The sequence below is a fragment of the Camarhynchus parvulus genome, chromosome 2, assembly GCF_901933205.1.
Source record: "Camarhynchus parvulus chromosome 2, STF_HiC, whole genome shotgun sequence".
NCBI classification, from domain to species: domain Eukaryota; kingdom Metazoa; phylum Chordata; class Aves; order Passeriformes; family Thraupidae; genus Camarhynchus; species Camarhynchus parvulus.
The window spans coordinates 95,667,837-95,788,060 of NC_044572.1; the positions used below are offsets into that span (position 1 = coordinate 95,667,837).

The 120,224-nt window shown below is 35.1% G+C and overlaps 1 protein-coding gene across 3 annotated transcripts; it reads left to right on the plus strand.

Moving 5' to 3' along the window:
• The first annotated feature begins 24,627 nt into the window (after positions 1-24,627).
• On the plus strand, positions 24,628-104,267 carry RTTN (rotatin). 3 transcript variants are annotated; one of them, XM_030971331.1, is made up of 49 exons: positions 24,628-24,928; positions 25,540-25,727; positions 26,953-27,148; positions 28,794-28,883; positions 30,049-30,127; positions 31,344-31,458; positions 31,992-32,142; positions 33,053-33,218; positions 35,739-35,920; positions 38,832-38,947; positions 40,646-40,816; positions 42,101-42,313; positions 43,542-43,654; positions 44,779-44,905; positions 45,933-46,058; positions 48,100-48,216; positions 49,955-50,094; positions 50,342-50,513; positions 51,424-51,523; positions 52,527-52,615; positions 54,688-54,805; positions 55,078-55,174; positions 55,923-55,991; positions 56,326-56,514; positions 57,213-57,452; positions 58,859-59,003; positions 59,784-59,938; positions 61,152-61,371; positions 63,019-63,147; positions 64,443-64,550; positions 65,194-65,352; positions 66,709-66,780; positions 70,174-70,366; positions 73,206-73,288; positions 79,369-79,477; positions 80,208-80,406; positions 81,394-81,484; positions 82,470-82,623; positions 82,778-82,915; positions 83,760-83,971; positions 87,703-87,808; positions 91,115-91,209; positions 94,864-94,941; positions 96,382-96,508; positions 98,242-98,441; positions 100,229-100,496; positions 101,740-101,843; positions 102,195-102,264; positions 103,825-104,267. In XM_030971331.1, exons 1-49 carry the CDS (start codon positions 24,751-24,753, stop codon positions 103,905-103,907), a joined length of 6,840 nt encoding a protein of 2,279 aa, XP_030827191.1. In that variant the 5' UTR covers positions 24,628-24,750; the 3' UTR covers positions 103,908-104,267. The 3 variants fall into 3 exon arrangements, with proteins under 3 accessions (XP_030827191.1, XP_030827192.1, XP_030827193.1); XM_030971332.1 differs by having other exon boundaries at positions 59,787-59,938; XM_030971333.1 differs by lacking the exon at positions 24,628-24,928 and having other exon boundaries at positions 25,583-25,647; positions 26,971-27,148.
• Positions 104,268-120,224: the final 15,957 nt, after the last annotated feature.

Genomic DNA, 120,224 nt, shown 5'->3' on the forward strand with positions numbered 1-120,224 from the left:
TAAATAGCATGCATTCAGGGCAGATTCTCAAAGACATGAAGGGCACTTAGATATATCAGTTAGGTGCCTCATGGATCTTCATGCCTTTGAAAAAACATCCTCTCTTGCTCTGCTAGGATTTTCTTAATGCAGAATTTCTTTTATGACTCATCTCTATCATGTTTTTGCGGTAAGCAAAACATGGTCTTGATTTTATAAATATGTTGATAGGCAGCATGGAAAAAATTAATCATTGTAAAGCTGAAGGATACTTAGCAAAAGTGAAGTGCATGAATTGAGAAATATTGTTTTAAATTGTATTCAATGGCTACAAAAAGTTCTATGCAATCTCACTATTTTCACACCAGAAAGGCCATTTTACCATACAGGAAAAATAATAAAATTTCTATTTTTCTCATCTGAAAAAAAGAAAAAGACAGTGAAACAAAGATATTTAAAAACATATTATTTAGCACTAATATTAAGAAGTTACAGAACACATTGACAAATATAGAATACTACCCTTTTCATAATGATACCCATTTTTCATAAAAATAAGAAAATGCTTAAATACTGCTAACATGTAAATTTTTACATAGTGGGAGCAATTTTCATACGTAGATAAGATAGATACTTACATATCAATCAGAATTTAATTTTTTATAGGTGAAAATTTGAAACCAAATCTTTATTCTGTGTGAATCCTTAGCAAAGTTGATGTTCACTTCACGACTGCGGCTTCCTCACTCCTTGTTTAAGTGCTAACTAGAATAGCAATTTTATGTATACTACTGAATGCTAAATCATTCCTGTAGCAATGTGAAGACAAAATAATTGAGATTTAATTTTAAAACTTTCAAGCTTCAGATTCAGAAGTCACACTACTTCTTTTTTCTGTTATTGAAAACATAATTAAAAACCAAAATTAGCTAAATGAAACATCAAAAGCAATTTAATGTAAACAGAAATTACTATTTTTGTTGTATTAGAAGAAGAAATCTCTCAAACTTGCTCTTGTAAAAGTGCTCTATTTAATACTTTAAATTTTTGAGAACTGTTTTAATATTATTGATCATTGCATCAAATTATTGCTGGCTGGTGCTCATTCTTTGTTTTACTGGTATCAATAAATATGTATTGTACAATTCTGCTTTTTTATCCACAGCATTCAGGTCCAACACTGTAAGTGAAAAACTGCCCTGAAATATATAATTTCAATGGGATTTAATATACTCATTATCACCACATTTTCTTTTAAGTGTATTTAATCTTAATCAAGGACTTTTTTAGAACAGAACTATTACATTACTATTACATTAATACTATTTCACTTAGCAGGCAAACTTGAGATGCAAAATTCAGTTAGTTTTATGAGACTCATGTGTCATTAAGATATTTGGCAATTGACTACATTTCTCTCTTTTTAGTCTTCACTATCAAATGGTTAGTAATTTTCTAGGCTAGTAATTTTCTACAATTTTTTCCAGTCTTACTGAATACAGAGAGAAGCTCTGTGTCTGATAATATGTAACATGTATGGGCAGTCAGGGAGGGGAAACTTTTCAGATTTCAGTTAGTGATGAAGACAGAATTTTAGGATTATCTATTTAAGTGAAATGAAATGTATTTTTTTTTTTATATTTTACAAAAATACTACTGTAACTGTGCCTGTGTGGTGTCTGTGGAGTCTGCAGCACCTTCTTGAGCTTGCACTTGTCAGGCTGGGAGGAGGCGCCCTTCAGGAGATGTGGTTAATTTAACTTCCAGCCCAATTCATACTTTTTTTAATGCAAATCTAAGACCCATAAGCAATTCTGTAATTTTGAAACTAGTTGGAATGCTGGGTGTGATTTGTCAAATATATTTCAATTGGTCAAATCCACAACATCTCTTCATCCTCCACTCCAGGTAGTGTGTCCCTGATGCTTCCCTTGCACATAATAAGATTATGCTGCTGCAGGGGAGAATCAGTTTAATCCTTTATTCATACTCAGGGCCTGCCACGGAAGAAGGTGGGATAGTTTTCCAACAGTTCAACAAGCTGATCCAGCTCATTATGATGTATTTGCTAGGTCCAATACAAGGTTGAGAAGGAAAAGGCAAGTGCAGGATTGCTGTGCCCCAAAAAGTCCACAGTCACACCAGGTGATTTTGAGCTAAAATCACATCTTTAATGCATGAAACACCTGATTTACTGATACTACAATGTGAATTGTAAGACAGTTCTGGTAAGACAACCAGAGGATGAGTGGAAGGCTTTGTGCTTTGACCAAAATTCAGTAGGACTGAAGCAGCAGCAGACAGCTTTTCAGAGTATTTTTTCAGCTGTGTTCTGGTTCTTGAACTTATCTTCAGTTAAGAGCTCTAAAATATTTACAAGAAAAATCCTACAAAGATTCTAGAAGGAACCTCATTCATAAATATCAAAATAATTGCTCTAGATGACTCACTTTATGCCAGATGAAGACTCTCCTGGGAATGCTCAGTGATTTCAGATTTTGCAGTCTACTTGTGGAGGTATGCTAAGTGGCTGATCTTTGATTTAAAAAATTGATTAATTTCATTGAAATTACAGTAATTGATACTACCAGAAAGTCTGTTTCTAGCCAATCATTTACTAATTGCTCACTGGTGCAACAGAAAGTGAAAGTAAGGCTTGCCATGAAAACTTTCAGGTTACTGGCACATAAGATAATCACTATGGTGACTTTATTTCTCTGTAGCAATTCATACTGCTTTACATATCACTACCCTGTGAGTAACTAGATTCTTCTATACCATATTTTGACTATATATATGCAGAGAGTTCTCACCAGCTCTCTAAGGACCCTCTTCATATCAAAGTTTAATCTGTATATGAAAATTCACTGTTAGGTCTCTTAGCAAGATTGCCTTAAGCAAATAGGCAATGCATCTAAAAAGGGTCATTTTTCTCAAAGAAATTTAATAGAGCATTACTTAGACTTTAACATTCATCTGATAATCAAAACATATTTCATTCTTCTTATTTTTAGATATCATTAATTCAAAGGGGAAACTTGGATGTTTTCTCCAGTCTGTAACTCTCTTATGCAGATTCAAAAGACAAAAGCTGTATTGTCTGTTTCTAAGGAAAAACTGCTGGAGGCAGTTCTTTTGTTTTTCTAATGAACACCATATGAAAACAGGCATAGAATAACTATATACTTACATGCAGTGGTCTGCTAGGATGTCTTACATGGTCTACTTTCCTCATCATGACACTGGTCAGTCTATTTACAAGACTAGCCTCTTTTTCTTTTTTAATTTTTTTGGAATGCAGAAATAACAATTTGTTTATTATTTTGACCTGGCTTTTTAATGATGCTGCTCTGTGTAAGGGTGAATGATACTATTATGTATAGTTTACCAGACTTGAACACATCAAAGAGCAATAGTATTTAATAGTTTTAAATGTTATGGAGTCAGTTCTGCTCATTTCCTTATTTCAAAGTTCAGATTTACTGTTCAATAACACCACAACTTTTATTGTTCCTGCTGCTAGAAGTTTCTCATTTGTCTGGTTAAGGATGATTTGGAGGGCATGTTGGAAGAGAAATTGATGTTTTTATAGGCTTTTCTGTATTAAACATTGATGGCTGGATGTGGTTTTGGTGATCAGCTATAATGATTTACATATTTGCTTTGCAGCCCAGCATTTTCTGCGGCATCAGTTCCATACCAGGCAGTTTGTGTATTTTCCTGAGCCTACTGACATAACAGCACTGGCCACATTGTGAAATGTGTTGGACCTTGGCCTCCACCATTCTGCTGCCAAACACAGGGAAACAGTAGCTGTACAGCGCAATACTGTTAGATGGGAGTTTTGTCTTCTCCACTGTGTATGCAGGTACACACAATGAGTTGAATACACCACTCTAGAGAACAGCATTTCTTTGCAAACACAGTACAGGTACAGACATATATATCTCCCACATATGTTAATTTCTCTGTACAAGTTATTTTCTTCTTGCTGCATCATTAATTTTCTTAGAGAAGAAAACCTGATCTACTCATTTTAGTAAGTGTAACTGTGTTTTATAATGAAGTGTAACTTTTAGAAAACATTTAGCAAATAAAATAGTTCCCTATATCAAACCTTACTTGAGAAATAAGAATGCACAGTCCAGGAGAGACAGGCTGAACAAAAGCAAAAGTAAAGAAACTGACTTGCAATTTTCCAGTTTCTCTGAAAGTTTCAGAAAAACTAACTGCTACTAAAGATATATAGCATTCATTCCTTGAAGAATGACCTGTACAAAATATGCATCAAAAGCCAATAAAGTGAGGCAATGATTTATGTGCATCCCAGTATCAAAAGTGACTTTCAAAGGTAAGAGAGGCGTTCTGAAAAAATTATTGCCCCTGCTTGGAAAAAAAAAAGCCTTTTATTGAACCCATTATATTAAAGTGAAATGGATAACAAATATATCTGAAAGTAATTGCGCAAATATTCAGTTCAAAGAAATCATAGGTCACTGGTAGGATCTGATGTGGTCAAAGGCTTTTTTCTTGTGAAAAGCTTGGTAATTAAAAACACAGTTTGTATGGGATAAATAGCCTACAGTTTTTCTCAACTATAAATTGAGTTAAATACTTAATTTCTGTTAAATAAAAATACTGAGACATACCTAACACTATGAAATAAAAGAAATAGCACTTACATTGTTGGAAGAGCATTGGCAGAAAAAACATTACATGAAAGTTGTTTTAAGTCTTGCTTCTCCCTACTTATACCTATTCTGTCTAAAACTGTAACTAATGGTGTGACATCTGGCAACCATATTACCTCAGGCTGTGACCTTGCCAGTTCTTACAAAACTGTGGGAGAAGTTTCACAGTGTAGGCATCAGGTTTGGATTTTTTTTTAACTGTCTAGAAGCACAGAATCAAATATAGATACAAGCTACTCAGCACTTTGATTTCTAAATAGCTATACCTGCTTTCCTCACAACAGGTTATTTCAAGAGTTGCAGTTAGATCTTTTGTAGGCAAAGAAACTGAGTGACTGGCTGCTTTTGGTGCAGAACAGTTCTTAAATTTTTACAAGAAGTCTACTTTATCCCAAATTAATTTGTATCATCCAACTTGAAGAAATATATAGCAAAAGAGAGCTGATTCTGCAAAACTCTAAAATATTATCACAAAATTTTGTAACCAGGAAACTTCGCAAAATTGTGTGTTTTTCTTATCTGTTCAAAAAGGATGCTGTTTTACTAAAATGCCAATATTAAGAATTTAGGTGCATTGTTATCTGACCATGTTCAAAATCATATTTGTAGTTATAATGCTAAATATTTTCTTTTCCACCTGCTGTCAAGAAAGTAATGAAAAGAAGATAAGCCAACATCCTCAGTCTGCTTTCTGGCAGAGGTCCCTTTCTGCTAGATGATGCTGTTACAGAGTGAGTTTCTTTGTTCAGTCCCTGGGGAGCTTGCCACAGTATTTCCTCATTGCATGGCAATGATTACTGCAGAGCAGTTTTTCGCTTCAGAGACCATCATGTTGCATTAAGCCCTGTGAGGAGTGGCAACTGGAGAAAGCCCATCAGTGTAAAAAGGAAAGTTAGGAGGTACATTAGTATCAGACACGAGTATGAAATCAGTGGTACCACAGAACAGGAAAGAGGTCTTGGCTGAGTTGGTAATCTCCAGCTACCCAGAGGCCATTTGCTTTCTCTATTCATCAGATGGCCATTTCATAGGTTTGGTTTGTTTGGTTTTTTTTAACAGAACTTCTCATAGCTTCTTCAAAATTCCCAGAGAAAATTGTTCTTTTGCTGAAGAAGCTTTCTTAATTTCTTGTTTGCCCTATGGATAAAGTGCCTGAAACACAAAGTGAGGATACAGCTTTGGAAGAATTTCAAGATGGGAACCATCAGTCAGAGAGGAGAAATCCTGTACCTCTGTACTCCCTCCAGTGTTGAGAACACAGCACCATGCTTTTTTCTCCTGAAAATTTTTATAAGTGATGACTGTCTGCACAATTCTTGGCCTTTATCCAAGATATTATCTAAATGTTTAATCCTTCTGCTCACATCATCATCCATTTTATTGAAAATTACTGCCACAAACTGATACTTTCAGTGCCCTTGTGTTTTTCTTTATACAAATTGGATAGGAATAACTGAAACAAATAAAGCAATTCTCTTTGTTTCTTAGGATCACATATACAGGGAAGATAAGTCTTTAATAGAATGCAATTCTCCATATTCAGGAAACCCACAGTTTCATCCAAGCATCCTTTTGGTAATGGCTTTAATGTTTGGAAGCTACCAAAAAGTTTCCTGCATTTTTTGATATCTAAAACCCATTTAAGCTCTGCATGGTACTTTTGCTGTAATCATAGGAGTGGGTTAAGAAGCTCTACACATTATGAAAGATGCAAGTCACTGAAATAATGTTCATACTTTGAAAATATATACCACTTTCAGGTAATGCAAAAAAAATCAGAAATACATGCATCTAGAAACTGGATATTTCTTCAGAAGACGCGTATCTTAGCATAGAAATGACCTGATGTCTAGAAACCCTAAGCCATTCCTGGATCTATGGGATGATTGTACAAGATCTGCAGAGAAGTCTAGCACTGTGGTACTCCAAATGAAAACTACAATGGCAAAGTAATATCCAGCATTCCTGCAAGAAATAGCTCTTAAATGAAAGTTAATTAGATGAGATACTGTGGATACAGACTTCTTTGACTGCCTGTGGTGGCTTGACCTTGGCAAGCTGCTCCTGGAGAAGACAAGAAGAGAAGATTAGATGGAAAAGTTCATGGGCTGAGGAAAACACAGGGAGATCACTCACCAATTACTGCTATAAGAAAAATAGACACAACTTTGTTATTATAAATTTCTTTTATTGCCTTATAACAATAGAATAGAATTGTGAGAAAAAAAGAGAAAATGTAAAACATCTACTCCTACCCTTTCTCCCTTCTTCCTAGGCTCAACTGTTTGAGTCCTCATTCTTCTAAGTCCTCCTCTTTTGCCAGAGGGGAGATCAGTTCATGACAGCTCCTCTGCTGCTCCTCCGTCCTCCCACTCCTTCCCTGTTCCAACATGGGGTCTCTCCATGTGACATAGTCCTTCAGGGCCTGCTGCAGCATGGATCCTCTCCAATCTTCAGGAAGATATTGATCCAGCATGGGTCCCGCACCCCAGGCTGCAGTTCCAGCCAGGAGCCTGCTGCTGTGTGGGCTCTCAGCATCCTTCAGGGTATGGCTGTCTTCTGATGGGGGACATTATCTACGGGCTGCAGGAGAACAATCTCTCACATTTTCTCTTCACTATCTCATAGCTGCTGTACAGCATCTTTAACCTTTCCTTAAATACCCTCTCCTGGAGGAGCCACTATCACGGCTGTGGGGCTGAGCCATGCCCTGCAGTAGGTAGGCTGCGGCCAGCTGGAACTGTGCGTGGTAACTCGTGTTGTGTTCTCATAGAGGCCACCCCTGCAGCCCCCTAGCTGCCAAAACATGGGCACCTACACCCAACATGCTGCTTCAGTGCTCCCTTAGCTGAAAGCAAGCACAAGCTGGGGCCTGATGCACAAGGGGGTCAGTGGCACACAAGTGAACGGATCAGTGATACGTCTGAAACCTGAGGAGCGCAGCCACTGGTGGTGTCAGCTCTACAGGTCTCACATGAGTAATGAACGCACAGTACTTGATAAAGGACTCCTCAGTTTGAGCATGTCCAGCTTTGAATTTGGATAGTACTTGTGACCAGATGTGGAGGCATCTCTGAGCATCTCCAACCTCAGGTGAAGAAGACAAGGGGAAGTACATGCAGATGTTCAACACCTGAAATTCAGACACAGGGAAAGTCAGGATAACCACTCAGACTCACACTCATTTGAAGGTACTTATAAAAATGTTGCCTTGGAAGAGGTGTAAAACAGCAACAGGAAAAAGGCTCAAGTCATAACACCTCCCTTGTTCCTGTAGGCCTGTTTGGAGTGGCAGAGAAGCAGCCAAAGGCTCATTCAGTCCAAGCTAGAGTATGAGCCAGCCTTTTGCCTTTAACCAGCTTGTTTTTCATTCTGTATGTGTGACATAACTCATGTCCCTCACCTGCCTTTCAGCGCCGTGGTGCAACTTTAATATAAAGGACAGCAAATTCATCCTGTGTGAATGCACGCGCCTAAGTACCTGCTGGAAAACCTTGTCAAGGGAATCAGTGCCTGTGGTTCAGGTATAATTTCCATTATTAAACACTGATTTATTTAATGTCAGTATCAAATAGGCTGCTAATAGCCAAAATTTGCCCAATCATATTTAACATATGAAACAGAGGTAAGCTTCCCTGTTGTTATCCTTAAATCCAAAGGATTTATCCATAAATTGAAAGTAAACTTAAAAGCTTTGCAGAAAAACCAGTTTCATATTGAGGGATCTAAATGCTGAACAGACTGGACAAGTTTTCTCTCTCTCTGTCCAATCTACATTCACTGTAAGAAAACAGGAAAGGAAAGGAATGTCCACATACCCAAACACACATAAGACAAAAAGCTAAGTCAAAGACCATGGTAAAATCTTTGTAATAGTAATGTACAAAATAAAGTCCGTCATTATCCACGTGAAATAGAAACATCTGAATTTATTATATTAAAGCAAAGCTCTAATCTATGTAATCATACAGATGATAAGCAAAATGGTATTCTATTTCACTTGTACAGGAAAAATAAGGACTTAATGAACCAACTTGAAATATAAATATGCAATTTTACAAGCCTTGATATTCAAACATTTTTATATAACTGGTGATTCTTAACTAAAAATTAGAATAATGGCCTGTAAAATCTTTATGTTAAACCAAAAATTCTTGAAAAAATGTCACCTATTTCAAGATACCTTAAAGGAAATGTATGAAAGTGAAATGATCTTTTTTCTTCCATCAGAAAATCAAGAACTATAAACTCAGTGCAGTTTACCAACAAATTCACAAATGTTTGAAAATCTAACTAATCTTTAGATTTGTTCTGAATTTTTAGTGACTCTCAGTCAACTTCAGTGTTAAGTAGCTTAAATTTTTTTTTTCTCAGTATTGATACACTTTGATAATTGCAGTTATGTCACTGACTATGGCCTCTGATGTTCAAATTCTATAAACAGTTCTATAAACTGCAACTAGCTGGCTATGCTTCGAGGAATAGGGTTTAGTTAATATCAATTCAGACTAAAAAGTATTTTCCCAGCGCTGGTCTGTAGAAATTCCTCTAACAATTTTGTCCCTTTTTTTTAGTTGTTTTCTTTTCTTTAAAATCTCAGTTGAGACAGAGGTTCCAAGTTAGAGCAGATCTTGGTTGCAATTTGCACCAATGTAACCAAGTTTTGAGAAAATGGCTTACAGAACAAACAAAGACATAAAGAATCAAGTGTTCTCCATGTAACAGTGGTCTAACAATAGTTTCACTTTATGTGTAGAGCTTTTGTTTCTGGATCTGGGAACAGCATATGGGCAATTCCTCTTACCCTCGGAGGTCAGATTCCATTATATCTGACCTCCACATTACAAATTAGCAAACAAAGCCATTTGTGAGCCTTCACTGCTTGTTACTGTTATTCATGCAAATCTGCTGCAATGTGCCATTTAGGACAGTCCTTGTTGTAGCCCAACAACACTATGATCTATGCCAATGGCCAATAGACTGAGATACAAAGAAAGAAACAAGTTCGCATTGATTTTCCCAGATGTCCACACCTGCTGGCGTTAACAGCAGAAGTATCTAAAAATAAATGAGCCCTTGGTGGAGGAATGAGGGTCTTGCCCCCAAGAAACAACAGAGAGAAGCCTGCAGAGAAAAAGGAGGAAAAGGTGAGAATTCAGTTTATCAGGAGGTTCAGAGCTGTTAAAGCCCCAGGTGCAGGGGGAGAAGAAAAGAAAAAAGGAAAGTTTACATTGAGAAGAAGGTATATTTCAATTTATCCTTCTGAGATGCTTATCCATGTTTTATTTCTTCATAAGGCATACTTAAAGACAATTAAATATGATTAAAGTAGCAGCATTGATTGTTTTTTATTTAGAGTATTTTATTTAGAGTATTTTTGGTTCAAATGCTGTAAAATCCCAGGATCTTCAGAAAAGGTATGGTCTATGCCATGAAGATGCCCATTTAAGCTATATTAAGTTGGGGTAAGCAGGTAGGAGGACACTAGTTGTTTTGGAGTTAACCTCAAATAGCAAAATTTTAAGCATGGTTGTTATATCCACTTAAATGGAAAATCTGTAGTAGGGGGAGTCAAACTACATTAACTCCTCTTTTTGATGATAACAAAGTGGCCTTTACTAGAGAGTGGAAAAAGCAGTCATGTAACAGCCAAGAGATGGGCTGTTTGATCTTGTGAATTCCTTCTGTATATAATTTACATAATTTTCTGTGACTCAGCAGTTGTTTATCAAATAGCTTTCATTACATAGAACTTCACAGATTCTGAGCCAAGCATCTTTGTAGCATTTATCCCTTCAAGTTTGACTTTAAATTATGGACATTTCCATGTAAAAGAAAAATTAATATATTTTATGTTGTTAATCTTAAAGGAAAAAATTCCAAAAATTGATGGCACATTGGTGTGTGTGTGTAGGACATGGAGTACTTTTGCATAACAAATGAGTTGCATAATCTGTAAGGTAACAAATGAAGAAAACCACATTTCTATTTTCCTGGCTCTTCCTGTCCACAAGTTTTGATGTTTTTCTCTATATGTGTTTAGGAATTATTACATGTAATATGTAGTAGAGTATAGGTAATAAGTCTCCACTGAAAGGCTTATAACCAGTTTCCTTACTACCAGCATTTTTATGTCTTCTTCTCTTTTGCTGGAAAAGTTTAAGGGAAAAATCAATGGGAACTTTTTCCTGTTTCTGTTATATAAATGTAGTTCAGTATAGCCCTTGGGATTTACTATTTAGGACCTTCTCATGTGTTTAGGATTTCCAATGGAGATTTTACAAATCATAAAATTGCAGGAACATTAGAGTATTAATTTCTATGTAAAAATAGGAAAAGGAAGAACAAATAATGGGACTTTTGATTATTAAAATATATAATAAACAATTAGTAATATAAGGAAGGATATTATTATAAATATGATTGACCATATATTTATCTCATTTTCCTCTTTCTTATGTTTAATGGCCAACCCTTCCAGTGTTTCAAGTCACAGTCCCAGCAATTTCAGTGATGCATGGGGATAAACCCATCCACACAATTGTAAATCTTCCTCACTGTTTTGGCAAAATATACATCTATAAAAGTACTGTATTTCACACCTTCATTGAGGGCTTCTATCCCAGCCAAGGGTCAGACTTTCTTTAAAATTTTTACCTTCTTTAAAAATTTGATCTGTATGCAAATAAAATAGCAATTCAGGTATAGACATTTTCAATCTATTTTAGTTGTAATTAGATAGCTCATAATTCCTAAGAGGATATTTTATTTTTCCTTTAATTGTCATAACGTTATAGCCAAGCTACAAGTTATTATAGCTTGGCTACAAGCCTAGCTATAATTGTGTAACTTATTACTATCAAATATAGTATATCTGAAAATCCAAAGTATCTTATTGTATCTTTTTACATTTTAGAAGAACTTTTTCCATGCCATTTGCCAGGAACAAGCACTAAAATGCATCCTGAAATGCTGCACTGTTCATTGTAGCTGTTCTGATACACTGCTGAGCTAAATGATCTCTAACACCTTTTCTTTCCAAAACTAGTCACATCTGGGCACCTAAGGGTGTTTACTTCATCTGGGCCAGTATTTTTTTTGAAGTTATGAACAATTTTCTCAAACAAGGAAGTTCTATTAATATAAGTTTACAGGCAAGAAGCCCATGTCTGCGTTCTTCTCTGACTCATCTGTTATCAAAAGAATGAGTGTCAGCTTTAGAAAAATCTATTTTACAACTGCAGCCTGAAACTTCAAACTGTTTAGAATCTTTCAAAGTCAAAAATATGCAATGTTAACATCTCAGATTAAACAAAGACTAACACAGATAGAAAAATCCACTAGCTGTATTTGTGTCATGGAAAGATACAAAGACAGGATTTATCATACCTGATCAACATCCACGTGAACACCCTATCTAAATCTGGTAATCTATTTAAAGCCTTGCCCAGTGTGGGATGCTTCATCTAAAGAGGAAGTCTTGCTACTCTCTCAAATTCCAAGTGAGTTGTGTAATGCTGTTGAAAGCTTAGGAGATGCAAGTGTTTCCTAAATTGACCAAATACTGAGCCGAGCCCTGAGGCTTCCCTTGAAGCTCAGGACTCTGCCTGAGACCATAGCCATGATGTGGTTCCCTGGCAGGCCCTCTGTACTTGCTCCCAGCCAACACCTGTATTTGACTCTTCTCAACCAACTTAAAGCAGAGGGAACTACTAAAACAATTCCTTAAAAAAAGTGAAAACTGGTGACAGGAGGCTTTTAATGAAAAGCCAGACTTAAGGCTGGAGGATAAGCAGAGTGTTGCTAGTAGAAAGCCCCTGTGACTCTGTGTCTGCACCCTCACTCCTGCAAGTTTTACTTAAATATCTTTCACACTTGAGGACAGGATCTCTTCTAGAAAAGGACATTTTAGTGCTGCTGGATGAGATAGCTTGCTGTGCTAACTATGAAAACTGTCGCATCTATAACAAATAACTTGTGATGAAATATTTAAGTAACAGGCTCATTTTGGATTTCTAGTGGCACTCTTTCAGAGAGCACACAAGACTGCACAGATTAAGAAGTCAGTAGAATTTCTTCAGTCGTGAATTACTGCTCATTTTCTCAGAAAGAATTGTAAATGTAGCTGTATATTTTATTGTAATATATCATTTTATTTTTGAAGTAGCAGAACAGCTGGGGTTATCTCAGTGTCACCCTACTTAGCTCAACCTTTTGTAGCTGGTGATTGTCAAACAATTTCAGCATGAATGTTTATCATATAAGGCCTCAGATCTAGAAAACATTTTTAAAACTAGTTGTAAAATACTGCTTAAATTATTTCTGACTTGATCTGAATAAAATATAAACAAAAATATTTTGGGACTGAGTTGCATTGAGGGATATTTTTCTCCCTCTGTTCTGTGTCCTAGCATTTTGATATGAGGATTTGACAGTTCCATTTTTCTAAAAGGCCAGCAGAATGCTAAAGAGGAAAACTAAGATTCTAAGAACAAAAAACTAGGTTCTTTTTGAAAAATAAACAATACACACCTTAGCCTGGTGTGCAATTTGCAATGATGTGAGTGGGCTTGCATTTTTATGTACTATAGCTTGAAAAGCACCTTGATTAGTCCTGATTTTCTTTAGAGACAGAAAAGCTTTTAGAAACTGATGTTTTAAGAAAATGAATAAAAAGGAATACATATAGAAATTGAACAGGGGAAGAAGGTTTGAGACAAACAACATGCTACCCAGTGATAAATATATAGAGGGTGTTAGAATCAGAGTCTGTTGTCTGTCAGGAATGAAAATGTAAGCATGAAAAATGGAATGCAGAGAAAAAGATTTATCTTTACTAAAAATACATAAAGTAAAAAAAAAAGAGTTCAGAAAATTTACAGAAGTCAAATAGTTGAAATAGGCTAAATAAAACCTTCATAAATACTAGAGAGTGTATTTTCCTCTTTAATGCAAAAATGAGCTGGAAGACTTTCTAGACTTTCATTCATTTGTAATTTCTAGATGTGGATATTGCAAAACTGCTTAGCAACACTGAGTGTCCAGTCCCTTATTGTTAACAGGATTGAAATATCTAGCTCTGTTAGCTTCTTATGAAAACTCTGAGCCCTAATCCATCATATTGTTTAAAAAAATGCTTTGTAAAAAATCTGCAGATTTTGAGGAGTTAAAGGATGTTTCTGTCCTCTCTTTTGTTAGTGTTACAGGTCACTTTCTTTAGTACTTTGTCTTAAGACAGTTACTATACCAGTTTCCTCTTAATATTCCTCAAGAGGACATGCAGGAAATCAATTTTTCTTCTTATTTTGGACTGAGAGTAAATTCTCTGTTGCTCTTTACCAGGTGTCCCAGGTTTTGCTGCTTGCATCAGTGATGGCCAAATGTAGAAGGAAAAGCAGGAGTCTGGAGTATGCATCAGGTATTTTGAAAAACTATTTTGAAACACTGCAGAATGAACTAAAGTAAATTATTGGCTTAATAGATGAGAAAAATGTTTTCCCCCAGCTTCTGGGGGTTTCTTTGTTGTTTTTTTTCTTTTTTCCCTCCCCACTGGAGACAATCAGTTGCGATAACACACCTAGTAACCAAACATAGGTTGATAACTATCCCTTCGTTTTTGAGTGTCTTCTGATGTGACTGCTAAATCATGCATCTATCTTTTGCTCGTCTAAGTCTCCCATTTTCCCAAGTTGTGCTTCTGCTGTACCTCAGTCCTCAGGGCAAAGAAAAGCAGTCTTGTCCTGCATTGAAAGTCCTTTGTGCAGTGGCTTGGTTGCCCAGAGGGCTGCTTTACATCTCTCCATTTTTAGAACATTACCTTTAAAAACATAACCAACGAGACAAAACAAAACAAAAAATTTTAAAAAATTTAATTAAAGCTTCTTTTCATTAGTTGACATGCACTGAAAACCACGTGTCAGCTAGTGGGTGTGTATAAACACAGTGGTGAGGCTGCAGCTGGTCTTCAGACAGAAATATGCTGCTGCTGAAGCAGAGCAGGATCATGTCATTTGGAGTATACAACCTATCAAGCAGTAATTTGGGGCTAGATTGCAGTTTTGACCTCATGCTAGCAGTGAGGTAGATGAGCTGTATGCTAATAGCAGTTCCCAGCGCTGCTCCCTGTTGTGCTGGGAGTGCACACACAGCAGCTGCTGCTGCCCTCACCAGAGCTGTGCACACCCTCTCCCACACCGGCCCATCTCTGCTGACATCTGGGTATGAACAGCATCATTGCTTGAGCCGTGTCAAGGCTGCTGCTTGCCATTAATCAAGTTTCTGGCATCACTTTTGTCAGGTCCTGATGAAACAGATGAAGTTCTGAACAGAGCAAAATAAGGAAACAGAAGAATATGCTACCCTTCTTCATTCCTCTGCATACATTTTTGGAGAAATGCTAGCCAACAGCTTGTCATTTCACTGAGACATAGCTGCGCAGTGATACAGCTTTCAGATGGTTAAATGAGTGGTTTGCAGCTAAAAGAGACTTCTGGGAAGAACAATCTGAGACCAAACCTCTCTCTTTGGAGCATCACCACCTAAATGCTGTTTAATCCATGAATAGCAAGGTGATATGAAGCCACAGCCATCCTTCTACTAAAGTGAGAGCCAGTAATAGACCCTTGACTTGTGAGAAGTACAAGATTGAGATCTAAGAAGGTGATTTGTGGCTCATATTGGACAAACAATTATCTAGTCCTAGAGAATCTACACTCTGCTTTCTCAAAGGGTCACACAGTTCAAATGGATTCTTAGTGAAATTAGTTATTTTGTAATTGTAGAGCTAATTAATTTGTAAAGAGAGACCTATCAGCACTGGAAGCAATATTCACATTCATCAGATACAGCCTTCTTATTAAAAGAGATGTTGAACTGCTTTAGGCTGGCTGACCCTCTTTACACCAGTCTAATCCAGGTGTCTTCCAGTGCCTGTGGAAAATATTTGCCCAGCAGAAACGAGATAATTTCAAGGCATATTTTTGTGACAAATGTCTCAGAGATAAGTATATATCTGCTTCCTTCTGGTGATGCCTTAGGTTTTAGCTTTTATATTTTTCAAATTCTGTACTGCTTTAGTATGTGGTTCTGAGCTTCATATTAAGGGATGGTAAGATCTCTTCACAGAGTAGGTAGACAAAACAATTCCTTTTCTAGCTTGGGACCAAGGACAACTAACCCAAATTTCAGGCCCAAGAGCATAAATAACGTGAACTGAAGAGAGAAAAACAAGAAGGATGGGACTTCAGAAGCTAAATCTATAATTGGACAATTAACTCCAATATACTAATGGACCAGAATCTATAAAAGTGTGAAACTCCATGACGAGTTGTCCATTTTGTGATGATTTTGGTTCATCTTGGGTGTAGCCCTGACTGGGCTCCCGTGCTGCCCAAGGTGTATCCATTGAGGCCTTTTAATAAACACTTGCTTTATTCTTTAACTCCATCTAGCCTCTGTTCTAGGTCAGCCTTCACACGGCATCATAGGCAGTGAACAAAGCAATTAACAGATACTGGGATACTCTTTCCTCTGCTCCTGACAATAGCAATGGGAAGGTATATATAGCTAGATGGCCCTTTTGCTGCATCCTAAATTCAGTATACAGGAATTAAATCCCTAAAAAGCTGCAACTAAGAAAAAGAAAAAAAAATAAAAATCATAAAGCAAATGAAAACTAAAAAACAATGAGACAAGAAACCTTCAAAAATACCATCATATAAGAAAATGCAGATTTCTGTTCCATGAAGTGAAGAAGAGAAACACTGTCAAACAAAAACAGTGCTAGCTCTCCTAGTGGCCACCATTACATTATTCATTAAAATGTCAGTGTATTCTTCCTCACTAAATATAGGGGTTTGGAACATTTAAATACTATCTGTAAACAGAATGACTTTTCTATGAAAAATTTAAAATTAAAACATCATATAGTTTTATCACTGTTTCATCCAAATATGCATATTTTACATGAAATTTGCTACAAGTTATAGACAAATGTGTGAACTAAGATGGTAAAGAATTCAGTACTGAATAAAAATATTTTTAGCCCAGCATGTGTCATATGTCTCGTATCTTTAGGATACTATTAATAAAATGTTCCTATATGAAACAAAAAAAGGCATTGGCAAAGATCAAAAAAAAAATTTTTTTTTGTCATTTGCACTTTGAAAACCAATTCATTGATAATAGCAGAAAACTTTCCACATTTTCCTGCTCATGAATACTTTAGATTATTAACATCCCTTAAAAGTGCCTATGTTTGTAAAGAAATCCTTGGACAATGCATGCCATCAGACAATTGACTCCTTTAGGCAGCCCTGGCAAAATTAGAGTTAAAAGAAGGTGCAAATCAGAGACAGGACAAGACAGGCTTAGTGGAAATATTTTCCTTGTATTACTTATACAGACATGCATACGCAAATAATAATAAAATTAAAATAAACATATATATAAGTCTATAGTGCTGATGAAACACAGGTGCTAGGTTAGTTTTGCCTTTTTAAGCAGCATTGATAACAAAGCTTCAGTGTTCTAACATATGACCTCTTCTTCACTGAGTGCAAATGAAGTTTCTGTGGTTTACATTTACCATGTTAACCTGGTGAAATTATGATCAGAAAGAAAAGTAGTAAAAATGACAGGTTGGCAGCTCTGCTGGGTGTCATTCTATCAATCTCTCATTTATTCTTTCAGGCTGCACATGACAGTAGAGTAACAGAGTGTATTCAGCTACCTGCAAATGAGCCCATTTCCCCTCTGCTCCCTGTCATTCATTGCCTACTGCCACTGAAGCCTGCAGAGACTTCATCTTGCTAATAACCAGCTCTGTGGTTAATTCTGGAGGCAGAATACAGTCCATCCAGCTCACTGCTTGGCAGCTATTCTGACTTAGCTGTGTGACATTAGCTAAAACTTATTTTTGTCAGTTCACTAAGAAAATATCACTAGGTGAAGGCATACATATGGTTACATTTTCAAATTGACTTCTGAAAAACATTCTCAGGATATTTGGAAAAATGCCTGTTTTAAAGACAGAACTGAAGATTAGTACAGAAAATAGGTTTTCTGCACACACTATACAAGTGCTACAGGTGAACTTGAGTATGATGGTTTTTGAAAAAATGCTTGCAGGATCAAAAAAAAATCTAAGTGTTGCCACTCGAAACACACCAGCAGACAGTCTTCAATTTTTAGCAATTCAAAGGGAGATATGAGGCTGAATAGGAAAACATGTAGGGAATAAAACTGAATGACAATTACATAAAACAAGTTATATCAGTTTACAGATGAAATAATCAGGAACAAATATCTCTAAGATCTGTAGTCATTAAAAAATGTACATATTTTTCCAAGACTGTTTAGTTGTCTTAACAAGCTCTGAAAGCTTGCCAAAAAATTGAGAAGTCTCACATTGTTCATGTTACTGTCCAAGAACATTCAGGCAATTACAGCTCTTGCAGATGTCATGATGTCAGATTTGTGGGCAATGACAAGCCATGTGATTTTCTGCTGCCTTCACAAACACCGACTGATCAATGTGCAGTATTAATCTCCAAAAGTTACTGTGTCTATATAAAAGCATGCAGTAACAAATGAAACAGCAACAGCAATACTTAGAGTCCGTCAAAGAATGGTATTGCAATATACCTAGAGTCCAAGATCCAGTTTCAAAGACCGGGAAAATCACATGAGAAATCTAGAAATCAAATCTGTGTTAGGGAAAATATTTAAAAGTCTATAAAAAGTTATTAAAAATAAGTCTAAATCTTCAATCTGTGCATATACCACTTCAAAACTGTGTTTAAGATAGAAATACAAATATTTTTATAATTTTTATGATCTTGATTACAGAAATTTTTCCCAATATATTTCTTTTGAATTGATCATAAGATAGAGAGCATCTAACACCATTGTCAAATATTTAAACAGATGATTATTGTGTTTTCAACAGTTTTTCAAAAGCTAGAAAAGTTGAGAACATAAAGTATATAATTCCAACTGCATCTTCAGTCAAATCACTGCTGTTTGAGTATTTCTTTTGAGAAATTGTGCCTTACTCAAGCCAGGACACAATTTACACTACAACAGTTGCTTCAGTAATTTTCTCCCTCTTCTCATTTCTGCCTGATGTGAATCTACTGTGTTCAAAGCACACAAGCCCCATGCATGAAGAGAAGGCCACCTCTCTTTTGTGTGATGAGAATCATAATTTTGAAATGTGGTACATTCTTGAAAAGACAAGAATCTTGGTTGGAAACAGAATCTCATTTCCTCTTTCTTTGGCACCATTTTTGGTTATTTATTAGTTCTAAAGGAAGAATAACAGTAGAAAAAAGCACTAAATGTGAGTCACTAAACACTGCAGTTTTTTTCTTCTGAAGTTAAATACACAGAATAATGGCCAAGCTTGTGAAAATGGCAAGGTGGCTGTGATGTGTAGGGTAATGACAAGAGTCTGCAAAACTCACTTTCTGAAGTAAATAAAGAGTATTACTTATCTTGCGGATACTATTATTGCTAATTAACAGTGATAATATTCAAAATTATATTGAGCTTTACTAATGTCACCCAAAGTTTTTACAAGTCCATAAATTAATGATACAAAATGACTACTCCATAAGCATTTTAAGAAATTATTTCCTGTTTTGACTCTTAGTAATTTAATTACAGTTACATCAGAATAAAAACAAAATGTCATAATGTGGGCTAAAATGTGAATATCTTCCAAATCCAAAACCTTATTACTTAAATGTTTTTATCCTTTGCAATGATGTACAGCATTAGTATTAGCAGAAAAGAGTAACCTCCATGAAAACATTAGTTCTCAAGAATTTACTGTTTCCCAGAACAGTAGAGCATCTTCAGATGTTTAATATTATCCAATCAATAAACTACAGAATCAGGTCCCTTTAGAATAAACTGTCTTTTTGAAGCAAGTGCAGTAAACCATGTGGTAAATTATATAAAAGTAGTAGAGAAGTGCCCTGATACAAACTAAAATGCTAGATGTTTTAATAACATCAAAGATTTTATCAGTGGTTTATTAATTTTAAACGACGTAACCATAAACTTGTTCATAAAAAGGAAAATATATGTGGCAATTATGTGCCCTGAGCCAAAACTCCTGTGCAATGCACTGTGCCCTCAAGTGAAGCAAAGCAGTTATGTACATTAGGCATTGCATTGCCAGCTCTTTCTGTGAAGTGGATGCAGATTCAATTCACACTGTTTAATCCAGCCTTTTCATTTTGGGACAAAAAAACCCCCAAACTCAAAACATGTCAATGTTCATTTTAATTTGGCTTTATATTTTACTACCTGTGAAAAGGTAATTAAAAATCAGATGAGAGTAAGAAATGCCTTTCCAGGGGGCATTGATCTTGTTGCCCCCAGGTGATGACCACAGCCACTGCTGGGGTAGAGCTGCTTTCCCCTGCCTGAGAGCCCTGTGTGGCCCAGAGACCACAGCCCCTGCCTCGGTGGGTCAGTGGGCACATCCCTGCCTGTGCTTCCCGTGTCTATGGGCCTATTCTCCATTAATTTGCCTAACCTGTTGTTTTTGGCTTTCCTGGTATTGTCTGTACCGACAACCTCCTCTGCCAACAAATTCTGCAAGTTCATCACCTGTAAAAATGTGTTTTTATAGGTTTTAAACAAACATCATGGAAGAAAGATTTTCTCACTTAGTTTTCTGAAGGCCTTGTGTTTTGCAGTTTATGGTAGACATTTATATTGATATTGGCTGACTCGCCAAATACAATAATCTGTATGAAAATAAATTATATAACTAGTATTTAGATGCAACTCTTTTTTCTGCACCACTCTATAAGTCAATTGCATATCTGCATATGCAATTTAGCACAGAAGATAGATCCAGTTAAATGGAAAATTAAACAGAAAAACAGAGAAATTAGAAAGCCTCACTAGGGAAGAAAATATAAACACTAAATTAATAATATCATAAATGAGCTTCCGAATTTGCATCTGCTCTGCTGCAAATACAAACATTTGTAACATGTATTTCAGTTTGCTATTTTGTACCTGATGTAGAAGCAGTAAAATTCAGGAATTTGCATTAAAGTATCTGTTGAGATCGTGTCACAAACTTTATGATAATGCAATAATTACATGCTATTCCAAAAAAAAAAAAAAAAAAAAAAAAAGCATCTTCACTGGCATTAAAAGAAAACCTTCACAAAACTGCTATCATCCTACTGATTTAGAATACTAATTTCAGGAACTTGGTAGTCAGTTAAAGCAATGAACACACAGCTACTTGTATATGTCCAGGTTGTCTTTATTGTGCATGTACAATAGGTCCACTACAGACTGCATATATATGTAACTAATAGTTAGGGGTTTGTTTGTTTGTAGTTTGTTGTTGTTGTTTTGGGTTGTCTGCTTTTAAAATTTCAGATGTATTTTTTTTATAATTACTGATGTATTTTTTCACCGATAGTAGCAAGGGAACAGAAAAGGATGAGAAAGCTTGGGGTAAGAGGAAGAAGGTAGGCCTTCAGGGCAAGAAATGATACTTTTAAATGGACTCTGAAACAAATTGAGAGGCAGATTGAGAAAAGATTAACATACAAAGATAATTTTCTTGTGCGGGGAAGATCTCAACTCTCTTGTTCATTTCTACCCCCTTCCATTCCCCATACTCTGATCTCTGCTTTCTCTCCTTCCTTTTGGCAATTTTCTTTCGGCTGGCATGTCACAAGGTTCATTTTAACTGTAGCAGTCAGTGGTGTTTGAGCATCATAGTCCCTATTTGGTGGTCCTATCAGAGAGGTACTGGGAATTTACAGGGTTTTTTGCGGCTGACATGCCCTGATGCTTCTCTGTCCGATTGCTGCTCGAGATAGGTGAAAAGCTAGACAGCAGGAAATTCCCAGAGAATTGGAAGTTGCAACAGTTAAGCTCAGAAGCACAATAAAGATATTATCACTAATGATATCAAGTCCCTGTCAGATAGAGTCTTTGATATGTTGATCTTCAGAGAATTTGTGGAATGAAAAAGGACAGAAGTCAGAGCAGTAAAGAAGGAAAAATATGTTATGAATAGACAGCTTTGAAAAAAGGATGCAGAGATAATAAGACTTGATCCTGTAATGAATGAGTCACAGAAATAATAAATAAAAAGAAGACTGAAAACTTCTTAAAAAAACCTCAGAAAAAGTTTTTTCAAGCTCCTCTCTCTGTATGACAGTCGAAATAAGGGAAATTTAAAATTACAGCGCAACTTATATTGAAAGTTCTAAGAGATGGCTTTTGTAAAAGAACCTCTACAAAACTGTGAGAATTACAAAACCATCGTCATTTGTGCACCTGCAGTTACACGCTAAAATACCATGCACATAGATGCACAGCAATATCCACTGCTTGTCCACCTTTCATCAGTTTATTGGGATGGAACCCATCTGACACAGAGAATATAAAAAATAAAAATATAAAAAATAAAAAAAAGTTATTTGAATTATAGAAACCAAGCTTGTGAGGAGTCAGGAGTGGGCAGCTCTTTAAAGTTCATCTTATGCAGAGTGCAGTAAGGAAGGAACAAGGGACAATGTAAATGAGACCAGTGACTAATTTTCCCACTGGTGGAACTCCTACACATTTTAACTGCAGATCAGTAAGAATATACTTGGAAGAAAAGATACCCATGTTAAATAATGCCAATGGAGAGGAAAAAGTCCAACTGGCTTCAGAAGCAGTTATGGGAATATACAAGCTAAAGGGAACAAGCAGGTAAGAGGGAAAGCAGAGCTGCTAGTGTTAGTCCGAAACAAGAGATGCAGACACAGAGGAAGTCAGTACTCCCAGTAATGAGAGACTAATCTTCCCCTATTTAGGTTGTCTTATAATGTCAGCAATAATTATTGAGCCCATCCACCACTTCTTGTCATTTTCAATATCCAGTAAACTCTTTTTTTTGTGTGTGTGTATGTGTTTATTTACTATTTTATGAAGATATACACTTTTCCCTTAAAAATCACTCTTCTATTTATAATATTTAAAATATTTAAATTTAATATCAGTCTTGAGCTATGATAGCATTAAATGTATTGCACCAGCTGATACAGCAGGCTCCTGGATCAGTTTTGGGTAAACAATATTCTCTTTTCTGGTCTAAAACAAGAGCAGTGAAACTGAAGCTGTTTTTCAGGGTTAGGAATATTTCTTAAAGATTAACCTAATTGGGCCATCATTTAAGAAAATCTGACCAAAATAGCCACAATTACAGTGCAGGAGTATCTTGGCAATGGAGAGTGTATGTGTCTCCTCTATGAAATGTTTTGTAGCCACTAACACCAACATTGAAGACAGTGTAAGAAAACTTTTGTTTAATATAGATTGACCATATTTGAAGAGGTGAGAAGGATCCAGATTGAACACTCCCATAGAGGTGAATGATGTAGCTCTTCCTCCTGAAGAAATATTTTTTATTTTGGGAAAAGCCTGCTTCCTAAATTCCTTCTTCTTGCTGCAGAAATGAGATATGAATCCATTTTATTATTATCACAAGTATCACATGGGGTCACATAAAGTTCCCACCAGTCCTATTTGAGGAAATGTGAGTAGCCCAGTGTGCATCTGGTTAGAGCTCTTCATATTTCATTGAACAAGCATATTGTGCACAGCTAAAAGGAATTTTTACTTAGTAAGTGATGCTTCTCATGTAATTGCTCTTGATAGATCCATGCGAGTTCAGCCTCCTGTGCTAAACCCCGGTTGCAGCAATCACAGTACATTTATAATTAAGCCTAATAAAGTCCCTTTGTTATATTGTTCTGCAGATAGAAATACTGTCCTGCAAAATGACAGACGGTTTTGAGTTGCAATTAAGAATTTAGCAAAATCTTGATAGAGCAGATGGAGGACATTAATATGAGTTTACTGTGAAAGAGTAGCACAGTGATGGTGACCACATGGAGAAACAATTAGCCATAAACTTAGAAGGCAATGACCCTATATCCTTTGGAAAGCATTTGCATGTGCTGCACTGCACCTTTTCATTTTTGTTGGGTGCTGATAAAAATGTAGTTTCTTGTGCAATACACGGTATAACTTCCCCCGCCATGACTATTATAAGGCCATCTTCTTTTGTGAACCTGCAGTTATGTACCAAAAAATTCATGAACATATACACACAACATCTGTCATTTCTCTAGCAATTATCAATTTATTTTTTCCAACTATGATAACAAACACAAATTTTCAAAAATAACATCAGCCTTCAGATCAGATGAGCAACAATGTACATCCATCTTCAGTACATGCTTGAAAAATTCCTTCGTGAAATAGCCTCATATTATAGACAAAGCAATGTAGTTTAGAGTCTAGGTTACACGAAAAAGAGAACCCAAACCCTCTAATGATTCACCTCCTGCTTCACCCCCTCATCGCTTTGCTTCACGCGAGTCAGCAAGAGCTATTTCCAGAGTGCTGGCAGACACATCAAAGTGATATCAGCAAACACTCCATTATCACTCTAAATGTAAATTGTAAAACAGAACAATGGTTTGGCTTGGAAGGGACCTTAAATGCCATCTAGTTCCAACCCCACTGCCATGGGCAGGGCACCTTCTACTAAAACAGGTTCCTCAAAGCCCCATCCAGCCAGAATTCGAACACTTCCTGGGATGGGACATCATCTCTGGGCAACCTGTTCCAGAGTCTCACCATCCTCACAGTACAGAATTCTTTCCTAATATTTAATCTAAACCCACTATCTTTCAGTTAGAACTCATTCTCTCTTTTTCGGTCACTACAGGCGCTCGCTAAAAGTCCCTCGCTATCTTTCTAGCAGTCTCCCTTCCGTACTGGGATAAATAAATCATCCCCTGGCGTCTCTCAAGGCTATGTCCTCTCATCCTGTCACTGGTTAGTTGCCGGAGAGGAGAGGCGGGTCCCGCCTGGCTACACCCCCCGCAGGAAGGCGCAGACACTGGAAGCTGTGGTTCCCTCGGCCGCCCCGCGCCGCCATCCCGCCCCGCAGGCCCGGCGCCCGCGGCGGGGCGGGAGGCGCGGGGCCTCATGGGAACTGTAGTTCTCTGTGCTCCCGCCGGTGTCCCGAGGCGCGATGAGAGATCCCGGCGTGCTTCGCGCGCAACTCGGGGCGGCGGGCCCGGGGCGGAAGCGGGCGGACTACATTTCCCGAGGTGCTCGGCGGGCGGCTCCGGCCGGGCGGGCCGGCGCGGCGGTTGAATGCGGCGGGCGGAGCGGCGCGATGGAGCTGGCGGCGCTCGTCAGGAAGCTCGGTAATGATGGAAGCTCGGTAATGACGGAAGCTCGGTAACGATGGCTCCTCTCCCTGCCGGGCCCGCCGCCTGCGGCTCAGCGCCGCTCTGTGGGAGCCCGGCCGCCCCTGCCCGGCCTCCGCCGGCCCTCGCCGCTTGTCTGCCCGCTGCTCTTCCACTCCGCTCCCCGCGGCAGGCGCGGAGGGGGCGGCGGCGCTGCCCTAGGGGGACACGCTTCCATAAGGAAACGCCAAGGGCTTCCCCTTCAGACACGGTGCCTTTGGATTCAGGGGACTTGGGTAGTTTTTTGTGAGTTTGAGGCAGCTTTGCCCGCCACATACTCTGGTAGAGGTTCCGGTACCAGGTTAAATCAATAGAGGCGCATTTGGCACCGGATTGTATCAGTATATCTTATAATGTCTCACCGCTTTATAACCATGCAAACACACTTGATGAGGTTGTTGCTGGCGAGTGCTAATCGTATTTGTCTTCCTGTTAGGCATAATAATGGCAGCTTGTAAGCCGGCTTTTTTTTTTTTCTCTGCATCTCTGGTAGCATTCTGTTTCTCCAAATAAGAACAAAGTCATGTCAAATAATTTTATAGGTTTCTTAATGACTTTTTTTTGGGCAGGTCATGAACTGACAGAGATAAGAGAGCGATCTTTGAAGACTATTCTGTTTAAACTTGACCACAACTTGATTTCCTATGCTGATCTGGTCCATGAAAAAGCACTTTTTCGTAACCTTTTGGAGTGGTTCAATTTCCCAGTTGTACCAATAAAAGAGGAAGTGTTAAATTTTGTGAACAGTTTGATCAAGGTATGACTTACTAACATTCATTTATTTTTAAACTGTATGTTTTTAGAATACTGAAGCTAAATAAAGCTGGTTATTACTTGACTTTGTATCTCCATGTAATGAGATTTTCAGAGTGTTTTACAAAGACAGGAATAATGAAGCCACTGTGTGTAGACCAAAATTATAACAATTTCAGCGCCTTCAAATGAGTGAGAGGGTTGAGAAGAATCGTTTTTTCTGGGTTTCTGCTTCAATTTCTCAGCTTCTTCAGTTTGTCATCTAGTGCTTCATTTTTAACTTGGAGTGTGATTTGCAGCTAAGCATTTGCATTGTTCCTGGAAAGTAAAGATTTGAACATTGTTGCAAATAATTTGAGAAAATGTTACAGAAACTTCAGATAGCTCAGATTTTTACATTCTTGTGTTTTAAACACTAAGCTGCAACTATGCAGAGTGAAAAAAACGCCTATCCTTGATACTGACAGACTGATGTCAGGGTTTAACCCCAGCCAGCAGCCAAGCCCCACACAGCTGCTCGCTCACACCCCACCAGTGGCACTGGGTGGGGAGAGAATGGGGTTGGTAAAAAGGAGAAGACTCATGGATTGAGACAAAGGCAGTTTCATAGGAAAGCAAAAGCTGTGTGCAAAAGCAAAGGAAAACAGGGGATTCATTCACCACTTCCTATGGGCAGGCAGGTGTTCAGCCATCTCCAGGGGAGTGTGGCACCCTCACACGGAATAGTGACTTGAGAAGACAAATAGCATCACTCCAAATGTCCACCCTTCCTCTTCATTTCACCCCCTTTATAGACTGAGCATGCTGTTGGAACTAGATGGTCTTTAAGCTCCCTTCCAACCCAGGCCTTTCTGTGATTCAATTATATGGTCAGTTGGGGTCGCCTGTCCTGGGTGTGTCTCCTCCCAAGCTCCCCTGTACTCCCAGATCCCTTGCTGGGACAGCAGAAAAGCCTTTGGTTCTGTGTAAGCCCTGCTTAGCAGTAGCAAAAATATCTCTTTATTATCAATCCTGTGTTCGGCACAAGTCCAAAACACATCCCTGTGCCAGCCACTGGGAAGAAAGTGACCTCTACCTCAGCACAATGATCTAAATGAATACAGGCAAAATATAACTTAAGAATTTCAAATATTTTCTTTCTTCCCCCTACTGTTCTCTATTCCCTGCCCCCCATCCAGAGACCTTAAGACTCTTCAAACTAACTTTTTCAGTTATTTGTCTTAATGTAGCATCCACCTGCTGCCCAGAAAATGATTGGAATTGGTGCAGTGGAATTCTTCTCTCAGCTTCGCTCTGATGTGGATCCAAATTTGCAGGCCATAATTGATGGGATTGTGGACAGACTGTTCTTTCTTTCTTCTGAACTCCCTTCTAGTTCTTCAGTATGTTATCAAGCTCAGTCTCAGCCTTCAGTAGATCAACCAGGTAAATTACCTCTTTTGAACTGTAATTTATTTTATATTAAAATAAAGCAAATGAAAAGGCTATGAGAAGCTGATGTTTTCAGGCATAGAAGGTGAATTATTCCCGAGAGATCAGTGAAGTGTATGCTAATCAGATTCTGCCAGAGACAGTGTGACCTTAGCTAAAGCACCTGGTGGCATTCCTGTAATGGAATTCCGTATCCATTTCCTCAATGTATAATATCTGCTTTTCTATAATGTACAAAGAGCATGACACAACTTCCAAGGACAGCTTTATGGCAGCAAGTCTGTAGCAAGTTCAAATAATTTTGTAATTTAGCCAGTATGCTTTGCTGCCATTCTTTGTGGCTCTAGCTTGGAAAGCAATTCAAGTCCTATGAGAAAAAAAAAAGAAAAAAACAATAGTTGATCCTAATATAATGATTTTTGAAACTACGGTAGTTGTATGCTCTATGTACTTAGCATTGGATAAGCATTTGTCATAGAAGAACACATAAACTTTCTTTAAAATGTCACATTATGTGTGAAGTGCTTTTGCTTGCATCTGTTACCTAGCTCATTATCTGTCTGTTACAATGATTTACATTTCCTCCTCGATGTAGTCTCACCCATTTGGTTCTCCTCTTCTGCCTTAAAAATTTTGGAACAGAGTTTGGAGGAGAAAATTATGTTTCATATTACATTACCTCCTGCTTATTGTGGGAAAGACAGTGCTGTTGCACAGTGTATGTAGCACTAACAACCACACCCCTGTCGCTCATCTCTGCAGTCACAGAGATAAAAGTAATTTTTGGTGTTTTCTGCTGCCTCTCTAATGCCTGGAGATGTAGTTCAGTAGAACTATGTACCTGGTGATTAATTTTTAATTTTTTTCCTTCCTATGCCCAAACAGGGGCAGATTTTTACCTTCTACATGTGCATTCTTAAATTATAACTTTCTGAAACTACTCAGTTGAAGTTATTTATACTGTAAGTTGTATGCATGTGTGGATGGAGTAATCCTAATGCTTCCTAGCAGGAGTGTTGGATTTTTCTTTCTGTTTCAACTTCAGTTACTGGAAAAAATTACTGTAAACTAATAACCTGGCATTATCTAGTTTGATCCTTTGAACCAAATATTGGTTCAAGTATGGTCTGGAGAGATTGCTTTTAGTGGTAACATTTTTTGTGTATTTTTTAATACAGTTTGCATATGAATGATGTGGGGCAAAATGCATTTATACAAGAGGGCAATTTTCTAAGTGATCTAAGAAGACAGCAGTTTGGTAGAAAAAGATTTTAAGTAATTAATTTAAAAAGTTAATTTTATTACTACAGAGATAGATTAAAGGAAAGCCATTTATTTGCCTGTCAGTCCTCTATCAGGCTGTGTAATTGTTTTTGCTATTGTTGGTATGCTAGTTAGTGTAAAAAAATGGAGAAAAATGCACCCTTTAAAGTTGCAGAATATGATTTTTTAAAAAAATAAACATTGACACACTCTTTTTACTCCAGTTTTCTGATCATTTGAGACCATTTTAACCTATTAAGGAAACTGATTTAAAATTCAAGGGCAAGAGGGAGGTAGTTAAGGAAAAGCATGAAAATAAACTGAGGAGTTTTTTTGTGCATGTGCATTTTTTAAACTTACCCCTTTTGTATTTTAGTTCTGCCTCAAGAGGAATTATTCACTGGATATTTTTGTCAAAGTAGAAGTCATCTGCCACAGTTAGAAATATCTCCCAAAAGAACAGTTGGTATGTGTAGTTATAAAAGAATATGTTAATTACAGAAGGAACTTAGAGTTGTAATTTAGATGGAATTCCATTACAAATGCGGATAGCAAAATTGGCTCTTCTTTTTCCTTTTGTTATTCTGTGAAATCTAACACCACAGAAGCTACAATTATAATGCTTATAAAAATGACATTCATCTTAATAGATATTTCCCTTTTCCAGTAAATAGTGTAGCTCTTTGGAACATCTAAAGTACATTAGAAAGTGCTGCAATTTTAAAAATTATTTAAATTGCCACTGTTTTCCAGATGATCTGTGTTTCATAATCAGAAGTGGCTTAAACGATTAAGTAAGTTTTATTTCAACAAAACTTAGTCTGAAATACCTTTCTACTTTTCAGAAAACTGGTTTAGGTGCTAGGGGAATCTTTGCTTTGTATTTAAATGAAAACCAGTGTTATGCTTTGATTTTTTTTTTTTTTGTCAAATGATATGGAGTGTTTCACTGACAACCACAGATCAATAATACTTTGGCAAGTCTTTGCCTGTACCAGTATACTAGTAGCAGGTCACAGGAGAGTTTCTTATTTAAAATATAGTATGTTGCTGAGATCTAGATTTTAAAAAATGACTTTGCAGTTACTGTAGGTGAATCACCAGTTGAGTTTTTAGTAGCATATCAACTATCTTAGGAATTGCACAATAATTATTACATACTTTTAAGTTAGAAATAGCTTTAAAGATATTCTCATTACAAAGTTATTATGTGTCATAATTTTGTAAGAAAAATAATTTCTACTGCTTGAAGAGTAAAACCATGAGGTGAATTTTCCATTTTTAGAGATCATGCTAGTGGATAAAATATTCTTTAGTAGCAGATAAAAAAATTATAATTTGATTGAAAGCATGATGTGGCAGACTGAGTAGTCTTCCACTAATGTGTTCATTTTTTGGTAAAGCTTTCTTCAATAAACATATTTCATTTGGATTTGGTATGACCTTGGTGATATTTTGGTATTTCTGAAAAGTCTAAAAGCATTTCAGCTTGTGCAAGCCTGTGTTTATTAAAAGATATCTCTGTATAAGATAGTATATTGTTTATAGGTTTTTTATTTTGCCTTGAATGTATACAATATAATATTTCTATAAAATATATTTCAAGACATCTGCTCTGGTTTTTTTTGCAGTGAAATGCTTGAAATTTTCCACCTTTCCTTGGCTAACTCTGACTTCAACAGATAGACATGTTCTTTCATCAAATGAAAGGTGCAGTAATAGAAACATTACAATTTCCTTGTACTTTTTCTTTTTCAGGATTAATGGCTGTAAGTTTCTGTCCTTCTGCATCATGAGCTTGTTCTTGTAAATAGCCCAATGAGCTAATTTTTGATAAATGGTCATAAAATCTGGGCTGAAGCTGGGCAAAATCACTCTCCATTTCTTGTGTTTAAATCAGAGTGTCTTTGGGTCTTTTCTTCATGACGCTTCAGTCTGTATTTTAAATTTCTTAAGTAGATCAAAGATTTCTTTCAGCTAATAATAGAACAAGCTGAAATAAAATAATTATTTACTTTACCCCCATGACCAGTTGGTAGGAAAATCCCTAATTTCAGTAGTAGCTTTAGGCCAATAAGTTTAGGTACAGGGCCTTATCCAGGCATTGAGTCATTCCAACCGTCTTTCTGCAGTGACTTTTTTTCTTTTCTTTAATTTAGAAAAAGTGTTTGAAGTGCCCCAAGGGACAGTTTGGTAGTTGGGATTCCTTATGAGTTGTCACAGAGCTCTGATATATTTCTAGCACAAATGTTTTTGTGTGTGTGTATGTTTGTTTTTTCCTTTTGAAAGATTTCTGAAGCTGGAGGACCTGTTTAATATTTAATTTCCTTTATGCTGGAGTATAGAAGAGGAACACAGATTTGTAACACTGGACATATTTGATTTTTTACAGTGGTTTCAGAAACAGTGGTTTCTGAAACAATTGGAAAAAATGAAATGGACTGTCCTAAAGATTCTTATAATTTACTAATATTCATCTTCGAGCATAGCTAATAAATTTCTCCCTTTTATGAAATTTCCCACTTATGTAATGCAAACACTTTTAAGCTATACATGTACCTTAGTAATTAAAGAAACATTCTTACTGGTATGAGATATATTACTTGCTATATACCACTGAGATAATCACTAGCTTCACAGGGAATTTCCGGTAGTTCTTATTTTAATTTCAAATTCAGAATCAATAAAGTTTTTTCTCTTTTTGTAACCAAATTTTACTTATGGGAATTGAGTTTTTTCTCTATTGTTTATATAACTAAGGAATAATTCAACTGAAAAAATGATATGACAATAGAATTACAGAGATTTTTTTTCTCTAGATTCTTCAATGTTGTGATTATAACTTTCTTGTAAAGACTTGTTCAGGCTAATAATTACTGGTTGGTTTTCTTTTCATTTTAATACATATTTAAATATGAACTTGTAGCTCTTTGAGAAGTAACAACCAAAGTTTAATTTGGAGTACATGTGAGCTTCTTCAGGATGTGATTATGCAAGATTTTCCTGCAGAGATCTTCCTTCAAAGGCCAAAGATTGTACAGGCAAGAATTCACATATAGTTTTTATTGGTATAAACTTTGCCAAGAATGAATTGATGCAAATGATTCAATTTGGTTTTAAACAAAATAGTTAAACAGAAGTACCTTCATGCTAACTCCAGGTGCATAGGAAAGGGGACATTGTCTGTATATTGCAGTTTTAAAGTTTTTTGCTTCTAACAATGTATCTTGCTAATCACTAATGAAGTGTTTTCTGAAGTAATACTTTGTTTCTTCTGAAAAAGATAAATTTGTGTGGCTGTTGTCTGCACACCCTCTAATGGGCTCCCATGAGGCTCCCATAATGAAAGTGGTAACTTTATTGGAAATATAATGTGAAACTTGGCTTCTTCCTTAGGCCTGGTAGTCTTGCATTCAGTAATGAAACAGTAGTTGAGCCTATTTATTCTTTACTGTGATTTTGAAAAACACTTGGAAACATTTTTGAACTATATTTAATATAAGACTTGCTGGCATGGTTGTTCATGACGATGATTAATGTTCAGGTCTTGATGTTGGTGGTTTTGTCTTTGCAGAGCCTTTTGTCTCTTCTGAACTTGGCTTTTGGAGGAGATGGGAGACACCAGTTGGCTTTGCAGGCTGTGTCATGCTTGCAACAGCTCTGCATCTTTTTGAGAACTAGGCTTAACTTCCATAGAGATCCAAGTTTTTCTTCCTCAGAGCAAAGTAGGTGTTTTTAAATATTTGAGATTCTGTTGTTTTTGCTACAGATAAGATTGTCTAAAATGACAGAAGAAACCAAAACCAGAACCTTATGGTAAATGTAATCTTCTGAAATTGTTTTGGTTCAGTGCTATTAATATTAATTTAAAAACTTTGAGTACTTGCATTGTTTTAATGCCAGTATTCAGTTTTACTTTCCTGTGATTCCCCATTCATCAACTTTTCCCAGTATCCAATTGTTTGTATGTCAGCAGGGGAGGGATTTTTAACTAAAACAAAATTAAATCTGTAAAATAAAAGTGGGCAAAGTTTCAGAAAAGCTTTTAAGCTATTAGTGCTTAACAATGTAGTTACTAATATCATGAGCTCTGTGAACTTTCTTTTTTTTATGGTGATGGCTAAAAATAGTTTAATCATTGTTTTTAATTTTGCAGTCATGAGGGCTGCTTCACAATGCTCTTAATGCTTAAATGTTGTAGCTTTAATGGTGTTGATTACTTATAATGGTCTTCTTGTTTCTATTCTGTCATCTGAATGGAGTCAAAGCTTCGTTTCTATAAATTGGTAGTCTGGTTCTCTTCATAAGATTACCCCTATATTTGGTGTCTTAATAAATGGTACTGGCTGCTAATTCACTTATAACATCAACAAGTCCAATAGCCTTACCCAGACACTGTGTTTCTATTTTTAAAACTCAAGTTTTATGATTCAGCTGGAATCTTCAGTGGTGTTTGCCTTGGAATTTGGTTTTCAAACTGTGCTACTTGCCAGTGATCAGTTGTTCTAGGTTTTCAGTATTTACGTGGTGTTTTTTTCCATATCCTGCCTTAGTTACTTTTACTGTTTACTATGTAGTATCTTTCAGAATTATGGATACTTCTAAGGGAAAATATGTTCTTTGTGTTACATAAAGGCACAGCTTCCCAGAATTCATCTATATCTTACTGTCAAGAAGCAAGAGGTGCTCCTGGTTCTCAGAACCCATCACCTGGAAGCAGCAGTCCTCGGCCCTCTGTAATTGGACGGACAGTTCAGCGTCCTAGAGGAGATGGTCAAGATTGGGATGCAGTATCTTCTAGGTGAATGAAACAGAAAATAACTTACACTTCAGTTAGAAACATTTTAATATAGGATTATATTATCAGCTCCTTGTCAGTGTGTGGATTGATGCAATGGTTTTGGTAAGATTGGTTTGAATCTTCTTGGTTGTGAAGATTCAAACCATGTTTATGAATTAAACCTTTCTTGAAGTGGTGTTCAGAGTACATAAAATCATTGCCACGTTTTGTACTCAACCACCATTTTAAACAAATTCTGTTCCTATCAACTGTTATTGCTTGTGCATGTATTTGTAAGATACAGAAAAGCATTTATTCGATCTATTGCTGGAAAGTCAGGGGTTTTTCTTTTTTTCAGCAGATGACCTCATAAGTTCTTTTAAGTGGAATGGCCATCCTGTAGGTAACAGTATATAGTATTGTCAAAAATGCTATGCTGTATAAAGATTTCTATTGAAGTCTTTAAAATTTGTTGTTAAATGTGACAACAAATTTCAGTTCTATAACGTGTAAATATTTGACTCTTATATGAAATTATAAATTATCTGTATACACTCAAAATGTAGAAGTTTTTGTGTGTGGTTTTGTTGCTTGTCTTTGCCCAACTGAAAAACTTAAAGCTGCTCTTCAAGTACCAATGTCTTCTAGTATGTGGGATTTTGAAAGTCCTTGTAAATCTGTGTGCTTGTTGGTAGTTCATTTGAGTCTCTGTGGTGTATGGGCTTAGTGACTGAGTATCTCCTAGGTATTCAAATAGACTGTGATGAGAATAGCTCAATTGTAAATACATCTTGACAGTCATATTAAAAAGTTACTTTTATTGAAGTCTAATATATTAATTTTTATCATGTAACTAATATGGCACTGTCAATGAATTCCAGGCTTTATGCCTTCTAGGCCCTGGCCATTTTCCAAAGCTGAACAGTTAACAGTTTAATAGCAGCTGGTGTATATTGTGCAAGAGAGAAGGGACTGTCAATCTAGAAATGAAAGCTGCATAAGAATAAGTACCAGTTCAGGCAGTGATGAGACTCCTAGAAACCAGGGAGTGCTAGCCAATAGGGTCATTTTATGAGCTGTTTATGACTGCACACCTTTATCTTCTTGCATCATGTGTGCTGCAGTAGACCTGCTCACTGCCCCCGAATCTCATTTCTTACAAAAATATAATTTAGCCCAGTGGTTGAATAAAGAACAACATGATGTTGGATAGAAGATATGATAGATAGAAGTGACAGTAGTATTGTTTGGACATTTCTGATTTTGATAAGGAAGAGCTCCTTTTAGTGAATCTTGTCTTTTCTTACATAATTGTATGTAAATTTGTTTATTGCTATTTATTTGTATATTGTTATTCTATATGTAACTCTTCTTTTCCTTCTTCTTTAATCTTGAGACTCTTCAATCTGTCTGTTTGTCTGTTTCAAATTCTGCCTGGAAACTTAATCTTTCCTCTTCTGAATTGTTTTTGTGATTGATACCTCTCCTTCCTTTTCCTCTGGTAAGTTCAGCCAAAGACAAACTACATATTGGTGAACTCTTCTGTTTTGATTGTAGGTTTTCTGTTGACTTCTTAATCAGTCGGGATTTAACTTCTTATACATTTTTACATCTTTTACATTTAATTAGACAATAGAATGTAACACAGCCATACTACAGTTTTTTCACCTTGTTTAAAAATAAAAGAGGGAACCAACCAAAACCCAGTTATTAGTCATACAGGTTTTTAAAGGAAACCAAGATTGCTAAACATTGTTTGGGATAAGAAAACTTTAAAAATATGTTCTGATTTTTATTAATTATAATGCTGATAGTGGAATTGGATAATTGTTAAAAATTAATACAGTTATAAACAATATATTGTTCATAATATACAAACCATATATACTATATTTAATGATATATTCATATACCATAGATCAAATATTTCATAATTTAAAAACGTCTATAATTTAATAGCATTCCATATACTTTGTAGTGTATACTTGGTTACATTTAAGGCTTTCTTGGACAAGGAAATACTTCCTGTTTTACAGTGGATGGAGGTAGTCCTAAGGAGTAAACAGAGCTCATGATTCTTAATTTTCCTTCTAAGGATTCTTGTGGCTATCTATATAGAATGGTTTTAATATAGTAAGTATAATTCAGGCTGAAATTTGATTTAGTAAGTTGAGTTGCTTCAAGCACCTGATAGGTTTCGTTCATCAAAAAAAAAAAAGAAAAAAGAATTTCAAATCAACTGATATTTCTCATGCAATATTGTGTTCATTGCATGTGTATTTCTTCCAGTACACAGTGCTAAGTGATGTTGGCATTCACTTGTGATGCTACCTGTTCTGACATTTAAAAAACCAATGAAACAAAATCTCCCTCTTCTTGAAACACTGGTAGATAGCAGAGAAAGTCTGGGACGGGAGGAGGGATATGCTTAAGTCAGGAGTCATAAAAATACTAAATGCTGGTTGTAACATCTGTACGTATGTGTTTTCTCCTTGCAAGAGTTAATTATGTTTCTTTTATTTTTTAAATTTCTGTTTTAAGTGGAAACAGTACTCAAGCAAATGCAAACTCCAGAGTCTCTCTGCATTCTCCATTTGATGTAGGACATACTGACTTACCAGATATTGAAAATGAGGACACTTTGGAATTACAGATGAAGCAGCTTAGCCTTCCTCAGTTCTGTGTTTCCATCTTGGAAAATGCAATACCTCTTCTAAGAACAGGTGAGAAAGTTTTGAGTTAAGTATTTAACTTGCATATCTTTCCCATCATTAATACAAGATACTCTTGAGAAGTTGGTCGATGAGGTGACTACCCTGAATAAATAAGGCACAGATGACTGCTGATGGACTGTGGCTAGTTGCAACAGATCTTTTCTGGAGACTTTGTTCAGGTCACAAAGCTTGAATCTTCTGATTGATTTCCAGAATTGCTGCAGAAGTTTTAAGTGTTTTTTACTGACAGTGGCAGGGAGTCAGTGTATGGTGGAAAAATGATGTATCAGGATAAAATGTCATTCAGGAAGATGGAAAAATAACCACTTTTAACCAGAGGTGTTCTCCAAAGGATCTGTTTAAGCATGGAGTTTTCCTCCTGTTCAAGAAATAATAAACAAAAATTCTGGTGAAAGGCTCATTTTTATTCTTACAAATGCAGTAACAAGTGATTTAAGGAACATAAGTAATGGTAGTCTAATTGCAAATTTTAATTTATAGATGTTCTAAATTGCAAAGTCCTTTTGGAGGACAATCTTTTTGCTCCAAGGTTGTCCAAAATGGTATTTAGCTGTAAAATGTAATGTAATTCAAAACAGGTATTGGTAAATGTGGTCAGGGTTTCAAATATAGGAGCTGGAAATGTGCATCTATCTATGGCTAGAATACTAAAAGCTAGAGGCTTCAACTTATAAAAATTCTATGAAATGTGTATGAAAATGATTCAATTCTTTTTGTTTTGTTATAAACCAACTAAAATGAATTAAAGTTTTGTTTTTCCCTTTCATAATAATGGTATTTAAATATTAATTAGTCACAAGCACATTCACGATTTCTTGCATCTTTTATTTATGATGTAAAACTGCAGAAAATGTATTTTCTATCTTTTCCATTTCTGGCCCCTGTCACTTCAAATCTGCAGAGTTAAAAGACAGTTTTTCTACATTTCAAGGTTCTTTCTTTCAATCTTGTTGTAGAATTAAAATAGTTTTACTTTCTGGAAAGGTGGACCTGTCTTTGTTTATCTTCCCCTTAGGTTTTTTACACTTCTTAAGCTCTCCTTGGTGATATTTCTTCATTCTTCCACTGTGCTGTAATGAGACACAGATTGTAAAGAAGCTAATATTTTTATCCTGTTCCTGTTGTTCTGAAAGCCTGTGATGTGAAGGCACACTGTGAGACAGTGTGATATTGTGAGACAGTAACACACAGTTTCTCATGTGGTTATTATATTTTTGGTTGTTATCTTTAGTGAAATCAACAGGCGTTTTTATGAACATTATTATCAATTTATATGGTATAGTGTAGATTTTAATCTAGATGTTTAAATTACTGGGTAAAGGAAAAATCAGTAAGCTTATTGTAAAATTTGCTGCCTTTTATTTTGCAAAATTATGTGTATTTTAGTTAAGCTTAAATTCTGTTCCTTGTGGAGATGTTAATTGAAATTTTTCTTCCTTTGTGCTGATCTGCCTTGTAAGCAAAACCATTGCAGAAATCAGTATTGGTGTGGACTTGTTTTGGTTTTGTGGGGGTTGTTTTGGGGTTTTTTTTGAGATTTTTGGTTAAAATGGAGATATTTATTAAGTTAAATTGGCCTAAAACCAATGGAAAACAGAACTTCTGTGAGATAAGTAAAACCAAGCTTTCAAAAAGGCTTTGTGCCATTTTCTGTCCTTTCTCACCCAAAGCAGATCACTGAAGGTACAAATTGCAGAAGCTGTGGTCATTATCGCTACACATCTAGTCTCATACAGAGATAAAATTTTTTTCCTCAAGTATATCAACAAGGTTTCTGCAGTGTGTAAAATTTACAAGAGATAGAAAAATCCACAAAGAAATTAATGTTAAATTATAACAAACAAGTAGAACTTTATCTTTTTTAAACAGATTTTGTTTTGAGCATTTTGAAGGATGCAGAATTTTTATCTTGATTAAAAGATACACTGAAAATTCAATGCTGTTGTGTGAAATACATGTATGATTTTAAATAGAAACATAGCATCAAAAAGTAACTAAGCCAACAGTTGCACTACATTGATTATTTAAGGGAAACTGTCACCGTATGGTTCCTTAAGATGTCAGACAGTTTTGGCATCTTCACTTGTGTGAGGCTGAAAATATTTGGTCTGGCTCCAGATATTCTGCCTTGTTCTTCATAAAACCTTCTAACTCCTCTGTTTTCTCAATATCTGGGTACATTAGGAGGAGGTTTATATTTGTAGTGTATGTAGGCCGTAGATTTTTAAGCTCAGGCCAAGTTTCTTTGTGGCCACATATTCAAGCTTAAAATTGTACAAAGGATAAAAGTTACTAATGGACCAGATTAGCCTTGTTATTAAGAGACACTCAGAAGAAGAAATGAAAATTAATAAATACCACCCTACAAGCAAAGGGGAAACTGTTACAGAGAATTGTGCAAGTAACTCAAGTGGGTGTTCATCTCTTTGTTTTTTAAAAGATCTCAAATAAAATAATCTTTGTGAAGAAAGTCACTCCTATACCAAAAATGCAGATGAATGGGAATAGGTAATATATACAGAAGATTTCTAACAGATGCTGTCTGGATGGGGAAAATTGGTGACTTTATTATGAACTTTAAAAAAGTCTGTAATCAGATTTACCACTGTTCATGGTTATTTTCTTAAATAATTTTGCGATAGAAAAAATCTGAATTTCCCTAAAACCTAAGTGTACATTTGCTTTAATCTGTTGTGACTTTGGCTGGTTTTTGTCTTCTCTGATTCAGAGCTATTAGTGGTTGAGGAGAGTTAGCATTAGTTCTGTAAAAGCATAGAGGAAAATTTAAATACCAGAATTTCATATGAGGAATAATCTCTTGTTTACAGTGATGTCTTCTGAATATCAAAACATAATATTTTGTCTATATTTGAATTTATCCTCTCATTTGTGTTTGTAGGCAGTAGGAGAGTGACAATGGAAGTTCTTGAATTGCTTGTTGAAGACATGTCCCTTATTGGTGATGCTATTTCTGAAAATGTTTGGGAAGATGACAGCCTTTTTGCATTGGAATTGGTAAGATTCTTCAGGTTTTGGTCAGCCATATTTGTCTCCTTTGATAAGCTTCTGACACCTTCTGCAGCAATAAATATAGCTAAGCTACTGCTGAGCTTTGTGTTTGAAAATTTTAAGTAGTTTATTACTAGTTCTATTGGTGGCTCTTTTTAAAATGTAACTTTGTTTACCAGACAATACTTGGAGTTTCATCTCAAGAAAATAAGCACCCATTGAGAGAAACACATGTAGGGAAGGGAAACTGAGGGAAAAGCACTGACTACAAATATTGGACACCAATTTGATGTACATAACAACTTTCCCTTTCTTTACTCCTAATAAACTATCTGTTTCAAATTAGGGAGATAACTGTCCAGATCAAGACTGGAATTCTAAGATACATGCTAACCATTTCCTACACATTTCCCTGCACAAATTTCAGATATCTTAACAATGTTGCTTAGCTGGGAAAGAAAGGAGAGACCTTTTTGGCCCAGCAGAGATTCAAAGCATTAAGGTGCTGTTGACTAAATATTTTAAGTTGCTGTAAACAGCTGAGAGTTGTTATATACATGAATTATAAAATTAGTGAAAACAGATGAAATGATTATGACTTGCTCTTTTGAAGACAAGTGAAAGCTGAAGCGTAAGCTGGCATGGCTCAGGCATGTAACAAACATACCAGAGTTGCAGATTGAAACTTGTCTAAAGACTTGAATTACATGTACTCTTGAATGCACTTGACCTGTTTGAATTAATGGAAAATACCACTGAACATGAAACAATAACAGCTGCAATGTTAGTTAACTAAAATATTGCTTTAGGTTTTCCTGTTCTCTATTTTATAATTGTTAATATTTGAATTTATAGGACCTATTAGTGAATGAGAATTTTTTCTTTGAATGTAATCTTCCAATCTGAGAAAATCTATTATAATTGATCAACATCACATCAGTGCTGAAGATTCCTTGCAGAGCATTTAATCTCGGAAGCTTAATATGTCTTCATCTAGTTGTTCTATGATCTGAATCAGTATATTTCATTGCTTATAAATATGTCAAACTACAGTAGAATATATTATATATATACCATACTGATTATTATTAGTAGGATAATGTTTGTTTCCAGGCTACTAATAAACAAACCCCTGCAAATAAGATAGGTAATGGTACACAGTTATATTGATTATTTTTTAAATAGGGGAGAGAAAGAAAAAAGTTTTGCTGTTTCTTTTGAAAATCAATAGGGATAAAAAACGATTTGATGTTTTCAAATTTATTTTGAATGGCTTTGGGTGGGTTTTTTAAATTTTTTTTTAATTTTAAGGTGAAGGTTTATTAGCAGGTTCAAAGCAGGACTTAATATTTCCTTATTAAGACTGAACTTCAAAACAGGTAAAATTTCAGAAGGTAAAAAGTGTAGTGAGCAGAAATAAAAGTGATGGGGGGGAGAGAGAAAAGTGGGAGAGGAAAGGGGAAGGAGCAACCATGAATGGGTAATTATTGAGCAAAGTATTCAGAACTAATAGTGAAAGTATACTGAGGTCTAGGACTAATGCATAGGTGACAAAAACATTGCTATGTATTTTGCAGCATTTATGCAATTTTAGCTTATGTGGCATAATTGTGCTGATGATGCTGCAGGTGCTGTGTAAACACTGTAAATAAACAGTGATGTTTCATTTTTTTCTAATTATTGTATTTCTGATTTTGTTTTCAGAGAGACAAATTACTTCTGGTCTTGGGTTTGCTTGGAGAAACTATATTATATCACAAAAGCAATATAAGTGCAGAACAGCCTAAGGTGATGCTGATGCATCACAGAATGGCATTTATTAGTATTTCACTCTTCACTGTTAGATTGCTCCAAGTACTTCTCCCTGTAGAAAAGGTATGTCATCACTAATTATGAGTGATTGTCTCTTGGTTTTGCATTTTAAGAGGGCAGTAAGAGATACTTTCCTCAGGGATGAATACTGAGAAAATAGGCCCTTGGACAGAGAAATTAATCTGATTTGCTCTAGGTGATATATGATGGCAACTTTGTCCATTCTTCAGTTACCAGTGTATTCTGCAGATTACAAATCTTAAAAAAAAATCCAGAACATTTTTAATACAGTTTTTAAATGAATGTTTGAAATTCAGTATTCTTTTTCCTCCTGTAGTGTTTTTTTCTGATATGATGTATGGTTTGCGAGGCTCTGCTGCCCCCTGCTCGTTTGTAGTATGCATGCAAGTAAGAGTAGGATTATGTAACATGTAAAATCATCACTCTTATTCGGATGGAATGTAGTAATCAATTACATTTTGTAAATTGGAGTGATTTTAACTGTTCTTTGCTTCCAGTGCTCTTTTAAAATTCTGTTGTAGCTCTTGGGGTTCGGGATTTCTTGTTGTTTTTAGTGGGGAGGGTTTTGGTTTTTTTATTTCAGTTGGGAAGGTCTGATGAAGTTTTTGTGAAATGGAAAGTGTTAGATGTTTAAACCTGGATTGGTTTTAATTTTTTGGACCAGTTTTTAGTGGAATGTAGCTTTTCCTAGACATTAGTTAATCGGATTAGAAGATTAATTTTCAGTTACAGGGTTTTTGTCACTAATATTAAGTCTTGTACCTGAAAATAAGTGTAGACGTACTAATCTAATAACTTTTCATAGTTTTTGTCTTTTATGTTCCTGTGTACCTAATTGCATTCTGTGTATAACAGTTCAAACAAAATTACTGTATTTGAGGTCAAAATTTAAGTTGAAAACATGTACACTTGCAATTAAAAATAAAAGAAAAAACCCAAAACAACAAGAAAATCCTAGTCCTTAGTTTGCAATATGACCATGTGGAATTGTAGACAGCTTTTTTAAATACAGAAATAATTGTGCTTTGTGTACTCTCTGCTGTCTTGTGGTCAGACAGTGAATTGACTCCGGCCAGCAGTGTGCCGTGCCTGGATCATACACAACTTTTGTGACTGGTTGCAGGTCCGATATAAGAAGTGACATCTAAATAACTATCACTTTTAATGAAGAAAAAAGAATTCTTCATATAAAACTCATTTAATGAAATGTGTTTTCTAAATTTTAAGTAGCAGCAATAATGATTGTAGTTGTTGAATGACTGCAGGTGCTATTGTTGGTACTGTATTCTCAGGCTGTTATTCTGACAGTTGCTTTCTTTTTCAAAGGCAAGTAAAGTTACACAAAAGAGTTTGCTGAATGCTTTGTTCCTTCTCTCACTGGATATGTCATTCTCCATGGAATACCCAAGCATGCATGAATCCATTGCAGCCTATCTGGAGCAGATGAGTACTGAGAACTACAGTATTTATAAGCAAGTTTCAGAAGCTGCATATTCAATTGAATGCACTTGTAGCTTTATGGTTGAAGTTCATAAGGAGGTGTGAAAATTTATTATATAAATTTTTTCCTGTAGGCATATTTCTTTCTGTACTTTGTTTTCTTTCTCTCTAGTAAAAGTTAAAGTCTAACATAGCAGAGGAAGATGCCCATATTCTGTATGATGCGAGGTGTAGTTAATTTATATTTGTTTTCATTAATACTAGTCATGATGTTGGTAACAAATCTTATCTGAAGTAAAAACAAAGAAATAAAAATAAGAAATTGGAAGTGGGCACAGGACCTCTTATGGGCAAAGAAAGAAGAAGCAGCAAAAACTCTACTTATTTATGCAAACATGTACATATATATCAATATATATCTTGACATATAATACATGTTTATTCATATAATACACTATTTTATATCTATTAAAATATATAGTGTGGGTGTATGTATGTTGTCCAGGAGTTAAATATATCATCCAGAAAATTTTAAATCCCAAGTACTTTGGCAATTGCAGCTTTAATAAACAACTACTAGGCTGGCTGAGGTTTGTATTTCGCTTTGTCATGAAGACAACTGCTTTATTAGTTAAGAGATTCTAGCACAGTACTGAAATATTCTTCTCCATTATCCAAATGGATAAGCAATTTTGCACAATACTGGTTCCACGGATGCTAATACAAATGAATAACATACACAATATCAATATAGTGCTGTCTTAAATCAGAGTTAATCTATCCTTTGTCTAGGCAGGTTCTGAAGTTAATAGAAGCAATACTTTGCTCATAAAATGCTCTTTACAATGAAATTAACTCTATCAAATTTAAATGGCTCATGTTTAATGTATTTGGTAACCAAATATGATGAAGATATATGTACTTAAATTTAAAAAAACCTAACTTGTTTATTAATAGTGGTATGTTTAAAGTTTAATAGTTAAATCTTTTATTATGCTTCTCTCACATAAAATGCATATTGATTAAAAAATAGTGATTTGAATAGTGTTAAAGTGCTCATGCTGTGAAATGTTAGACACATTATTTCTACTGAGTAGTTTATTTAGACTCAGCAGCTGAAGGGCTTTCAGCTCCCCAGAAGAGGTTCTAAATTTTTTTGTTGGAATGTATTGGATTAGTTAATTATAAACTTCTCTGTGAAAGACTGAACAAAAACCTACTTAGTATTTAATTATGATAAATTTGGAAATATTATGCAGTAATATTGGATAGTTTTAATTTTACTAATTTTGTTAGTTTCATTCTTTCGCTTCATTTTACTTCACAGGGGGACAAGAATCTTTCTGAATTACTAGAATTGGCAGATCAGGCTTTGAGTAGTCTACCCTTCCACCTACACTTTCCCTTGCTTCAAGAATGCATTCACATATGCTCAAATATGTGAGTACATTACTATTTAAAAGTCTGCTTGAGAAAATGTGATTTTTCTTTCTTTTTTTTTTTTTGTGGATAAAGTTTCTCAAATAGGAGCTCACTTCTTTATTGCTTGTAGAAACAATTCTTTTCTTTTAGCCATTGAACAGGCTAATTTGTGCCATTCTGCGGTGGATTTCTTGAAAATTAAATTTCAGTTGCTAAAAAGTTAATTATGTTCTATGTACAAGCTTTTATGATTTTGTGTGTAAAGTATGTGATTTATAAGGAAGCAATCTTAAACACTGACTTGTCTCTCAGTTTTCTTGAAAATCCTTTGCCCTGAGTATATTTGTATCATTTACTTTTATTTTACTTTCAGAAATCCTAAAGGACTTTCTTTATTGTAGATGCTTTATATTGCAACATGGCATCTCATTTATTAAACAGCATATTTTTATTGCTTTTGCAATTTTTCCATGTCTCTAGTTAGAGAATAAGTTACCTTATGGTGCCTGAAAAAGTTCTTGAAGAACAAAAATTTAATTATATACTGATTCAGAACTTGACTTTAGGGATTTTTTTCAAAGGAGACTGCATTTAAGATCTATCCGGTAAATGTTCTAAATGATGAAATGTATAAATGTTTTTCAATGTTCTAATACATTTAGAATTTATCATTGTTTGGTTGACGTTTCAGGCAATAGGAAATTCAATTTTTTAACTAATATCAATTCCCTTCACGATAGTGAGATGGACTTTAACCTCTATACTGCAAAAATTCTAAAACCACAGGTATTTTTATAATCATATATATGATCACATATATCTACTGAAGCTCAATAGAATTCTATGTTTTCAGATGAACATCAATGTTTTTTAGGCTCTTAATTTTGATGAGAGTGTTTTGAAAAACTATGATCTTTCATTACCTACAAGTTTAAAAGAATAAAAATATACAAACACAAAGATTGGTACTATGATTTTGGCAAATATGTTGTCATCTCTGAACTTTTTACTGCTTCCCAGAATGTATACCATTACAGGAAGTATTTTTTGGAGATTATCCTGAATTGTAACAAGAAAATTTTTGTAGGCATCTTTAGGTACTGTAAAATAAATTGGTTTAATTAACTATTTTTCATTTTTAGTTGGAAGTCTGCTGAAGCCAGCTCATTGCTTCAGGTGGAGGGTCAGAAGTTGCTTCTCCATCTATTGTCTCATCCTTTGTTGAATATAAAAGCTGAAGCCTATCACTGCTGTTTGGAAGTAGTTAAGGTTTGAATTAATGCTTACTTAACACTCTTGGTGTTGCACTCAATAATGCATGTTATATGGTTTTGTCATTAAAAGCATTTTTAATACAAATTCTCTTTACTGTGTTATATGCTGAAAAATCAGCATAAGCCTGGGCTTGCAGTTTACTGTTTCATTCTTGATATTAAATCTACTTGGTTAGGTACTTCAGGTACTGCATTTAAAAATGATACGTAAGGAACATGTAAATCCTTTTATATACTCCTAATACTGTTTGTTGTTTTGTTTTCTTTGGGGTTTTTTCTCTGTTCTGGAGCTGTGTTGTATGTGTCTTGGTTTTTTTTTTTAACATGGGTATTTTGTCATGGCCTTAGTTTTTTGTTATGATAGCCCAAGGGATAAAGAGCATGAACCTCCTAGAAGTATGGCATAAACTTCCTAAAGGTATGGCTGGACTCTGTGCTCGGAATGGCAATGTCATATTTATTGCGTCATTTTGGGTATTCCATAATATTGGCTCACAAAATAAAAATAACTTTTGTATTTTGATATAATACTTGAATGAAACTTTAATTTCCTATAATGGATATAATCTATACCTATTGTGCTTGTAGCACAATCCGCTAATGTATAAATATGCTGGAGCCAGCCTCTCTGAAAAAAACCCCTATCTCCACTGAATGACACTTGTCTCTTTTTGCAAGATTTTTACCAGCCTATTTTACATTTTTCTTATTTTAATCTAGTGCCAAACATTGTCTTGTTTAATGTAATATACAGGCTTTCAAATTTATTTTCACAATTATTCAAAATAAAACCAAAATTATTTTATATTTCTTAGTCCTGTGTAGTAACAGGAGTTTTCAATCAGTGAGCCAAACAGATGGTGTTTGTTCCAGGGCTGTCATGTTTAGCTTTCAAAACTAGTCTTCCAAGGTGCATGGAAAAAGTATTTTGCTGCATGACAACTTTGGTCTGTCTATAAAACAAGATTTGGTAGTGGAGACTGACTTCAATTTTTAACTAACCAACTTTATTTTTACTGAAGGACTGTCTAGGTATCCATAATATTGCAAAACCCGTGCCTTCAATCTGCCAGGGAGTACATTTTCTTCTGCACCCTAAAGTGTTGTATGAAATCTGCACATTTGGCCTTCAGGAAGATAAGAGTGAGGTATGTATGGTGTTTGCTGGCTGTGTTTCTAAGTTGGTGTGCACACAGAGTAGGTGTTGGTGTTCTCCACACTGGTGTAATGCTTACCTGAAGTTTTGACCAAATATGGTTTCTTGCATACAGAAAAGATAAGCAAACAGTAAGATTGTAGTAAATGGAAGGATTTTTTTATACAATTAATACAGAGACAAGATATTATGTGAACAGGATGCTATTAACTGTAGTAAAGACCAATGAAAATTGAAGTAAAATATGTTTTTTTACTTTTTCCTGTAATATTCAGTCCTAGTAAAATGTGTATATGGTGAAAATGTATGTATGGTACTTTACATTTATGGGAAACATGAACTTTGAAGTCTCAAGTTTTGTAAAAGTGGGGTAACCTCTGAAACGGCCGAGGAACAAAAAGACACTTTAAATCTGCAAGTCTTTGCTATAAAATTGTATTTCACCACCACAAACATCTGTGTTTAAATATAGTTACTGGAGTATTATAGAAGTGTTCTATAATGTTGTAGAATAGGACCAAATTTCCATTGGGTTCATTTATATGCATGACTGCTTAACATATGTCCACTAGCCTATAGAGCTAAGTAGAAAGTTGTGAGAGGACAATAAAGTTACTTATGTTTTTTATAACATCCCTATGGTCAGAAAGAACATTTACTACCAAATTATTTATATATTTTTAGCTCATCTTCTGGAATGACTTTTTTTTTTAAATTCAGTACTATGCACAGTTCCATTTAAAACTGATTTTTTTTACATGTGAGCATTTTAAAGAGAGAAATAAAATGCATTTGAGAATGTGCTTTATGTTTATGTTTTGATTGTAATTTATCTTTTGCAAGGAAAGCATTTATTTTGGCTACTCTATTGGATATTTTATTAAAAAGACTGAGAGTTTTCTGTATTAGTGGTTGTTCAAGCAAAAGAAATAGATTTCAATTGATGCTGAATTAAAAGAATCAGAGCTAGTACCTATTTACAAATTTGTCACATTTTGTTTTCTACCTTATAGTGCATTTTTATTATATTGCTAACAAAATAGATAAAGAACATTGTATCCAAGTATTTTTTAATTTATATTACTTCTTCTTCATCTATAACTGCTGCTTAAGTGTTCATAAAGTATCAGTTTAATCTTTTAGGCATGTGACATTGAGAAAAAAATTGACAAGAACCTTGTATATCAAGTTAGGCTTGATATTTGCTATATGATTCTATAAAGCCAGTCTTTCTCTAAAGACAGGCTAGAGTGATACTATTAAAGGCTGTCCTTGTTGCCTGGGGTGAGAGGATTTTTAGCTCTGGCATAAAATGCAGGGTTTTAGCTGCTGAAGGTAGGTGTTTTCGCACCATATAAGGAAAAGTTAATTCTGATAAGCCGGGCTTTTTTCCTATGTTCCCATTGCATTAATAATTTTAGCTTGTAAATACTTTAATATTACATATTATGTAGATATATATTGGATATGTTAATACAGTGTAAGTGCTGTATCATATGGCTTTTTTTGGTTTTGATAGAGAACTTCAGATGAATTATGATACAGCTTGAAATATTCGGTAGCCTTCTTAGTTTGACTCTTTGCCTCAGGAAAGTGAAATGGCCAGGTAACAGACTTCAAGTCTCTTGTCTTTCTGTGTCTTCAGAAGCATATCATAGACAGGGAATAAAATGCCCCAGAAAGGCAAGGTCAGGAAAGAAAAGAAACAGGATTTCTTTTACCTGCCGGATAGAGGGACCAATAGGTGTAGAACTTTTAAGTAATGATATATTTTATTTCAGAAAAGACAAACCAGAGTTCTAAGGAGAAAATGATTATGTGCTCTTTAGGCAGAACTATTTGTGTGTTTTCTCTTGGAGGCTTTTTGAACAACTTAATATGGAGCTGAACTGATAATTTAAGCGTAGCATTCTGCAGTAACAATATTTTGTCTTTGAGACGTTTTTGAATAACATGTCCAATTACAGCATTGACAAACTGACTTAGACACATCTGTGTTGCATTAGTGGTTTGGTTTTTTTGTTATTGAGCAGGTGAACTCTACAGCCAAGGCCATACTGATACATCTGTTGCAAGGACGGTTAATGATGGAAGTATTGACTTGGAACAAATTTATTGAGGCCCTCTGTCCTGTAATTCCTGTTTTACAGGTACTTCTAAGTGTTTTAATCTGAATTTGATGTATGCAATCATGTATATAAGGTTAAGTAGCAGATGGAAAATGATAAACAGTAGCATACCTACAGATATGTTCTATTGGGCATCAAATGGAGAAATGTTTTATAGGTGTCCTAATATCAGTAAAGTTTGTTAGTACATGGAATTTGTAGACGCATTTTAGCCTGCTATTACTTGTGCATGAAATTTGAAATGTTGTAGCACAAATGAACCAGTACTGACTGGGGCTTAAAAGGTTTGAAGATACAAGTGAATAATGCAAGTACAGATTAAAGCATTCATAATTACTGAAATGTCCCCCATGTCTTAAATTTGAAAACTGTAGCTCCTCTGTAATAATAGTTTTCTGATCAAATACACACTCAAAAAATAGCAATCAGCCTAAGCTATTTTTTTAGTATATTTAGATATTTGATTTTGGTGGTTTTGTTTCCAGTATTATAGAAGTATCCCTTAAGCCTTAGTCTTCATGTTTCCAGCAATATACAAATTTAGTTTTCATTATTTTTACTCTCAGCTTGATCTAAATGGAACTTTTGCCTTCTCAGTTGGATTTTCAGAATAATTGCTTCATCTGGATTCTTTACTGTTCTTTTACTAGTACTTGAAATTTCCTTATTGGTCTGCCCTTAGTCTTCCAGATTAGAAATTTTGCTGCATTTGCCTAGTATCTGTTTTTTTGCCTTATTTCTCTCTTAGCTAATAAATTCAAGTATACCTCTTGTCTTCATTTTCCCCAAAAAGTCACACTCAATAATTATACCAACTTACTTGTTTCCCTGCTGCGTGTTCATTAATTGCCTGCACCTCAGTATTACCCTAAGTTGAAAAAGTAGCTTATGTAACTTTACTCTGTATGCAAGTTGCACAAAAATCAAGGCAAAAATGGGGAGAAATTGCAAATAAGATGGGCCTTGAAATAGATGGCTCAGCAAGAAAAAATATGTAGAGTAAATATACTGAGAACTTGAAAGAGAAGGGAGGAGGGTTATTTCAGAGCTTTCTCAACCAGTCATTAGAGCTTTTTTATGTTACCTGCATATATAGCCTACAAATGATTGACATTCAGGATTAAATAGTTGGAGATTTAATATAAGATGTAGGCTAAACAGGTGAGAAATTTTTGTGAGTAGAATTTCCCTCTATTCTGTAGCCTGTAGTGGCTTTGTACAATAGATTCCAGAGTGGGGTATGCCAGAGGTCTGTGTTTACCAGATGCATATAAAATGCTAAAATGCATTGTATTTTGCTCTACTTTTAAAATGTTTACAATATCATTACTTGATATAACTGATTCCCTTTTGTCTGGATGTGAAAATGTTTTGATGAAGATCTGAATATAGATAGAATTTAATGTTTTAAAATAATTTTCTTGTAGGGACTAAATTTTGTTTATTGAAATGGAAACTGGTCTTACAGAGCAGAATCATGTTAACAGATTGAATGGTGAAGCTTTGGGTGAAGGCACCTCTGAACCATGTAAAGAAATCTTTAGTTTATATAAAGGATCTTTTTTTTTTCCCGCAGGAATATTAATCTGCAGAATTTAAATGTTTTCTTAAAAATAACTGCATAGTTGTTTTTTATGTTGCTCCTTCCGCACCCTCCCTTAGACCCTAAAATGGAATTTATTACCTTGTCTAATTTGCTAAGTTAATAAGTGGATTTTTATAATTCTGGAAATTTTTGTTTGTTGTTTGTTTCACTTAGGGTTATGCTGACACAAAAGATACTTTAGGTAAGTGCATCCTCTCTTTGAGTGAAACAACCTCTGACAAAGGAGAGGGCATTCTCCCAGGAACTCCCAGACTACAGGCTGCTCTGCGCCTTCTCTTCTCAAAAAAGCAGCTGTAAGTAATGCTGTGGAACATTTCAGCACACCTTCTCATCTTGATGACAACAATGTCCTCTCCTAAATGTTATGCTGTGTCTTGATTTGAAAGGTTGATTAATCAAGTCTGATTTGAATTACACCTCATATTAATTTTTGAATTACACCCCATATTAATTTTCAAAACAAATTAATTTCTAACTATACAGCTCAAATTTTCCAGTATGAGTGCTTTATACATTTACTTTAAGTGTTTGTTCATTTAGGGTTCGTTCTGTAGCTGCTAAACATTTAGCATTCCACGTTCTCAATGAAGAAGGGGCAAACCTGAAACGCCCGTGCCTGAATGGTAATGTCCTGTCCAGCATTTCAAACTTATTTATTATAGAGGGAGCTATGGAACTAAAATTGGATGATAAAATGAACTCAATTATTAAGGTTAGTAAACTCTTTCTAAATTTTGCTCTTCTACCCGTCCAGTCTCCAAGTTTCCACTTTCAGAATGTTGCAATATTTTATACAAATTGCCTTGCTTCATAAAAAGAAATCTATTGATATATTCTTTCTGTGTGCACTGAAACAGTAGTTCTTATGCTGCCATTTGCAACACTAAGGAAAAAATAATTCCTTTTTTTCTTCTCTGGAGAAAAGATTTGATTGCAGAGAACACAGGCCTGGTCTGTTCATAGCAATTTCATTCTGTGTGGATAGATTTTTCTCATATATTGTTTCCCCCACAAAAACAATTTTTACTAAAACAGGCACAAATATTTTTTGATATGAAATATTTTAAAACAAATTGCAAATTTTTGTCTGTGTTTACTTAATATTGCTGCTGTTGCAAATTGTAAAGCATATCATGAGTGTATGACTCAAGGGAATACCTCTCTTTTTTTTCTTTCTGATTTCTCTTCTCCCTTTTATTCTCCTTTTTTCCTTCCCCTCAATACTTTCAGATTAACAATATGATAAGCAAATGCTTAGATGCTTGACTCTATTGCCATTAAAAAGTCAGTCACCTTTATAGACTTTAAAGCATGTTCTAGCATTTCTGTATAGTGTTAAGATTTTGTAGTCCTACATAAATTAGGCATTATTTGTTAGCAGTCTGCAGCTATGATGCACTAGAAACTGTTTAGTTTTCATATTCCACAGATGTTATTAGAGATTTGTTGCAAAAAGATTGTAACCTAATCCATTCCTCTTACATGTATGTAGGATCTAACAAAATACATTCTAATAAAGAATTAAGATATTTTTCTTTTCTACTTCCTGTTAGGAAATTTGGCTGGTTTCCTTGCTTCATGGTGGCATACTGGATGCCAATCTAATCTTGTTTTACTTTTAGGCAGAAACTGTTGAGAAGCTGTATGATATTTTGACCTCTGATGCTGTTGACCTAGTTTTACGGAAGTCTGCAGCTGAGCAGCTGGTTGTTATTTTAGAAGGTAAAATTCTTCAGAAAATTTGTATTCATGTGCTGGTCATTTGTGAGCTTGAATTTTTGCTAGGTTGTCTGTATGCTTGTGTTAAGGGCCCTCTTTGTAATTTTTATTTTATGAATTTTGGTAAAAAGAAGTGATTGAATTACAATGCAAGTAAGCAATAGTAAGCAATCTTAGAGCATTATTTCACCTGCCACATAACTGTAGAATTTCAAACCTTGATGTTTTTACTCTGTATATTCAAACTCTAATTCAATAATGTTTTCTTCAGGGAATTTGGATTCTAATGAGAGCGCAAAAGTTCTCTACCATGGGAAGGTGAAATCGTAGATAATATTAAAAATAGTGTGAGAAAAATTGCCACAAAAATGAGGACATGTATCTACTTTGTTTCATAAAACATATGTAGTTAATACTGCAAAAATTTTCAGATGTTTCAAAATTGAAACAAAGCATAGGATGAAATTGTGAAGGAAAAAGTGCAGTTTTATCAGGAAAAACTTCATGTGAGTGATCACTTTTTAGTCATTAAAAAACAAACAAACCAACCCAACCAATTCAAATGTTGTATCTTTTTGCTGTTTATGTTGTTGAATATTCTTAAACCAGCTACTCTAAAGGGTGATATCAGTGGAAAATACTCTCATGGTGATTAAGTAAATACCATTTTCAATTCCATATTGTACCTTAAACTGTTTTAAAATATTTGAAGTGACATCCTAGTTTGACTAAAATTGAGTTGCAGTGGGATTACTGTAATTTTTCAACGTAAAATTCTTGTGGGAATTTATGTAATGTATTTAAGAATCTGGTGTTCAAGAGTCAGGTAAAAATACCTTGAGCAGGTTTGCCTTGCTAGAGATCTGTATTACTGTTGATTGATTGGCAATATTAGAAACTTATTGTAGATAGCAAGAGTTTGTAATCTTATTAAACAGTATTAAGCATTTTTATATTAAATTTGTGTAAAACCAGTCATTCTTGCTATCTTTTGCTTTTCCTACAGATACTAAAATGCATGACATTCTGAAAAAGTTAGGTGTGATAGAAAAGATATTGGCCTACCTTAATGAGTGTGTACACGTGGATGGCAAGGTAAAAGTATTATTAGTGGTTCTTACTGCAAGCATTGCTCAACATGAAAGTAGTAGAGTGCCTTTTTCTAGACTTGCAGCACTGGTCTTTTGCATTTATGCTGCACTGAACACAAGTGTTTAATAACAAATAAAATATGTATTTTGTTCTAGTTTTGATAATGCTTCTCTCTTAATCAGAGATGATTGGTTTCCCTACCTATGAGAAGAATTAGCCACAGAATTGTGTACACTAAGGTTCTGGAATGTGCCAAAAATTCCCAGAAAGCTTTTTCAGTGGAGTACAAAAAATTTTAATTACTGTTAAAAAGCAAAATGTTATGTATAATACTCTGTAAAAATTCTAAAGCAAATTATAATTTAAAATGAAATGTAATTGTATGACATGCTATTGTAAACATGTCAGATTGAATTTCAGGTATAACTATTTTTCTGATCAATAGAAGATCACTTCACCAGGGAGGGTCTCTTGGTGTAGATGATTGAGCTTTCTATTTTTGTAATATATGGGTAATCTGATGCTTGATTTTTTTCTTGAATTCATTCTTTGAAATAATTTCATGAAAGCACATTCAAGCTAGACAGTGCTTAATGTAACTTCAGTGGATAAAGTTTTTTGTCTTTCTTGCATAGTATTGTTACTGCATTCCAGCAGTCCAAACCTTGAGGTTTTTTTAAAAAAAATCATGAGAATTTTTATGTAGTAATGACTTTTTTCCAAAAATGTTCTAGAGAAAACAGCTACTTGATACTTAGTGGAATTCTTTTTTTTGTCAAACAAATGAAAATTACATTGTTCTTCAGAAATAGCAATTTTTCCCCCAGATTATCAGTATCTAAGGTTATCTCTATAGCATTAAAGAATGTCTTGTCCAATTTATGATCTCTTGTATAGAAGTACTTCAGTAAACTCTTCTCATACACTTGAAGAAATTGAAATATTGGGTTCCTCAGGTTTCTGAATGTTGGCTTGTTTTTTTTATGTCAGTTTTATAGTACCTTCTTTAGAGAGAGAAAGTTATGCAACTGTTGTTTGGGTAGTGAGTAGATATTGCTCAATAATAAAGAAGGACAGGCATGGGAAATGTATTGCCCTGAGCAGAATCTTCATAATCAAGTAGGGGTCTAAGATGAACTTTATAAAGGGCTAAAAATATTATTTTAAAGTTTAATTTAATTCAGGAAGGGCTCAGGCAACAACTCACTAGGGCCTGTTACATTAGGACACTATCCTGAGGGAATCTAGTCCAGATCCTTTGTTCTCCCCTTGAATGATTTTTTTTATTTAATCATAAAATCAATATCAAAGAAAAATCAACAAAAAATCTTACATGTTCTTAGAAAAGTGGCCATTGAGAAAAGAAAATAAAATAAGTAGTAGAAATAAAAATGATCATCTTAATAAGGCTTTATATATAACTGTGCAAAAGATATTTTTTCCATACTAAATAAGTAGAGGCTTTCATTCATGTGGAATGAAAATAAAATGTATTTGTTGATGCTGTTTACAAAACAAATTTTAAAGGCAGAAGCTCATAGGCAAAGTAATGATACTGTGAAAGAAGTACTCTCTTCTCATTCTTAGGAGCTGTGGCTTTGGTTGTATTTTTGGCCATTCATTGATACTTTAACTTTTAGCCAACTGCTTTCCATTTTCATGATCTGACAAGCTGGGACCCAGAAAATTAGTATGATATGATAAACTATTTACATATTTTTAAAATGAATTAACTTAGATAGTTGTAAATACTTGGTGGTTTTTTAAATCCTTCAGCTTACATATATACTTCTTAAAATTCTGTAATTTGAAAGCAAATGTTATAATTCTATTATGAAGCCAGAGACCAATAAAATTACCATCAATTAATAATAAAATGAATCAACAAGTAAATATTTTTTTTAAGAATATGAGATTGTCGTCTAGCTGAAATGTGCTTGTCTAAGGAAGTTCTAGACTTCTCTTTCACAAATGATGGAATATATTGCTTAATAGTGGGACAGTCTGTGTTAATTGTACCATAATAAATTATACTGATAGTTGTATTTATTTAATCTTTTTCTCTGTTCCTGTAGCTTATGGAATCCTTAGTGGTACCGTGTCTGGCACTCCTACGCAAAATTGTGTGTGCTGACCCAGCTGTTCGCCTGTCCCTAGCACAGCAACCTTCTCTACTGCTTTTGCTGTTCAGAGGTGAGAATTGTGTTTCCACTGTAATACCCCTGTCAAAAGCTGGTTAAATGTTTAATCAAATACCTTCTTAAGAACTTTGGATCACTTCATGATATCAGATTCTGATATTTAAAAGATAAATAACTGTGTGCTAGTTTTCCCATGTTATGGCATGTGTTGAAAGTGTTGACAGGAAACTGTGTAAAGCAGTTTCTTTTAACTAGTGTTCTTCTATGTATTATAAGGTATCAGTTTTTTCCTAAAATGTTTTTAAGTATCTTTATTTTATTCAGTTTCCCTGATACTCCAAAATGATCGTGCTGTTTTAACTGAAGCTGCAGTATTGCTTTGTCTTCTGTTGTTTGATGAAATAGCAAGAACAGAAACATGGTATGAACATCCACTTATTTAATAGCATATTGTCTAGACCAAATTTTAAGTTTTTAATAGAAATAAAGTTTTATATATCTCCAGACAGGTTATGCCCCCAACTTTTATAGATCCAAAATTGCATAGTTATAGTCCAAATTGTTTCAATAACTGGGTTACATGCTCTGGAGGCCTACATGGCATATTTTTCCACTATGAACACCTTAGTGTTAATTTTATTTTTCAAAAAAACCTTGATTGGTCTGTAATCCATCTTTTCCATGAATGGAAACTACACAAATCAAATAGCTAGCTGTAGACATGGTTTTTTAACTTAATTAGAATTCTTCTATTTACTTTAGCTTTTCAGTGTAGCAGCTGTCTTAAAGCAACAGACCTTAGCTTATGGTATTTTATTATTTAAAAGCTGCATGTGCATGCAAAAATGTGCTTTTAGAATTCACACATGTGAAATATACTGAAAATACTTATAATGTGTGGTTTTCCTCTAACAGACAAAAGGAAACAAGTATGTGGAGTTTTTGATGTACAGTACATCTGCAATAAGTATTCCAGATGTGTGTGATTTAAGAAATGTCTTAATATTGGATAATCATGAAGAAATATTGTTTATTAATACAAATTATTCACCAATGGGTTACTAAAGATCTAGCTAAAGGGAGAAATAATAAGGAAATAACATGTGTAGTACTAGGAGAAAATCAAATCTTAAAATAGAGCACAATAATTATGACTTAATCTCTTTTAGGGCTGATGGCATAACCAGTAATAATACTGAGGTGCCTGCCTTCAGTTTACCTGTTGCTGTTGTTAGAAGGTACATGTGGGTGCTGGCTGGTTGGTTGGGTCATTGGTTTTGATTGTTTTACAGTTAACTGCTGATTTCCATTTGCCATCCATTCTGAAGTATGGAAGTGGCAGAATGAGGGGAAACCTTGATCAAAGCATTTTTATGATGATGAAATAAGTGTTTTTAAATAGGGAATTTTTTTTCTCCATGTCTTTGTTCTACTGTAAAAGAGTTTCAAAAAACTTTATTTGCAAACTTACAAGCTGATAGTAATAGAGCATTTAATTTAAAAATGAGCAAACAAAAAAACTCTCACCAACCACTTTAAAAAAAATTGTTATTGTTATTTGTGTATTTTTAGGTACCATCTCCCAGTCAGGATCACTGCTCATCATGTAGTAAGCCCTAATACTATTGTGGTGCCATTGTCTTCTGAGTGCTTGACTATGAAACCTGTGGCAGATATGCTTAAGACAGCTTGGAATCTGTCATGGTACCATGGGATTGAAAACCTACTGCAGCTGGTAAATTATGAAAAGGAAACAGAAACGTGAGCCATTTTATCTTCCATTTTAAGTCCCAATATATCTCAATTAAATTAGTGTTTCATGAAGTTTAAATAGGTTTTCAACTTCAAACAGTAGTTCAAGCTGTTAGTTGTTTGAGAATGCTGTCATTTAAATGTAAAGGATCACATCCCAAGAGGATGAGGGTATGTTGTCACAGCTAATGTTTTACCTAAATTGCATTTTTACATGAAGCCTAGAGCTTGATCTAACTTTTATTGATTGTCAGGCTAATTCCAAATATTTTTAAATGAGCTCTGTGGCTGTTTTTCTTCATAGCCATTAGGGTTTCTTAGGGAACTGACTCTTTTTTCCTACTATGTAGACCTCCAGCTATGAAGTTGCATGACTTTCTCTTGGTTTTCTTGAAGGTTTAAATTTCAAATAAATATTCTTCTTAATGGTAATATTAAGAATTAGTATTTAGGTATCATTTTCCCAAAGAACTCAAAACACCTCATGATTTACATGTGGTGGTGTTGTTTTTGGTTTTGTTTTAATTTTTTGTTTGGTTTGGTTTTTTTGAAGGGTTAGCCAAGAAAGAATTGGCTAACAAAAATAATGTTTTAAGCCAATTTCTGTTTTATCTTCTCAGTTAAGCAGGAAGGGGAAGAAGTCAACACTCTCTGAAACAGTTTGTAAAGATACTGTCTGTTAATAATTTTTCTCTATACCTTTTCAGATTTTTAGACTCACTAAAACTTTCCTCAGAAGACATTCTTATATTGAAAATAACTCACACAAACTATGGACTGCAGGATTGTCTTAGTTTGATCATTCAGGCAACATCCCACAGGGATGTTAGAACTGCTCTCACTAGGCTTAGCTTCTATGTCCTGAATGACAGACTTGCATTAAAATGCAGTTCTGGGCCTTGTGGAACCACTTTGAAAGGCTTTGTTTGGCAGAAAGCAATGAACAGGTAAGCTATTTACTACGAGAATCCATTAAAGATTGTTATACTAAAATGGTAGCATTTCTATTTTTCATATTTAACTTTAGGGAAATTATTTTCAATGCATCTCTGATATATCTATCCATATATATATATATATATACATCCATCTATCTATCATATGTCTATATATTTATATATTATATATCTATATCTGGGCTGACAGGAATCTTAGGCAGGTCAACAAGGGGAAGTGCCAAGTCCTGCAAGGGCAAGGCCATACCTCTGGGGTGAACCAAGCTGGAAAGCAACTTTGCAGAAAAGAACCTAGGGGTCCTGGTGGGACACCAAGGTGAAAATGAACCAAGCAGTTTGTTCTTGCAGTAAAAAAGGCAAATGTTATCCTAGGCTGCTTTAGGAGGAGTATTAGCAGCAAGTTGAGGCAGGTAATCCTTCTGTTCTGTTCAGCACTGGTCTGGAGCTCTGGGTTCAGTTTTGGATATAATATAAGAGTATCTCTTATATCTCCAGTATAAGAAATAATCACATGGAGCACACATACTGGAGAGAATCCAATGAAGAACAATAAAGATGATGAAAGACTGGAATATCTTTCCTTTGAGTAAAGGATGAGAGAGCTAGGACTAATAAATGTGGAGGAAAGAGTAGTCAGAGTGAGGATCTTATCAATGTGTGCAAGTACCAGAAGAGAAGGTGGGGCCAGGCTCTTTCCAGTGGTGTCCAGTGAGAGAAGGAATGGCCACTAACTGAAACACAAGAGGATCCCTGTGAATGTCAGGAAACACTTTTTTACTGTGAAGGTGACCAAACACAGACACAGGTTGCCCACAGAGGTTGTAGCATCTCTATCCTTGGAGTTACTCAAAAGCTTCCTGGACACTGTCCTGACCATCAGCTGCACGTGTCCCTTCATAAGCAGGGTGGCGTGACCAGGTGACCCCTGCAAGTCCCTTGCAATCTCAAAGATTATGTGATCTTGCAATTTACATAAACAAAGCCATCAAATATTTAAAATTTTATATTTAAAATAAGGGCTACTTGAAATGCATAGGTAAGCTTTGCTATTATTATCAAATGCTAATGTTTAATAGATAATTAATTTTTTATTTCCTATGTGACCCTGCTCAGATTTCTCTACAGTTTACTAAACAGAATTCCATTATTAACATATGCAAATATATTTTAAAATATGCATAACTATTTTGCATAGTCATAAAAATAACAACATTAACAGTATATTGTATATATTTGTATATCATGGGCTAATAGAGTGCCATATTTGCTATATATGTAATATACATATTTACTCCATATAATTTAACATTTGCAGGTGACTCCAGTCCTATTAGCCTGAGATTTTAAATACTCTTTTAAAACGGTCACAAGTATGAAAGCTTTTATTTGTATTGCAGGTTTCTACAAGTGCTTCCAGCTTCAGTGGAGGATGAAAAGCTTTTGGTAGATGTCCTAAGATTTTTAAACAAGTTGCTTAAAGAGCAGAAATCAAATCTGGAGTCAGACCATCTAAAGTGGATCTTGAAATCATTGCTTAAAAATGTAAGAATGGGGTTGTTGTATATACTTACATGATTTGATTGACCACATAACTGTACTTGCACATGCATGTGTGTACCTGCAGAGCTGCATGAGGGCGTGCTTAGCTACATAGCTACAAATGTATTACCTCTGTAACATGGAAGAGCATCCATTGTCTTACAAAGGGTGTCCTATGTTAAATACAGTCTGCGTGCACTTGCATTTTCCCATTTGCAAATACAATCTAAGTATTTGTGGAAAAATGCTTGTAGACTTAATTTCAATTACTTATAGACTGCTGGTACTTCAATTTATATTGGTACCTGGGAAGCATATAAGTTTTTTTAAGTATGGCCCATTCAATACATTAATATAAAACCTTAAAGCCATTTGATACGAAGTCTTTCAAGCAGCTGAGAAGTCCAAAATGCAGCCTGAACTAATTTTGTTACTGTATTTTCTGTTTTTTTGTGATCTATTTTTTATTGCTGGTTATTGCTGTATTACTTCGAGTTTTCTTTCATCCTTCATAATATACTGTCTTCTTAATGCCAGGATGTTTGAAAGGCCTTAACAGTAGATTTTTTATGGCATTGAGTAGATTCAAGTTAGTGGTAGGAATTTCAGGAATTTTTCACTAAACTTTTTGCAGTTACTTCTTAGTTAAGTAATCATGGAATTTCTGGTTTATAATGTGTGTGATTTGCAAGTTTTCAACAGAAAAAATGGCTTTAATGAAGGCATTAAAAGAGGATTTAAACAATGCATTACATGACTGTATTTTTTATTCTTTTCTTTTAGCAGACAAAATCCCTTATGGGCCTTCTGGTGCGACCAGAATCCCAAGTGCAGGATGCAATGGATGAAACACAGGCTGCTGTCAGGAAAAGACTGGATAAAGAACTCATTCGTCTTTTTAACCTGTTGTTAGTTTGTTCCATGTCTGTGACTGACAGGTACAGTGCAAATAGACCTGCCTCTGTCATTCTGAGTGGGCATCATAACACCTATTGCTGCTGAATTTTGGTCACAATTTGAATGTTGTTACATCATGGCTGAGTTGCTCTGAACCGTGAATATACACTCTAGAAATGAAGATCAACATTGGATATTCCTTTAGACTGTAAAATCAGGAAATTAACCAGGAAATTTGAAAGAGAATGTGCTAGTGGTCACTTAGCAAATGGATAAATTAATTGATTGCATGGAGGAGATGGGCTATTTCTTTTTCACTGCTGCAAATTTGCATGAGCAAATGGTAACTTCATTCATTTTGTAGCATGTATTTATAGCAAAGTAAAACATTGGAATATTTGAAATAGCAATAGATGTTTCTTTTCATTGAACTCCTTTTTGGCCTATTTGCAACAGCTACTTTTAGCATGAAGCTCCAACCTTTTTCTGTCAATTGAGCAAACACAGAAATTAAGTTACATTATTTTTTCTTCAAATTTCTCATAAAACCTTTCCCACACTAAATCTCTCCATCCAAATGTATCCTAAGAGTTAATAAAATTTCAATTTAAGATAATATTTGATTATTTAGTGTCACAATATACCTTTGTAAAAATATTTTCAAAATGTTATCTTTTTTGTTATTTCCACTTGGTTATTTTCTAAAAGTTTTGACAGTGGGAAGAGGGCATGTTATAGACATCCGTGCTAGTTATGTGTCTCATACTCCTGAGTTATTTATCTACTTAATTCTAGATTTATTGTTTTTTGCAGGAGATATTTTTAAATTTGTCTCTTGAATCAGAGCAAACGTAAGTGTAACAGGCCATACATTTAAGAGTTGGACTTGATAATCCTTGTTGGTCCCTTCCAGTTTAGAATATTCTAGACAGCTCTTCTCAATGTGTCATCCATTGTCCTCAAGCTCTTGCTCTTTGTTTAGCATGCTCCTTAATAATGAGTTATATCTCATTTGTCTTTTTTTAGTTAAGCTACTTCATTGTAATCAGATGCAATGTTTTCAGGACTGGGGTAAAGCTAGAAATGTCAAATTTGATTTCGTATTACTCTGCATAATGTAATATTAAGTAATTGTGATGCTGAGCTTCACAGGCTAGCAGTAAGAAGAATCAGGCATTGGCCTTTTTCAAAATGATTCTTTGTAACAGCTTCATATTGATGGTTCATCTGTTTTGTTTTTTACAATTAAACCAGAGAGGGCTTGGAACTTGCTGGCTTGTTCAGAACAGAGCTGGCTCTGAAGCTGCTTCAGTGCTTAAGGCTAACAGATGCACCACATTTTTATGGACTCCCATCACTGGAGAGAACATTACAAGGAATGGTTCATGTTACTGCACTTCCAGGCTGGAGTACCTATTCTGCTGCAGTTGAACCTGTCACAATTTGTAAGAAATATTTAACAGGTCTTCTTGAGGTGAGTAGCTTATGTTCTTACTTAGCTTTTGGTTTGAATGCTGGTAAAGAACTGTATAATTAATGATGCTATGCTTTTTACAGTGTACTTTTAGTGAATGTTGTCAGTAGCAATAGGTGTGGGAAAGATGCTTTTTCCTGCTAAGTGAGTAGGAGTGATATGGAGACTAGATTGGGTGATCTGTGTCTGTAGTTGTGAAGATTGGTTGTATTGCATGTGCTTTCATCATTAGTTTAAGAGGTAATACAAAGTGACTGTAGTTTTAAGCAGGACAAAAGTATATGTGGTGTTTTTAATAACTGAAACTCCAAGAGGAAAAATCCAAGATAACTTCCCCCAGGCAAAATCCACATATGAAAGGTGGTCTGGGAGAAGATTAGCTTGTTAACACAGAGAAAGCAGAAAAGAGGTAATTCAAGCTGCTGCAGTTGTTTGAAAGACAAAATTTCAGTTTTATTTTCAGTGTTCTTCTGTGTTTTCCAAGTTCATGGACATGGTAGACAGCTAGCTTTTGCTCCTAAAATTATGTCTTTTGAAAACTCCAGCCTTCTTAAAAGGAAAAGCATAATGCTGACTTTCTGTTTGTTTAGCAGAATTAACATATTCAGTAGTACACTTTTAGAAGTTTTTAGTTCAAATACCAATACATCTGATGAAGGAAAGATATAGTGTTTTAGGGGCCTTAACTTGCCAAGATTTCTTGAGTAGAAGGAAATAAACATTTTAGACCTGTTTGATTAGATGAGCTCTGTCACTTGAAGTCTAGACTAAGAATGGCACTAAGGTTGTAGATTTTGTCATGCAGATGAAAGAATATTACTGGAAAAAATAATAATAAATATTATGGCATGCAATCAACTTGTGATGCGTAAGCTATTGTTCAGAAGAATTAGGCAGTTTTATTTGGCCTAAATATGAAAGTAAATGTGGATTTCTTTTGGAGAAGAATGGAAAAAGTGGGTATAAAAAAAACTTCTGTAGGCTGGGACACTGAAAGGAAGAACAAGAGCAAAAATGCAGAGGATTAAATCACTATTTTGTGGAGAAAAGTAAATCTAGACATGTATCTTGTAAGGTTATTATTTTTTTAAAAAGTATTTTGGGGCATATTTTGTTGAAAGCAGCATGCCTTTTAATATGCATGGTTACTTATTTGGTCAGACAGTTTATTTTATGTTAGGATCCACTGACCTTTATTTCTGTTTATTGGTATTTGATATAGAAAGCTAATAAATTTCTTCAAATCACAATGAAATATGTAAATGAAATTTTGTCTTGAACACTCAATTTTGAAAAGAAATTTTATTTTTAATTCCTGACATAGCGAAAGAAAACCCAGGTGCAATAAATGAACTTTCAGGTCCGCGAAAAGAAACTTTCGGGTTTCTATTCAACTTAGAGTTTACTATTAAGCTTGACTGTATTCTTCATTTGAAGAAAAAATCAAAAACCGCAGATGTTCAGAGGTTTAAACGTATAGGAACCCATGAGATGACCAAATGACTCAGAAGTAAAGAAATTTTTACAATTCAGCTAGGAATCTATCAACTTTTCATGAGTTTAAATAATGATTTGGTGTGTAAGACAGTTTGTACTCTGTGTGGTGTTTACAGTAAAGCTGTTATGAACTTGTACCCCCACTCTTAGGTCATCTCATCATTTTATGTTGAGTGGGGGGGAAATGCCATGTCCTTCATGGGAAAAGGCGTGACAAAAAGCACAGTCCTTTGCTTACTTCACTTATCTCACGAAATGATGTCTCAAGCCAAGGATACGGTGAGTGCATTCCAGTTGTTCTTATCTCATCACTGGTGAGGGCTACGCACAGAGATTTTAACTGCTGAAGTTCATGGATAACTTTCTGTCATGGTTTAGGAATGGTACTCTCCAACTGAGTAGTCCTGCTAAAACCACACCACTGTTTACTCTTCCTTCCCCTCCAGCTGGAAGCACAAAAGACAAAAAGCCCCCAGCACTGATCTCATTTGGTCTATGATCTTAGATAAATGTACAGGATAGACTGTAGTATACAGAATTATATTGTTTTGTAAATAATTCTGTGGATTTTGAAAGGCCTTCTTTCAGAAGAAGTATAATTTCATTTTTATAAAAAAAACGAAGCATTAGGATTTTCTATAGGATGAATAAATTTAGGAATTTATAACATCATTATTTCTTCAGCCTCACACACAACAGGCTTTCTAACCTGTGTTTAAACATTCATATACATAGGGCTTTCACAATTGTGTGTGTGTATATATATGAAAGAATATGTACATACATGGAAAAAGGATTGCCAGATAAAAGGAGCTATCATTACATACTAGCAAAATTCATATTGTGCTTTGTGTTCATGTACATGTTTGAGGGCTAGATTTGTCAGTTTAGTAAGATAGCCTTTATCCTGAAGCAGTTGAAGCAAATTCAACAATTAAATATTATTTTAAAGAATTGAAATCCAGATTAGTCTTACTAATATCTGTGATAGCCACAAATGAAAACCTTTCTTTATGATCAAGCACGTATGTAACTAGAAATTGCAGTATACCTGCTTCTCCAAATTCCAGGTGTCTCTTTCTTCTGCTCTCTACTCCTTTTTCAAGATATTAGGTACTGGAAGAGTTTATTAAAACTGGGGGGGGGACAGAGCCTCAAGTATACTGCAGGGAGACAGCAGCCTCCAAAGACTTAGATCATAAATGCATAGATGAAGATGTGGACTCGATTTTTTAGTATCATTGCTATAGAGTAATATGCATAGTAGCATAATGATAAGTTTTATTTTCTTGTGTTTCTAAGTCATACTCTGTGTTTATGACAGTTTTACTGTTTGGACTGTACTAATAATTTTTAGTCTCAGAGAAATTTTAAAACCTGGCTGTTGTTTACAATCATGTGATTTAGTGTCAAATCCTTATGGAAAGAGAAATACAAAATTATCCTTCCTCTGTGCAATTAGTGTTACACAAAGCTGTTTTAGTAGTTGTTGGTAGCTCACACTGTTAGTACACTGGTATGGATTGAAAGATTCATAAAATAATTTCTTAATTTGTTTTCTGTTTGCTAATCAGGACTGGATATCTCTTTGGTCTTTGCCGTATGATAGTGGTGAAGAACAAGTTCTGTCTCATCTAGGTCTGGCATGGCTGGTTCCTTTATGGGTAGATAGAGATCCTGAGGTTTGTTACTGTGATATTAACTTCATATCTTATTTTGACCCTTAAACATTTGAAAATTTTTGATTCATTAATGTATTTAATAGTAGAACTGCTGTTCTGGATTATTTAAAATGTTACTAACTCTATCCTAAATAGTAGTAATAATACAGTAGGGAGAGTGTTTCCATATAAACGTCATCTAAGGAATCCTTCCTTATATCTTGTGTTTTCTTATGCTTTCATTAGTCACTCACTATCATGATTCATTGGCAGTTTTCCTTGACATTGCTGTAACTTAGCTGCAAAGCAGAAACATTTACGTGAACTAAAAATTCAGAGCCAATGTATTTAATGGGAATCTGTTAAATTATGAGTTTGCTAGATGAACCTGTTTTCAAGTGGTAAAATATGAAGAATATTTAAGATTATCTTGCTTAGTTTTGAATACTTAAAAATAATTTTGTTTATTCACAAAGTGAATAAATACAAAGTGAATTTAGTTGTGATTGTGAGTAGAGAGCAAGAGAAATATAGGAAAAGAGGTTGTTACTTTTGAAATTATTCCCTTAAGCTCCAGATTCAGTTGATATAACTTAATAATAAAAAAAAAGTATTGCTAATTACTGTAAGAAATACCACTTTCTGTTGTGCTTATATGTACTAGGTCAGATTTACAGCACTTGGAATAGGATCAGCTCTTACATCTCTTGAAATAGGATGTATTGCTTTAGCAGAAAGCTGCCAGAATATTTCAGGAGGCCTGTGGGGAACGGTGATAAACATCCTTCTGGATCAATCTGAATGTAGCATGGTGCGCAGGGAGGTATGTTTCTTGTGTCCTTCTGCTGTGTTAGATTGTCAAGTTGTAGATTTTGATTATGGAGAAAAAAGATTTTGTATTTTTTATTGTATATGTCTGTTATCTGACGCTGCACGGCATCTGCTGCTTTGTAAGTTAAACACTACCTGATTAATATAAATGTTTAGCTGCTTATTTAGGAATTACATAAGGAACAAATACAGATTACTTATTTCAAAAAGAAAATGACATAAACAATACAAATAAACTCATAAAAAACTCCTAAGGCTTACTCAGTAAGATAAATATGTTGCTAAAGCATAACTAATTAGCCTGATTTTAATTGCTGCTTTCTAACATTTATGAATACTTTGGTACAAACTCATCGCCTGATCTGCAGTAAATACCTGTTCATTGCAGACATGAAATATGTAATTTGTCTAGGCACTAATGTTTACTGCTGAGAACTGAAGGTCTGTACTATGGTAGAACAACACATAGAATTGTATATTGATGGATTTTAGCTCTGTACATTTTATTTGCAATTGTTTTACTGCTCTAGTTGTAAGGTTTTCCTTCTGTTCTAATCAATAAGAAATAAAAGCTCTGACACTCGGTGACTTGTTTTTTTCCCAACTCTGCTTAGTTAATTTTATTTTACAAAGTAATATTTGAAATTATGTCTCAAAATGCCTTTGATAATGTGTCCTTCATTATTTTATTTAATTCCAAATTATTGTATCTTAATGATATTCTCTTAAGATTCACATCATTTACAAAAGATTGACAAAACATTTTAAAAAAGGAATTTCAGTCCATGCACAGACATGTGAAGTGTGTGTAATATAAATTAGAAAAACAAGCATGCTGTGTCTTTATAAAAAGGAAAATATTTTAAACATGTCTCTGTCCTAATGGGTTCACCACATTGTCCCAATTAATTTTTAATAATTAAAAACCCCAAAATAAGGACAATGGAGTGACTGATTATAAACAATTATCTAGGTTTTTCTGTTCAGAAATTTTTCCCCTAATACTTGTAATGCTTGTTCTGTACAATTGACTGTACTGGAACAGTGATGGAAGTATTTTATAAATAAATTTGTTTCCTTGTTGTTTCCATCCCATCTTTTCCTTGTCTTGTTTTTATACCAGCCTGCTCTTGGGCTGTGCTCTAATGACATCTCTTGTAAGTGAAATTTGAGGGCTTTGAAGTTGTATCCTTCTAATTATTTTTTCCCAACATGAACATGAGAATGCTGTGTATTTCAGCTTATATCTGAAGCAGTGGAATAATATGTAGACAGTACCCTTCAATCTGATGTGGTTTTTTGAACTATGATGGCTAGATGGCAGTATTGATGCTTTAATTTCTTTCAGGCTGCTTTTATTCTACAAAATCTGCTTGTGATTCCAATCCCTACAGAAGACATGAAAGATTGTATTTGGCAAGTGAGTGACTATTAAATTTGATAACAAAAGTCATGGTTTCACAGAGAGATGTCATTTGATCTGAAAAGTTGTGTCAGAATACCTATAAAATATGAACTTAAAAAATTACATGTCTAAGGTTACATTTTGGAAAGAGAAATAAATGAATAGAAAAACTTCTCTGAAACTTTCAGCAAGCTCAGTAAAACAACCAAATTTAGATTACATATATGTTGCATTTCATGAATGTAGTGTCTTTGGGTTGCTGGGAAACTTGCTTACTTATATGGTATATCATTAATGTTTTAGGATAGATATTGATAATTTTTTTTGCTCACACTTGGAATGCAGGTAAAACATGATTTGAGGGACATGAGGAAGAGGAAATTCTGTTAATATGATGTTTAGAAACTGTTTTAAAAGAAACATGAAGCAGTTTGTCACTTAGATCAATTTAACAGCTTCTTGAAGACAACCACTTTCTCAAAGCGAAGGGAACTCTAGACCAGGTTGCTCAGGGCTGTTTCCAGTTGGATTTTGAGTTTCTCCAAGAATGGGGACTAAACAGTCTCTCTGGGCAACTTGTTCTCATGTTTGACTACCCTCAGATAGAAAGTTATTTTTCTTAGGTTTAAATAGAATTTCCATTATTTTAGCTTTTGCTCAATGCCTTTTCTTCTGTCACTGGATACCAGTGAGAGGAGTTGATCTCTCTTTACCTTCTCTTATCAGATATTTTTTAAATTGATAAGATGCCCTGGAGACTTTTACGGTTCTGTTCTTGAGTCAATCGTCTTATTTTACTCTCAGCAAGTCTGGTTCATTGTACATCAGGATATTTGGATCTTAGCTTGCAATTTTTAAATTTTTTGTGACCTTCATATCTGTTTTTAATGTCTGTTTTGCTCCTTTCAGTGTGTGAGATTACCTATATGGGAACAGTGTATATTAGTTTTTGAAGAAATTTGCAGATGCAGCAATATTATTTTTAATCTGTTCCTTTCTGCAAAAGATCAAGTTAGTGCTGAAAGGCATTCCAGCTGTTTTACTAGGATAAGTTATCTATGATTCAGCTGCACCCAAAATTGATTATGCTATTTCTTGAAGAGTTGAATTGTACAGAATGTCTCATCTTTTCTTTACATGAAATCATAAAAGAAGATGTGGAAGCAATTTTACAAATCTGGCCCTTGTTTCAGTCTTACTACTTCTAATTTATCAATATAAATAGTAATTGTCTAAATCCATAATATTAGGGGGGTAACAAGAGGGCAGCCATTGTAGCTTGTCAATATAGACTCTATTAAAAGTTGCTTTTTAGCCTTTTATAAAAAAATTAAATTACTATGGTGAGGTGACAAAAATTGAATCCAGTTGCACAATTCTGGATGAATTGCAGTGCAATTAAAAGAGGCTTTGAGTCAATGTGATTCTTATTAAGAACTGCATTTAATGAAAATTGCTCATCACTTAAAAAGTGTTCATGCTGAAAGATGTTATCAAACAACACTTCATGGTTACTGGTAAATTAAAACTATTCAAAATAAAAACAACAATTATAACTGTAACCTACCACCAGGATAAAATTTTATTTTTCAGAGTAACTTTTTTCCCTTGCACTGAATAAGGTGATTTGCCTGTTTCCTTTAGTGCCAGGAAGAAAAGGAGGGCTATTAAATGGATCTTGGTGAATAGCAGGAATACTGTGCTATGGCCAAATAAGGACATTACCATTTTATTCCTTAGGGAAATAGGACTGGAAAAAGGCATATAGAGTTTGTAGGCCAATATCTTCATGAGAATGTCTCTAGTGTTACTTCTGTCTAGTTGATCTGCTTTATAATGTTTCATTTTGCTATGTCATTTAAAAAATTTCCTATGCCACTCTTTAGTCATGAGTAAAGCCAACCTGTGTAAAGAGCTCCAAGAGTGCAGCAGACTGTGTTGTATAAAGATTGCTAAAGTCAGAGCACTCTGTCAGTGTAATTGATGAATAACTTTTTCAAGGCCCCCCCCATTGTACAATAAAGTATCTGGCATGGCTTTTGAAACAGGCAAAGACAATCCTGGGCAGTAAAATTTGGACTAAATTTATCAGTATTTCCTAAGTTTGCACTTGTCATAGTCAACACGGTCTAAGTCTATTGCTGACAGTGTATGAGTAGAGTTTTATAATTCATCATAAATAGTTTACTTGAAATGCTACATTCTGTCTCAAAATGTTCATCATATCGCATTCTCCACTAGTTGGTGTAAAAGGCAGATAGTGAAAATAGTTTCTGTATTACAGAAACCAAGAAGAATGAGAGTAACAATCTAAAATTTTGGTGATAACTTATCTTGTAATATGAAACAGTATTACTGCTTCTACTGTATCTGGTTTTGGATTTTGGTTTTTTTTTTATTGGGAAATAAACTTGTATCCAGTGTAAATGAGGGGTTTGAGGGAGAGTCCCTTGAGGATAAATAGTGTTTTCAAATTACTTATTTTCAGTTGATCCAGCTCTGCTCTCTCCTGACTGACAAAGAAAGTTTCTAATTAGCACTGAAAGTTTTTCTTTCCATAATTTTAACTAATTTATTTTTGAACTACTGCAGGATGCCCTCTAAAACTGCCTTCCTGCATGTAATTGAATTTTTGAGTTCTGCCTTCTTTGCATTTCTAATTTTTATGGTCAGTCTAAGCCAGATTATGTGTAGCTTAATAAAACTTTTTGGGTTTTGTGTTAACATGGAAAACACTGAAGAAACATTTAACAAAGGTAGTCAACTTAAACTGTTTATTTGAAATATGACTAGAATCCATTATCTTAAGGTATAAATCCACTGCTCTAGCAAGTTTTCCCTGATGTCAGTATTTAAAAAGAAATAATTGAAAACCATACTTCAAAGAGAATTTTTTTGGTTATGTCTTGTTTTCTACAGTAATCTTTTTTCACAGAAGATTGACATAGCTAGATGTAGTGTAATTACAGTATACTTTAGGGCAGAAGGACTTTTTCAGGATATTTAGTCTTATCCAAGTGTTGTTTTTGCCTAATGAAAACTTTTTCATTGCTTAGTACCTGTAAGTTGAAATAAATGAGACATTAAAATTGTAAAGTCTACTGATACATTTCCTGTCTTGAAGCCACTCACAGCTTTTCAATAGTTCTTACTTAACTGTTAGCACACTTATCAGGAGATAAATAGCTGTTTGATTTTGCTAAGTTATGACAACTTTTGTAAAATATTATGATTTTACTCAACGTTAAAATCTTCATTTCACTTTTGGAATTTATTAGTTACAGCCTATAAACCAGTGTACACACATATACACAGCATTAGCCTTAGTTAGGGTGGGTTTTTCTGACAGTTCATTCTATATAAAACATTTCTTTAAAGTAATGATGTCTGTGAATGTCATGTCTTCAGGGTCCTTGTGTGCATGATGAAGAATCTGGCCTCTCTCAGACAGGAATACCTGCTCTTAAAGCCCTTTTGTATCACTGTCAGTTCTATGAACATGTGAATCAGATGGTGAAACACTGTTACCTGGGATGTTACATGTTCAATTTGAATTCTTACAAGGAGGACAAGCTCAGCGTAGAAAAAGGTGATGCAACTGGTAAGTGATGTTGATGTAATCTTCTGGGATTTGAAACCTACTTAAATAAAGTGTTGTTTTGAATAACTTACCTCCAGTAATTCTTAATAAGAGGGGAATGGACTGTATATAAACCCTGCACTCAAATATGTTGTGAAGTCAAAAGATTGCTATGAGGATTTAAGTAGATAAGTCTCTAATTTGACATAGCTCAGAAAAAGTTCTGAGCTGTTATTTTCATCTTCAGAAAGTTGAAAATGGAAAAGATGTAATTGGTTCTACAGTAAATTTTCTTGCAAAATATTGTGGGTAAAATACTTTTAACAATTTCCACTTTATGAAATCCAGTCAACTTTCATACAAGAAAAATTTAGGAAAAATAAATAGATTAACTTTCCTTAGATTCCTCTTTCTTCATGTGTTAGCTTCAAAGTTACATGAGTAGGAATGGACTCTAATAATCTGCATTAAGCTGCATTCTAAGACATTCAGATATAATTTAATTCCTAGACTGATGAGATGTAATACTCAGATTGGAGTATTATTTGTATATTTTTAACCTGTATTCCCTTGGAATATCTCAGATCTAACTTTTATATTTACTAATAATTTATTGAACAATATTTCTAAGGCTTACTATGATGCATTGTGGAAACACACTTCCATGTCCAAATATATCTGATGATTGTAAGTTTAGAAAGCTAGGCGATTTTTCAGAGATTAGTTAATAAAAGCTTTTATGGGGCACAAAATTAATGAAGGTTTTTTTTTTTCCTTACCTTTTTTTGTGGGCTTAAGTTTCCGCATTTCCATCTTTTAAGGCTGCTGATTTAAATAGTTCTTTTTAAGTCTGTGTCATAGGTGGAGAGGGAGCTTCAGAGAAAGTTGTTTAGAGAAGCCCTCCCACTGAGTCACAAGGTGCAGGAAGGACCCCCTTGCTCTTTAAATGTCTTCTCAGAGAGCAGCCTGGCTGCAGCTGGATTCAAACCCAGACCCAGATATTTTCAGATGTTTAAATCTAAGGAATTGTAGAGATATGTTTGAACCTTTGTCTAACTTTATCTTGTGGTATTAAGGATTGCAAACCGGATATATTAATATAAAAATTATTGATTTACTATAATAAATGACTAGACAAAAAGATCATAATCAGAATTATTTACTACACAGTATAGAAGGTAAAACTGCTAGTTAGTATAATGTACTATATGAAAGGAATTATGTTAAAGCAACTATATTAAAGCTGGCAAAAAGTAAACAATTATTAAGTAGAGATTGATGTTACTCACCCATACCAGTGACCCTGGCAAATCTTTTGCACAGCCTGGAGTGACGATAAGCAGTATCCCCACTCCAGGGAGGAATCTCCATGCACACTCCAAGGGGTATTTTAGAAAAACCTGCTGTTTGCAAGTGGGACTGGAACTTTCAGAGTTTAAAGTGATTGACTGTCAGTCATATGTCTCAGGCCAGCTGGGCCTTAGGATTTTTAGATAAGAAGTGGCAGACATGATGAAGTATCCTTCAAGTCTGTATCAGGATGTTTAACTTTCGGGGTTGATGAGTGAGGCTTGTTTAGTATAATTCAACACTGAAAGCAGCATGACACCCCCTCTCAGTTCACTACTTAGAGCTTTGCAAAATAAAGTATTGTTTGAGTTGTTTTGCACATTCCAGGCTGAGCATCCTGCTGGATTCTGCATTTGATAAAGCTGTTCCAGAGGCATGAACAGAAGAGGAATGTTACTTCCCCAGCTAAGTTATGACTTTATGACAGACACGAGGAAAAGGGGCATTCTTAGTTAACTGAGAGAAATACCTTGCCAGTACACAAAGTTCCAGCCATAAAAATCCTCAATTTCTTCAGCGTCTGCTTTATTTTATCTATAAGTGTAATTTTTCAATCCAACCCATTTTGCTGCTCCCATGGTTCTCTAATATGTGTCTTTTGGTAGTTCTCCTGTAATGTTGTATAATAGTCTAATAGTAACTGAAAATGTAGAATGGTACAACTTTTCAGTGAGCAATTGAGATACATTTTATTCAGAGTTTGCAAAGCAAAGCCAGAAAATACAGTATTTCAGGAAGAAGAAACAATATTTTTGTTTCTTTAGAAAGGGGAGAACAGGGCCTAAAAAAACCCTATTGGGTTTTTCCCTATGTAGTTTTCTCATATTTTTTAGGAATGTATAAAAGTAATCTTCAATGTAATGTTAAAAATAAGATTGTTACTTCAGTTTAGTAATTACTGAGGGTACATATAGGACATCTACTTTTGTAGGTTTGCACTCACAAACTGTGTAGTCTAACTTTATTCTTTGTTATTTTCTTTTCTAAATATATGACAGCTTCAAAAGTATTACTGACAGATTTGTGCTATAACATTTTTGGCACTTTCTATTCTGAAACAGATTTACATAGTAATTCTGCCTTTGTTGTATTTAGGAATATGGGTCCTCTTGAAACTATTTCTCTTAAAATGCGAATTTGAAGTTTTTTGAAGACAAGGACATCAGTTTATTGTGATCTTTGGGACTCTAGTACTTCAATACTTTTGTACTCTTGCATTTTAACTAAAATGAAGTCTGTACTATTTAAAATGACTGAAGGCTATGCAACTGCAGTTTGAATGAAGTGTAGTTTTTTCTAGACTACTTTATGTTGCACTGAAAATCTTTTATTTCTGTTTATTCAGGGCATTTGATGTATAAGATTTCATAGATACATAGATACAATGTGTGAAAACTTGTGTTCTGAAGTCTTCAGAAGGATAGCTGTGGTTGCCTATTTTTGTCACTGAGACAGTCCTTTAAAAAGCTTGTTACAGTAATTTTGATTCTTTTTTTTTTTTGCCCTACAGATTTTGATGATTCTCTCAATCTTTGGAAGGCTCCACCTAGTCAGAGAAAATCTTCACATTCTCACTCAACATCTGAAACTATGGTAACTTGCAGAATGATTATTCATTTTAAATATAAAGTTGTTTGTGAACTGCTTTCAGGAAAATTAGCACTCTTAAAATTGTTAAAAAAAACTCCAGCAAAAGTCAAACCCTGAAATCAGTCAGAAATTAACTGTGAAATTAAGTTGAAATTTACTCCAATATAGCTTTAATATGCCAAAAAAACCCTTTTGTGATTCTTAACCTGAGCAAAAATAAATAAGGTAGCTTGCCTTGACTAGCTAAATGCATAAGGCAGTATTGAATTCTATAGTTTCCCACAACAAGACATATTCTCTAGAGATTACTCTGTAATTGGCTTTATTGACAAAATGCAATTGTCTTCATTTCTGGTTGTCACTTCTGTTGCTTTTATCCAAATTGTCTGTTCAGAGTGAACCTGTGTTTACACAACACAGCTCCACAACTGGATCAATCAAAGCCACATAAATACGTTGGGTATTCTGTGTCATAATAAACCCTGGATTCTGAAAATGCTTTTGTAGAATTTAAAAGTGGCACAAGTGCTTGCAGACATGGAAAACAGAAAGCAGGTGGCTGCTTGAAAAATGTATTTCTGACTATGGCAATGAAAAGCTGTACACATGTGCCATCTTTCAAGATGGCAAATGCAAAGGAGAAATTGAAAGACATTTTTCAGTTCCAGAGTAGATTTGCAATATTAGTTCAGGCTGTGATAGAAACTTTTATAACATTCATTAGTTACCTGATAAAAATCATGTCTTTTTCAAAGACTGCAGTATAGATCCAAGAAAACTGACATGTTGCACTGAAATTTATTTTTTAGTTTCATATTCAAAAATTTTTCATTTATGAATAACCATCTAATCTATTACTGAATCCAGAATATCATTGTTTAGAAGTTTCTTTTCTCTTAAACAGAAAAGAATTGTTTTTTGCATATGTGGATATGACAAACGCTGATAAATCACAAGATCCTATATTTTTTCTTGACAAAAATTTCTATGCTCAATTTTGCTATGGAACATGGTAAAAATAAAACCAGAAAAACCAGTACTGAAATTTTGTTTCAAAAGTATTACACAAGTATAATTTCCATGTTATTTTGATTCTCTGTTATAAATTTATTGCTGTCTAGTACTGATAATGTTATCTTCCATGTTTTTAATAATTGAAGAAAAAGTGCATTTTAGTTGTAAACTGATTTCTCGTTTTCAAAAATTTTATTAATTAATTTCATTTTCATTAATCAAGAACAACAACCCCCAGCCCCTTATGGTTATTTTATACACAAATATTCAAATCTGAAGATCAAAACTAAAATAAATTAAAGTGCATGTAAACTAGGAAGTACATGCAATCATGATTGCTCCTTAAAAATCATTTAAATTCATTTAATAAAAACATTTAATCTCATCTCTTTTCAAAGCAGTTGTTCCCAGATCACTTTTTACTAAATAAATTGAATGCCACTTACTTAGAGGAATGAAAATTGACCAAATTTCATCTTGTTATGTTTACATTACTTGAAGACAAAATTAAACTGCAGCAATTTTTATCAGGGCTTGCTGTCTAATCTACTTAAAATTGTGCTTGAGTTTTTATGAATAATTGGACAAGTTCATAACATTAAATTTCTTCAGCTTCAGTAATTAAGAAAAAAGGAAAAAATAATGTGGAATCTACTAGATCAAATTAATGTGTCATATTTATATAAGTAAAGTGGCAACATAGTTTAACACAAAGACTTAGCTCTACTATTGCATTCACCAGACACACAACTAATTATTAACAGTGGAAGGTACAGTGTCGTACTAAGCTACACTGATTTATATTAGTCTTCCTCATATTTTGGACTTCATACTTGCTAAGATTAGGCTCTTACAGCTAACCATGTGAGTTTTATAGAAGTTTGTGTTTTGTTTTGTTTTCCTTCTTTCCCTGACATGTACGAAGATTCTTAGTCACACTAAGACTTTGATTGTGATTTCTGGAAATTAGTTTAATTTCCATTTATCCTTCAGCCCTTCATGGGCATTTTCAGCAGCTGTAAACTTTATTTAGTTTATTATTTTATTATTATTATTATTATTATTTACTAAGTTTCTTACCTTTAAAAAATGCCAGTGCTGACATGACATATTGAAAATATCCAAGCTGCAAGATGTAGAGGTCTGATGTTCCAATGCCACTATTAATTAGGAGAAAAACGGTGGACACGTGTAACTTTGATGGAGGCTGATTGCAAACTGTATTTCAGAGGGCATTAAGCTAAGCGTGTATCTAGTGAAATTAGGAAATACTTCTGAAAACTTGTCCCGAAATCTCAAGCATTTGTAATTTACTCCTACATAACTTCAAATTTTTGGGTCACAGTTTGGCCCAATTTGTGTCTCGATGTATGAATAAAGAAATATATTTATGAAGGCATTACAAAAAAAAGTTTGTAGAAGTTTATTGCTAAATGTTGGATGTTGATGATGCCGGGAAGATACTGTTATTCCAAGCCCACCAGATGGCGTGCTTTCCCCATCACAGATGGAAAGGAATCTGCAGGTCTCGCTGAAGGGACAAATGTGTTTTAGGTGTGTGGCACAGATTTGATGAAAGCACCCACAAATACTTGAGAACAAGCAATCAAACCAAGTAGAATTGTTTCTATTGAAAACTCTTCTCTCATATTTTAATAACATTAAAAAAAATTGATCTAGATATGTCCATATTGTTTCCTATTCCTAACATTCTATTAGTTTTTTCTTCCTCCAGATTTCATGTAACCGGTACTTTATTTGAGCTGTCTGCTATCATGAGCTGATTTCACATAGAGCCATATGACCGTAACTGAAAGTTGCAACTAAATTACTTTTCGCCTTTATTATTTTTCCTCCATCCCCAATTATTTTTTCCAAATTTGCAGAAAGAAAATTGATAAAATTAAAAAGAGAATCAGAAATTTTGTAGAGACCATAAGTAAAATTTTGTTTGTTTATAGAGTAAAGAATGGTTGTGTGGAGATGAAATCAATGATTCAGTGTAATAGAAAAAGACAGCAGAACTGGATTGTCTGTATTGTGTTAACTCATATGCACTGTATTTTGTGTCTTTAAAATCCCAGTGGATTACAGATTTTTGTCAAATTTATCTTTATTTTTCTGTGAACTGGAATGTGGATACTGCAAAAAGGCTATCATTCTGAGATTATTAACAATCTTGGTCTTTTATGGAATAAATAGTTTAAATGTTAACTCAGGTTATCATTAGAGAGGACAAATCTTTACTCTTGTTTTAACCAACATGTTTGGTTTGTGTTTCGTAGATATGATAAGAGATCACCAATTTGCATGGAGATACCGACTTGCTTTACACTGCATAAATATGGTAGAGCTGTTCTTTGTCCAGGAAATCTTAGCAAAATGAGCAGTTATTTAAAAACTTGAGCTAAAAATGATATGGGCTAAAGATCTACAGACATCTCCCAGACAGCTTTAAGTCACGGCCATTCTTTCCTATGAAATCTTGCTATTTTGTATAAAAATGTGTGCTTTATTTTCTGGAACTGTGGTTACCAGAGTGCTATACAGTTAAGTGATTTAAACCTTTGAAAAGGGAACTGAATAGAATTAATCATTGCAAGCCTATTAAAGCAATGCCAGAGGGATTTTTGTACTAGAGGTTAAGAAAAGACCTTTTCTTCCTATCTAGTAGATAAATGGCAAAACCCTCACATTTCTCCTGTGTTTCCACTCTGACAATTTTTGTATTCTTTTGAATTAGTTCTAATCTGTAGTTGTCATCTCCCTCTCCACACACAGAACCTTTTCCCCTATTACACCCCCTTCCAAAGTTTCACTGTTCAGCAACACAATGCTTCATTGCTCCCAGGAACAATATGGTAGCAGAAGTAAATATCCTTTACTAAATATCCTTTACAGACTTCCAGTTCATCCTTATCAAAGGTGACTTATAGAAGTGGCAATATCTTTTTTTTTTCCCCTGGAAGGCAGAATAGTATGGAAACAACTTCATTGTGTTACTGTATGTTTTCTGTTGTGACAGCAGAAAATTTTGGGGTTTAACCTATTTCCCACTGTGATGCAATTAACAATAAATGTTCCATCAGTGCAGGAAGATGATATTTTTCTAACCAGCTAAAGCTTTTGCTGATTTTTTAAATTTTTTTTTTTTACGTAACTGAGAACTATTTTCTTGCTCAAAGTATTTGGAGAGTCTTAGAAGATAGAGAAAGAACAATTGTATGAGGTAGCTGGTACTTTTTACTAATATGTGAAAGGTTGTATAATTCATAATCGTATATGTAAGATGGCTCTCAATATAGTTAATATAGTTACTTGTTTCAGAAAAAACATATGGACTGGTAGAAATTGCATTTTGGGTTTGTATTATTCAAGGAAAAGTGTTCTGGTTTTTCTCACCTATTAGAATGCTTGGAATTGATGTGTAGTGCTGAAAAAATGCAGAATTTGCCATGTGTCATGATAGATTAGCTTAATATAAATAATGGATTTTAGTAATTATTTAAATTAGCAAGCATAGAATTTCAAGTAACTTTTTAAATTGGTAAATATGCTTTTTAGTTGCGCAATCAAAATAGGATTTGAATTTCAATCACTCAGTACAGCTTGGTACTGCATTTTGCTAATAAGAAAATAATTTAGCCAAGCATTTTCCTAATGTTTATGTGATCCAAGCTCTATGTGTTTTGGACACTATGTACTCTGTCTATGTGCTCTATATTTTGGACACTCTATGTGCTCACTCTGTGAGCTCTATGTGCTCCCTGTGTTGTGGACACACCCCCAGATATTACTGTAGCTTGCTTTATGTGTTACAATAATCCTTTGACTTTTCTTGAGAAATGACTGAGCAGACTTAAGAAGAAAGACTCATGGTTGTAGGATGAGCAATAGTGGGACCAGAGGAAAATACAGGAGCAAAGGAAGTGTACAACATGGAGGTTGCAAAGATACAATAGCTAGGAACAGAGTGATCTGTGATTTCCTTCCCTGCACCCTTTTTGTCTGTTAAGTCACTTTTAACATTTCCTTGCATAAAAATATATTCCAACTGTTGGAAACCTTTGAGATATTTCAGTCTTCCTTAGAAAGCTCACTGTGAGGAAAATGCTAATAACACCCTTCTTCAAGTTGTAACTCTGTTGGGATTTCGTTGGATTCTCCAACGTTCTGTATTCTCTGCTTTATATAGTTACACTCTTGAAGAAAACTGTCTGATGTGACTATTCCATCTAGTAAATAAAAACCAGAAGGGAAAGAGTGACTTGACATGACAGGTACTTGTCCTGTGCTCTGAAACAAGTTACAGGTCTTGTTGTGTCACAAAAGCACATAATTTAGGTGGATTCTGGGTCTTCTGATCTCAGTCTTGTGGTTTTAAACACAGTAGCAAAAGCATTAGGAGCTTTTGAAAACACACAAAATTCATAATGTAAGTCATGCAAAATGGGTAGGAGGAGCGTGGTAGTCTGCAAGTAAAGTTATCTACTGTCATTTAAACATCTCACAGCTACACTATGAGATGAATACATTTAGGGATCACAGGATTAAGGGCAAGAGAAGTACCCAGAGTTCAAAAGACTCAGAGACATCAACTTTGACTGATGACAAATGCTCTTGTGATATTTTTATCTGAGTGTGTTCTGGTACAAAGGGACAAGTGCTGATGTTCTCAGTAGAGCAAATAGTCCATGAAAAATTTGAGTTTAAATGCTTCAGTAATGTCTTTCTATCTTTATCCAAATGTAGGTTGAGTCAATTATATGGATGAAAAAGAAGGATGAAGAGAAGGAATTTCCAGTAACATGGGCATTGATCAGTTTTTGACTGAAATGTTTCAGACTGTTCATATTGCCCATCTTTTAATAGTTTCAATTATTAGGTTTTTTATCATATATATGCACACGCATAGTGGACAAAATCTAATCAAATTTATTTTGAACAGTAATATTTACATTGTATTTGATTTTGTTGGTTATGATGTGTTGTTCCCCCTTCCCGAGCAGAATATAAAGACTAGTCTGTAAAAGCTGGAATCAACTGGTTTCCTTTTTATGGCTTTCTAGATTCTGTCTGCATCTCCATCACTGGGGAGTGTTACTGAGCTTCAGGCAACAGTTCCAACTTCAGCCAGTTTTATTCCGGAAGCTGTGGTTGATCGGCTTACAGCACAAGGTAAGTCAAGCTTGAGTCTTGTTCCTGGTGCTAAACACAGTGTATTCACCTGCCCATATTTCAGTATTTGTCCATGCTGTGCATTGTACAGCTTGCACCTTGCTGGAGCACTTGATGCTTCTAGTGGTTGTTTTAGAAGACAAATATTAAACACTTCCTTTAGTATGAAATTTGACAGAAGCAAGTGAAAATGGTACCGCTTGAAATGTAACTCAAGACTTAGGTTCTCTTTCTGGCATCTGGTCATGCTTTCAACACATCAGTCATGGTAGAGCTGTCATATACATACATAGGAGTGTGTATGCACATACATGCACAAAGATCTGTATATAATTCTCTTCATATGTAGAAGCATAAAAATTAATATAATATAAAAAATATATTTATAATCATGTATGTAGAGAGAGCTGTGTACAAATAAAAATATTTTTATTTTAAAAAAGGGACTGGTAATTTGTTTCTTTCCAAATTTGCTAGTTACCTTTATTTAATGCCTGGTAGAGGGAGCATTTTATTTGGGAACCATTTCCTGTATCTGATTTCATCTTTTTCTTTTTTTACCATTCATTCCTGAATATACAATTTAAATATAGGGAGGACTTGGATGTTTTATGAAAAATACAAATAAACTTGTATTTGGATGTTTTATGAAAAATACAAATAAACTTATGTAACTGCTGTAATTTAATATTTTGGTTGTTTTGGGGTTTTTTTATTCAAAACACTCTAGGTCAAAGTGATACAACCATAACAGAATCTCCAAGTCAACATGATTCTCCCATGTCTGCTGCTCTGTCTAAACAGCGTGCTGTAGTCACACCTGCCCTTTTGTCAGCTGTTTGCAGCCTTCTGCACAATCTGCTGGTTGTCATGCCAAAAGATACTGGAATTGCCCTTCAACAAACACATTTGCTAACAACTCTCAGCGGGTATGAGATCGATAACTGTTGAACTACAAACAAGGTGTAGCAATAGACGTTTAAAAAATCTTTGAATGAGACCTACCCATGTTTCTTACTAAAACTGTTGAACATATTGATCACTTCTTGCTCCTGAAATGTTCAATTAAAAAAAAAATACAATCAATTGAAGAAATGAATCAGAATTACTTCTTTTATTTTCAGTGAATAGGTAGTCATCATTGGTGATTCCATTTGTGGTGTATGTCTTATACAGGACTACTGTGTCCCTCTCATGATATTTTATGGTTTTGTCAGGTATTTGGAATTGCAGATCATTTCAGCTCATTTTGTTTTTCTTCTTTGAATTGTATCAAATATTTTGAAGATGAGCCAAGGATTTTCACACTAAAAGAGAGTAAATAGAACTTGCCAAATTTGGATGATGGATCCTAGTATTTTACTTCCTTTTAAAAGAAGGAACCACTTCAAAGAACTCTTCAGATTGTATGCCATGTTTCCATTTCCATTGTAGCAAATTCTTTTGTCTATAAAAAATGTTTGGAAGTCCTGAAGTGTAGCATGAAAAATTCGGTCAATTTTTGGTGAAAGTTTTCAAGAGCATTTGTAGTTGCTCTTAGTGCAATTAATGGAAAAAATGAAACACAGACAAACAAACATAAAACCCCAACAACCTTGGTGTGAATACAGCCTATATTATTGCAGAGCTGTTTATTCTTCTAGAGGAAAGAAAATAAGAAATCAAATAGAAAAAATTGATTTTTGCCAGTGCAGTAGCAGCTATTGGAATTTATATTAGTCTAGCTATTTTGAAACAATGTACTGCTGCTATAGTTGCCATTGCACTAGATTTCCTTAAAATAGTGGGGTTTAGCAGTAAGTGCATCTTACTTTATTTCTACTTGGTTTATTTATGCTATTTTCTTCTGTGGAATGTTAAGTTAATAGACTGTTTAGTTACTTAACCATATTTCTAACCAATATATTTTGTTTTAGTCTTGTTAGTGCTAATCTGGTTGAAAGATGCATCTTGGAACTGAAAGCTCCATTGGGTCATCGAAGTCATATGGAGCATGTAAAAGCTCAGGTCAGAGAAGCATTTGTTGCTTCCTAATTTTTTGAAGTTATGAATTCATTTATGTTAGCATAATTTATCTTCATTAACATAGTCCAGACACACTGTTATAGGCTACATTCATGTGAATCCTTGTGCTTTTGACAAAGCTTAAGTGAAAATAAACCATTTTATTCAACACAGAAGAATTAATTTCTGTGTTAGGACTGTAATTGGAATGACCAAACTGAAAATGAATTGTCTCTTAAAAGTATAAGTTAAATTTAGCCATTGAAGAAATTATGTAATAGAATTTTTCTGTGTTACTGAAGTATGAGCCAGATATAGTTACTGACACATTGGGTATTTATTGTCTGTAACAAACCTGGCTGCTTTGCTTTGTCTCTGATCCTGCAGACACTTAGATAGTTCTCAGCTAATTTTGATGTATGCAAACCATATAGGATTGCTGCTGATAGAACTACCATTTTATCAAGTTTAACTCTGTATATACAATGTATAGAGTATGCTTTTTCATGATACAGCCATTTCGTAGCTTCTGCTGCTCTGCATTCAGATTTACTTAGAAGTATATTACTCTTCTAATTAAAGAAATGTGTTTCTGCAGAAAATTTATGAGAATAAATAAATAAATATGTCAGCTTCTGTTTTTAGGAAGACACATGTATTCTTCAGTATTAATGACCATTTTTGTGTCTTTCTTTGTGACCGTCCAATGAGCATGCTGCTGTAAATGTACCGAGAGTCATGACCTTCTCACAAGGAACTTCTGCTTTGCTACTATAAAATTGATTGCACATATGTGTTCCAGACTAGGGATTCTGTTTCATCTTCTACAGTAAAAATTAAGAGAAACATTTTAAATTCATGTCCTGTTATTTAAATGGTGTTTATTAAAATATTATGAATCAGTTAAATTAATGTGAGTAAACTTAAAATAATGTGGAAGTTGTAAATATATGGCTTTATTTCATATCTTTCTACAAATATTTAACAGGTCTTGTTACTACTTCAGTACCTGTCATCTGTGTCCAGGCTTCTAAAATCATGTTTATTGGTGGACTCTGATCTTGTAAGCCAGGATGAACTGCTGAAACCTCTCTTAGGGAATACCGTCAGGATTCTCACCATACATCCCAAAGCTGGCTTAGGTAATGAAGTACTTTGTTTCCTTTATAATCAGACAGCGGCAGGTCTTCATTTAGGTACCACCTTGAGGTAAATGGACAGGTGTGGTCAGACTCAGCTTTCCAGGTTTGTGCACATTTTTAAGTGGTTTGATTTTTTTCCGTGTTATCTTTGCAGATCCTGAGTTAACGTCTGTACTTCATGAAACATGGGTAGACTCTTTCAGCCTTCTAGCTACATTGCTGTGGAAAAATGGCCAGATATCTTTTCCATCTGTGACAGCAGCCCTTGCAAATCACTGTACAGCAATAATCGGTAATGACTATTCCTGCATGTTTTTTTTTCCTAGCAAATAATAAACAAATAGAAAAGACAGTCATTGCCCTTTAGATGCTATTAAGTAATTACTAATGAGATACCCACAATGAAAACCAATGTGTCCAGAGCTTGACTGACTTGCTTTGTTTTCTTCACATGTATGGATGAATGATTTTAGTTGTAAACCTTAACCAAATGTGGCATTTGTTAAATGATCCATTACCACTTCATTTTTTCCCCCTTCTTTCTTTTTAAATATCTTGCATAAAAGGAAAGGAAAATTTTACAGGGAGATGAGAGATCTAGAAATCCAAGATTATTATACAGGAGGGTTTTTTTGTATTTTAATTATTCTTACATTAGTTACTTGCATAGTTAGGCAAGATTCTGTAACATGCTTCAATACTGAAGTATCAACACAGTCCAGACAAGCTCATGCATGTTAAGAGATCTACTGAACCCAAATCCAATTGCAAATAAAGCAGCTAATGCATACTGTTGGTTTTATGATGTAAGCTGTTGATAAAATGAGGAGAGTTCAAAAAATTACTGGACAAATAAATTATTTGAATGAAATGGAGATTGCTTTTTTGTTTTATGGTCAAATGAATGCAGAGCAATTAATTCATTCAACCATTATAAAACTCAAACTTTTCTTTCTTAGATCATTTTGAAGTCTTATAAGATGCATAGGATTTGTAGAATTCCTTGTACAGTGCACAGTATAACTGCTTCTGGGTTCATGTGCTTTCTTTGATAAGTCTTTCTGTGTTCTAAAGTATACTTGAGCTTTATTCATAATGAAATTTAAAATTTTTCATTTTTTTGTTCAACCTTTTAGATACTGTTACTGATTGTATTCATCTGTCTTCCACATATCCTGCTTTATATGTGGCTAGTTTACAGTTCCTCTCTGTCCTTTTGAATGAGGAAGGAAGAAAACAGCTGCAGGATAAACAGAGTGTGTGTCAAAATCCAACTATTAGCTTTCTTCTGGATCACACTGAAGAATGCCAGGCACCAGTAATGCAACTTACTGCTTTAATTATTCAGGTATTTAAAATCTGACAATGTGATTGCAGGATATATTTTTGCATTTTTGCTTCTTTTACTTCCTTTATATTTAATCGTCTCCTTATTTACAGGTTGGTAGAAGTAAGCAAATTATATGTGAAATTTGTATTTTATTTATTTTACCTCCAACTTAGTTCTTTTATCTATATTCTTTAATTTATGTGCAGTTTGTCACTGTAACAATCATAGTGATCTATGATTAGAAATGTAGGGGTTTTTTTCTGAATGATGTACATTGTATAAATGTCACTTATGATTTCTGTTGTTCAAAGTCATTATCTTACAACTATATTTTAATAAGTATCTTAGTACTATTTTGCTATGTAAAGCATTTTTTTTGACATTTATTGTTCATATATTGGATGGTGTGACCAAAAGAATGCTCTCAGTATTCATCTCTTCTCTTCCTATGGATGCTGAATTCTTGTTGAATAACCTTACTCCTACCAAGACTTGTCCTGGTATCTGTCACAAGCTTTGTGCTCTTTTCCTGCTCTGTTGCAGCACTGTGGCTCTATTGTATCTATTGGGGCATGGTGTTCTGTCCACTGAGAGCCTGCTGTCTTTCAGGGAGGGAAAACTTCCCAAGAGGGTCTTTCTTGGTCACTCTACAGGCCACATAACCAGAATTCTCTATGTCTTTGGCAACTAACTTCAGATAATTTCAGGGCACAGTGTTCTCCTGTGAGGACACGATTTTCAGGGACTCAAGCAAAACAGGGGCACTTCGTTCAAATCCCATAGCTTGCTAAATATGTTGGGTTTTTGTATTAATGCTTGCATATGTGCCTAAAACAAAACTCCTTGGCTCTGGCACAAAAAGTATGGTTGCATGAGAGTATGTCTGATAAAGACACATTGTAACATTCCTCTAATTTCATGCAAGTGTACATAACTGCTTATCAATCTGTGCCAGGGGACGATTCTTATGCTGAGGGCAGAAAAAGTTGATACAATGAAGAATGAACTGCAGCCAGTCAATGAAAGTACATTAGACATAGTTTGAGTATTGTAGGAGACATCAGCTTTTAACATGCTTTTTAACTGTTCAGAGATGTAGACAAACACTGCATTTTGCTCATAAAAGAGTTCAAAAGATAGCCTATGCTGTCTGGGTCCTTACAGGGCTGCTATGATCTCCCTAAAAGGATAACAGAATTAGGAAAGAAACAACTTCAGTTTCTTAGGTCAAAGTACATGTATTTATTTACACCCCCTTACAGTGGTCATTGAGAGGACAGTGGAATGAGCCCATGGGATGTAAAGTAACCTATTGAAGCAACAAACACCTAAACAAAATTGTGATTAAAAATGGAAAAAAACCAACCCAAAAGATTCTGGGCTTTCTTCAGGAGAAGCACTTCTAAAGAGAAGCAGTCAAGCAAATAATTGGCTAAGACAGAAAGGGAAGGGAGGCTTTTCAAACAAACAGTCATCTCCATTAATCATCCTAAATACATAAAATCTACAGAATACCTGATATATGCAGTGGCAAATGCTAATTTAGTGCCCAGTGTACAGGTGTGAATATTAGTAAACCAGGTCTCAACTTGGAATTCATTATCACATACAAGAAATCTAGTAAGTGCACATGCTGACTTTGAAAGGCTTTGGTTGTTTTGTGTATATAAATGTTAATCTTTGTGTACATGTGCTTAAGATCAGAAATAAAATTAAGAAGGAAATCATAATCTATATATAAAGTCTCAAAATTTGGCCCTAACATTTTTTTCCTTGATATAAAGCTTACAGTATAAAAGAAAGACTGTGATCTCCCCTGCAACTAAGTTGCAGTAGGTGAAGACTATCATAGCCAGATTTATGGGATGTCTTAAATTTATTATGCAACATAATTTCAAAAAATAATTCGGTATCCATTCTCATTTTAATACTTTCATTATAGTTTAAAACTACAGAATCTTTTGGAACAAGGCATTATAAATTTCTAGAGTTATTTTTTCCATTCAACTGGTAGTTAATCATTAATTAATTCTTAATTACTTGTGCTCCCTATGCTTGCCATAAATTTTCTTTTTTATTATGAACTGCAGTTCTTGATGGCCGAGTAAGAAAATACGCATAGAAGAGCATGCTTCAAGAAAGAACAGAATTTTGCTAGTGTTCGAGATAAAATTTAGAAAATAGTAAGATGAAATTAAAACTTTTGAAAAATATACAGATATAAGGCAATTCACCTTAATTATTGGATCAGTTCTAGTCTGCCACATAATACAGGAAAATACCCAAGAGGTTGATAGGGAAACATGTTTTGTATTACTAAAGTGTTAATGAATATTAAGAAAAGGTAAAAAACATTTAGCAATTTAATAGGGCAAAAGCCTTTGAGTGGATAAGTCACAAAACCTACATCTTAGGCTATGCAGGATTGCTGGAATTCAACAATTTTTTCTTTCCTGGCTTGTGTCAATTAGTTTAAACTTTAGGCTTTTAAGTACTCAAGCATCTAGTTTTTTTTAATTTTAAAAGAAGCCATCTCCTATCAGAACAGTAAAACAGTTAATTTATTTGAACATTCTTGTGTTGGTGTTAGATTTGAGATTTCACTCCAGATCTAATAAAAACTGTTGTAGTCTAAATGTAAATTTCTCTTTTGTTGGTTATAAACACAGAACCCAGTCCATGCTTCGGTACTTTTATTTGGTGTCAGTTGTCCTTATCAATGAGGTGTTGGGATTTTTCTAGTTATTAACTTACTATTCTATATCCTTTGACCTTCTCATTCTAGTTACAGTAAACACTTCAATAAATTATGATCTTAGAGTATACATTGATATTTTATGGCATATGAAAATTTGAAAAAATTATTAGTCCATTAATACATGGTGTATGTAGAATTAAAATTTGTGAGATATGGATAGGTACTCATGAGATTTCTGTCTAAAGTATTAAGGTTTTCTTAAGATGTATTTTTGGATAGATTTTTTCTCTTTACTATGATCCAGCAACTGTTCTTATTTTCCTATATTTTTCTGATTGCAATGAATGGTGTTTTCTGTTATCTTGGATGTCAGAACTGGCATGGTGGTTTAGGGAAAATTGCTAGATTGACAAAATTCTGTAGTGGGTAATAAATGAAACACAGAGTGCTCCTTGTCTTTCAACTATCTTGTTATATGACTCCAAATAAATATTCCTTTGAAAATAGAGATTATACTTAGGTTATTAGAAATGCGGTGATGCTCACAAAGGCCTCACCAAACTAAGACAAGCTACCATTTTTCACTGGTTAGTAAGAGTATCTAAAATAACTCTCAGTGGTTTTTTTTAAGGAATTTCACTGTATTTAATATCTTTATCATCATTGTGTAGAAGGAAAATGAGATTGCACTAAAGACATATCAGTGAGTTATCTGCAATACCAAGCCTATTCCTGAATATTAGGAAAATATTGGAATGCCAGGATTTGGAAAATCTAGGCCTTGCAAAAGTAGAATATTAAGAAAAGAATAAGAGGAGTGGGCATAGGAGAAAAAGAAGAAAGATTGAATTTTAAAAAAATTAGTTAAAAAACCTGAAACACTTCAGTGCAGACTGACTATAAACATGAATATAGGGAGGGAGAACTCTGTTTAGAAATATAGTGATAAATCCAAATGAAAATATAGATTCTGGCAATCTATTTATAGCTGTGAATACTACTTTTAATATGGTCACTTTTTCATTTCAGTAATGAAATTGCATTTTTGTAGGTCTGTGAAAGAAAATCTTCAAAGGATGTGCTGAAAGAAGTTGCTACAAATGCACTGTTGTCTCTGTTAGCTGTCAGTAAAAATGCTCAGAAATATGCTTTGGAAGGTGAGCATTTCAAAATGTATATTAAATTATATGTGAATCAAATCCTTGCAGGTGTTTTACATATTACCTATAGATTGTAATTTTTTTTTCAAAGCAGAAGACCTAGGTTTCAATGGCAGTGTTTTTTTTCAGATTTTCACTAAGAAATCTTATTAATAATTAAAGTTTTCAGCTGCAGATTAAATATTATGTTATAGCCAGTTTAAAACCCTGTGGTGAAGTCACAGGTCCGTGTTGGAGTAAGAAGAGACCCATTAGCTTTTTACTACTAATGATATATTCATCCATTAGAAACTGGAGATTTTTCACTGGCAGTATTTTCCAATACTTGTGTAGGTGGAAGTATAACCTGTGTTTTTAGTTCTGGCTGTACCTGGACAAGAGGAGACTTCTTTTTCTCAGCTTTGTTCTTCCCTGGTTCTTTGGTCCCATTTTACAGTTTAAGTAGGATTTTCTTCCCTTCACAGTAGTAAACCAGCTTCTAATCACAGGCTTCTTGTGCCCTCTTGAACATGGGATATGGGTGAATTGCATTTCTCATGCATCATGTGTTTTACACCTTTTGATCTGTCCAAGTGCACTTTGTCTTGGGTGCTTTCCTGTAAGTTACATCTCTGTTTTTTCCACTCTATAACCTCCACTACACTGACATTGATAGCTTAGACAGATCTGCTCAGTGTCTGATCCCTATAGTGATAGAAAACTCAACTTCAGGTCTCACCCTTTCTGCTCTTTTCCAGTGCATTGGTTCTGTACTCAGCCCTTACTTCAGTCAGGCCTCCTCTTCTGTTGATGACTTACTGGATCATCTAAGTTCCAGCTTCCTGTGGAGGCACTTCCACTGCAGGAAGTGCATTGTTCTGTGCTAGAACAGCTGTCAAGTCATCCTTGCTGTTGTGCAACACAGACCTTAGAAAAGAGGAAGACAACTTCTGGGGCTCAAAGCAGTGTTCTAAAGATACCTGTAGCTCTAGCATCACCTGTTCAGCTCTTATAGACTGCTTTAAGTTAAAAATGCAAGGTCCTGCACCTCAAAAGGTACAAGCCCTTACAGCAGTAGAGGCTGACTGGAGAGCTGAAAAAAGGGCCTGGTAGGCAGCAAACTGAATGTGAGAAGACTAAAAGCATCTTGGGCTCTATTAACAGGAACACAACCATTAGATCAAGGGGAAAAGTTTCTTTACTTACCACTTGTTAGACTAGATCTAGAATAGTGCATCCAGTTTTGGCCCAGTACAACAAATACCAACAAACTGGAGCAGGTTCCCCAGAGGGCCGTCAGGGTGGTTGTATTCACTTGTCATTAGAGAAGAAGCTGATGGAGTTGACTTATGTTCTACCCGGAAAAAAGAAAGCTTTGGGAGGACCTATGAGATTTTGAAGAAGTTGAAAACGGGTTTCTTACAGCAGTGCATGGTATAGGAGGATGGAAAGAATGGGCATAAATTGAAACATGAGAGTCAAACGGCCTGTAAATAAGCACTTGCCCTTTGAAGGCAGTAAAGTACTGCTAGACATTGTCTGCTGTCTCTGTCCTTGTACATTTTCAAGACCCAGCAGGGTAAAGCTGCAGGCAAACAGCCTGCTTAGAGCTTGCTCTGCTTTTGAGGAGAAGGTTGGGTATATGACCTCTGGAGACCATCTCTTCGAACTTGAATTATCCCATTATCATGGAATCACAGAATGCATTGAAAAGGGCCTTTAGAGGTCAGCCCCCCTATAATAATCAGGGACAACTTCAACTTTATCACATTACGCAGAGCCCTATCCAAGTGTTTCCAAGGGTAGGACATCCACCACATCTCTGGTGAAACACTGTTCCAGTGTTTCACCTGCCTCATTGTAAAAAATTTCTTCCTCATATTTAGTCTAAGTTTGTCCTCTTATAGTTTAAAACCATTACCCCTTAAAACAGGCCCCGCTAAAATGGTTGTCCCCATCTTTCTTAAGCTTTTCCTTTTAAGTGGAAGGCTGCAACCAGGTCTTTCATCAGCCTTCTCCTCTCCAGGCTGAACAATCCCAACTCTCTCAGCCTGTCCTCACAGATGTATTAGATCCCTTTCAGGATTATAGTGATCTGCCTCCAGACTTGCTCCAACAGGTCTTTTCTGTGCTGAGGACCCCACAGCTGGATGCAGTGTTCCAGGTGGGGTCTCACCAGGGCAGAGCAGAGGGTCAGAACCTCCTCCCTTGCCCTGCTGGCCTCTCTGCTTTGGATGCAGTCCATGATGCACTTGGCCTTCTAGACTGTGAGCTCACATTGCTTGGCCATGTCCAACCTTTCATTCACCCTGCCCTAATTACATCTTGGCAGGGCTGTTCTCAATCCTTTTATCTCCCAGTCTGTATTGATAGTTGGGATTGTCCCAACCCAAGTGCAGCACCTTGCACATGACCTTGTTGAATGTCATGAGGTCCATCTGGACCTTGAGCTTGTCAAGTCCCTCTGGGTGGCATCCAAGACCTCAGATGTGTTAATTGCACTGATCAGTTTGGTGTCACCTACAAATTTGCTGCAGGTGCACTCAATCCCACTATGTTATTGATGAAGTCATAAAACACTATTGGTCCCAATATGGATCCCTGAGGGACACCACTTGTCACCACTCTCCATCTGGACATTGATCCATTGACTGCTACCTTCTAGATGTGACCATCTAACCAATTCCTCATCCCTATCCAGTCCGCCTGTCAATTCCATAACTCTCCAATTTGGAAGGATATTGTAAAGGACCGTGTGAAAATCCTTACAGAAGTCCAGACAGATGATATCTGTAGCTCTTACCTTCTCCACTTACATAGTCGTTCCATCATCTTATAGTGTCTTAAAGACTCTAGATCCAAAGAAAAGAGCCTAACTTGACATTTTGCCCTTGAAGTCACCTGAATGGTTGCTTTGCTTTGTCTCACAAAGGATGCAGCAAATCTGCTGTTGTTAAGGAAAGGTTAGGTAAAATAAATGGATGCCTTAATCTCTTGAAGTTTCACACTTCTAAGCAGCATCGTTGAAGATATCCTGAAGAGTTATGAGTTATTATCCACTCCACCCAAATCATGTTCCCCTCTCAATCTTACCAGTCCTTCCTTTGGGCATTCCTCTCGTGGGACCTTGTTGCAGGAGGACTCAAATGTATTCTTGCTTCTTGAGAGCATTCAGCTAGATGCACTTAATCTCAGAAAGTGTTTGTTACTTCCTGCTATCAAGTAGAGAACAAGAAGATCATTGCCAGAAACATACTTTAGTTTTTAATATAACATTTTTGATTGTGAATGTAATAATAAATGTTACTGGTTTTTGTCTTCCAGCTGACCTGATAGACAGCTGTATAGAAAACATGAAGCACATCCATGCACAGCTGAATTTGGATTCCCTAAAGCCTGGGAAAACACAGAGAAAAAAGGTAGCTATAAAAACCAGAACACTGATAGGACAAGGCACTTCACAGCTTTCTTTTGTTTGTTTTCTTGAGGCAGATACTGCTTGTCTGTGTCCTGGATGAGACAGAGTAAATGACAGCTTGTAGTGGATCCAGATACTGGAGCTTCTATAAAATTCAATTATTTTAGAACTTTTACCAACTTAATTATCTCACACACTCTTCCACCCAGAGGTCTCACTAGGTCTCAACTACCTTTTCCAACATAGAGATGACTGCTACTTCAGGAATGTCAGACTGAAAATCACCTTGGTTCATACTTTGCAGCTGCCCAGTCTTGGTTGTTCACTGGACAAAGCCCCTGGGCATGTCCTGGTAGTTTTTTTCCATACCTCTCTCTCGTCCTCAGGATCTTCTCCCATTTGCCAGATTGTTCCTCCGACTAGGATCTTCACATTCTTCTTTTTGGGCCCATTTCTTTCTCTGAGGGACATTCTCTTTTCAGGAATCCTTCTTTTTTACACTAACTTTTCTTTCCAGAACTCCACGCTTCTGTTTGCTTAAACTCAGTAGTCTACATGCAAAGTACATCATGATCAGCCTCTGAATTACTGGTTTTGTCTCATGTCTTTTCATTAGTTGGAAGATTCAAGATTTCCCACTTTTAATCCAGGTTATCAGAATTAGCAACTAGTCCATCCTGGCTGAAAGCAGCAAATAGCAGGCTGATTGAGAGTTCAAAATTCACTTTCAGACATCCACTCACATACACATCTCATCCTTTTGTAATCTGTCATGTTTGTAATTTATTATATTTATCTTATAGCAATATCAGAGTATTGTTTTCAAACTTAGTTGGACTTTCAGTCTTGACTTTATGGCCCTATCTAATCCAGCTAATTTTTTCCATCTTGTTTCCACAATAATATTTTTTAGTTTTCTCAAGTTGTTTTTTTCAGTGTCTTTCAACCAGTGCTAGCTGTTTTGGTTTTGTCTGTTCTTGCATCAGTCAATCTCCCTCCCATTCCAAAATTAGTTCCATTCTGCTTGTGCATGTAAATAATAGCTTTTTTACTTTCCTATTATCTGGCTTTCAGGTTTTTTTTTTCTCCTTCAAACTTGGTCTGGACATCTCAATTTCTTGTCATCAGACTCAATTGTCCCTGGTTTTTTAACTTCTTGTCAGTTTTGGGTCTTTTTAACTTCATACTTGTGGTCCTTCCATTGCCTGCATTCCCAGTAGTTTCTCTCCATTCACAGTATATTTATTTAGCCTTTGTTTTTCAACCTGCCTTCCAGTTCTTCCAGGCTCTCATGTCACCAAAGTCTTCTTAACCACACATAGATATAAATTATGTCTTGCCATCATACAACAGTTTAATAAGATTTTTGTTGCAATTTGCTTGTTCTTTTGCCACTTTCATCTAAGAGAATTAATAAAATACAGGCAGTAACCTCTGCTGTCAAGTTTGATATCTTGTCCACTCCCACATAAATCAGAAATTGCAGAACACACCTTCCTGTAGGGTATTTCTGCATTGCTTCAGCTAAATAGTATTTTTCTCTGAGGTTTTGATACAGACATTAGCCTTGGTTTGTGAGATTATGGAATTGTGTTTTATGACAATGAACTCTTAAAAAAATTTGAGTTTGACCCTGAGATTTGAAGGCTACCGTACTTTTTCTTGAGATCTCCTAAACACATTCATTTTACTTTTTCAAGTGTTGGAGGCTGAAAGGTGTCCTGCCCTGGATATGTCCTATAACGCTGAAGTCAGCTGGTTCTCTGTAGTTTTTGGGTTGAGGAGAAATTTAAAACTTGAATGAAATTGGAGGAAAGGAGCCTCTGAGAAAGTTCAGAAAAACAGTTTATGTTTAATTTAAAATTCTTTGAAAGATTTGCAAAAGACTGTGTGACAGATTTCCTGCTTAGCTGGGACTGTAGGTTGCTACATCATATGTAAGTGTGCTGTTCATCATATGTGGTACATGATGACAGTTTCATGTAAGGGACACTGAGACATTGCTCTCATGGTAGATTTGGCTGATCATTCACAAAACTGCCCCTTCGCCCACTTCAGGGCACAACCCTCAGACGAAAGTTATGACAGCTTCTTTTCCTTTTTCTTTTCTCTAACTCTTCATTATTCAGAAAAGTGTATTTTGCCTAGCTTCATTCTCAGGTCAGCTGACATGTTTTACTTGATATTCCTTTTCTTTCACAATAATTAGTGTGATGCTAGTAAAGAGCATGAAAAGTATTTAGAAGTAGTCAAGCTTTCAAAAAATCATGTCAAAATATTATTGTAGTAAAGAGCAAGATATCGTAAAATAAATAAATCTAAACAGTGCTATCAGTGCAACCCATAACTTTTTCAACCTCCTAGAAGTTTGTACACTAAATATGAGTTGTAGCTTGTGGCATTTTAATGCTATTTTACTTATTAACTAAATTAATACATAGAGAATTCCTTGAAAGAATTCTTGTCTTAAGAGTCTTGTCTTAGTGTTAGCATTTTATTTGACTAGAGGTGAGACAAACTAGTTTTAAAATGTATTTGTAATAATGACTTGTATGTTTCTTCCTGATCTACTACACCTGGCTTTCATTAACCTTTTTGCAGTGGGCTGTACTGCCGAGTACTTCATCTCTAAGTGGCATCAAATACATGATTTATGATGCATAAGCACATTATGATTTATAAGCATGCATTGTTTCTTCACCTTGTCTTGGATTAAGTATGAATCCTATTTTACATTTTTGTTCCTTTATGCTTGATAAGACAGGAATAGTATCCTGTGGCGAACAAGCTTGTTGAAATTTGGTAATCTTTCAGAAGTGGTTTAGTGTGTCACCCTTAAAGGAATTAGGGCAGCCATCACTGCCCTGTAGTGTCACAGCTCTGTCAAGAAGATAGATTCTTTGTTCACTTGTAATTTGAATCTCAGAGTGGCACCTCACTGTCCAAAGGTCTGTGTTTATTTTTGTAATATTCTTATCAGCTTGGAAGTTATTTATAGCTTCTATATTTGTAGTTAAGGATAGGAAATTAAGATCCTGGGAATATAAGGATGGATTGGCCTGACCTGCTGTAGAGATCACAGAATAGTCTGAGTTGGAAGGATCTCCCAAGGATCATCAAATCCAGTTCTTAAATGAATAGTCCATATAGAGGTCAAACCCACAACCTTAACATTATTAGCTCTATGCTGCAACTGAGCTCATCTCAGGGTCTGAAAGACAAAGCTAATTTAACCTTGTTTTCATCCAAGGAAGAAAAATAAATTCTTCTAGGCAATGATTCATTTGACTTGTTTTAGACATGTGCTTTAGGATGGAACAAATACTCAGGAAGGTTCCACCCGTTCTTTATTAGTTGTAAGAGAAATGGAGCTCAACCTTACAGATTTCTGCATTTGGTCACATTGGTGCCCCTAGAAATAGTTTCTGTGGGTTATAGAGATAAGGATAATAGGTTACTGGTTATAAATGTCTTTAGTAAATGTGCTTGAAGCTAGCTGAGATGAATTCTATGTGAAATCAGAAGAAAACTGCTGAGTAGATGTGACCCAAACACTGATACCTTAGATTTGCACTTCTTTTGAAATATCTTTCCTCCTTGTACAAAATTCATTCTGTCTTACATTGATGATCTTCAATTATTCTTCCCTGGATAGGAGGATAACCTTATCAAGGAGCTGAGGTGTTCAATGCAGCTCCTTAGAAACTGCCTCTTTCAAAATGAAGAATGCAAAGTAAGTATTTTTATACTGAAGTAATATGAGCACATTTAGTTACTGAATGAAGATAATTTTTTTTTCTGCTTTGAATTTATTTTCAAGCTGGCTAAATTTAAGTTTGATATTAATGGCAAGAAACACTTAGTATTTCATTATTATTCCCACTTTCTAAGAATACTTCACACATCTATTAGGAACTTAGTGTTCATATGGAAACATCATCTCCCAATGGTTTCAGATATCTGTTATCTTTTATATTCACTTCTGCTTTTTGCAAGTCAATAATTCTAATTTTCAAAGCATACAATGTGAAAAATTGGAGGAAAGTGGAGGAAAGTGTGGGGCCACTAGGAAGGCGCATAGAGATACATTTCAGATCTTAGAAAGTTATTTCCTCTCCTTATTTTTTTTGTCTTTCTGAAAGACAAGAAAATCCCCAAACCAGCCCCACAAAACAAGCAAAACCAAATAAAAGTCAAAATCTAAAAAAAATGCTATTTATTTTTCTTTATCTGAGTGAAATGGTACTAATCCTCCAAAACAAAATTTTGTTTTCTTATCCATTTATTATTTTATAATTTTTCTTGCTCAAAATCTTGAAAGTCTTTTCATTTTATTCTTGTTTTTTTCTCTGTTCTTTTCAATTTCTTTTCAACTTCCATTCTGCCTACTTGTTTTTTTCCATGGGGAAAATACTACATTACTTGTTTTCACTTTTTCCTGTGTTCATTCTTTCTGATCACTGCTTTTCCTCTTTCTTATTGCTGATACCATCACAGATTTATTTCCACTTTCACAGTTTAATTTTTCTTGGCACTGTGTTACTTGTGCTATTTATTACAACTTGGGCTACTTTTAGCAAATGCAGTGGTGTAACTGCAAGATTTCCTGACTTTCTAGGAGTACCCCTTTTCCAGGGTTTGTATTAACATCCTTTTTGTATGCAGAACACTGGGGGCTGAATAAGGCATCTGTTTATTCCTGAAGTCCCCATAACTTGGTTGTGCCATAATCTCAGCTAAGATTATTGTGGAAAGTTTTTCTTCTTTTGATCAGGATCTGCAGAAAGAATTACTTGGAGGATTCAAGGAGGTTGATAACTGAAGATTTCTATCATTTGCTCTGTATACAACTGCACTCTTGTATTTCCATGCTTTTTGAGTTCTAATAGTTACTTTAGAAGGAGTTGAATAAAACTTTAGAGAGTTCTTGAAAAAGAACATTTGGAATGAATAAATCTTTACTTTTGTTTGCATATCTTTCAGTAATTAAGATATGTGCTGGTTTTGACTGGCGTAGAGTTAAATTCATTGGTTGTTGAAATGATGGTGTCAGTTCTCCATACAGTCTTTTAAACCATAAGATAAAACATAAGATAAAAATATGGTTTTCTCATTCTACATTTCATTTTCAAAGGACTGATTGCATTTGAAATTCTTCCTCATGTTGTTGTAGATGGCAGCACTCGAAGCTCATCTTGTTCCTGTTCTGCATTCTCTGTGGCCTTGGTTTTTAGCAGATGATTCCTCGATGGAAATAGCTCTGCATTTGCTTTGTGTCTACACTGCAAACTATCCTGCAGGTATGAAAGTCACTCTGTGGTGGAATACATCAAAATATTTTACCAGAATAATTAAGACAGAAAAGCATAATAAAGGGAAAAGAATGTTTATTGCTACTGTGAGAGGAAAGTGTAAAAACACTGGTCCATCAAAGTCCATGAAGAGTTTTGATTTTAATACATTCCAGACTTTTGTTCAGATCTGGTTCAAGCTGTTGGGTTTAGCAAGAGTGTAATTGTACTAGAGGATTAAATAGCATTTAATTCAAACCATTATGTTTGAAGGTTTTGCTGAATGTCCTGCCAAACTGAGTAGTATATTATAGAAGTACTATTCTAGGAATTCTTTAATAGAGAACAGTGTATCAGTACTTTGTATGGGTTGTACATTAGTCCTTATTGAGAACAATTTTGGTTTTGAAATAGTCAATCAAATTAAATTTTGTATTAAGTTTCTTCAGTTTATTTATGCCTTGGGCTCAGTAGCTTGCATTTGTATATTTTTCATAAGAAATCTCCTTTTTATTTGATCAAACCTTTTATTTCCATTGATAATTATCCCCACTACTGGAAGCCTAAACTTTCTTCTAGCATGGATTTTTTTCTTTCCATATCCTGGTTATTTAGATTTAGCAAATCATAAGTAATGATTTGCAAGTAGCTTGAAGAGACAGAAAAGTGTCTGTTCCTTTCTCCCTGTCAGGATACCATAACCGTTAAAATAAATAGCTAATGGTTAAAATATTACTCTTTTTTTAAGTTAATGTCTCCAGACCTTAAATGAACTTGCAATTACTTTTTTCACAAAGAATTTTTTTAATATGGGCTGAAGAAGTGTATTAGTCAGCTACAGAGTAAAAAATAAAAATGTAGTGTCCTGTCCATGTGCAAGAAATCAAGCTGATGTGACTCCAGGCTGCATTTTTATTTTCCTTGCTGATAAGAGCAAGTGGTCTCTGATCAATCATGTTTTTTCTTTCTGTTCGGAATAGCTGGCTTATGAGGTGTCCCAAATTTACCTACTCTGAACTGGTTACCCACTCCTCCTCAGTGTAGTCAGAGAAATGTAAATATTTGTCACAGTTAAACATTGTCTCATTTTTGTTTACTTTTGCCATGTAAGATATTACCTGTTGTTGTAGATAGTCAGTGCCACTAAAGAAAAGGACATATATCTATATTTGTGCAGAAGGCATTTATCTGTACTAGGTCAGTAACATGGCTGTTCCCTGTTGCTGTATTAATTCAAACTTGTAGCTCTGTAGCATAGGATTGTGCATTCTTCTGTTGTACAATGTAATGACAGCTGGAGACAGCGCTTATATTTCTCAGAAAAATATTCTAAGAAACTTATATTAATCCTTTCAAATTATACAGAGACCTTTTTTTCTGAGCCAGTTTCAGAGGATGCCTTCAGATTCAACCTCCAAATAATTGTATAATTAGATATATGTTCTGGTTTTTAAGGAGACTTTCTGAGATGGAGCAATGGCTTCTATTTAACAGCAGAATCACCTCTTACATTCTAGAACAATAGAACAGTAGATGCCTGTTCCAGTAAAGTGCTACATTCAGCCAGAATTCTATTCATAGCATGTCTGATTGACTTTATTGGGGTTCAAAAAAAAGATACCTAACAAATGCTTTGAAAAGTTCCATCTCAGTGTTTGAGCAGTTGCACTGTTCTTTCTATAGATTTTTCTTTTAAATACATATCTGCATTTCTAATATGATAAATGTCTCATTGCTTTAAGGTTGTGCTTCACTTTGTTGGGCCAGTGGTGGACAATCATCACTTCCCTCTGCACGAAGTGCAGCTGGCAATTCATTAATGCATTACGTCTTGAAATTGGCTTCCCATGTGTCAAATGATAACAGCCCAGTTCAGCAGGTGGCCTTTTGTCTGATATCTAACCTTGCTCTGTCTCATGACTGTAAAGGCATTATTCAGAAGGTAAGTAAATGGTAACCTGTATTTTAGCAATGGATACTGTTTCCTTTTTAATAAACCCTCATATTTTAATATGGAGTGTCCTATGATCATATAGACATGCTTCTGTGGGAATCAAATCCATTGTGTCTTCTCAGTTGTGTTACTGTTCCCTAAGAGCAGAGTGTAATTCAGTTATATTCATAGTCTGGACAATTTTTACTAGAGGTTTTTGTAACCTCTCTGTTTCAGTGGCCTGTAACATTTTTAATACCCATATATATTCATAGCAATCACTAGTGGATCATGCAAGTGAGTATGCTGTAGAACAAACTGCGTGTGAATGAACAAGAAATTAAACATTGTGTAAATCATTAGGTATGCTGTGGGAAACATAACCTTTGCAGAAGTTTTAGGAAAAAAGCTATGATTGGATGTTGGATAAAAATCTATTCCTATTACCTAAATGTATGTAATGTCTTTTCCTTTTTTTTATTTTGTATATAGAATGATCTGTTTCCCTTAAACTGAAAAATCTGTTTCCCTTAAACTTTGATTATTTAAATAAATTCAAACCTTGAGAAAAGAAGACAGACCATGTAGAAAGTCAACTGTAGTAGTGATGTGATAAGATGAGCTAACTCAATAGAAATTATAAAAAGTGTGTTTATTTTTAGAACCTTTTATAGTAATTGATTAATTGCAAAAATTTCTTTTGATTTCCATTAACAATGTTCTGTTCTTGGACCTAATTACTGTTAGAAATACAGGGAGAAATAGACCTTTTTGGGATGCTAATTATGGAAAGCATGGTCATACCATTGCAAAGTGGCTAATACTCAAACTTTTTGATAGAAACAGAGAGTTTGAGATCTCTTCCGTAGTAGCTGTTGTATTCTGTGAATTGTTTTTGCTTTTAGACTCTTCAGAGTTTCACTCTAGTGTGATAGTACTTCCTTCTCTCTCTTGGGCTCTGCTTTCATAAGTGTAAGCAATGCTGAATAACCAATTCCCTCTGTGAAAATTAAATTACCAATATTATATTCACATGAAGAAAACCACAATGAGTTTGTATGCTGGGTTGCTTGCTTTCAACCAGATGCTTGTGTATATTGTCAAGATTCAGTGAGGCTGGGAATATTTAGTAAAGGACTATTTCATTAGAGGAATTAATGTCAGAATGCCTCCCTCTTGCAACAGAAGAATTGATTTTCATCTTCTCACAATCTCCTTAAAGCGGAGGCAAAGCTGAGATAGTTTATGTCATATCAATGCACACTTCTTTTTCTTCAAAGCTTACAAAAATAGAGGACATTCCTCTGGCTGGCAGTGAAAGTAGTGGTACTGTAGGTTCTTACAAGTCACTTCCAACTCAAGACATTCTATGATACCTTTAACATTTGTCAATAGCATGCAATAATAAGTAAGGAATCAAGAATACAAGCGCATTGATTCGCTTAAAATGTCACTAGCTTGTTTTTGGGTAGAAACAATGAGTGCAAAGCAAAAAGCTTATGTAGTGGTGGGAATTAGTCTTTAAAGAAATACATTGTGTTGGATCAACTTTTATGTATCTACACTGCATAAATTATTATAGAAGAAACAGTATGTTACCATATTAACTTTTTAACCATGCAGCAGATTCTTTTTAATATGTAATTTAAAAAAAAATCATTGACTAATAATGGATTGCATTTAATGTATAAATTTTATAATACTATTAGTGTTTGGTCAAGTATGTGGATTGGAAGGTCAGACAACAGCAAACAAGCCATGGAATACTATAAATTCCTTTTTCTTACTTCTAACAGAGTAACTTCCTGCAGAACTTTTTATCTCTTTCGTTGCCAAAAGGAAGTAATAAAAATACTGGTAACATGTCTACTCTCTGGCTAAAGCTGCTACTGAGCATATCTTTTGGAGAAGATGGACAACAGATGGTTATGAAGATAAATGGCTTTTTAGACCAGATCATTGGAATGTGTAAATACAAGCACAAGAGCAGCCAACATCTAGCACTTCTTGTTCTACATAACGTATGTTTTAGTCCAGCTAATAAACCAAAGATATTAGGTAATGGTAAGTATCTGAAGGTTGTGCCAACTGTTGTTCTCTGAGAATATCGTGGCTTCCAGAAGGCTATATTTTCATGGCAGTTTGGTTACTGGGTTACTGACCAAGAACTCAATGTTGTATTTTAGAAGAGCATTTTTATAAAAAATTAATTTTTAGAATTACGGAATACATATTTTGGCAGAGAGACAATCACAGTAATACATAATAAAAGGAAAACCAAATAAATAGTTTTCAAAAGAAAATAAAGATTCACTGTTAGGCAGATCATTTGGATATAGTAACAGATTATGAATGAAAGGACTTTTGCAGTTTTCTCAAACAGCTAGTTTTTCAGGGAGGAAAGGATACAGAGGATTCTTTGTATCAGTCAGTTTGAAATAACTGAAGTTCCTGTCTTTCAGCTGGACAAAACTTTCTTAGCTTATGCAAATCATGAATGTTGAGACAAACTATTTTATGTCCTGTCGTGTACCAAAAATGTTTATGATAGTGATAAAGTTATGTCATGGCATATATATTTAATGTAACAATATGTTCAGAACTTTTTTCTTGGTTGTTTGTAGAAGGCATGTTTCTTTCCCTCGTTTAATTGCAGAGAGAATGCTCCTGTCTTTGTTTCAAATTCTCAGCAGGTTTTCCATAGTGTCCATGCTTTTTATTTTTCCTAAGATGTGGATTTACTACCTTAATTAAATATACATTATTTAGTTACATAACCTATGAATTTTTGTTGTGAAGTGAAGAAGCAAAGTGGAAGAGTTTGGCTTCAGAGGAATGCTAGAAAATTAAGGCACCTACAGTAAATATTTCTCATTGGTTGCAAATCATCTGCATAATAAGTATGAAGGGAAATAGAAACATCTTAATATCCATCCTGATGTGGCTCTAATTGTGGCTACTGGGAGTTATAAAACAGTTTCACAGCTTACTTAGTCCCTAAGCATAGCTGATAGCGATACGTAATATTCATGTTTTATTACTGGTGGCTTAACTTTGTAGCATTACTTGGTTTTGTTTTGCTATATTGTTTTTAACAATTCTTTCCATGTACTGTGCTGATTTTATGAGCATATTGAAATTTAATCGATAATAAAGTTTCTGTAATTCCTCTGCCGTACCAGTACTTGTCATAAAAATAAGTACACTCCAAGCATCAATCTACCGAGGCATGTAAATACATTTGCATTGCTCTTGATCATATTTTCTAGATGCATTTGGTTTCATGTTTTTTTATTTGTCTCATTAGATCAAGCAATTGCAGTACTGTCTGCCTGTTTGGAAAGTAACAGGCCTGCTGTTCAGAGAATAGGAGCAGCTTCGCTTTGGGCTTTGCTTCACAACTATCAGAAGGTTAGTATTTAAGAAATCTGTGAGACTATAATGTTATACTTTTATGCTGTAAACAATACAGTAATCTCTAAGTAAATAATAATAAAGTTTACAATAGTCATTCTGGTTTATTTTAATTGCGTAGCTGCCGAGGCTGAGAGATTAAACAACATGGTATAGAGGGGTTTGTCCTTTGTAATTTGTGACTACTTATATAAATGTAGTCTATATGGTGATACAGTTATGTTAATTCTAAAAATTCCTACATCTCATGCTCTAATGAATTATTGTAACTTTTTAAACTTTGCTGTTAAGAAGTGATCATGTAAACAGGAAAGCTCATTGTGTTTTGTGTGTTTGTGTGTGCTACAGGCAAAAGTGACTTTGAAGAATCCATCCATAAGGAGAAGAATAGATGAAGCTTATTCTTTAGTGAAGAAAAGTAAGTCTTATTTCTACTTAATGCCAATTCTTAATTTTTCCATCATTAAAGCATTTCAATTTATATCATCACAGTAAGCTTTTGTTGTGCTACAAGTTTTTGAAAGGATACTTTTGTCCCTAAAATCACAATTAGCAATGTGGCTTATGGTTAGGCATCTTATAAATAGAGATGGAGAAAAATGCCATAGTTGAACACCTTAGATAATTACCAAGGTTAGTTTTGAAGTATAGGTCTGATCATGCTTGCAATAAAAAGCCTTTTCACAGTACCATTGTGTGAATCTTTAAACCTTAAATTTAGTGATAAGAAAAATTGTTCTTTTAGCAATGCCTTTGCCATGCTCAGCCTCCGGGTGTTGAGCCACACAGAGAAGGGATCAGAACAGAGCATTGTTCCCACATTAAAATATTCTGGCATGGGTTGGTGACATTCTGAAGGCTTCACATTTTTGCTTAAGTAACTGAACATAACTCTTGTTTGAATGGCTGCAATACAAGAGATTCAGCTGAAGAACATTCACTATGGAAAGTGTTCAAACACTGATCTGGAGCTTCAGTAGCTAATAATGGGTTTATTGGTTGTTAGTCACATCAAGTAAGTCTAATCTTGAAAAGACATGATAATGTCTTTTTAAGCTAATGAGCTTTCCTACTAATTTAAATTGTTCTGTGGATGTACTCAAATAGGTTTATTGGTTAAGGGGCTTATAATACAAGATTTCCGTAGTATTTGCATAATGTATTTGCCACAAACTTTCTCTCTACATTGACCATTGTTGGTATCCTAATAAGGAGGAGGTGTATTTTTGATAGAACATCTCATCATTTTTCCTGTGCTGTCACCCAAATTCATTAATTTTGTGAATGTATTGTTGTTTCAACCTCAGCCATTACTAAGTCAATCCTTAAACATAACAATACAACATTTCAGGTACTGATAATATATTAACAAGTCTTACAGCAGAATTACTGCAGATCAGAGACTTTACTACCTTGTTTAATCAACAAGGTAGAAATATGTACCTTTTACAGATTAACACCTCATAACATTAATCCCCATTTATTTATGTACTGCTATAGAACATGAAATCCCAGACTGAAGTATTGATTTTTAATTCAATAAAAATTTACATATCAAAATAAGGATTTTATGCAACTGTCATCGTTACAGTTTACAGTTCTGTAATATATCATCAATATTGTCACTAAAGCATTCCTGCATTAAGGATCCCAGCTAGTCTGTGCTTGTAAAGCTTTAATCACTTAACAGTGATAATTGGGCTAAAATGGTAGATTGTTATTCTGAGTACACGTGGGGAAATATTTCAACATGGCTATTGTTATTTTGCATTTCCTGCTTTGTCATACCCAAGGGTAAAACCAAAACAGACTTTGCAACGTAAACTAAAAGTATTTGATTTGCTACTCATTAATACAGAGGCTAAGGTCATAAAGCAGCATGAATTCTTGCAAGGCATTTAATACAATCTTTGGAAAAGTAATTTTGTATTGAGAATCAACTAGAAATTCAAATCTTGGGGTTTTTTTTTCCTTTCAGGTTCTCCCCAGCCAGAAGAAAATGAACTACATGCCTATCATGTAAAATGCTTAGAGAATATAGTGCAGCTTCTTGATTGTTAATGGTCATCAGTCAACGTCTCATGTTGAAATTGAATAGCTTGTTCAATGAGAGCCTGAAATTTGAAGAAGGCACTTCTGATTCACAGATTTGTGGCAGCAGCAGATTTGCTGTGGAAGAAATTTCTGAAGCCTTTGAGGAAGGAGTTCATCTTTTTGAACCAAAGAAATTGCACTGTTTCTGGTTCAAACTGTTTGTACTGTAATCCCAATGGGAAATTATAATTATGCTACTATGTAAAGTATGTACACAGAAGAAGGAATGGAGGGAAAAAGATTTGAAAAATGAGTAATTTTCTTAAATTGCGCATTGAAATTGTTACTGTAAAGTATTAGAATTTCTGGTTTGGATTGTTCTTAATAAAGGGGTTTTTAACTGAGATCAGCATTTGCTGTGAGTCAAGTGGAATTTTTAAGATTGCAGGTGTGCATAGTGTATGCTCAGATTCAAAAACTGAAAATGGTGGCAATTGTGGTGTGTTACACATATTAGATACAGAACAGCAAGAGGTGTGTTGTGGTTTTGAAGAAGATTTCAGTTCAAATTGCTGCATGTCTTTTAAGATGCTAACAATTGAAAAAGAGCTCTCGATTCCTGATATTAGAGGTGACAGTTATGTTAACATAGCAGTTTATTCAGGATATGGGGAGGTGTGCATGCATTTTAGTTACATTACAAGAATGTAGAAAATACTTGAGTCAAAATCTGTTGGTTTCTATAGACTTTGAATCTTTTGCTTTGGGCAAATTCCCCCCTCTCTTCCCCCCCCACCCCGCCATTATCCAGGCCTGTGTTGCCTTTGAAGTGCTACTATGTAACTATTGCTCTAACTTTTTCAGTATTCTGTGCTGAAGGAGTTTGAGAAAAAGAATACTTTGCTGTCTGAGCACAACTGTTTTTCTGGCCGTGCTTATGGAGTATCTTAACAGAGTGTTTTAATTTCCCTCAACACTTCAAGCTTTTATTTTATGTCAGAGTCAGATAGAAGTGAGCTAATTCAAAGCAAAACCCAAATAACATGTCTAAGAATTATAGCAAGGCCATGTCTACCTGTAATTAGTCTTTTCTTCTTAACCAGGTGATGAAAGTATTTTCTGCTGACAGAGGGGATATTGGTTTATTTGTTTAGCAGTGCTTGTAAATTATGTGTGACTTGATATAATTCAGCTGACCATAAGTGTGATGCTTATGGCTGGGTTAAGTCATTACTAGAAATGTAATTATTGGATGATCTCCCATCCCTCCACCAAACAGAGCAAGGATGGACCACCAAAACTTGATTCTTTTCCACTTACAGTATTGTGTAATTACTGTATTTTGCAAAGCAGTTGTTAAATGCTGTCGTGCTCATCCCATGGTATTTATTGCAGAACACTCAGCTGCAGGGCAGGAGACAGCTCTGCAAGTCAGCATTTGCTGACTGGGCTTGGAAGTGTGAGGTCTTTTTCCCTCAGACTACCAAGTGCTGAGTCTCGTCAGAGAGTTATGTTTCAGCATACTCACCCCAATGATCTTTCTCATAAATCAGTCACTAAGTCAAAATGCAGGTTGGTTGCCATTTTTTCTGTTTCAAAAGGACAAAAAATGAGAGCACTCAATGCCAAATGAATTCTAATGGAAGTAACCACTCCTGCAAGGATGGCAAGATCTCATTCAAAACATGGGTACACATGGATCTCATGAGGACAATGAGGGCTGCAGTTTCATGACTTCCATGAAGTGCAAGTACAATATAATAAGGCCATAGAAGATCTGGATGCTTGTTTTCTATTAAACATTTCTATTTTACTAAGCTGTGCCATTTCTTGAAGAAACTATTCATATTGAAAAATCTGGGCAAATTGCTAATACATTTGTTGTTACAGTAAGCCTTAGTGGTGTGCTTATCCCAAAATGAGTTATTTTCTCAATATTCTGCAACAATTTATAGTTGTGGGAAGCAATTGTAGCAATGTCATAAGTAAATACTTATATTTGGTGTTGCTATTCTGGAAAATCAAAGCAATTTTTAAACTCTGAGGGCTAAAATCTATATTCATATTGTGAATAAGCTTTCCTCCTTCAAGATTAAGGAAGGGGCTTTATGTCTTTATTTAAAGGACAGCACTTCCATCAAATTTTCTCTTGAAAACTGGGAGCATAGAGTGGCTGCATCCTGCCTTCCTGCATGTTAACAAAGTAAGTTATAAAACGTAAATGACTCTATATTTCCTATTCACTGACACTTAGACTACCATAAATAGCTTCACAATAACCTTTAGTCTTGATCAATTTCATGAAAAAAAGATTTACATATTTAGACTTCATTCACAGTTAATTTCCAGATTTTGGAGATCCATCTATCTTGAAGGATGGAGTATTTGTCATGTTTGTGTTTTCAAAGAAAATTAAACCCTTAAATGCCTTCAAATCCTAAGAACTGTAAAATAATTTTTTACCTTACAGAGGAAAGTGCAATTAAACTGGAGATGGATTTCCTGAATAAGCTACAGAATTTAAAGGGCAATATTCAACTTTAATCTAGTTTCCCCAATAAAAGGCACAGCTATGCAAGCTAGGAGTCTCTTGAAAATCCTTATCCAGGAGAATTCAATTACCATTTGTGCTAACTGCAGATATATCATGCTCTTACTTGGTTGCTTTATCTTTTATGATAAGCTTGTAATCAAGAAAGAAGTTATTAAATTCAAAAGAGGTAAGAGCATAAAATCCACTAATAACGAGGCTTTCAGGTTCTTTTTTAAGATGGATGTGTCATCTAGTGCATGTTCAAAACTTTCACAGAAATAATTTTCACTTAAGAGGTATAATATTGTAGATTAAGCTTAAATAATTTCGTTTTGATTGTGTGTGTTCATGCAAATAGAGACATTTAGTCATGACTTACTGATGAAGTTTTCAAACCTTTGCGTAATAGGTTTTCAAGCCTACTTGAAAATCCTCAGGAAAAATACTTCATTTATGAGAAAGGGACTATTTTTTTCTCTTCCAGCAATTTCGACTTACGGATTCTCCTCACTCAGCAACTGTGCATCCCTGGATGATGTTTTTCATTGATTCCCCTCCATACCAAACTTGCAAATTACAGCAATTATGGGCTTGTGGCAGCAGTGCTGGCCAGACTGGGGAGGGGAGTTTTCTATACTTGAGACTTCAGCCCAGCTTTTTTTAAGGCTGTCCCTTCACAGTAAAGTAGAAGCTGCTGTGGCAGCTTCTCTAATCTGCTTTTCCTTCAGAGAAATGTTTTAATGTCTTCTAGGGGAGAAAAAAAAATGGTTAGCAGCCAGACAAAGATTGCTGTTCACTGGGGAGTCTGAGGCCACCTCACACTTCACTTGAGCTTTCTTCTGGTTCAGCTCTCCAAGGTGGCTCCTAAAGTAATCTCTTCCAGCTCCACTGCTGAGATATCAGTCATGCTGCCATTGCTTTAGGATAGAGAAGGAGTTGTGGTAAATACAATTTCACAACACTGCAGTCCTTGTAGGCTCCTCTTTTGGCTCCTGGGCTGCCCTGTGGAAGATGTACATTCTACATTTATCACCTCATCATCTTCTTTGTGATTACCTAACCTCATTCAGGACTTCTGTGTGGTCTCTGAGCTTCCTAAGACTAGATTAGTCTCTCTGTGTTGTAACCCATAAGGGTTTGGCCCCATGATTGAAGGTCAGTGTGTGCCCTCTGGCCTCAGTTCCAACTATTCTTGGGCACATCTTTATTTTTATAACTGGTATTTTAGGTGCTGAACATTAGGTAGTAGGGATTTTATAATTAGGTTTGGTATTCAAGGTATGTTCCCCTCCACTTCTTCAATCAGCCACCACAACCTTTTAAAAAATAAAAGGGAAAATGGAAAAACTGGTTGCATTTTCACTAGAAGAGGAGAATTCTTACAGCACCCGCTTTCGTGTATCCAAAATGGAATATCAGTCTGTGTTGAATTTACAGCCAGCCTACAGGCTTAGGCTCACACATGTCCTCATTCCTCATAAACAAAACACATGGACCCGCTTTGAATGGTCAGTCTGGATGTTGTGCCATCATTCCAGCTTCTTGATTGCTTGCCAACAGGCCTATAATATAAATCTGTATGTTTTTAGATCCCAGTCCTTAGCATTTACTATGTACATGTAAGTCTTTGCTGAGCAGAACACAGGATGGCAATTCCCAGTGCTTCACATACAGTAGGCAATACATGATTTAGTTCACATATGTGACTTGTGAATTTCCACTGTTGTTGCAGATCTTTCTTTAAAAACTCAGTTTTAGTAATGCTTCCTAATTGAGAATATCTTCAGAATACTGACCTGGAGTTGAAATAAAAATGAGGTCAGCAGCAACGGAGGGAATGCATTTAAACCCAAATATTCTCCCTCGCCAAAATATCCTTCACTAACCCTAAGTGGCAGTGCAGAGCTTCAGAGAGACAAAGAACAGGAAATTGGGAGGATGTCAGCCTGTGGCCCTCTATCTTAAACATACTGGGAGTTACAGGATCATCTGTGTCTGTGTTTTAGATCCAGGGGGTAATAAAATGCATGTTATTGAGAGCTTTCTGGCCAGTCTAGATATGTTTGCTAACTGAGTTTAACAACAAGGTAATAGTTCCTCAGTTTATTTTCTGTGTTATGTTGCATCACAGGCTGCCACTGACTTCAGACACCAGTTAGTTGTCTGAACAAAAAAAAAGCCCCAACAAAACAAACAAATGAACCCAAAAAATAACTCTTTCGAGAGAATACATTGTCATCTGTCATTGTCACCTTGACATCTAGGTGAGTTGACTCTCAGCTGGGGCAACACCAATCAACACACAAGCATCAGCGTAGTAGTGCTCATCACATAAATACAAGCTTAGTCTTGTAGGCAAACTCAAAGTGATTACACTTCTGAGGTGGATTTCACCAAATCAGGATAAGGAAAATTGTCTTTTTTCTTGGTTTCCATTCTAGGACTCTGTAACTGAGGATTTGCAGGACTTTCTCACATTGCTGTGGCAGCTGGAGGGTGACTCACTCCTTCTCAGCCAGAGTTTTTCTTGTCCATTAGGATATTTTTCCAGAAAGATGTATTTCACAGTTGAGTAACAGTACCTGAATGAAAACTTTTAGCTGCTTCCAATTAAAACTACTTTATCTGAACTTCAGAGCCTTCCAGAATATCGAGTTTGGTGAATGGGGGTTGGACTGCATGATCTTCAGAGGTCTCTTCCAACCCTAACAATTTCATAATTCTGTAAGTCCTGTAGATCTACTAACAGGCCTTAGTGCCTATGTGATTAAATGCTGTGCAGTTTCAAAATTTTCCATAAATGGCAAATAACTGTGAAGTTTCAAGGGCTAACACAAGCTGCTCCTGCAGGTAGCAGCAGTGTTACTGGAATTCTCATTTTTTTCTGAAAGTTTTGGTATGATTTTTCATCTGTTTGTGTAAATTAAGATATCTGCTTCTCATTAGTCCACAGCTCAGGAGACTGTTCCTTAGAACCTCTGGTGTTGCTGCTTCATGCCCGCAAGATGTACCATTTCCAGCATTAAAAATAAGTTTAAAAAAGGAATATTAAATTCACCCGCATGCTGGTTTCTGACCTAATAACTGCTACTCCGGAGTGAAAAATCTTGCATTGTCCAAAATTATTCTGCAATAATTAAAGGTTGGCAAAGCATCCCTGAAAAAAAATGCTTATTAATAAAAGAGAAGGAGGGGAGCCATACAGCAGGAGGTTGCCAGCAGCTGGCACAGCCTGTGGGGAGCTTTTGGGGTTCTGTGCAGCCTGTGGCTGTCTTTCTGTTTCAGGAGATTTATAGGAGAAAAATTCTCTCTGCGCACTTTGGGTGTTGACAGTAATTTGCCATTGCATTGTTTCTATTCATTACATTTATCATATAATGACAGCAATCCTCCCTCTCTATTTTGAATAAAACATTTTTACACAGTTTTATGGGGCAATATGATTGAGGTGTCACAAAAACACCTTAAATAGTGTTTTTAAAGCTAACTTTCTTAGCAACAGAAATTTGCATACTGTAAAAATAAAATGATGAAAAAAATTGTAGCACTGCAATGAATTATAAGGTTTTGTATTCTTCTATGAGTATTACTGAGTCTGTATGTGGTTAAACATGCAGTTTAACATTGTGAGATTTCTCCAATATTCTTTTCAAAATATAGTATGACAAACAGTGAGCGTGGAATTTTTTTTTTTTTTGGAAGTAACAACAACTGATTTTAAGACACAAATGACCATAAAAACCAATAGAAAAATCTAATTTTAGGTGGTGTTCGACTAGGTCCCAGCAGGGGAAACATTATTGTATGGACAAAGTCATTAGGGAATATAGCAGGAATTGAGGTCAAAATGTAATCACCCAGAACACAGCTCTTCGGGGTGGATTATTTTATTCTCTCTCTGAACTGAAATACCTTTTAATGGTAACAAATCTCCTTATCCTGTGCTGGGAGTGTATTTGCCATAATGTATTAGAAGAAAGATCCTTAACAGCCTACGCACTTTTTCATATTATTATCAAAAATGTTCTGTGCTTTCTCTCCAACATGCTGGAATAACTTTATATTCAGTTAGAGACAAAATGGCCACTTGGAAGGAGTGGTAGGTGGTAAGTGCTAAACTAAGGGTTTGAAATCTAACTAAAACTGAACATTTAAAGAAACAGAAAAGAAGTAAGGGAGACAAAGAGAGAAAAACAAACATTAAAACAGGTAAAATAGCCTGTTAGTGTAGAAAATCAGTTCAAAGGGCCATATTTAAAAATACCCGTGAAAACAGCAGCGCACTGTGCTAGCTTGTTTGAATTTCAATTATTTAATCTTTAGTTTCTTTTTTTTTTGTTTTGTGTTTAGCAACAATCTAAGAGATGTTCCACTGCTGCTGTTCTAGAAACTTTTGTTGGTTCTTATTCTAAGAATGGCAATTTTGTGCCAACCACTTGAATGTTGCATCTTTTTATGCCAGTGTGGTTATAGGAAGTTAAGGTGTTTTTTTTTTTTTTAATACCAGTGTAACATTATTAAAAATGACACTCTTACAAACGTACCACAAAGAGGTGACTTCCATGTGTGTGTTCAGTTTCTCATACATGAATGAAACAGTGAACCAGGCTGGCTAGTCATAGCTGGTTCTGTCTTGTCATCAGTGCATGTTATTGCTGCATTCCAAAGGAGTTCATTTCTTCATACAGAAATCCCCCCTCCCCCACCAAAAGAAGTATAATCTATGTTTTGGTGAAGTCATTGGAAATTCTTACTTGGTAATGTTAAGGGTAAGATTTTTTTAGTTTCATTTAATTTTGATTCCTGGGATTTTCTTTGCATATATCAGTACACCAACCATGACAGCCTTTTTTCAAATGCAGCAGAAGGTCATGTAAGTGTCAGAAATTTCTGTTAGCAGAAGTGATTAATACTGTCAAAATCTTTTCAGAAAAGCAAACTGAGCTATTTAAGATGCTTTTAATGCTACTCGTCCTGTAAAAACAAAGACTAACATCAAAATGCCAGAAAATTGTATCTTTGTTCTTAGAAGTACTTATAAACCATTTGCTGAATTCATTCAGCAGCCATTTTCTATATATTATTTTATATGTATATATTTGAAGCAGTAGAATTTCTGCTTCACTGAAAGGGGGACACATATGCATTCGTCTCAGGCTTGGTAAAAAATGCAGTTGATTCAGTTGTGTAAAAAAAGGTCCATGGAGACTGAGAAATAATGTCCAGGAAATATCATTTACTGTTGTCTACAACAGAAACAACCAAAACAGTACACAAAACTTTCAATCCTAGGAATCCAGGAACAAAATTCTGTTATAAAAATACAGTGTATCTTTCATTTTATGTTTTGAAAAATAATAAAACAAAATAGTAATTCTGTATAGTCGCGTTTCCCATTACGAAAGGGATATGGTTTGCAACGGATACAAACACTGATGCAAGTAAGCTGAAAAATGCAATTTTGATCTTGGACCTCTGGATCCGGGTTGTTAATTTGAATAAACCAAATACCTGAATATGTGTGAGTAACAGCCCAACATGTGCGAGTAACAGCCCAACATGTGCATGAAGAGCCCTCTCCCATAAGATATTTAGGAATTAACTGCCTGCTAAGTCAAGGTCTCTGGTTATTTCTGATCAAACTAAATGCAGACAACCAGCTCTTTAAAACTATCCTAGCAAGGTTTACCTCAGATTATGTGTTGAAATTCCTGTCTGTCTAATGCATCAGATTATTCTGGTAAGCCTTTGAACACTCACACATCGTAAATTCAGATCACTACTGTTTAAAAAAAAATCTCTTTCACTTCAATTAAAAAAAACCCCAAACCACAAAATCCACTGAAAATAGAAAGATGAAATTGTACAAAAAGAAATATCTGCAATTTTTCCACTTTGAGTGTTTCAAAATCACAGAATCACAGAATCATTTATGCTAGAGAATACCTCCAAATCTTCAAGCCAACCTCTGACCCATTGCCACGCTGTCGATTAGACCATGGCAAGTAAGTGCCACATCCAGCCAGTTGTTGAACACTTCCTGAGATGGTGACCCCACCACTTCCCTGGTCAGTCTGTTCCAATGCTTAACAAGCTTTTCCATGAAGAAATTCTTCCTGATATCCAGCCTGAACCTCCTCTGGTGCAGTTTGAGGCCATGTCCTCTCATCTTGTCACCTGTTTCCTGGGAGAAGGGAACGACCCCCGCCTGGTTGCACCCTCTTTTCAGGCAGTTGTAGGGAGTGATAAGGTCTCCCCTGAGCCTCCTTTTCTCCAGGATAAACACACCCAGCTCTCTCAGCCTCTCCTTGTTTGGTTTAGTCTCTGGAAGTCCTGTGTGTTGTATTTAAACTGACAGGGGCTTCACACATGATTTCAGCTAAGGGGAGTTCAATTCAACCATCAAAATAAGAAGATAATATATTTGACTGATGGCAGAATCAATATGTTAGGATAGTTATGTTGGGATAGTTGATAGGCATTTTTTGAGCAGATATGCTACTTCACAGACATTTTATGATTTCTGTGGATCGTAGATGTAATTTCAAAAAAAATCTGTTGCAGATCAGTGCCTCGTTATGAACATACCAATGAAACAAAAGATCTATGCAGTCACAGTAATTCAATTTTAGCTTGTGATGATTTTACAAGGGGTGCTCTGAAGCCCTATAGATGTAATTAAACTTTCAGCTTCTTAGAAATCGGTGAACAAAATTACAGGCTAAATTTTGGAAAATCAAGAAAAATCTCTGATATTCCTTCTCAGACTGAAGACACTAATTGAGCATATGACTCACCACAGCTTTATGTCAGTATAAATATCATTGATTTCTTTGGAACTACATTAGCATAAAACAGATGTAACATGTTGCAGTGGATAAGGCAGGAGTTTATGGCAAAATTATGCTACTTCTACTAAAACAAATGATTGCAGCAGATATTCCTTGGCTCTGTTTATTCACAGTTGACTGTGATACCTTTCTTGTAAAAGCTCTACTGTTTTGTTTGGCTTTGTATAAACAAATGAAGTTCTGCAAATCAACAACATGCATAAGAAATATCGGTTCTGAATTTTAGTAGGAAAGGGAATTTTACTTGAGGATTGTTATTTAGCAGTGTTTTTGGAGTGGAAAGGTTAAAAAAAAGCCCAAACTAATGCCAAAAATATCCAGTTTAATTCATTACAATTGAACATGATTTTTATTTCTTCTTTAGATTTTGGTTATTTTTTTCATTTCATTGGATACATAAAGATTTGGTAGGATATAGTTGTTTTTACATACTTTCTGTGTTGTTCTTCTTTCCAAGGTTTAGAACTGGGCAGCACTTAGTTCACAATTCATTCAAAAGTTTCCTAGAAAATGTTTTTTTGTTTTCTGTTTTGAATATCTCTAAGCAGGACAGTTTTAGGAGAAGAGTTTGCTTGTTTGTTCTGAAGAATGCCTTTTTCAAGGGGCAGTTTGAGTGGTTGGCTTTGTACCTCTTCCAACATTTAAAGCCAGTCCAAGATCAAAAAGTGGAAAACAAAGAAGTGGCCATGCATTCTGCCAGGGCATTTGTCTGGAAACCAGGATATTTGTGTTTGGCATTTGGTGTTTGGGGTGGTCTTATTTGCTTTTCATTTTCTCTTTGTGTGTGTGTTTGTGTGCGTAGAGGGGAGATTTTAGATAGCATTGTCTGCTTGAGTTGATCTTGTAGGGGAGATGGGCACTATCAGAAAATGATTAACTGTCACTTTGCTGTTTACCAAGCTTTTTCCCAATAAAAATCCACAAAAAGGGCTTAGAAAAAAGAAGATACATGAGATAACTTTCCTAGAAAGGTTACTTGTCATGTCCTGGATGCATCAACAAAAAGGAGTCAAGGATGCCATATTGGAAACATGCATTTTTTGCTCTCTTTAACTTTCTGCCTCGATTTTGAAGGCCATTTAAAAACTCATAAGCTTCTTTGCCTTATAAAAGTTAGACGTCTTTCTTGGAGAAATTTCTGAGCTGACAACATCCTATAATTAAGGATAGCCTCAACCTTAAGTGAACTGCCTCGGCAGGAAGTTTTCACATTCAGGTTATGTTTGAGGGCATTGTTTAGGAAACAGCTCTGTAAGCCTCTGCCAGAAAGAGAAAACAATCCGGCAACATTCATGCCCTTAAACAGACCTTTAACAGGGTTTTTTACCAGCATGATGGACACAGAAATAAGAGCTGAACTAGGAAAAAATAATTCAGGAAAAATAATAGGTGTACGAGGATGGTTGTACTCTGAAACAGAAAGTTCCATTTCCTGTACCAAAACCAGATTTTTGTGAGAACTTTGAAGCCTTTCTGCCTTGATTTTTCTTTCATTAAAATTAAACTTTCATGTCTCTGCAAAAAACATCACTTTTTGCAAACTAATAAAATGACAGATTTCAGCAGGAATACAAAAATTCAAGTGAAAGAAATAAACATAGTCAACTACGCAGAATTAGTTTGAGACCCAAATGTACTTTACTTTCTTTTGTGAATTAGGTTTTTTCATGTTTTTCAGATGTTTTCTTTCATGTTATTACTGGATAGAAATTCTTAGACTTCTTGTCAACAGATTTTGAATAAAAATCCAGTACTATCTTCCTATTACAAAAAAACAAAAGTTCATAAAAGTTTCTAAGGAAATTTCTGTTGCCTTATTGACCTAATCAGTAGCAAATATTTACAGCCAAGATCATTGAAGAGAAAAGGCTTAGATTGAAGAAAAAATTGTTGTGGTAATTTTTAACATTAAGCAATCATGTAAATAAAAATATAAACAGAGTAAATTAAGAGGATATTTTATTTGGTTGATTTGTTGGGGTTTTCTCTCTCTTTTTCTAAGTAGATCAACTTGGTTTTGTTAATTGTCTCCACAAGTATCTTCACTTTTCCATCCTATTTTTCACTTTTGTTTTTATAAATGCAGAGGAATAATCTGAACGGCTGCTTTAAGGTTTTCCCCTTCACACTCAGACAATGAATTTCCCTCAAGTTCAACAAGTCCTCACAGGCAGACACTCCAGCCATGAACACATCGAAGGAATGTTACTTACACATTGAATTTGAAAGTTCCACAAACTTTCTTATCTCCTACCAACACACCTTTCACTCGAGAATTGGTAGCAGTGGTGCTTCATGGTGTTCAAAAATTGCTCAGCAGTGGTGCTTCTTCCACTGCTCTAATCAGACGTTTATACCATTGGTACATCTCACCATTAGCCACCTGTCACTAAATGTATCTTTTACAGATTCAGATGACACCCATTACACACATATAATCTCCCTGAAAAAGCGGTGAAAATGCTTTTCTCTTAGTGCCCTCTAGCCTTGACATCACAGTGTCATAGCTTAACTCCATCCCGGAGCTCATCCCCACACAAGCACTTGCTCACTCCCCAGCCAGTGGGATCGGGGAGAGAATTGGAAGGGTAAAAAAGCTGGAAAACTCATGAATTGAGATCGAAGAGTTTAATAGGAAAAGCAACAGATGTGTATGTGAGCAAAGGAAATCAAGGAGTCCATTCCCCTCTTCCCGTAGCAGGCATGTTCTGCCATCTCCAGGTGCATTGAGTCTGGCTGAGATGGAGGCAGTTTTTCCATAGCAGCACTCACAGTGCTCTGAGGGAGTGATGGTGTCTCCACCCACCAAACCACAGCCTCTGGATAGATCTCTGGGGATACCTGGAACTGTAAGCTACCTGCTGTGACAGGAATTAGAGATGACATAAAGGTGCTGCTTTTGTCTGAGTGCTACCTCAGACCTAGGGGGAGGTGCCCTGGTGAGCATTTGGACCTAATTGCTCACCTCTCTTGTACACTTTTGCTATTAATATTGTTACTGCTACTGTTTATTTTCTTATCTCATTGCTGGTTCCAGTAAACTGTTCTTATCTCAACCTGTGATCTTTACCTCTTGTGCCCCCAATTCTCCTCTCCAACCCAATGCAGGGGAGAGGGGGGATGAGAACACTTAATTGGAGAACACATTCGTAAACTACAACACTGACACATTGAGGTATTCAGTGTTATGTTACGATGAATAGCCAAAAATATAAGTAATTTTCCAGTCTCAAAAATGCAGAAGATTCGACATTTATTTAAGATTCCTGAATTCATATCCTCTCGCAAAATTTTTTTTGGTTGAAGCATATTATCATAAAACTATGATTTATATAACATTATCTTTTGCAGGCCAGTATGTTTAGGAATAAAAAAAATATTGAGAAGCTGAGCAGGCAGATTCTATTTTCTTTACTACATTTGGAAAAGTCTTTAAGATTCAATTTTTTCTCTCTCTGAATCATCTTTATCAAGATATCCACAAAATGTGACCATATTTAATTTACAAATATTTTCTTTCTCTTGTAGGAATGTTCTTTGTCCATTTAACTTCTCCTTTGAGATGAAAGAATACATACTGAAGAATCCTATCCCTTATGTTACTGAATAAGGCATGCCTATAGATTAATCCTGTTTGGGGTGTTTGATTGTTCAATTAAATTAGATGCAGAATAGGAAAAGGCAGATTGAATTATTGTGCCTTTATCCATCTGCACCACTCAGCCGTCCCACTTAAAGGAACAGAGAATGCTGCATGGAAAAATATTTTTTCTTGACTGTCGACCGTCATCTATAGAGAAAAAGGAACATCCCTTGTCACTGAATTTTTGATCTGGATTTGTTAACCTGGCTTCTGCAGGGTCAGAGCTAAACTCCAGGGGTGCTCACAGCAGGTGTGAAATTGCTAAATCCTCCCTCCTCTCAGCCCACTCGCTTCATTACCTTCACTGAAAAGTCAGTGCAACTAAAGAGACTTTTTGTCCTGGCCATTTTCCAGTTGGTCATATTTGCTGGTAAAGAAATGGTAGCTGGGGTGGTTTGTTCCCCTTCTGGGTGCCTCCTACTTCACTGCACTGCCACACTCAAGGCCTTTCTTTCTGGTGGTAACATTCTTCTGCAAGAATATTCACCACTCTTTCTGCATTATTGCTACAGGCCTATCTGTTAAATCTTAAATACTAATGAATCATTAAAAAGGGTATTAACATATTTGCTGGCCCTATATGTGTGTCTTATTCTTCACAGTTTTATAGCAATTTCTATTAAAAACCTCATTACAGAGATTATTGTGACATGCTTTGAAACAGCAACATTCATTACATATTATCTGTGTATTGGAATTTGGGAAATTAATGCACCAGGAAATGAAATGACTCACCCAGGGTCTCTGAAGATGTATGTTCAACTCCTGATTAAAATCCAGGCTGTAGATCTGCATTTTGTTTGCTGCACAATCTTTTTCGTTGTTTCTCTTTTTTTCTTTAAACCACATGAGTTTTACATTTAGCTGGAAAATTCCACAGTGCTGCTTTTGTTGTCAAAGGATAATTGGCATTTAGCCAATAACTTCAGTTAAATGTGGCTTGTTTGTGAGCATTCCGTCCCTCTACTTGGGAGTTCAAAGCATGGAGAGAAAATGGGATACCTGGGAGAGAAGAGCCAGGCTGTGGGGAAGGATGGGCAGAGAAATGGAGAGGCAGAGACCAAAGAACTGCTCAGGTGATGGATTGACTGTGAGATGTGCTGCTGCTGCTGTTGTGAGTGTTGTATCCACAAATGGTCAGAGTGACACGGATTTTCCAGCCTTTCAGTTTGGGTGGGGTAGGGAGAAAAGAGGGTTAGAGGGAAGGGAGGAATGAAGAGAGGCTGTGAGGCAGCTGGCCATTGGGATTTTCCTTACTTTACCTGCTCTGGTGTGTCCACTGCCCAGGTGTGTAGCGTGGAGATGGTGGATATTTATTTTCATAGGCTCCACCCTCTGTAAAAATATGATGTTTTATGTGTCTGCTTCCTACCTGTATGAGTGGAATCAACTCTCACAGTGCCTACAGCTTCCTGATTTGTGTCTTGCAGATGTGTTGCCCTTGTCTCTCCAGGGCACGTGTACTGGTGTCCCGAGGGGACTTCAATTGCAGCCTTTAGGGGGGAGACCCAGCAATGCCCTCATTACAGGGTATTTTTTTATCAGGTATGATGAGGGATCCTGTCCTTGGAGCCAGCTGCCCAAGAATTCTTGACATTTTCAGTAATTTTGTCTGTTGTAGAGCAAATAAATGTCCTTAGACATCAACATATCATCAATACTTAGTCATCATAAGGAGTTAGAAATTTATTTCTTAACTTCTGTTTTCCTTTCAATGCCAGATGGAGAGAAATGAACAAGAAATTCAGAGCAATAAAATTGCAATTTTCTATATCGACAGATAAGTGAAGAATAATTTTCATTTAGGGGAATATATCTTCATTTTGGAGATGCCCTGAATATATCTTAGCTTTGGTTTGAGAAAACAGATGTGTGGAAAAAATTAATTTGCAATAATAATCGTAAAGAAATTAACATATGCTTATATTTTTCATTCCACTTTAGATTTTGTGGAACACCACTCATCTGTAAACTACTATATGCACATGTATTATTGCATAAAGAATAATATTTCAGGTTAGAGATGTACTTTCTTTTTTTTTGCCTCTTCTGCAACTGCAGTGTGAGAACTGCTAGCCATAAGGTTGAAGATTTAAATGTAGGATCCATATAGTTCCAATGTAGCAGATTTAAAGTCTGTAATGCCACAGAACCTCCAGGAATCTGACCAATTTGACTCATAAATCCTTTCAAATAGAAAATCTGCAGTATAGTATCTGAAGCTTCCCATTTCCTGCTTTTCTTATCAGTAATGCTTCTGTCTTTCCTGAGACAAGCTAAATGTAAGTTAATCTTTTGATCTGTTTGAAAAGATAACTTTGTCATGCAAATAAAATGAGTCTCAGTCTCCAGTTCAATTCTCTTCCATTTAGATTTTTATACTGAGCATCAGAGGGACTATTGACTATCTAGGTGTGCCTTGTGAGTCCAGATTTTGGATTGTCCATGACAATTTCAATTGCTCAATTAAAATGTAAGTAAGTAATACTCTTAGGAAATAGGAAACTGCTTTAAAAAATTGTGTCCTGTCATAAGACTTTCTTAATCCTTAAAGCCTGCAATTCTGTGAAGTTCCAGTACTTGAGGAAATTCCCAAAATACTGAAGTAACTGCAATAAAAACAATATACAAATGAAGAAACAAAGTCTGTAACAATTTTAATGAGGAGGTGGTTGTGTTAAAAATAATTTGGAAAACTGAGCTCTGGAGTTTAACAAAATATTTTGCATAAAATATTTTTCTGTATTTTAAGAATTTTTTTTTATTTCTAACGTATCTGGTGAATCTGTGAATGTGGTGAGGCACAGGAGTAGTTTTCCCTGAAAAGTTGTGGATGTCCCATCCCTATAAACATTCAAAGACAGGTTGGATGAGGTTCTGAGCAACCTGGTTCAGTGGAAGATATCTCTGCCCATGGCAAGTGGGTCAGAACCAGATGGTCTTCAAGGTCCCTTCCAGCCCAAAGCATTGTATGATTCTGTGGTTCTATGATTCTATTAATTCAAAGTATACCACTTCCTCATAAAACAAAATCCCAATCATGTTTAGAGGAATACAGTATCTGCAACAATTTCACTTACCTACAACAGTGAACATGATTTCCCACACAGGGAAAAGTAGAAAATCACTTGTGAAAACAAATAAAATCACAAGGAAAGAAAAAGGAAAAAAAAAAAGTCAAGGTTTATTGGCATCTCACACTGAAACTCAGATTTCTTCTTCCCCACAGAGTCTCTCTCTGTAAGAAGAAAATTAAAAAAAAATACTTGAAATTTCTGTGAAAATTGTTGCAGATAACAAGAAGACAAGAATCATGT

Bases quoted from the DNA above. Each gene is read 5' to 3' on its own strand.
- RTTN (XM_030971331.1), top strand. From the start codon at position 24,751: ATGAGAGATCCCGGCGTGCTTCGCGCGCAACTCGGGGCGGCGGGCCCG. The intron at 24,929-25,539 runs GTAATGATGGAA...TTTTTTGGGCAG, and splicing joins GGCGCTCGTCAGGAAGCTCG to GTCATGAACTGACAGAGATA. The intron at 66,781-70,173 runs GTGAGTGACTAT...TCATGTCTTCAG, and splicing joins TGAAAGATTGTATTTGGCAA to GGTCCTTGTGTGCATGATGA.